At 46.2% G+C, this 140,922-nt stretch overlaps 6 protein-coding genes and 1 pseudogene across 7 annotated transcripts in view; 4 read left to right on the forward strand and 3 right to left on the reverse strand.

Annotated features, from left to right (window-relative positions):
- DUOX1 (dual oxidase 1) overlaps window positions 1-18,037 on the reverse strand; it is a 32,793-nt gene extending 14,756 nt beyond the window's left edge. The window contains exons 1-21 of the mRNA XM_042988971.1: window positions 17,994-18,037; window positions 17,620-17,728; window positions 15,663-15,746; window positions 15,323-15,487; window positions 13,848-14,035; window positions 13,466-13,667; window positions 13,169-13,335; window positions 12,716-12,776; window positions 12,500-12,596; window positions 11,550-11,640; window positions 10,483-10,585; window positions 10,057-10,229; window positions 6,937-7,112; window positions 6,628-6,746; window positions 5,880-6,017; window positions 5,122-5,235; window positions 4,193-4,392; window positions 3,379-3,564; window positions 1,069-1,294; window positions 714-807; window positions 269-444 (exon numbers count right to left, since the gene is read on the reverse strand). Of these exons, the coding sequence (XP_042844905.1) occupies window positions 269-444; window positions 714-807; window positions 1,069-1,294; window positions 3,379-3,564; window positions 4,193-4,392; window positions 5,122-5,235; window positions 5,880-6,017; window positions 6,628-6,746; window positions 6,937-7,112; window positions 10,057-10,229; window positions 10,483-10,585; window positions 11,550-11,640; window positions 12,500-12,596; window positions 12,716-12,776; window positions 13,169-13,335; window positions 13,466-13,667; window positions 13,848-14,035; window positions 15,323-15,487; window positions 15,663-15,746; window positions 17,620-17,677 (2,818 nt within the window). The 5' untranslated portion in view covers window positions 17,678-17,728; window positions 17,994-18,037. The remainder of the gene's footprint in view (window positions 1-268; window positions 445-713; window positions 808-1,068; window positions 1,295-3,378; window positions 3,565-4,192; window positions 4,393-5,121; window positions 5,236-5,879; window positions 6,018-6,627; window positions 6,747-6,936; window positions 7,113-10,056; window positions 10,230-10,482; window positions 10,586-11,549; window positions 11,641-12,499; window positions 12,597-12,715; window positions 12,777-13,168; window positions 13,336-13,465; window positions 13,668-13,847; window positions 14,036-15,322; window positions 15,488-15,662; window positions 15,747-17,619; window positions 17,729-17,993) is intronic.
- Window positions 18,038-20,579: 2,542 nt separating this feature from the next.
- Window positions 20,580-28,797, forward strand: DUOXA1 (dual oxidase maturation factor 1). Its single transcript, XM_015537408.2, has 7 exons — window positions 20,580-20,620; window positions 25,628-25,804; window positions 26,131-26,188; window positions 26,523-26,657; window positions 26,864-27,077; window positions 27,321-27,538; window positions 28,235-28,797. The coding sequence occupies exons 2-7, from the start codon at window positions 25,658-25,660 to the stop codon at window positions 28,489-28,491; spliced, it is 1,029 nt and encodes a 342-aa protein (XP_015392894.2). The 5' UTR covers window positions 20,580-20,620; window positions 25,628-25,657; the 3' UTR covers window positions 28,492-28,797.
- Window positions 28,798-29,643: 846 nt separating this feature from the next.
- Window positions 29,644-33,390, reverse strand: DUOXA2 (dual oxidase maturation factor 2). Its single transcript, XM_007081764.3, has 6 exons — window positions 32,883-33,390; window positions 31,690-31,747; window positions 31,275-31,409; window positions 30,808-31,021; window positions 30,288-30,502; window positions 29,644-29,929 (listed from the first exon to the last, which is right to left on the reverse strand). The coding sequence occupies exons 1-6, from the start codon at window positions 33,027-33,029 to the stop codon at window positions 29,736-29,738; spliced, it is 963 nt and encodes a 320-aa protein (XP_007081826.1). The 5' UTR covers window positions 33,030-33,390; the 3' UTR covers window positions 29,644-29,735.
- Window positions 33,391-34,201: 811 nt separating this feature from the next.
- On the forward strand, window positions 34,202-52,461 carry DUOX2 (dual oxidase 2). The gene is made up of 34 exons (XM_042989218.1): window positions 34,202-34,271; window positions 34,525-34,614; window positions 34,871-35,035; window positions 35,573-35,760; window positions 35,941-36,142; window positions 36,273-36,439; window positions 36,832-36,892; window positions 37,045-37,141; window positions 37,570-37,660; window positions 38,187-38,289; window positions 38,845-39,008; window positions 39,607-39,782; window positions 40,000-40,118; window positions 40,460-40,597; window positions 40,816-40,929; window positions 41,122-41,324; window positions 41,635-41,820; window positions 42,775-43,000; window positions 43,080-43,173; window positions 44,833-45,024; window positions 45,295-45,299; window positions 45,796-45,865; window positions 46,283-46,366; window positions 46,916-47,094; window positions 47,238-47,468; window positions 47,647-47,746; window positions 48,431-48,480; window positions 48,747-48,874; window positions 49,107-49,260; window positions 50,658-50,890; window positions 51,114-51,272; window positions 51,593-51,748; window positions 51,857-51,985; window positions 52,300-52,461. The coding sequence occupies exons 1-34, from the start codon at window positions 34,202-34,204 to the stop codon at window positions 52,420-52,422; spliced, it is 4,647 nt and encodes a 1,548-aa protein (XP_042845152.1). The 3' UTR covers window positions 52,423-52,461.
- A 13,642-nt stretch (window positions 52,462-66,103) lies between these two features.
- LOC107179589 (thioredoxin-like) lies at window positions 66,104-66,657 on the forward strand. Its single transcript, XM_042987706.1, has 3 exons — window positions 66,104-66,256; window positions 66,288-66,332; window positions 66,574-66,657. Exons 1-3 carry the CDS (start codon window positions 66,104-66,106, stop codon window positions 66,655-66,657), a joined length of 282 nt encoding a protein of 93 aa, XP_042843640.1.
- Window positions 66,658-74,602: 7,945 nt separating this feature from the next.
- On the reverse strand, window positions 74,603-109,970 carry SORD (sorbitol dehydrogenase). Of its 2 annotated transcripts, none has more exons than XM_007081762.3 (9): window positions 109,770-109,970; window positions 96,068-96,101; window positions 93,331-93,495; window positions 88,773-88,932; window positions 84,954-85,072; window positions 81,517-81,582; window positions 80,310-80,485; window positions 77,059-77,180; window positions 74,603-76,159 (listed from the first exon to the last, which is right to left on the reverse strand). In XM_007081762.3, the coding sequence occupies exons 1-9, from the start codon at window positions 109,830-109,832 to the stop codon at window positions 75,994-75,996; spliced, it is 1,071 nt and encodes a 356-aa protein (XP_007081824.1). In that variant the 5' UTR covers window positions 109,833-109,970; the 3' UTR covers window positions 74,603-75,993. The 2 variants fall into 2 exon arrangements, with proteins under 2 accessions (XP_007081824.1, XP_042844906.1); XM_042988972.1 differs by lacking the exon at window positions 109,770-109,970 and adding an exon at window positions 103,410-103,460 and having other exon boundaries at window positions 74,604-76,159.
- Window positions 109,971-111,275: 1,305 nt separating this feature from the next.
- On the forward strand, window positions 111,276-112,386 carry LOC102953586 (annotated as a pseudogene).
- Window positions 112,387-140,922: the final 28,536 nt, after the last annotated feature.

The following is a 140,922-nucleotide window of genomic DNA, read 5'->3' on the forward strand; positions in this document are numbered from 1 at the left end:
TGTATATATATATGTATATATGTGTGTATATATATGTATATACACATATACTTATAAAATATAAATATTTTTTACATTCATGTTGATACAAAGAAGAATATAATCCAGGCTGGATGTATTATCACATACTTATTATTATTATTATATTCATTCTTCTGATTTTAAAAGAAATTAAAACATTTCTGTGGGCTCCTAAAAGTATGTGGGCCCTGGGCACTGTGCCTGCTGTGTCTAATGGATAGGTCAGCCCTAAGGCAGGCCGCCCCACCTTTGACGCAGAGCTGCGTGAAACGGAGCTCGCTATCATGGTCCCTCAGCATGAAGTGGAAATCCTCCCACGTCAGCTCCTCCTTATCCTGGAAGCCCGACTCCCGGAACATGGACTCCACCACCTCAGTCAGCTGGGCCTTGGACAGGCAGTTGTTGGAGATCTCGATGAAGGACCTGGGGTTGGGGGAGGGAAGCCATCAGGGCCTGAAAAGAGGCCTAAGGCCTAGACATGAGGGCCCAATGGTCAACCCACCAGGCCTTCAGAGCCCACATGGAAGGGCCCCAACTGACCACATTCCAAGACCCTTCCTAGTTATAACAGTCTTTGGCTCTACGGAGGAGGAGGAAGAGGGGGAGGAGGCCCCTGTTCTTGACCCTTTGGCTCCCACCTTTATATCCCACTTTTTCCCCCAGCAGTCTTCTGGCTATCCCACATGACCAACCTCAGCATCCTGATGAACTCGTCCTTGGAAATGAGACCATTCCCATCAAAGTCATACATGCGGAACATAAGACGAGACTTCTCCTCAGGAGAGCCTGGGAGAAGGAGGACCCTGTGAGAGCCCCAACCTACCTGCCTAAGCCCCAGGCATCCCAGAAGGGGACTCACATGAGTGTGACCCACTGCTGGGCACAACAAGGTGTTATTCTGCTTCCTGACATCTACCCAGATGTCTGCCATGGCTGGAGACCTGGTCCCAGCACTTCCCCATCTCTAACAGGTAAGCTACCTTCCAGCCTCAGTTTCCAGCCCCTTCCATCTTCTCCTACCTGGACAATCACTCCCTTTTCCTTTACCTTTCATGAAGACCACCAGGATGTCCAGAAACTCCCGGAAGGACAGGTAGCCATTGCCATCTTTATCAGCAAGAGAGAACATGGACTCTACAAACATGTCCTGGGGCTTGAGGCCCAGGGACTCGGCAAATTCAGCTCTGCTCAGCTCACAAGTCAGGGCCTCCTGTACCTTCTGTGAGGAATCCAGGGGCAGGGTCCCTGCATCTGCCTGGTCGATGTCCAGCACCTGCACTCAGGCAGTAGCAGAGGGAGAGAGAAGGAGACAAGACTTCCTTGATTTGTAGTTGAGGCTTATAGGAGCCACCTTTTCCAGGCATCTGCCCAGCACCCTGTCCCCTCAGCACTACCCCATGCCTTGCAGGTGGTTCCTGGGGCCATTTGTCCTATGGAACCCTGACTCTCTATGTTAGCTGACTAGACCAGGGATGCAACTTGATCCAAGCAGACAATCTAGGATTGGGACTGAGATGTCTCAGGTCTGTCTTGACCTGAGCACAGGAAAACTTGGAAGTTGTAGACCACCCTGTTCTTCCAAGTGCTCAGAGACACAGACAGAGGGAAGTAAACACACAGAGAAAATGGAGCAGCCTAAGAGAGAGGAGTGACCTTGTTTGCTGGCAGCTTTCCCTTTCCTAGCCCCTTCCAGGCCAGGTCATAGTCCTCCCTTTAGAATTCCTGAGACATCATCATATCCTCAGAGTCAACTGACCCATTGTCAGTCCTAGCTTACACTGAGTTTTCACTGAGAAAAAGCCTCAGCTAAGTTGAGAAAAAGCTGGGCTTGGGAAAGGAGAATTCCCACCACGGGCTACCTGCAGCCCACCCAGGGGCTGCCCCAGCATCAGAAGAGACGGTGAGGGTAGTAAGCAGGCCACGGGCCACAGCACCTATTTTTCCTGACATCAACTGGGGTCCCCTGGCCCAAGCCTGGCTATGGTTTCATGAGGCAAACCTTGTTGCTTCAAACAACGAGCTTTAGTGAAAAGAGCCTGGGGCTGGTGACAAAAGACCTGGGTTCCTGTCCCAGCTCTACCACCCACTTACTGTGTGACCTCAGGCAAGTCTCTTCACTTGTCTGGCATTCATTTTCCTACTTATCTCACAGGGCTATTGTGAGAATCAACACCAGCCATTGTATGGAAAGTGTTTTGAAACCTGAGAACACTGTGCAGGTAGAAAGGGGTGGCAGCTGCCCCCAGGACACAGTAGCACTCTCTGTCACCCCCCACATAGGAGGTCCTGTGGCCCTGATGGGTCCTGACCTGAGTGGAGGTGCCCAGGTCCTGCCTGGGCCCTGGCAATGTATCACTCCACCTGGAGGTTCTTCCATTCTAGTGCATACTCAAGTTCAACTAGTTTGAGGGGTAAATGACAAACGTCATGTGCCTGGCACATAGTAAACGACCATTAAATGCTCATTTCCCTCATGAATCCTCTCCCCAGCCAGCCAACCCTGCTCCTTCTCCTCAAATATTAATTTTTTTGCCATTTTTCTGGGCACCTCTGCACAGTCCTTCTTGCTCCTTTCCTCTGAGCCCAAAATTTTCCGCCTCTTTTTAAGTCCTCACCAAATTTGAACTGAACCATGACCCTCCACTGGCCTGAAGACTTTATACCTTTTCTGACCTCCTAGACTGCTTATCTCCTGGATCAGTTTTGTATCCAGGATTCTTTACCACTTAACCTTCCTTTCTGGGCATGTCCCATCTTCCCAGAGGGATGACAAACTCCTTTAGTGGGAGGGGGATGGGCATGCTCTATAAGCTCTATTTATCTTATCTCTACCAAGCTTCTCTCTCCACCATTCTCCACCCAGGCTGCTTTATTTCTGTGCCCGATACGGATGCCAAGTCTTTGCATTTCTCTTCCTGACTTGTTTCCCCACAGCCTCTCAGTAGTTCTTGGAAATCTGCAAGGGAAGCACTCGCGCCCTATGGTGGCCTCTGGCAGCTGCACTCTTCCAAAGAGGGGGGACCAAGGGCTTTCAGTGTCCCCACACTGCCTGTCTAGCCCTAGATTTCTGCAGCCTTTTGGTCAGGATGAGTCAAGTAAGGGCAGAAAATTTGGATAGCCCTGAGGAGAGAGCTGAGTGACACATGCAGAAAAGCTCCTGACATGGCCTCCCTAGAATGGCACGGGTGGACACGGGAGCCTCTCCTTACAGAAAGGCTAGGTGATTGGGCCAAAAACGCAGTAGAACTGATTGTTAGTGTCAGGGCTCCTGACTTTCCCTGGAATCACCCCATGGCCTGGGCAGGTAAGGGAACTACAGGCAGACATGCAAGGCGAGATCTGACCCTATATACACACCTGGGAGAAAAGGTGCCTGAAAAAGGTCTCCAGGAGGTGGCTCCTTTGTTCTCGTGTCACAGCTGCCCTCATGAGCTCCTGCTCCCGCAGTTCCCACTCCTGGAACCTCAGCCCGCTCTCCTTCAGGGCCCCCCGAAGGTTTTCCACCAGCACCTGCCGCTCTTCCTCCACATTAAACAGCAGCACCTACGGAAGCAGCAACAGGCGGAGCAAGCATTTGTCAGGGCCTTTTGAGGCCAGGACCTGTACATAAGCTCTGTCAGGGGCCACTGGAAAGAGTGGCCTCAGAAAAGAGATATACTGTTATCTCCTAGACTCCATATGCTCCGTGGGCTCCATGGCTTGCTTATAGGCACAAAGCTAGCATTCAAAGATGCATGTCTGAAGCCACTCTTCCTTCTCTATTCAGCCCTGAAGAGAGGGGAAGGCAGGGGGACAGATGATGGAGGGGACAGAGGACAGACAGTCAGAGCTGAAAATCAGCCTGTGACTGAGTTCCCCTCCAAAATTTCTAACAAGTCACTAGATCCTAAAAACCAGGCAACAAGGAAGAGGGCCTGGATTCTTCTAAGGACTCCCAGCTAAGACCTATTGGGGTACCCTTAGAAAGGGAGGGGGAAGACTGTGCAAGAAGAAGGGACTGTGGAGATCATGTCATCCAGCAGGCCCAGAGCAGGATGAATGTGTTCAAGTTTATCTCTCTATCAGGTACTACAGCCAGGGACTAGAAACCCAGCCTGATTCTGTGCTCCTTCCCCTCCCCTGGCTGCCTCCCTGGATGTGGACAAGGAACCAGGGACCAGCTGGGCCATACCAGGTCATATTCCTTGGGGATCTTAAGCAGCAGGGTGCGGCGTCCTCGGTTGTTGGACACGATGAGGTTGACTTGCTGGGAAGGGCGCAGCTGGATGGTGCGGAGCACAGAGAGCCTGCCATCCACCACACAGATCTGCCCAGGCTGCAGGTGCACCAGCACAGGCCGGCAGGGCTCCTTGTGGCCCTGCCATTCCAAAGCTGGGGAGAGACAGGGCTGGGTCAGCTGGGGCCAGGAGGAAGGAGGCCAGCTTAGGGCTGGAGTTAGGTCCAGGCCTCCACAGCTCCTTGCTCCTTCTTAGGTACTGAGAGTCAGCCCCTCCCAACAACCCCTTGTACCTCTAGCATATGTAAAGAATAATAAGTACCATTTCCTATGTGTTTACTATGTGTGCAATGCTGTACCAAGTGCTTTGCGTGAACTAGTTAATTTAATCTTCATATATCTGTGAGGTAAGTGCTATTATTGGTTCTGTTTTACACATAACAAAAAATAAGTTTAGAGAGATTAAAAAATCTGCCTAAGACCCAAAAGCTCAAAGTTGTGGACCAAGATTCCAATCCTCAACGTGATTCTAGATCTTCATTAATTACTTCTCTATTGCCTGAAATTCCAGTGTAAGATGCCACAAAGCATCACTTCCCCAGGACTCTAGAGAATCATAGTATGCCTATGAAATGTATGAATGTGACTTCTTCCCATGAGTCTATTACATCTCCTTTATTTGGGACCATTAGGAGAATCTATGGAGGGTGGAGGACTCCAGGTCCAATGTCCACCTAATGCCTCCATGGCTCTTCCCACCTGGCCTGGCTTGCTTAGAGGCCTAGAAAAGGGAGGCCTTTTCCTTAGGCTGCTGAGGTGGGGGAGGGGACTGCAGCCCTGAATCATATCTTCTCCACCACCACCCTGGCCAGCTCCAGGCCTACCTTCCATGCCCCCCACGAGCTTCTCAGACATGACGCTCTGGCGGTCCTGGCCCTGGAGCCTCTTGAAATTTCTCCTCCGGAGCCGGGCAACAATCCAGGCACTGAGCAGGCTCACTGAGAGGGCAGAAGCAGTAGGATGCTCAAAGGAAGGTGGGGGTCTGGGAGAACAACTGCCCTTTCCTTGGCAAGACCCCCTGCTTTCCCCACCTCCTAGGTCAGCCCATTCAATTGTCTCAAATTGAATTGATGAGGGGTGGGTGGGGAGGGAGCTTTGGGTATCACTTAAGATGCCTGCACAGCTTCCCCTGCTTCCACTGCGCAGGTCCCTTCCCAGGCAGAGACTAGGTCCAGAGTCCTTGTGCCAAAACCTGGACCCACTCTGCCACTCTGCCAGTGGACCCACACACAGCCATGCCAAAGACTACCTGTCAAGCCTTTGCCCCAGCTAGTTCTCAACTGGTTCTCATGCAGGGGTTGCCTCTGACAATTTCCCAGGCCCAAGCTCCTAGAAATAACTGTAAATTGTGGCTCCTAACCAATCTGGGCCCTGAAGGGACCCCAGGAGAACAGGAAGGCAATTTTTCCTGGAGCTGACTTATCTGTGGGTCAGATACTTCTCATGTTCCTTCCTGTTGTGATGTTGTCCTCATGTGCCCAGAGGAATAGTACTCTGCATGATCTGTTGTAGATGAAACCACCCCACTCCCACCTCTCAACTTACAAATTTCCCCCAACCCCACCCTTCCCATCACTTTTACCCAGAGGGAAGCAGCAGAGAGCTCCAATGGTGACCCCAAAGCCAAATCCACTGCCTTCAAAATAGTCCCGCATGATGGAGGGAACACAGGCTGGCAGGCCCTCAGTGCTGAGCTGTCTTGGCTGTGGGCAGGGGTCTCCTGGGGAGACAGAGGAAGCTAGAGTATTGGGGGGGGGTTAGTGCTGGGCCAGAGGCTCTGGCACAGAATTACTGAGGAGTTAGGGTGACAGAAAGGGTAGGGTGGGGGAATTTTGAGTCTCAGAGGGCTGGGAGCTGCTTACCCCTGTCATTATACCAGGAATGTGGTGTTTGCCTACTTGGGTAACAAATGGGGTCAAAAATGCACCTCAGCCTCTGTCTCTCACACGTACACATATGTATACACACACATACACACACACACAGAGTTCACTTGTCACTGCTGTGGGATTAGGATATCCTCATGGCACTGGGCCCTTCTGATGTCACACCCACCCCAGGCTCAGCCCAGCCAGATGGAAGTCTCCTCTCTAGGTCTCTCTGAGTCTCAGTCTTGCACTCACTTGGGTACCTCCTGGGGTTGTGCAGAAGGGGACCTACACAGCCACATGTGGCCATGTTTTTGCCCAGAGCCAAAGTTCCCAAGGGCAGAAACATTGCTCACTGCCTCCTTGGGGTCTACTGCTCAGCCACATCTGAACCAGGCCCACAGCTGTGGAGAGATGAGGCACCAGACCCCAAATCCCTCCAATCACCTCCTGGTCTCTCACCTGCATGCCAGAAGAAGACATTGGGCTGCAGGGCACTGGGGCTCGTGTTGGTGACAGCCACTAGAACATCCCGCAGGGAAGTGTTTCTGATCTCCGCAATCTCTTCCTCAGAGAACAGCCTGGGGGTGGGAGAGGTGAGGAGCTACTGCCGTGGTAGAGGGAGAGGCCTGAGGAAAGAGGCCTAGAGGGGCTGAGGACTCAGTGGGGTCAGTTGAGAATCCAGGGCCCATGGGGTTGCTTACTTTACACACTGAGGGCCTGGGGCCCGGGCCAATGGGGGGTTGGAGGAAGGGTCCAGGAAGGCCTTACCCATTCCTAGTGTTCTCAAACCAGTAGCGGTCACCATCCCGCAACCGCACAAACTGGTTGAGGACGATGGCGCTGAAGAGAGGCCCAGGGTCCCCATGGCTCTCCAGAAGCCCCCCAGGGAGCAGCTCCAGTCGGGACAGGTCCTGGTTATACAGGGCAGCTGTGGCCTCCAGCACCTGAGGCCAAGAAAGGACAGGAGTGAGTGCAAAGACCTGGCACCCACCCTGGGGCAAAGAGGTAGTTCCCAGGTATCAGCCTCAAGGATGATAATAATAAATGACAGTGACATTCACTCACTTATTATGCCCCAGGCACTGCTCTGAGTGCTTTACATAAGTTAACTCATTTATGGGAACTCACAGATTCAGCTGCCTATTTTATAAAGTTGGAATAAAACAGGCAGCCAGTTCCCTATGTAGCTTGCTCTTAAAAAGGTATAAAAGTTGCAATCCCTATCAAAATAACACCAGCATTCTTCACAGAGCTATAACAAACAATCCTCAAATTTGTATGGAACCAGAAAAGACCCCAAATAGCCTAAGCAATCTTGAAAAAGAAAACCAAAGCTGGAGGCATCACAATTCCAGACTTCAAGATGTATTACAAAGCTGTAATCATCAAGACAGTATGGTACTGACACAAAAACAAACACTCAGATCAGTGGAATAGAATACAGAACCCAGGGGGCACCTGGGTGGTTCAGTTGGTTAGATGTCTGACCTCAGCTCAGGTCATGATGTCACAGTTTTCTCTCTGCCCCTCCTCCACTTGCACTCTGTCTCTATCTTAAAAAAATAAATAAAAACATTAAAAATTTTTAAAAAAGAATAGAGAACCCAGGGGGAGAAAAAAAGAATAGAGAACCCAGAAATGGACCCACAAACGTATGGCCAACTAATCTTTGACAAAGCAGGAAAGAATATCCCATGGAATAAAGACAGTCTCTTCAGCAGATGGTGTTGGGAAAACTGGACAGCGACATGCAGAAGACTGGACCTGGACCACTTTCTTACACCATACACAAAAATAAACTCAAAATGGATGAAAGACCTAAATGTAAGACAGGAAGTCATCAAAATCCTCAGGGAGAAAGTAGGCTAAACCCTCTTTGACCTTGGCCATGGCAATTTACTCAACACGTCTCCAGAAGGGAAACAAAAGCAAAAATGAACTATTTGGGCCTCATCAAAATAAAAGCTTTCTCCACAGTGAAGGAAACAATCAGCAAAATTAAAAGACAAATGATGGAATGGGAGAAGATATTTGCAAATGGCATATCAGGTAAAGGGTTAGTATCCAAAATCTATAAAGATCTTATCAAACTCAATACCCAAAAAAACAAATCATCCAGTGAAGAAATGGGCAGAAGACACGAATAGATACTTTTCCAAAGAAGACATCCAGATGGCCAACTGACACATGAAAAAATGCTCAACATCACTCATCATCAGAGAAATACAAATCAAAATCACAACAAAATACCACCTTACACCTGTCAGAATGGCTAACATTAACAACTCAGGCAACAACAGATGTTGGTAAGGATGCAGAGAAAGAGGATCTCTTTTGCACTGCTGATGGGAATGCAAGCTGGTACAGCCACCCTGGAAAACAGTATGGAGGTTCCTCAAAAAATTAAAAATAAACTACCCTACCACCCAGCAATTGCACTACTAGGTATCTATCCAAGGGATACAGGTGTGCTGTTTTGAAGGGGCACACTCACTCCGATGTTTATAGCAGCGCTATTGACAACAAAGTATGGACAGAGCCCAAATGTCCATCAATGGATGAATGGATAAAGAAAATGTGGTATATATATACAGTGGAGTATTATTCGGCAATCAAAAAGAATGAAATCTTGCCATTTGCAACTACTTGGATGAAACTATAGGATCTTATGCTAAGCAAAATTAGTCAGAGAAAGACAAATTATCCTATGACTTCACTCATATGAGGAATTTAGATACAAAACAGATGAACATAACGGAAGGGAAGCAAAAATAATACAAAAACAGGGAGGGGGACAAAACATAGGAGACTTTTAAATATGGAGAACAAACAGAAGATTACTGGAGGGGTTGTGGGAGGGGGTATGGGCTAAATGGGTAAGAGGCATTAAGGAATCTACTCCTGAAATCATTGTTGCACCATGTGCTAACTAACTTGGATATAAATTTAAAAAATAAATTATGTAAAAAAAAAAAAGGTATGAAAGTGGAGGGTCAAAATCAGTGCAAAAGTTGGAATGGTAGAATTGTGTTTGAAAAGGTTTCTGTTGTTTAGAGCTAAGAAAGTTTTTAAAAAGCAAATTCCTGCCTGTATGTTGCCTTTTGGAGACAGACTTCAACATTATATGAGCAGCATTTTCATTTTCCCTTTTTTTTTTCTTTTTTTGAGCATTTTCTACCTGACCTTTAATTCTTTTTGCCCCACATAAACACATGATCAGCTTAATTCTAATGAGGCCCCGTTAAAGTTTAAGGTTTGTTACTTTTGGTATGCCTGGTGATTCCTATCCTTACATTGATTTTATAAAGTTTACAAGCCCCATGTGCATATTGCTTCTTCATCAGCTTTTTAATTGTCCACTTTCCAATAATCTTGTAAAAAAGTAAGGACAAAAACAATAAAATAAGTATGAAATTATGGAAACATCACTGTGCCAAGATGGTAAGGGAACCCAAACTGGTCTGTTGGCTGGCAGGCAATGCCACTTGTCCAGGTGATAGCTGAGGGTGTGACAATTGACTCCCCGAGGCAGCTTGAGTATCAGTGCATATAAAAATACAGCTTGTTCCTGGATTGAGGACCTTCTACACCTGCTCAGATGGTTGTTGGGAAGAGTGAATGAGATAATGCCTATTAAGTGCCTGGCATGCAGTAGATACTCAACAATCATTTGCTAGATCTGAACACTCACAAAATCGCATGCCAAATCCTGCTGGTTTGGTAACCTCTATTCTGGTTATGAAACTGGGAAAAGCCACCTCAGTGAGTCCTGTCCCTCTCATCAGAGACTTGTCTCTAGTGTTGGTGTCTCATTGCCTGCTTTCTGTGTCTTGGGCCAATGTGCCCTGGCCCTCCCACCCTGTCCCCTGGGTCCCCACCCCTCCTTACAGCGTGGTTGGTCTGGGAGAGTGCAGGGTTGATGTCCTGCCATCTGGTAATGGGAGGCAGACCCAGTGCTGTCCTGGCCTTTGTATAAGAGGGCAGGCCCAGATCACGGCCCCTCTGCAGACAGCTGGCCAGGTAGTCTGTGCGGGAAAACTTCAGAGACCCGGGCCAGAAATCTGGGGATGAAATACCAGAGAGTCTGAGAGAGCTCAGGGCCACCACAGCTCCACTAGCCCAGGACTCAGGCTCCAACCAGCCCCAAGGGGACCAGAATCACACAGAGGGAACGATGGTCAACAGGTCTCTCAGCAGTGAAAGAGTGCAGGATCCCAGCCCCAGGCACTCCTCCCAGCCTGGCTCTGGAGCTCCAGCAGAATCCCCACCCAGGGGCCAGGGGTGTACCACCTTCAGGGACAGCCTCAGGCTCACCTAGCACATCCTCAACCACCACATGGTCCTCTTGCTCAGCGATCTGGGAGGCCATGCCCAGCAGCAGTGCATCCACATCTTCAGCTTTTTGTAGGTTTGGATGCTTTGGGAACGAGGAGAGAATATGGGGCTGAAGGTTGAGCACCAAGGCTCTCTCCACCCCATAGTCCAAGTCCTGGGCCCAGTGAGTGCTGACATTTGCTCTAAAACCAGCAGGCCATTCCCCCTCCATAGGTTGATTCCCCACTCAAGGTGAGTGACGTCCCCATCCAAAGCTCATGCTGCTGGAAGACAGGCCTCCACAAATGCAAAGGATCTAAAACTTTACTTCTATTTTAGGAGACTTGACAGTATGGTTGACAAAGGCACTAGAACATCTACGTCTTGGTCCTTGCTCTTGTTAGTGAGTAGCTGTGGGCAAGTCACAGGACCTCTCTGAACTCAGTGTCCTTCCCTTAATAAAAAGAGCATTAGGGATACAATACAATACAATAAAAGCAATTAGGAGGACACAGGTCTCTTTCAACTCAGCTCCATGATTCTGAATTCTGTGCTTTTCTCTTCTCTCTTTTCCTCTTACCTCTTTTCTCCTCTTATGAACACTCTACACAGAATATCAGATTTTGCTTTAAATTATTCATCAATGATCTTCACCCACTCAGGCCTGGTTTGGATGGACAGATTATCCCTGATATCTCTCAGAACCCTTCCTCCTCTTTGCTCTCCTCTCAACATGCCCTGGGTGTGTCTAATTGGGACATTTCCTTGGAGGGTGGGATGGCTGGGGTACTCCATGGCCTACAAGGGACCAGAGCTGTCAAGACAGAAGAAAAACCTATGGGGAAGCAATGAATGTAGAGCCACACCTGCACAGGCCTCACTGTCCCTCACACAGCCCTGAGGTGGGGGTGGAGGACTGACTTTTGACCATGTACAGCTGACTGCTGTGGCTCTACTGTCCACTTTCACCACATACCCTCAGACACAAATACACCCACACACCCACACACACACCCTATACACACTACACACATACACCCACCCACATATGTGCCCCCAGTCCTGACCTCTCGGCTCCAGTAGCTGTTGCAGACCCGAAGAGCTCTGGAGATGCTTGAGTTCCTATTGATGACCTCTTGGAAATGACAACTGGCATTTCTGAAATGCAAGGAGCAGGAGAGTGATGACTGAGGCTATGGGGTCCTAAAGTCAGGCATCAGCTCTGGTCTCCAAGGCTATATACAGCCAGGGGCCCAGGTCATTGTAAAACCCCAGAAATGTACCCAAAGCATGTGCATGCCTCCCCTTTCCCCCATCTCTTCCTTTCTCCATCCCTCTCTGTCTATATATATATTACTAAACAGCATGGGGCTCTATTTAGAGTACCTTTCTCTCCCAATTCCCAAAGAAAGAGTTTACATATTATCATGTAATATGTAAACATGGCTATTGTCACACATGTCCAAAAATTGTTCCAGAGTAGGAAAATGTAACCTATGAATTATTTAAATTATAATCAACTGTAAAAAATAAACTGCCATGCTTTGTTCCATATACATTAAATATATATATATATATATATTTAGTTTAAAGTTTCCTTTTTATTATTTTGGAATCAAAGTTTTTCTTCAGCTCTCACAAATTTTTTTATAATTCCCTCAAAAGGCTTGCACAACTCAGGTCCTGTGCTTATAGCTAAAAATGCCCCCAATGTGGTGTCAAGACCTAAGGTTTAGACCAGCAGGCTTTGTGACTCACCCTCTGAACCTCAATTAGCCCGTGTTTAATTGGGGAGGTTAATATACACACCAGCTGTAGGAAAACGGATAAAGTGCTTAAAAACCACAATGACGTGTTTTTAAACGATTGTTCATCTTCCCTCTCCAAATTCACTGTTCCCTTGGGGAAATGAGCACCCTTCAGACTGATAATCCTGTCCTGAGGGCTCCTGAGAGCAGATTTTTCTGAAATGACACCACCACCCCTTCCAACACAGACATTTATGCTGGGCCCTCACCTCATGTAGACGCCAGGAGGCACCATGGTGGAGAAGAACTGCTCAGAGGCCGCCAGGAACTCTGGGGAGATGTTGGGGTCCAGGAAAGGGCTGTATCCTGGGGAAAGAGGATACTAAAATTTAACCCTTAAACCACCCAGCCTCCCTCCCCATGGCTCCTGTCCCCCTCGAAAAAACTCCTGCCGGCTCTCCCATTCTTCCTCCCCATCCGTTCACCTGCATACTTCGGGGGTGTTGTCTGCAGGAAGCTGGGCAGCCACTCATACAGAGCGATGTTCTGAGGGACAAGAGAAGGCAAAAGGGAGGCAAGCGCTGGAGCAGCCGCCCTGGGAGGGATCCGAGCCCAAGGAAGGCTTCGGTGGGAGATGAGGGTCAGGCAGGGGCAGTCACGAGGGAGGCAACTCAAACAGGACAGGTGCGGAGGCCCGGCCCCCACAAGGAACCTGGGATGGCAGAGGAGGGCGGCTACATAAGAACGACAGCAAAGGCTCGAGGATCACAGCGCTTTGCCTCCTCATCGTCTCCACGTCCACTCCGAGACGAGACGCTAGCCCCAGTTCTGGGGAGCAGCGTCCTCCTGCAAAAGGGCGTTTCCGGGGGCTGCCCGTCGGAGGATGGAGGGCCCTGCGCAGCAGGCAGGGGCGGGGCGGGGAGGGGGTGCGGACTGACCTGGTAGGTGGCGATGACCCTCTTGCGCGCGTGCTGAAACAGCTCCTCGTCCCCCCACCGCGGGTGCTCGCGGGCCAGCCGCTGCGCCCACACGTTGTGGTAGCGGAACCACAGCAGGCCCAGCGCCTGCAGGAAGGGGTCGCGGTTCCCTCGCTCCGCCCCGAAGGCTGCACGCGACGCCGTGGGGCCGCAGGGGAAGAGACGCGCGGCGGTGTGACCACGGGGAGCGCAACCTCGGCGCCCCCCAGCCCGCCCCGCCGCGCGCCCCGGCCGCCGCAGCCCACCCCGCGGCCTCACCATACAGCCCCCGGGGCCCGCGCTGTCCGGTGGCGGGGTCGGGCGGCGTCCACATGAGCAGGGGGCTTTGCGCGTTGCGGGGGAAGGCGGGGTCGGGCCCCGACGCCAGCTGCCCCCCGGAGAAGCTCCGCAGCGCGTCGCTCCAGGAGTGCGAGGAGCCATAGATGGCGCTGCCGTCCAGCCAGCCCGTCACCTCGTTGGTCTGCGGGGGCACCGGGAGGGTGAGCCCAGGGTGAGCCGCGGGCGGAGTAGCTGAGACGGGTAAGGGGGCGCCAGGGCCAGCCCAGCGTCGGTGGGGTGGGGGGTGGGGTGGGGGGGCGGAGCCTCTCCCGGCCCGGCCCTGCCAGGCCCCGCCCCCGCGACCCCGCCTGCCTCGTCTCACCAGGTCCCGGGGGTTACTGGGGCTCTGTCCGGTCTCGGGGTCCCAGCGGCTCCTCTGGAAGGGTAGGACCACGTCCCCGCGCTGGTCGGGGTCGAACACCGGGTCCCCGGGCGGGATGTGGATGTTGAGGAACTCGGCTGGGCAGCCAGGTGTCTCCACGCTCACCAGGTCGGACAGCACGTGGTAGCCTGTCCACAATGGGGGCGTGCTAGGGCCAGCTGAGGGCCTGGCACTCTCGTTTCTGTATCAGGTATCCAGCCCTCCCCTACTCCCCTTGAAGCATCAAAAGACTCCTCAAATTTTGGGGGCAAGTCCAAGTCTTGACCTCCTCCACCCTTCCCAATCCTTTGTTACACCTTGGTCCAGACTGTTTTCATTGCCAGTTTGGTCTTCTCCTTGGTAACTGGGAGGTGCCCGGTGAGTGTGCCTAGGCAATTGGGCTGGGAACACCTGCTGCAACATGCAGCTGGGAGCAGCCTGCCCAGAGGGCCTGCCAGTCTCACTGTGAGGCTAGATACGGGGAATCAAATGCAGTCCCCCCCTTCCCACCCCCTGGAGGGCTAGCAGGAGCCAGGCATTCCTGCTGGGTACCAACAACCCACAGACACGGGTCAGGCCACCCATCCTAGCGCCCCATTTTGACATCCACCCCCCCCCCCAGACCTTTGGCCAAAGGCAAAAGACTGAGACTGCCCTGACACTGTCCTAGGAGCCACAGGGGCAAAGAGTGAGAATAGGGTCCCACCACGAGTCCCTACCAGATTATTTTCGTGCTCCTGCCTCCATCTGTACTCCCAACAACAGCTCAACGTGGGGCAAATTTATACCTCCACCAACCAGACTTTCTCCCTATAGTTTTTCTTCCCCAGAAAAAGAAATACAAGACATAGCTTTCTCCACTTAAGAAAAATCATTTTAGGCCCTAGACATCTTGTGATTTACAACTACTTGCCCAAAGCATATTCTTGACTTATCTTTGCAGGATTTAAACCCCTTGGAGCACTCAGATACCAGAACAATTAAAGGCAGAGAACTGATGTCAACCTTTGCGGCCCTTTTGTTTTTCATCAATTAAGACCTGAACTCTGTCTCCCTGAGATGACTTTTGCCTAAATTCTAGGCTGAATTCCCCACTGTACAAGTGCCTTTGTGAATCTGTATGTACCTTTAGCTTAAAACTTCCCAGTTTTGTTGTTTGGGAAGACATTGCTTTGGGAAATAACCCCTATGTTCTCCTTTACTTTTTCCAAGTAAAACTCTTCCCTTTCCTATTCTTGGCTTGGTTGTGTCTTTTGACTCAAAACCCACCAAAGGCCAAATTCAGTTTCACATAACGTCACCTCCCCCCTCCATCTCTCACCCCCATCTCTGAGACCCTCCATCACTTCTCTCTCTCACTCCCTGACTCCCCGCTCAGACATAGACGTGTCCAGCTGACCCTACTGGCCTCCCTCCCCAGAAGTTGAGGCCCTCACCAAAGAAGACTCCCAGCACTGTTCGGTTTCGCAGGGAGGCCTGTCCTGCAGGGCCCCTCATGGCAGTGTTGCTAAGGTCTCTGGGGTTGGGCAGGTGGGGTTCTCTCAAGGGCTGGTACACACCATCTGCATAGCTGGCTGGGACTAGGCGCTGCAGCCGAGAGCCTGCAGTAGGAGAGGTAGAGACAAGGATAAATCCTCACTGGGGCTTGCTTACCTCCTCTCTCCCAGGATTCCCTCCATACCACAGGGAACCCATGAGCCTTTGCTGGTACCTGCCATCCCTTGCCCCTTAGTACCACCCTGACCCTAGGGCTGTCTCCACTTGGCCCTCACCTACCTTTGCTGCCCCATCTGTGCTCCATGAGGTTGTTGTACCACCCATCAAATCGCTGCACCTCCCAGGAAATGGGGTTCTGGGCTCCTGTGTGAGAACAGAGGGAAGGGGCAGCTGGGTAAGTCTGTGCATGGGAGGACAGGCAGACATGCAGGACATGGGTCTTGGGAGGCTGGCAAGGGGAGCAGCAGAAGTTGGACCCCCAGCACAGTGTAGAAGGTAGGGTGCAGAGGAAAGAACCCAGGACAGAGTGCTATCCAAACTCAAGTTCAGTCTTTAAGCTGCCCCGTGGGGGAAACATGGCAGGGATCACCTAAGGCAGTATAGTGGGGGGCAGTGTGTGCTGACAACCTCAGAGAGCAAGATGAAGCTGGAGAACAGTGGCAATGTGGAAGGGGATGCAGGAGCTTTCTACTGCTCTCACACCTCAGCTCCCAGAGGGACACTGCAGGACAGAAACCATTCCCAGCCCTAAGATATCATATGGAGCAAGAGCCAGTCACACCCTAAAAGCCAACCACTCTTCCATCCAGGGAAGGAGAAGTCATTCTATGACCAAGCCCTGGGTAGGGGCAATGTGGAGAGGGGCTTGGCCCTCTCCTGCTGAGCAGAGCCCAGGGCAAGGGTGCGGGCCCTGCCTGGGGCTGTGGCTCTGGGACCTGTTGCTACTCTGGTCTCTTTCCCAGTTTCTGGGTGGGATCAGGAACTGCCTGGTCATGGGATAACCTTGCCTCTTCTGAGGCAACATGTTCCTCATATAATTCCTCTTATTGACCCTATTGTACTTTCCAAAAACTAGGATCTGGGACAGGGCACTCAGTTCTTGAGGGAAGAGTTCAAACAGTGGGGACAGAGGGAAGGATCTAGAATTAGAGGTGGACCTAGAGGTCCTTCTGGTCAGTGGATCAGATAACCAGATTCCTTTCCCCAAACTAGGAGGCTACAGGGCTAAGTTTCCCTCTCTGCTCACTTCAGAGAACAGAACAGAGAAAGAGAACAAAGAGAAAGAGAAACAGAAGAAAAGGACCCTCATCAGCCATCAAGGGACCCATTCCTCTGACTGTCCTTCCACTCACACCAAGGATAAGATCTCAGAGCTGTGCCTCACACTCCTGTGTGCATGTGCATGCCCACGCATGCACACTCAGTCACCAGGAGGTCAGAGAGGCAAAATGACTCAGACCCTGATGTTTGAGCAAAGAATCCAAGTAAGAATCCAGGACTTGGGGCAGGAACTAGGGGAGCCACATACACATGATCTCTAAAATAAGATGAACTGGTAGCAGAACAAGAAGAGGGTCTTTGGGGGAAGGGTGTAAAGGAGAATGCCTCCTGGGAATAAGTGGCAATAGCTGGGTAGAAAAGGAAAATCCAAGGTCAAGGCAAAGAGAGGCCAGGAAGGAATGGGAATGTGAGCAGCTCCTTCATGGGAGAAGCTGCAGGGGTCTACCACCTCCAGTCAGAGTAGATCATTCCACAGATTTTCTGTGCTTCCTTTTCTTGTCCCTTTTCTTATCCTGCCACACCTGATAGGGCTGATAAGGGGCTTGCTCTTTTTAACTTAACTGGTAGCACCTTCAGCCCGCTTCCCTTCTCAGAGACCCAGACTTCACAAAATGGCCTCAGAGTCTAGCAAGAGACTGTCCAAAACTGATGGTAACAAGATGAAATCTAATGGACCACACAGAGGCAATAGTTGTTTGTTGTTGTTTTCATATTGTTTTAAAACACTGGTGACTTTCCTTCAGCTTTGGGTCCAATCTGACCACAAAATCCTTTATTGTCTTATGTGCCTAATCAGTCTTTTCCCATTTGGGATCAGGGGTCCTTACTTTATGAAGAAAGAGAGAAGAGAGAGGAGAGAGAAAGGGCCTCCAGACTGTAAGGAATGAAATAGGAAATGCTGACACAGCAGGGTTCCTCTGTTCCTAGCTACACTTCTCCTCCAATCTATACTCACCCACGGATGTCCATGACCCAATCAGGAGTGTCCATGCCAGAGCCAGGCAGAGGCCCATGACGAAAGTGATAATAGCGCTTAGGTGTTAGGACACCCTAAAATGGAGACCCTAGGAAAAGAGAACAGGGAGAATGGGTCCCAGAAATTCAGGAGAGTCAGGCCAGGGCCCCTGCAGGCCTCTGTGAATCTAAGTGTGAGCTGGGCCAACACCACAGTGGGGAACAAAGAGCAAGAGACTCACTCGCCCCCAAGAGTCTTTCATTCATTCAACAAACACTTGACACGCATCCACTATTTTTTAGGCATTTAGATCTAGGAACTGGAAATTAAGTGATGAACAAAGCAGACAGAAATCTCTGCCTCTTTGGACTTACCTTCTAAGATTAACTGAAAACCTTGTTTTGGCCCAGCTTCCCAGTGTGTGTGTTCCTTGGACAGAGCCTTGCTTGAGGGCCAGGACACTGAGCTGCTGCTACAGTGTGGTTTTACGCAGGTCACTTCTCTGGTCTGGACCTTGGTTTCCTCTTCCAGCTATGGGAATAAACATGCCTGAACTGTCTACCTCCTAGCATGGTTGCCAGAATCAGACATGAGATTGAGGTTGAATTCAAAGCAAGAAAAGCGACAGGTGTTATGTAAATGTGATATAGAGAGAGGGTGGGCTGGAGCTTGGCTCTTCTAGGCAGACTCAAAGAATGCAGCACCAGGTGCTCCTGTGTTTGGTGCCAGCTGTCCTCTCTCTCTCCCTCTCTCCAGGCTAACAACTCAATCACCCAGGGACAATAGGGAAATGGAGGCAGCAGGAGATTCAGACTGGGACTCCTGAGTGGCACAGGGAGTGCCTAAGGTGAGTGCAGACCTTCTAAGGCAGCATATAGACACTGGGGGTGGGTTGGGGCTGGGGAACTATCTAATGGAAGAAAGTGAGAGTTCAGAGAAAGCCTTATCTCAGACTAAACTCTCAGGACTCCTGAACATGTTGTCTAGTCAAATAGGAGGAGCCCTGGAGGGTGATCTCATCCCAACTTGCCAACACCCATGAAACAAATGAAAAACCCTAGGCCCTGTCATAACTCAAAAGCTCAGCATTCCACCCACTCCATCTGAGACTTCCCAGATGGTGGTCTTTGAGAGTTTGTGAAGAGCAGGGCCCTGAATGGTTGAAGCCGTAAGGATGTTGGAGTGGCCACAGTGGTCCTTCCCTGATCTAGGATGCCCTGCCCCTTCACCCCTACCACTTTGTCTTGTCTTTAGGATCCGGGGCCCCAGACACCAATGTACCACTCAACCCATAAAAGCATGCAGTGAGCTTTCAGGCCAGGCTGTGGGGATAACCTGAAGAGGAATGTGGGCATGCTTAACAATCACTCCTTGTGGGTGGGTAGCCCGTGATTTATATAGCAATATTGGTTCAGTAACTTCCTAACAACCTTGAGTGGAAGGCATAACCTTATGACAGAGCAGTGAAGCCCCAGGCAGTGGCAGAACCAGGGAGAAAACACAGGCCTACCTTGTTCTTAACCCACATGGCTACTTTTCCAGTCTGAAATCCTAGAATGGGGACCCTGGGGTGGGGGAAATAGGAGCCAAGGCCATAGGGATTCCAATCTGGTCCCAAGGGAGGGCTGAAGGGGAAGCCTGGACTCTAAAAGCCCAAAGCTCCCTCCCTGGCGTAATGTGCTGGTGCCGGGGAGAGTTCCAGAGAGATCCCCTAGGCCCAAGCAAATTAGGCCACCCAACATTCAAGGTTCTCTGAGAATCAAAAACTTGGGGTGGGGTGTGTGAGGATAGGCCCGAACGGGTTCCCTTTCAGCCTCAGGCTAATAACGCAGGCGCAGGGGGGCCAGGGCTAGAATTCCCCTTCCCTCCAAAAGCGTAGCGGAGCTGGGGCACACTCCGCTGCAGCCACGCCGGTGGCTCTCCCTCCCTCCCGAGCGTATGGGCCCGCGGGCCTGAGAAACCCTCCTCGGTCTGACCTGTGGCCGCGGCGTCCCTCGACCCCAGAGTGAGGACTGGCTCGCTCCTGGCTCGCCGCGAGGTCCGCGACGCCCGCTCCCGGCCGGCTCCCTCCGCAGCTCTGCGCGGGGAGGGCGGGCGGGGCCGGGGGTGATGAGGGGCAGGCGCGGCCCAGTTCTAAGGCGGGGCGGGGCGAAGTGGGGCGGGAGGCCAGCCAGCGCGCCCGCGACCCGCAGAAGTGCTCCGAGAGGCCCGAAGCGCGCCAGGTGAGACGGCGCGGGCTCGCGGGGCTCAGGTGGGGGAGCTGTCTCGTCCGTGGCGAGAGCTCGGCTAGTGCGGCTACGGGGACAGAGAAAGGGGCAAGTCTGCTGGGGCTGGGGGGTGGGGAGAAGACCTTGGGGGGGGGGGGAGGCAGTGGAGGCGCTCCCCGAAACTCTCCATATCGTCGGATCTGGGCTCCAAGACCAAGAGGATCGGCGAACGCCCGCAGAGCAGGCCAGGCGTCCGAGCAAGACATTCGTCCTAAGACCCTGAGAGTGTCTGTGGCAACCATCCCCTGGGGTTCCTCGTGAGCTCTCGGGGTCTCAGGCCCTCCAGCCTCGCCCGCGCCCCACCGGTCTCCAGACTGCATCTCTAGGTTTGTGCCGGAGCTGCCCGGGAGTTCTGGGCAGGGGGCAGGAGGAGGAAGGGCCGGAGGGGTGGCTGCGCAGGGGACGGCTCTTGTCCACGGTCCCTCCTCTGTCCCAGACCGAGGGCGGGGGGCAGCGCCTCTGATCCTCGGGTGCGGTCTGAGAAGGTTGAGAGCGACTTGGAGTGGCGGGCGGGGAAGCACCCCAAACCCGGTTTGTCCAGTCATAGCCTGGTCCTTAAGTGAATTAGGAGAAGAGGAAGGTTGGAAGCGAGCCCCGCCAAGAGAAAGGGAGCGCATTCGGTGATAGAACGTCTGGACCTCGTTCCCGCCCCCAGGAGCGCTGCTTGTGAGGTTCCACAGGGAGGAAGCGAGCGGCGCGGGCTGCCACGCACGCACTGTGTGGAAGGGGCGAAGGTAGGAAGACAGTGGTCCGGGTGTGAATGGCGGGGTTGATGAAGCTGCTGGGGTCGGTGTGGTCGGGATGGGTTTTGAAGGGGGCCTTGGAGTGCTGCCCCCATCCAGGCCCCTAGGGGCGCACTTCCAGTGCCCCCCTCCCCCCGCAAGTTCAGATCAAGTGGGAGTTACTCAAAGAGAAAGCTTGGTAAGAAGTTAAGAGGAGAAAAGAAAAACCTCGGAAGACCATATATGCCACAAGGTTTACAGACATGGAATCCTTATCTCGGCCTGCCTGGAGCCTAGATAGTGTATTTGCATGATTCAGCGTCCCTGGGCTCCCTACTTACTTCAGCCCTCAACCCACTTCTCAGTTCTTCTGTTTCTCCACTTAATTCTTTCCTTAGTGCAACAACATACACATGCCCACACACCTTCCTGAAGAAAAGAGGCTGGGATAGGAGTTTCTGACAGTTCTCACCAGCCAGAGCTGTTAACTTTAATGGGATCAACCCCCACCAAAGAAACAAAATAATCACATTCTAATAGCTGTGTATCACCAGTCAGCGCTCTTGGCAACTCCAGCCATGTCACCCATTCCTTCCTGGAGAATTATAGTATTTCTGAGTTCCAGAAGATGTGGGATGTGGGGAGAGGGAGACTCTAAGAGAGGCCACAGAGCACTAAGAAAGTACGTAAGAACTTTGAATGCTGAAGACCAGCTGTATCAGGCTGGATTTTCTTAAAGATTTGTAACTTTATTTCTTATCCACCCCTTTTAACACACACAGGAACCCCACTTCAACCTGGGATTGGTAAAGATTGGGTAACGTCTGAAATACAACTGAGCATTAGAAATGCTTCAGTAATTTAAGGGAGTTCAGAAAGGGGGAAAAAGTGTCCCTCACTTCTCTAGGCTGGGTGAGAAAGGAGGACCCCAGAATGTGGGGATTGGCCCACCCCATTGAGAAAGCACCTGTTTTGTCACAGGGGCCTCTGACTGAGGGTTTATGTACCTAGTTCTCTATGTTACTAAGCAGTACTTTCTTCTTGTGTCTATATTTCTGTTTACATGAAATTGTAGGTGTATGTCTGACTGTATCTTGCACTTATTTGTATTAAGGTACATTGTGTATATATACGAGTCATGGTAGTGAGCTAGGGGAAAGGGAGTGAAGACTGAAAAGAGATTTTTCTCAGATTGGAAGAAATTCTACTGTCAGACCCTTCTTGGCTTGCCAAGGAGGAAGATGTTCCAGAGGCAAATTATAAGCTTTGTAGGAAAAGCAGGATTGCTGGGTATAGGGACATTTCATTTAGTCCCACCACTTCATGCAGGAGGCTTGTTAGCTTAATTATTAAAACCAATTTTGGATCAGGGTCATCCAAAATTAGCTTTAGATTAGGCAATGGAGATTAAGGAAAACCTAATTCCTTAAATTAAACAAAAAGAATTTTATTCACTGTCTTTTTGCTTTAGTCATCTTTGATAAATATTTTGGTGAATTGGAAATAAGTTAACATTGTCCTTCTGTACTTAAGATACAGAGAGACTTTTGTTAGTGTTTCTTTGAAGCATCACGTTAATGGAGGTGAGCCATTCTTGTAAAGTATTTTATAAACTCCTACTAAAATATATGCAGGAATAATGCTGATATGTAACGCTAAACAAAGTACATTACACTATTATTATTTGCTTATATTGCAGCTCTTTGTTTTTGAAATTTCAGCATATAACATGTATTCATAGTATTAGCAAACTTGCTTTATCTTCCCACCTTACTAACCAAGATATTCTACATTTTACAGCCTTTTTAAAAACATAAAGCCTTCCATCACAATTGTAATGGCTTTAGTCTAGGTGTCATAAAGAATAAATTCTTAGACCAATAAGTAAAATAAATATCACTATCATATATTCACAATTCGTAGTTACTTAGCTTTAGCTAGAGTTGAAACATATGTTTCAGATTCAGTTAAATGTGAACATTCATGCTTTGGACTCCAACTACTAGAAGAGGCTTTCTGAAAATTTTGTGAAAGCACTACAGATTGACAGGGTTGGTCAAATCCCTTCCTGCCCAATCCTTAGGCCTATATTGGTGACACTCAATTAACATTGAATGAGAATAGAATACTCTATAGGGCACAGAGGGATCATAGCTCCCTCTTGTGTGTGAAATAGAGGATGCCACCTACAGAGAGGAAGTCACTCATTCACATATATTCATTCATTCAACCCACAAGCTGATTAGTATATGCTACATGCAGGGGATGCAAAGATGGAGATTAGAAGCTAATAGGGAGACTGATGTTCAAACAATTACAATCCAATGTGATTATTGTGATCGTGGAGGTATATTCAAAATGCAGTCAGAACATCAGAGGTAGGAACATCTACACTGGCCCAATGGTGTCAAAAAAAACTTCGCAGAGGAGGTAACACGAGCTGAGACTTGAAGGGTGAAAAGGAGTTTGCTAAGGGGTAAGAGCATTCCAGGCAGAGGAAATAGCATATACAAAGGCATGAAGAGTTAAAAGAGTATGTCAGATTCAGGGAGAGGCCAATAGTTCAGTATGGCTAGAGGTTAGGCTGGGCCAAAGATGGAGGTGCAATGGTAGATGAGATCCGATCATAAAGGACTTTGTATGTGATTGTGAGATTAGGTTTTACCTAGAGCAAAGAAATAAAATGATTATATTTCCTTGTTAGAAAACAATGTTCTGGCACCAGGCAAGATAGAATGAGACTGAACCAGGGCAGTAGGGAAGGAAATTCATGGATGGTTTCAAGAAATGTTTAGGAGATAAGATGGTCCATCTTTCCAGCTTATTTTATTGATACACTGGTGATGTCACCAAAGAGACAAAGAAAACAGAATAAAAAGCAGAGCAGAGACAGTGAATTCAGTTTGGGACCTGTTAAATCTGAGGCATCCATGGGGAAGCCAAGTGAAAATGTCAATGGGACAATTGGCCCAGATAAGAGGTCTGTCTAGAGACATAGATTTGAGAAGCATCAGCCATGGGAATAGATGAGTTTGCCTACGGAATCATGAAGAGTACTAGAAGAAAAGAGCCAAGGCAGAATCCTGGGAAGCAGAAACATTTCAGAGAGAGGAAGTACTAGCAAAGGAGCCACAAAAGTCACGGCCAAAGGCAGGAGACCCAGGAGAACATGCCGTCATGGAGATTCAAGGAGGACACGTTTGAAGAAAGGGGAAACAGTCCACAATGCCAAATACCACAGAGAGGTTAAGAAGGATGAGACGTGAAAACTTCCCTTTGGATTTAGCATGTGATAACCTAATGGAGAAGATGGGAATGGAGAGAAGCCAGATTGCAATGGGTTGAGGAAATAAAGCAGTGGAGACACCAGCATAGACTATTCTTCCCAAAAGCCTGGCTATGAAAGGGGGAGAGTGAGATAAGACAGTAGCTGGAGGGGACTGAGAAGTTCAAGGGAGAGGGTCCTTTCTCTTTGTGTTCTTAAGATGGGAGAAATTTAAGCATATCTTTGAGAGAAGGAGCCAGCAGAGAAAGAGAAGCTGACAAGTTGTGTAGAAAATGGGGGATGACTAGGGAAAGGTGGTTGTGAAGGCAGGCAAGGATTGGAGTGAGAGCCCAGGAGAAAAGGAGATACCCATTCCCCTGCAATGGAAGAATTGAAGAGTTAAGAAAAAAGCAAAACTTCATGGGAAAACCGAGGCTCAGAGCTTACGTGACTTGTCCAAAAGACAGGATTAAAACTGTCTCTCTGTCTTTTTGCCTGACACTATGCTACCCCCCCCCCCCCGCCCCAGAGATAGCATAGGAGGTGGCCAGCCTAGAAAGAGAGTGAAAGGTTGGGAGCCACAGGGTATTATAGAAGAATCACAGAATTTAGAACTAGAGGGGACATGAAGATCATCATATCCAATTGCAGATGAGGAAACCAAGGACCAACGAGGTTGTCATTTGCCTGCCTAATGTTTTAAAATAAGTGAAGAACTGGTTCCAGCCCAGGGTTCTCTCCAACAAGGATTGGATAAGGAGATAAATGGAGTAGTCAGATGTCCTCTCTTGCCCAATCTTGTAGCTTCTATCTATTCATGTCACTCTGTTTCAGGTATTATTCTTAGCACTTTACACACGCAATCTTGTCTCACACTCACAATGACCCTGTGAAGTAAACACTGTCATCCTTACTTTTAATAAAACCAAGTATCTGTAGGGGTCAAGTAACTTGCAAGAGGCAGATACAGAATTCAAACACAGAGCTGCTTAACTTCAAACTTATTCTTTCACTATATCACTTAATAAGACACTACCTAGCCAGACTATAAACAATGGAGCCTCCTGGGCAAACCAAGGCCCCAGTACAGATCACACACAGGGAAATGAGCAGAGGTGGGATCATTGATTGTAAAATAAGGTGAGCTAAGTTGATTTCAATTATTTTAGAGTTTCCAGAGGAGGAGTCAGGGTGCTTGAGAAAGCTAGACAGACCAGTGTGGGCAGTGCCAGGACCAGGAATCAGCCCTCTGATGATATCGTTGGATTATATATTTAGCAAAGCTGTCTGGCCTTTGTTCCTTTGGATACTGAGAAGGAAAGCCAATCTTTTTGTAATCTGTACCAACTTTCACCCTTATGCCTTCGCTTGATAGCTATATAGTAAATATAGTTCTTTTTATGTCCTGTGATCTGTCTGATTAGGCTGGAGGCCTGAGAGAGATAAAAGAGAATTATATTTCTTAAGACAGTCCCAGCGGAAGCAGAGAAGCCTCGAGGGTGGTTGTGGCACTGATTTAGGGGACCTAAGGGTTAGGAAAGGAGCATGGGGCAACAGAGATGGATTGCCAAGACCCTCATTCCCTCCCAGCCAAAACACAGGGAGATGGATGGCAGAGGAGCAATGGAAAGACAGTAGCAGTAGAATCTGGTGAGCTCCAGAGATGAGGGAACTGGTCTGGTTTATTCTTAGCTGTATCTTCAGCACCAAGAATAGTACCTAGCTCATAGACATAAACATCTATTGTCCTACAGCATACGCCTCCCTGTCACAGCCCCATCAAAATGGCTGCTTTTGGACACACATTCCCCTTCTATACTGGCCTCAAGCCAATCTTCCCAATGGACACCACCTTGGCCGTCATCATTGCCATCTTTCTGACTGCACTGGTCACCTTCATCATCATCCTACCTGGCATTCGGGGCAAGATGGTGAGAAACAAACCCAGCCCTGGAGACCCAGCCCCAGAGAGACCTTGGCCTCAAGGTGAGGGGGCCAGACTCTCTGACTACAACCAGACTCAGGAAAGAGACTCCAGTCCTGAAAAAGTGTCACCCATCCCCCAGGAGGGAGCTCCCTACTCATTGATTCAACACATAATTTATTGAGAACCTATTATGTGGCAGACACTCTGATCTCAATTGACCAAATGACCTCAGTTTTAGAACCCCTGCCCCACACACCCAAGAATGGAAAGAGGAAGGGTGGATTTGGAAGGAGGGTGTTCCTTCCTAAACCCACCCACCCTGTGACTCAGAGGGTGTTCTGGCTGCTGCGGGTGGTGACCAGCTTATTCATCGGGGCCGTGATCCTAGGTGAGTATAATTCTGGGCAACTGCCTCTGTGCCATCTAGTTTGCCCCACAGCCAACCTCCCCTCTCCTTGTTGCCTTACAGCAACTTCTGATTCCGGGGGGGTGGGAGGGGCATAAGCAGAGTGTGATCAAGGAAGTCTTGGATTCTGACCCCTTTATTCATCTTGGGCAAACATATTATTGTCAAGCTAACCATGAGCTAGACCCTGAGCTAGTTAATAGATAAACAATTATGCGCAAAAGAGACCTAGACCCCTTGGAGCTCTCCTTCTGACTCTAACCCAGTAATGCCCAGATTTTCCTGAGTTCCTGTATGTCCAACTCCCCAACTCCAGCTGTGAATTTCAGTTCTGAGTGGTTCGTGGGCCAGGTGAGCACCAACACATCATACAAGGCCTTCAGTTCCAAATGGATCAGTGCTGACGTTGGGCTGCAGGTTGGGCTGGGAGGAGTCAACATTACACTTACAGGTAAGTGATGGTTCTTACCTGTGAGGGAGAAGATTCTGCTGTGTTTTTGGAATCTAATTTGGTGTGGTCTAAAGTTCTACGGGATGGAGGGATGGTAGGAAGGGAAATTTCCAGAGATTAATAGCAGCTTCTGCACACCTGCCTAATGTGATGAGCCCCTACCCAGGCTTGAGTTCCTCCTAAGCACACCTGCCCCACTCCCCCAGGGATCCCAGTGCAGCAGTTGAATGAGACCATCAATTACAATGAGGAGTTCACATGGCGCCTGGGTGAAAACTATGCTGAGGAATATGCAAAGGCACTGGAGAAGGGGCTGCCGGACCCTGTGCTCTACCTGGCTGAGAAGTTCACCCCGAACAGCCCATGTGGACTGCATGGCCAGTACCGCCTGGCAGGACACTACACCTCAGCCACGCTCTGGTGAGTGTGGGATAGAGGCCAGCCTAGACCCAGGGATGGTGTTTCTATCCATCTTTCCTCCACTTATGTGGAAATCCCTAGTGGGACAGGCTGGCACCAACCCCACAGTGCTTGGTTGGGAAACCTATAGGCAGAAAACTGTGTCTCACATCTCTGGGGTATTCTTGGCTGCCTGAGCCTCCATGTGGGCCCTTCCAAATAGAAGTGTTTAGGCCAACCTTCACTAGGTCCTTGGCTCTCCAGGGTGGCATTCCTCTGCTGGCTGCTGGCCAATGTGATGCTGTCCATGCCCGTGCTGGTCTACGGTGGCCACATGCTGCTAGCCACAGGCATCTTCCAGCTGTTGGGACTGCTCTTCTTCTCCACGGCCACATCACTCACACCACCCTGTCCCCTGCGCCTGGGCACTGCTACGCTGCACACTCACCACGGGCCTGCCTTCTGGATCACATTGACCACAGGTGAAGTCCAGCCCTGAAGACAGACACAGGGCTTAGGGCCAGGGAGGGAGGGCCAGGGACCACAATATTGGTGGGGGTTGAGGGTCTGCCTCTGGGGGCCAAGATGCCTTTCCTCCCTTTAAAGCCCCATCCCTCTTACATCACTCATCAGGGCTTTTTCTCCCCAGTTCCACTACCCACCCCCATAGATGCCTACTCCCTGTGTCTTCTGTCTCTGTCATGTTCCTCATCTCCTAACTCTCCCTTCACCCAACTCTTTCCCAAATCTTCCAATCTTCTGTCCATGCCCGCTTCCCCCAAACACTCTTCTCTATGTCCCCCATTCCTAGAACCCTTCTCTTTCCTGCTTCACATGGCTTTAAATTGTCTTACAGGTCTTTCTCCTCTCCTGTTCTCTCATGCCCCTTCTCATGCCTTCTCCTCTGTGCCCTGCCCTTCCCCCAGGGTTCTCTATTTTCAGAGTTCTCTCTCTCTTTCTTCTGACATGTAATTCAAAGAGCACTGGACTTAGAGTCAAAGCTCAGAAAAATAGAGCCACACCAGCCGTATGACCCTAAGCTAGTCACTTCTCTGAATCCCAGTTGCTCTGAAACAGGGATGCCAGCATTCTCTGAGAGTTGTTCTGATGCTCTTGCAAGAGTTCCTTGGGAGGGTATTACTATCACCAAGGCAGGACACCTATTGTCTCATCCCCAGGACTGCTTTGTGTGCTGCTGGGCCTGGCCATGGCAGTGGCCCACAGGATGCATCCCCAAAGGCTGAAGGCTTTCTTCACCCAGAGTTCAGGAGAGGATCCTGCGCTGGAATGGAATCCTGAAGAAGGGGGACTCCTGAGCCCTCGCTACCGGTCCACAGCCGAGAGTCCCGAGCCCCAGGACATTCCCCTGTCAGAGGCTTCCTCTGAGGCATGCTGTAAGAAAGAGCATCCCAGAGAGCCTGACTGTACCCTATAAGGCTCTTCTCCCTGGTGGCCACCCGGACTTCCAGTCTGGTTCCAGATCTCATTGGAGCCTCATAAACCACCAGAAATGACTGCAGGTTGGGTTGTTTCAGCCCCCCAGCCCCAATCTATAGGTGGAGAAGGAAAAAGAGGCTTTTCCTTTTAAAAAACAAAACAAAAAGCCCTAATATGCTAAACAGAAATTGGAGCCACCCATAAACCCTGTCTCTATGGTAAGACCAAGCAAGTGCTGCCTGTCTGTGCACAGCAACCCTGCCTTCCCTTGATAACTTGCCCCTTTGAGGTGCCATTTATTGAAACTCAGCTTCATTTACATAGTGTGTGTGTGTGTGTGTGTGTGTGTGTGTGTGTGTGTGTGTGTGTGTTGGGGAGGTTATAGTGTGATACCTGTATGGTCCCTCTTATCCCTCTTGTTTCCCTTTTTCTGGGTCCCTTTTGTTCTTCTTTTACTTCCCCAACTTGTGTGATCTCTTGGTACAATGAAAGTCCTGGGCCAGAGAAGAAACCAAACTTCTTGTCCCAGGATATCAACCACATGTGCTACATTATCTTTAAGCTTCACTTCTCAAATCTGCCAAATAAGATTGTAGGTCTTGCCAAGGACCTGAAAAATAATCCCAGGATTTATTTTTATGCCTTGCCGACATCTACTTTAGTTAGCCCTCAGATACCACCTCTTAGTGAATAAACTGGAGTTAGTAAATTACCTCAAAAATGCCATTCCCTCCAGGTCCACTCACCTGGGCCAGTGAAGGGGAAACCCACTGGGCCAATGGGATAGTGACCTGCCTGGTCACTCCTACCGACCATCCACCTGGGGCAGTTCAGGAAGATACTGGTTCTGGTGAGTTCCCCTTTGGGCTCACTAGAGGGCGCCTCTCTCCCAGAGCCTCGTGGCAAGGCAGAGAGAATGGACTTGGCTGCTTCCAGCCCAAGAAGTCCGCTGAGGACTCATATTCCCTAAGTCTGGGAAAGCCATGAAATGTAATGGAAACAATTAAAAAAAAAAAAAAAAAAAGGAAAAATATTTATTTACAGGTCACTCTGGGAGACTTTTCCCTGGGTGCAGGAGTTGCAGCCCGTCTGAGGCCACCTGCTTTTCCCCAGTGGCTCCCCCACCCCCACCCCTTCCCGAGCAGTGACTTTCTTTGGGCTATCCCGGCCCAGCCCCAGCCGGCATTGCTACCTGGCTTGCTGGGGACCGAGGTGGGGTAACAGTCTGAGGATGAGTCCCCCTCAGAGGTTAGTATTGGTCGTTAAGTCCAGGGCTCCAAACTGCTTATGCAGTGGGTTGTTCAGGATGAGAGGCGAGCTCCCTTTCGCCTGGCTACCATAGTCCTTGCCGCTTCGGTCCAGGAAGGTGCGAAGCGCGCTGGGCCAAGAGTAGTGGAGACTCACCACCGCCACTCCCAGCAGGAGGCACAGGATGCCTGCGGCAGCGCAGAAGGAAGGAAACAGGGTAGTCAGGGCTCCAGGCCAGAGTCTGGCCTGCCCCCTCCATCTCCTGGGGGCTACCTCTTGCATTTCCTCCCCCAACACACAGGGCAGGAACACCTCTGATATGGATTACACGATACACAGTTTCATGTGCTAACTGGAGCAAGATACTGAACCCCTCAGAACCCTCTCCCCTCATGTGCAAAACGGGCATAACCACACCTGCCTCTAGGAACTCTTAAGAGGAGATTAGATAATATGTGTGAACTCGTTTTGTCCATTGTAAAGCACACAGCAGTATAAATCCAGTCCCCACCCCAGCCTCCCGGAATCCGCCTCCTCAGTCCTCACCGGTGGCCAGGGTGACCCAAAAGGCGGCGCCATAGTGAGTGGTGAGAGTGGCGGAGCCGAGACGGAGCGGGCAGAGCTGCACGCTGGAGATGGAGGCGAAGGCGAAGATAGAGAAGAGCGTGAAGGCACCGGTGGTCAGGAGCGCCAGGCCCCCGTAGAGCGGAACCGGCATGGAGAGCAGCCCGTTGGAGAGGAGCCAGAAGCAGAAAGCCACCCTGCGGAGGGGACCCACTGCGCTGTGAGCGGGGTTACCCCAGCCTCGCTCCCCCTCCGTCCCCACCCCAGAAGGAAAGCCGGGACTGTGATGGCGTAGGCACAGGGGAGCCTTACAGGGGAGGGGCCGGCTCGCAGCCTCTGCCTGGTCTCTCTGGGTTCCCAGGTCTGTGCGGAGGACCCCGTGACTTTCTTTCTGACCCGAGAGGTGGAAACTCGCACCTCCAGCAGCTATGTGGGGCTGGCTCACACGCCCCCACCGCGACAGTCCCTCCCTCAGTCACGCGTGCTTCCCTCCAGCGCTCACCACAGCGTGGCCGAAGCATAGTGCCCCGCCAGGCGGTACTGGCGGTAGAGCCCGCAGGGGCTGCTCGGGGTGAACTTCTCAGCCAAGTAGAGAACTGGATCTGGCAGCCCCTTCTCAAGCGCCTCCGAGTACTCCTCAGCATAGTTCTCGCCCAGACGCCAGTTGAAGCGCTCGTTGTAGTCTATAGTTTCGTTCAGCTGCTGCACTGGGGTCCCTGCAGAGGGCGGGCGGGCGGTGGAGTCACGGAGCCGCACGCTGCAGGGGACCCCGCAACTAAGCAAACACGGAGAGGAAAGTGGAGGTGTGAGAAAAAGCGGTTTGGCAGCGGTTGGGGAAAGCACGGCTCCAAAAGGAATAAACACTATTTGAGCCTGTGGGGTCCGAGATTTCCTCCAGCTGTCCCTGCCACACTCCCCCAACCATGGAGTCCGACAACCCAGGAATTCACTTTGCCCCAGCCCCCTCACCTGTGAGTGTAATATTAATTCCCTCCAGGCCGACGTGCAGACCAACATGGGCTCTGACTCGTGCTGCGCTGAAGGCCTTGTAGGATGTGTTGGTGTTCACCCCACCCACTGACCACTGTGCGCTGAAGTGCACGGCTGTGGGGAGAGGCACAGTGTGTGGGGAGGGGTACAGAGAGAATTGGGGAGATGGCTTGGGGAGGGTGATGATGGCAGGTAGGGTGCAGGGCAGAGAGATGGGGGGGTCTAGGGGTCCAATGTGGTATACATGGTAAAGGTGTAAGAGTGGGCACTAGAAAGCTGAAGAATGGGAAGAGGGAGCAGGACACGACCCCAAATCTCGATTTTCCCAGGTGCCCTCTGCCCACCTCCATCCTCACCCCAGGTCCTCTTCCCACCTGCTGCACCACACACTCACCCACAATTTCTGTGCCTATGAAGAGACTGAGAAGAACTCTCACCAGCCAAAACCAGCGCTGCAGGAATAGGTACCTGGGTCAGGCTTGGTAACTGCCCGGCTAGAGTCCCCAAGACCTCCCTTGACCCCATGCCACCTAGATCTTTAGTGCCTCTGAAACTGTCCCCTCTTGCACCACACCCTTTTCCCAGTTCCATTCCTGATGCTTTGAAGCTGAAGTCAGTCTTGGTTTTTTGTACAGTTTCCTCTGAGCCATTGCCATTTCTGAAGTTTTCTAGCAATGCACTTCTGCTGCCCCAGTCCCATTTCCCAGTGCACCCTGCAACATGGCTTTCTGTCTGGTGCAGGCCCACCACCTTCACCCACCAGCTATCTGGCTTCTGGCTACTTGAATCACTACTATGGTGAGGCTCAGTGAGTCCAGAAGTGGTAGGCAGGCAGGGGTCATCTACTCTAGGAGAGGGTGGCCCCAGGGTCCTGTCACCAAGTAGACGAGGTGGGAATGCAGCCTCTCAGATATTCCTAGGTGCACCAGTTTCCCAAGGAAACCAACACAGATCAAGACTCAGGGAAGCTAGGAACCCATAGACTTGAAAAACAACTTAGGTTCTAGGAGAAGTGAGGGGGGAGGAGTCCAAGGAAAAGAACCCAGTCTGTTATAACTTCGAATCCTGGGTGGGAGTGTCTGAGCCCTTAGGATGGGAGCACTCATATGTATGCAACTCTATGCAGCAGAAACACAGCAGTCTCAGCTGCTGAGACTTTCACACCAGTGAAACACAGCAGTCTCAGCTGCTAGTTTCTGTCCTCTTGGTCTGCCAGTCATTAAGTCATCATCTTAAGGCTGAGACTGGAGTGCAGCCACAGTCTGAGGGAAGGAGACTCCAGCAGCATGTGAAGACTAGAATCAGCCCCAGGATTACTGGACTGGGCACTCACTCTCTGCATCAGCTTCCTGAATGATCTAAGTGGGGTCGGTTTCCAGGTTGTTTTGTACAGGGCCTCAACCTCCCCCGGTTCTTGGAAAGGCGTGCCTGCTGCCCCAGACTTCTGTCTGCTCCACCTATGCTCCTCTGGTTCAGTGTTTCAGTCTGACTATCCATGGAGGCACTTGGAACCACATTACCTGTCCTAGGTCTTCCAGAGACCAGCTGCCCAAGGCCCCCAGGCCGTAGCATCTAGCACCCCCTTACCGAGTGGCCACGAATCCCAGGCAAGATGAGCAGGAAGCTGGCAGCCAAGGCCAGGAACACCAGAATGACGATGAGCAGTGGGACGCTGATGCCAGGGGCATGCCGGGGCTGGGGGTAGAAAGGCAGCTCACCATTCCACAGAGTCATGCTGCAACCCGGCCAAGCTGGGTCTGCTGGAGTGGGAATAGCAGGTACCTGGCAGCCGAGCCTGGGTCCCACTTATCTTTATCCGGTCCCCTGCGTTCTTGGACAGGACTCAATGGGATGGTCAAGCCTGAGCTCCTGACTTTCCCTAAGGAAGTGCAGTGGCCGCCGGTTGCCTTCAAGTGCTCTGGATTGGCTGGGGCAGGGTTGGGTAGGTGGGAGAGAGGAATTATTCCTCACTGGTTGTAACCAGTTACGTTCAAGGCTCTGCGGGTTTGCTCTGTGTTTGGAAGTGGTGTGGAATCTGGACCCCTTTTATAGCAGCCTGAGCAGCTTGCTGGGCGGATGTCAGGGCTTGGCAGCTTGGTGCGATTGGGAAGAGAACTTGCAAATAAGGGGCGGAGGTTGCTATGCAAATGAGAAGAGCCCTGACTCCACAGCAAGAAGGCCAGCCTCCCGCCCAGATGCACACTCTTGGCTCTAGTCTGACCTGAGTGGACACCAGGGCAGCTGGCCTTCGAGGATCTAGAGAAGAGGGTGAGAGTGCCATCCAGAGAAGAGGGTGAGAGTGCCATCGGGGAGGCTGGGATCTTCAGAACTGGGAGGGGAGGGGTGCTGTGTTGGGAAGGTGGAGACAGGGAGGAGAGCAAAGAAGCAAAGATTCCAAGGGAAAAGACTTCTGCCCCAAATGGGGGCCCTAAACCAGAAGTTGGACTGGGGTTTAGGGCATGATCTTCCTATCCCTCCTGTCCTTGCACAGGCACTCACTGCAGAGTATCAATGGCTGCAGGTCAGGGATTCCCAGCAGTTACTGAGCGGTTGGGGATGAGGATTTGAAGCTGGGCGCTGGGCTGGGGGGTAGGGGGGGAGCCCTGGAAGGCTGGAGGTGAAGTTCTGCCTGGGACTGACAAACCCCAGAGGACTAGTGCCCTGTGTGTTCCTTTGGTTGGGGTTAGTTCTTCCACCAGGTGGAAAGTGGCGACTGGCATCAGTGCCTACTAGATGTCCTGAAAAGAGAGAGGTGGGATGTGGGTCCTTGGTGATGCTCCTTAAAGCTTTGCTCCAGAAGTGAAAACAGCTGGCACCTCCTCACCCTGTGTGGGCTGTAGACATGAGGGACACTAACTCCTTGTCCCTCACATATCACCTCCCACTTCCCAGGCGGCAGGGTCAGCATGCTCTGGGCAAAGCCAAAGGCGGTGGTGCTCCTGGGAGCTCTACTGACTGCATCCCTGGATCCAGCGGGTAAGTATCCGGTGCCCCTAGCTTAGCGAAGTCGCCCAGTACCTCTTGCGGGTGGAGTACCTCTGCAAGATCGGTCAAATCGCAGCGCAGGTCAGCAGGATGGGAAACTTCCTGGCGCACCTTCAACGCCGTGCAGTGTCGCCTCTTGGGTAGGATTGGGGGCACTCAGGGAGCGGGAGAAGCAGGGACAGAGGCCCTGGGTCCTCGAGTGGTCGCAGGAAGGCTAGCGCTGAGGAACCACTCTGCCTCACAGGCGGCCAGGACTCACCTGCACTGTCCTGGGAAGTGCAGCGCTATGACGGCTGGTTCAACAACCTGAGGCATCACGAGCTCGGCGCAGCTGGTACGTCCTGTGGTCCGGGTAGGGATGAGGGGGAGGATGGCTAGTGGAGGGCCGGCCCCGGGAGATGAGACCCGGACAAGAGGAGAGAGCGCGCCGCCAGCCACCCGGCTGTCTGCCCAGAGAACTCCTATGCACTCCTGGGCCCAGGAAACCCTGGCGGAAAGGGGTCTAGTCAGTGAGGTAGGCGTAGGGAGAGGTTTATGTCCTTGTTGGGGACGGAGTGCCCTGACAAAGCCCCGCTCCCTGCTTCCCACAGGCTTCAGACTGCAGCGTCTGGTACCAGCCAATTACGCGGATGGTGTTTATCAGGCTCTGGGGGAGCCGCTGCTGCCCAACCCGCGCCGACTCAGCGACGCCGCCATGCGGGGCACAGCCGGGCAGGCCTCCCGCCGCAACCGCACGGTGCTGGGGGTCTTCTTTGGTGAGAGCAAAGTGGGCGAACACCGGGGTTGACCAGTCACTTGGAGGCTGACCCAACTCCCAGCCATCTCCTCCTCCTCACTAAGCAACAGTTCCAGGCGTTCTTTATCTTGGGGGCTTTGGGAGTGTCGATTTAGGGATATCTGCTTCCCTTATCATTCTCTTACCCGTTACTCCAAATCCAGGAGGATCACTGGACCTCCATTAAAGCCCTTAGGAGCTAGTCCCCTGCCACCGCTCTCCTACTCATATGATTGTATCCTCTTTCCTCCGAAAGAGAAAGGGGAAAGCAGGATCTGGTGGGAGATGGGAGTTGGTTTGGGGGAGCCCTTATCTTAATTATTATTTGGATTCTCACGCCAATGTTATGAGGTGCGTGGAGAGTGTATTATGTCCCCGCTTGAAAATTAGAAGAAAGACCCGGAGCTGGTGGCAGAGCTTAAACTACAACATGTCTTTTGACTCTTGAGAAACCAAGAGAAACTCCCTGCCCATGGGGAGTGGCGATTCTCAACAGTTTGGCCCCCATTGCGGACAGGCTACCACGTGCTGTCCGACCTGGTGAGCGTGGAGACACCTGGCTGCCCAGCCGAGTTCCTCAACATCCACATCCCGCCCGGGGACCCGGTGTTCGACCCCGACCAGCGCGGGGACGTGGTCCTACCCTTCCAGAGGAGCCGCTGGGACCCCGAGACCGGACAGAGCCCCAGTAACCCCCGGGACCTGGTGAGACGAGGCAGGCGGGGTCGCGGGGGCGGGGCCTGGCAGGGCCGGGCCGGGAGAGGCTCCGCCCCCCCACCCCACCCCCCACCCCACCGACGCTGGGCTGGCCCTGGCGCCCCCTTACCCGTCTCAGCTACTCCGCCCGCGGCTCACCCTGGGCTCACCCTCCCGGTGCCCCCGCAGACCAACGAGGTGACGGGCTGGCTGGACGGCAGCGCCATCTATGGCTCCTCGCACTCCTGGAGCGACGCGCTGCGGAGCTTCTCCGGGGGGCAGCTGGCGTCGGGGCCCGACCCCGCCTTCCCCCGCAACGCGCAAAGCCCCCTGCTCATGTGGACGCCGCCCGACCCCGCCACCGGACAGCGCGGGCCCCGGGGGCTGTATGGTGAGGCCGCGGGGTGGGCTGCGGCGGCCGGGGCGCGCGGCGGGGCGGGCTGGGGGGCGCCGAGGTTGCGCTCCCCGTGGTCACACCGCCGCGCGTCTCTTCCCCTGCGGCCCCACGGCGTCGCGTGCAGCCTTCGGGGCGGAGCGAGGGAACCGCGACCCCTTCCTGCAGGCGCTGGGCCTGCTGTGGTTCCGCTACCACAACGTGTGGGCGCAGCGGCTGGCCCGCGAGCACCCGCGGTGGGGGGACGAGGAGCTGTTTCAGCACGCGCGCAAGAGGGTCATCGCCACCTACCAGGTCAGTCCGCACCCCCTCCCCGCCCCGCCCCTGCCTGCTGCGCAGGGCCCTCCATCCTCCGACGGGCAGCCCCCGGAAACGCCCTTTTGCAGGAGGACGCTGCTCCCCAGAACTGGGGCTAGCGTCTCGTCTCGGAGTGGACGTGGAGACGATGAGGAGGCAAAGCGCTGTGATCCTCGAGCCTTTGCTGTCGTTCTTATGTAGCCGCCCTCCTCTGCCATCCCAGGTTCCTTGTGGGGGCCGGGCCTCCGCACCTGTCCTGTTTGAGTTGCCTCCCTCGTGACTGCCCCTGCCTGACCCTCATCTCCCACCGAAGCCTTCCTTGGGCTCGGATCCCTCCCAGGGCGGCTGCTCCAGCGCTTGCCTCCCTTTTGCCTTCTCTTGTCTCTCAGAACATCGCTCTGTATGAGTGGCTGCCCAGCTTCCTGCAGACAACACCCCCAGAATATACAGGTACAGGAGTTGGGGGGGGGGGGACACTTGGACTGCGGGGGTGGGGGTGGAGAAGGGAGGGTCAGGATCCGTGGGAGAAAGAAGACAGGTAGGGGCATGTGATGGAAGGATGTGATAAGGAGCCTGTTTCTCTTATTACCCCTGTTGGGCAGGGTACCGTTCTTTCTTGGACCCCAGCATCTCCCCAGAGTTCCTGGCAGCCTCTGAGCAGTTCTTCTCCACCATGGTGCCTCCTGGCGTCTACATGAGGTGAGGGAGGGGCTGGCAGTGGAGGAGGCATAGCACACTGGTAGAGATGAAGAATCAACAGCCTTGGGGGCCTGGGGCCTTTTATACAACTCCACAGTAATGGGGGAAGAGAAGCAGAGTTTGGAACCCTGAAATAGGACCCTGGGATAGGAGTTTCAAACTTAACAACTCCTCCTAATGGCTGAACTTTAGCTGCTGAGAGCAGGACTTGTCCAGCAGTCGGGTTATTCTCTTCACTCCTTCCCTTACCACTCTATGTGGACAAAGAGCAACTGATACCTTCAATCCACACACATTGCCAAATCTCTGCTGTGTTCAAAGAAGTTCAGCCCTCCGTCCTGGCCAGACCCCTCTGAGTCCCTCAGCCCACTCAACCCCATGTCAGCTTTTCCCTGAGCTCTCATCCCATCCTTGATGCCCCATTTCAGAAATGCCAGCTGTCATTTCCAGATGGTCCTGAACCAGGGTCTTGGCAGCTCCCCAGCTCTCAGAGTCTGCAACAGCTACTGGATTCGGGAGGTCAGCCTGGGGTCTGGGTCAGGGGAAGGTGGGTCAGCGTCAGTCGTGACACACAGGCTGGGAAAAGCAACCGTTCCAGTTGCTTTTTTAGGTGTTGCCTCTACAGGTAGTAGGAGATGAAGGGGAGAATGATCAGAAAATTATCTGGTGGGGCGCCTGGGGGGCTCAGTTGATTAAGTGTCCTACTGTTGATTTCAGCTCAGTTCATGATCTCAGGATTCGTGAGTTGAGGCCATTAGGCTTTGTGCTGACAGTGTGGAGCCTGCTTGGGATTCTCTTTCTCCTCCATCCCTCCTTCTCTCTCTGCCCTTCTCTCTCTCTCTCTCTAAGTAAATAACTTTGAAAAAAATACTTATAGCTTTGAAAAAAAACACTTAAGAAAATTATCTGGAGACAATAGCTCAGGAGTCTAGGACTGGCCAAGGGCCCTTAGTCCTGAGGTGCTGCAGTGGTTCAGGGTGACAGGGACCAGGCTTTGGGGAGAGGCCCAAGAGCCTACTTTAAATGTGTTGTTGTCTATTTCCAGAACACCAATCTGAACAGTGCCCAGGCGGTGAATCACCTGCTGCTGGGAATGGCCTCCCAGATTTCAGAGATGGAAGACAGGATAGTGGTTGAAGATCTGAGGGGTAAGCTTGGGAGCTAGATGGGATAAGGGTCCAGAAGCCTGAGAGCCTGGGGACCCCTCTGGGTTAATCAACAGTTAGACCTTAGGGTACCTACAATGCAGGAACACAGATACACATGCTGTAAATAGCCACTAGAAGAAAAAAGCTTTTAACTTTTTTTTTTTTTTTTTGCTTCATTTAGGTTTAATGTTGCATTTACTCTAAATTACCTATGTCTGAGTATGTAGGGGGAGAGGTGACACCACAATCTCTTGGTATTTAGGTTTCCAAAAGTTTTCTCCAGTCCTGTCTTGAGGCCAAGGAGGTAAAGGACAGGGACTTTACTATTTGGTGACTAGAACAGTCTTGAGTCTCAGGGGAAGATTCTTGCCAGAAAAATTTCCCCTGATCGTACATGGTCACATTGACCCTACGTGGAAGCAAGGTTGATATGGACACATGGTCGCAATGTTGGGAGTTCTGGGGGTGAGTAGTGCCAACAACCTAATTCAAGACTGCTGAGCAAAGAAGCGTCAGGAGGATTCAGCCTATAGCCTGGTTCTCTCTCCTTCTCAGATTATTGGCCTGGCCCTGGCAAGTTCTCCCGCACAGACTACGTGGCCAGCAGCATCCAACGTGGCCGAGATATGGGGTTGCCCAGCTATACCCAAGCCCTGAAGGCTTTGGGGTTGGAAACCCCAAAGAACTGGAGTGACATCAATCCCAATGTGGACCCCCAGGTGAGAAACAGTAATGATGGCAATAGCAGCTAAAACTTTCGTGTTTTAAGATCTGTGCACATGTAACTCATTTAATCTACATCAAGAATGTTATAGGGTAGATACTATCATAGTCCTTATTTTACCAATGACATGGTTGGTAAGTCAGTCATAGAGATGGGATTTAAACTCAGTCATCTGATTCCAGAGTATGTTTCTCACCACTACATTGTACCATTCCTACAGGGTGGCCTCAGGGTGATCTCTGTATTGGGTGCCATTGTCCTATTCCTGCAGGATCCTTCCTTATGAAATGGGTGACCTTGAAACTGCTAATTATTAGGGCCAGATAGCCTGGGTGGTGGTGGTCACAGGATATGGCCCACAGGCACCTAGCAGTGGTTTCACCATCGGCAGGGACACGTGGGTCCTCCCACCTGTCTTGCCACCACCTGAGGGGGATGGCCTAGGAAAAGTAGGCTCCTTCAGGCCTGAGCAGCAAGCCAGGCAGCTGATGGAGTCCTGTGTTTAAGAATGGAGCCACAGTGGCTGCCCTCCCCAACACACATGTGCACACACACATGCACACACATATTCCTCACCTCCTGTGGTGCCCCAGGTGCTGGAGGCCACAGCTGCCCTGTACAACCAGGACCTTTCCCTGCTGGAGCTGCTCCCTGGGGGGTTCTTGGAGAGCCACGGGGACCCAGGGACCCTCTTCAATGCCATCGTCCTCGACCAGTTTGTGCGGCTGCGGGATGGTGACCGCTACTGGTTTGAGAACACCAGGAATGGGTAAGGCCTGCATGAACTTCCGCCTCAGATGCCACTTTGGCTTGGAGCCCCAGGGCCTCTGCCTGTAAGCAGCCCCACGGGCCCTGGATTCCCAGCTGGCCTCACCTCCTCTTTAACCCTTCTGTGTCTCTTTCCTCATCTGACTTCCTGGGCCCAATATTGCTGGAGGCTGGCAGCCCTTTCTCATCCCAACCATTCGTGGCTTTCTCCAACTTAGGCTGTTCTCCAGAGAGGAAATTGCAGAAATCAGAAACACCACTCTTTGGGACGTCCTAGTGGCTGTTACCAATGTGAACGCCAGTGCCCTGCAGCCCAATGTCTTTATCTGGCATGACGGTGAGTGGCAATCAGAGAAAGGACCAAGGATGGGGCGAGTCCCTTGGTGCTATCCAGGGAACCAGGTGCCAGGCAGCATTTTCTGTGTGCTGCTGGGAAGCCTGCTTTAGGCTGCCTCCCCCAGTAGGTACTGGACTGGTTTGCAGGCTGCACTCTGTGATCAAACTGGGGTAGGTACTGAGAACAGGATATGGAAAGGGACTTTTTGAGGGGAACCAACTCCAGAGAGGTAGGCCTAGTAAGGAGAAGGGTACCTTGTCCTTTACAGGAGAGAGGGGAAGGGTGCCTGGCCAACTAGTGAGATCCTCAGACTTTAAGGTCTTTTGTGTCCTCTCCCTCAGGTGCACCCTGCCCTCAGCCTCGGCAGCTCACAACTGAAGGCTTGCCCCGCTGTGTGCCCCTGACGGTGATTGACTACTTCGAGGGCAGTGGTCCTGGTTTTGGCATCACCATTGTGGCTCTCTGCTGTCTTCCGTTAGGTGAACTCTTCACACCCTCACCCACTGCTTTCCTCCTGGCTGCCCCCCTGCCCACAGACTGTCCTTGCCCCTCATGACCTGCTGGTCTGTGGGACTAGCTCTTTGCTACAGTCAAAGCCAGGCTCAGGGGACCTTGTGAAGGGAGGAACAACAGGACCCTCAGTGAAGCTGCAGGCAAGAGGCTCCCCTCCCCACTGGCTCTTTCTGATCCTTTTCAGTGAGTCTGCTTATCTCTGGGGTCGTGGCCCATTTCCGGGGCCGAGAGCGCAAGAGACTACAGAAGAAAGGCAAAGAGAGTGTGAAGAGAGAAGCAGCCAAAGATGGGGTGTCAGGTGAGATGGGGCTGAAGGGAGAGAGGGAAATGGGGCCCAGATAGGGGTCCCTGGGAGAAAAAGCAGGTTGCAGATGTGGGGAGAAAGCCGGGCTTTGGGTGTGTCTGCTCAGACTGGTAGAGTGGAATTGGTTTGAGGTCAGGGGCCTGGGTACCTGTGCTGAACGTCTCTGCCCAATTGTCCCTTCCCCAGCAATGGAGTGGCCAGGCCCCAGGGAGAAGAGCTATCCCATCACCATCCAGCTGCTCCCAGACCGACGTCTACAGGTCCTAGACAGGCGGCTGTCTGTGCTCCGCACTGTCCAGCTGCAGCCCACACAGAAGGTCAACCTCATCCTGTCCAGCAACCGCGGGCGCCACACCCTTCTGCTCAAGATCCCCAAGGAGTATGACCTGGTATGGCCAGCCTGCCTCCCCTACCTGGAATGCTCCTATATCTCCCTTCTCAGAGCGAGGCCTGTTAGTTCACACTCTCCTCAGCTACAGAGCTCCCCTGTGAAGATGATGCTGGGGAGAGGCTCTCCTTTCAGCTCTTCTCCACACTCCATGTGACCCTCCCTTTGACCTGCTCGAGCCATTCACTTGGTTCCAGCCTGGATGCATTGGGAGGCAGCTTTTCTCATCTTCCCTCAACTCAAGGTCCTCTGAGTGGGGGCTGAACCAGACCTGGAGCTCCAAGCACTGACATGGGCTTCCTCCCACCCAGGTGCTGCTGTTTAACTCTGAGGAGGACCGGGGCACCTTTGTTCAGCATCTGCAGGGCTTCTGTGTGCAGTGGACTCTGGGCCTTGACGTGACTGAGTTAGAAGAGAATGAGCTGTTCAGGAGGGCTGTGACCAAGCAGCAGCGGGCCCGTATCCTGGAGATCTTCTTCAGGAACCTCTTTGCCCAGGTGCCATGAGTGTGTCTTTTGGAGACAGGACCTGGCCCAGGGTTGGAGGGAAGCTGGGCTGGACAGGATCCTGCATGGGGTAAACTAAGTTTCTGGTCTGTATGCTGGAGAGAGACAGCGTTGATTGAATCCTAGCATTGCCACTCACTAGCTGTGTGACTTTAGGCCAGTCACATCATCTCTGCTCTGTATCTCCACTTCCTCATCTATAAAACAGTGATTAAAATAGGATCCACTGGTATTCCCAGGTATCCCCCATATGGAATATAGAATAAAATAAAATAAAATAAAATAAAATAAAATAAAATAAAATAAAATAAAATAAAATAAAATAAAAGTAATAGGATCCATCACCTTGGGTTGTTGTGAGGCTTCAGTGAGATAGTCTACATCAGTGGTTCTCAAAGTGTGGCCTCTGGACCAGCAGCCGCCACCTAACCTGGGAATTTGTTAAAAATATAAATCCCCAGCAGTCTCCACCAAATCCAGCTAATCATAAGATTGTTTATCTGGCCAGGCCCCTGCCTCCAGGAGACCAAATCAGGCACATGGTAGCCCTGTCTAAATTGACAAGAGAATAAATATATCCCTAGCCTTTTCCTGCCTGTCCACCACTGTCTACTTCATTTCTGTCCCCAGTATAGGGCCTCTCATTTCGCATTTTGAATCCCAAACTTTGTTCCCTCCCATTTCCACCCCCCACCTATAGACCTAGCACTATTCCTAACATATAAAGCTCCTGGATCTTGAGTCCAGGGAAAAAATGGGCTGGCTGCTAGAGATCTGAGTCACTGCCTCAGAGGCCCAGGTCAGAAGTATATCTAAGGATCAAGAGAGCTACAAGGGCTCACTATTTCTGAATTGGACTTTTGGGAGATGTGAAGGGTCACTGAACTGCATTCAGCCCAGGCCTCACCTTTTTCTCTCCTTCCCTCTGCTACTGCCCGAGTGCAGGTGCTGGACATCGACAAGGCAGATGCAGGCACCCTGCCCCTGGACTCATCACAGAAGGTGCGGGAGGCCCTGACTTGTGAGCTGAGCAGAGCTGAGTTTGCCGAGTCCCTGGGCCTCAAGCCCCAGGACATGTTTGTAGAGTACATGTTCTCTCTTGCTGACAAAGATGGCAATGGCTACCTGTCCTTCCGGGAGTTTCTGGACATCCTGGTGGTCTTCATGAAAGGTAGGGGCAGAGTGGACCACTTCAGGAACCAGCAGTCTTTCAGCACAGAGGTGACCTGAATCCCTCTTTTTCTTCTCAGGCTCCCCAGAGGACAAGTCCCACCTGATGTTCACCATGTATGACCTTGATGCAAATGGCTTCCTCTCCAAGGATGAATTCTTCACCATGATGCGGTATGGAGTGGGCCCTTCCAGTTCTGAGACTCCCTGATGTTTGAAACAAAGTCAAATCAGAGGAGGGTAGGTGAGGAGGTTATGTGGCCATCTATCTTGAAAGCCTGGATACTGCATTCTAGATTCTCAGAGCATCCAGCTTCATAAGTTTATCTAGCTAGGCCCCTGCCTCCAGGAGGGTCTATTATCTGCACTGTCTACACGAGCTAGAAAATTCTCCCTCTCTAGTTAAAAACAAACAAACAAACAAACAAACAAACAAACAAACAAACAACAACCACCAAGCCAGTATGACCAATAGCAAAAGTCTAGTATCCCTTTTGGATGCCTTTGGATCTTTGTAAACTCTTCTACACCATACCTAACACTGGTGCTTTGCGCCGTGCATTAATGGATGGAAGATTAATGACCTTGGTCACCTTTCCTGTATTAATCACTAGGAAATGCAGGAGAAGAAACATGGAAAGTTCCTCTGTATTCCAACCCTTCTTTCTTCTTGCTTCTCAAGTTATTTTTGGTTGTGGTGTGCTGACAAAGACCAGCTTTGAGTGCATAGACTTCTTATTCCTAAAGACACTGTTCTGGTAACAGTGAAAGTCCCCTTCAGCTCCATAAGGACAGGGTTCTTACTTCTCTTTTGTTTCTCACTGAATCCACCTCTTCTGCACTGTGATTGGCACATAGCAGGTATTCAATACATACTTAACTGAATCAGATGGAATAAATGAGCAAATGAATAAACCAAATGCATAAAAGAGTGCAGAGTCTTTTACCTTTTCTACCTTAAGCCTTTCCATTTCTTTCTGCATTCCCTCTAACTTCCACATCCCTCTTCCATCCCAGACACCACAACTGGACATGGGCTTCTAAAAGGCTGTGGTGAAGCTGATTGCAGTCCATCCCTCACTGGGTGTGCTATTGCAGGCCCAGATCTGGGTGAGGCTCTAGGGATCTCGGAGAGGGTCCCTGTCCACCAGGGCCAAGTATCCACTTTCTCTTCCTATGTTCAGTTGTAGATCTTGCCCAGTCTCACTTGGATGATGTGTTTTTTAATGGGCTTGCTGTGCCAGGCACACACAGGTCTTTTTTTCTGTTGGATTCACACAAACATGCATGGTTGGCTTGTTTTTGTCCCAAAGGACAACCTAAGAAGAGTATGGCCACTCTGGGTGCTATGAGATCGGGTGTGGAGACAATCCTGCCTGTGCCCTGGGGTGTTGGCACAAGGAAGCAGCAGCCATTGTAGCTACATCTCCTCCCCCGGCATCCAGGCTTCTGTGCCCCCACTGGACTGTGAAAGGGGGAGGCCAGTGGCAGCGTGGGATGCATTAACACAAGAGAGTGAGCAGAGACCCTGCCACACAAGAAGCCCATGGTCATCTGGACATGTCCCTACACTAAATGGACATTGATCCCACCTTTCAATTCCCCCTTGTTTGAGGGCTGCTTTCTCTAATTGGTCAAGGTCACTTTCAATTTCAAACCTGTGGCCACCCCACCCAGCTTAATGTCAACTACAGGCTGGATGAACACCTTCTCAATGCCATTTCCCGGGTCACTGGTAACCACATTAGATAATCTGGGGCCCGCCCCACTGTGCACCTGCCTGAACCTGACCTTGCCAGATGACAGACTGGTGTATCTCTCCTTCTCCCCCAGGTCCTTCATCGAGATCTCCAACAACTGCCTGTCCAAGGCCCAGCTGACTGAGGTGGTGGAGTCCATGTACCGGGAGTCGGGCTTCCAGGATAAGGAGGAGCTGACGTGGGAGGATTTCCACTTCATGCTGCGGGACCATGACAGCGAGCTCCAACGCACTCAGCTCTGTGTCAGAGGTGGAGGTGAAAGTACGTGAGTATGTAAGAAATGGTAGGGGGCACCTGGGTGGCTCAGTCAGTTGACTTTCACTCAGGTTATGATCTCACAGTTCATGAGTTCAAGCCCCACGTCTGGCTTTGTGCTGACAGCTCAGAGCCTGGAGCCTGCTTTGGATTCTGTGTCTCCCTCTCTCTCTACTCCTCCCCATTCATTCTCTCTCTCTCTCTCTCTCTCTCTCTCTCTCTCTCTCTCTCTCTTTCTCTCTCTAATAAATAAACATTAAAAAATTAAAAAAAAAAAAAGAAATGGTAGGAGTCAGGGAGGGACGTGTCTTCAAAATGAGAGCTACTGGTGGGTAGGAGTCAGGTTTTATTTCTCTTCAAGTCTTTTGTGCCTAGTATAGAGCCAGGCACGTGTAGTCAAGGGTGTCACATACATGTGCACTGCACAAACGTGCCTACTGAGAGGTCAAGGGTGGTCTGAAATCCAGCCTACATGCCACTTACTAAGCTCATGCACATTGGTCTGGGGTGTAGCTAGTCAGAGGAAGAGGCGTTATTTTCTTTATACAAAGGATGCAGGATTGCATCTGCCTGCAGTTTTCTAATTATACCAAGTTACCCCCTTGTTTGCAATGGGTGCCCATTGTGGGCAGTGAGGGGAACAAGGCTGGAACAAGAGATGAGAACATGGCAAAGTCACTGGCAAGTGCTGTGGCAGCCTTCCTGGAGAAGAGAGGGGGGCAGTCTACCATTCTTCTACCCTTGTGGGGAAGCCTGTCCAGACTCTTGTTCTTCTCTCCAGGTGTTGGAGACATCTTTAAACCAAACATCAGCTGTCGAGTCTCATTCATCACTCGGACTCCTGGGGAACGGTGAGCAGGAATGGGGGCATTGGCAGGTCCCCTTGTCCAGGTCCCCTGAAGAGAAATGAAGGAAGTAGGGCTGGCTGAATCAGTTCCTGGGACCAGATATTTTTCCTCTGAAAGTAGCTCTTAGTGCATAATTGATCCTGGCCCAAATTCCAGCTGCTTCCCTCATGACATGTGGCTCAGGATCCTAGCTCTCTCCCTGACACTTCAAGACAGAATCCTTCTGTAAGACAGATGACCACATCATATTCATTCTGCCTTGCCTCTCCTACCTGGCTTCTCTCTGACCAGTTTTATGGGCAGGTTCTGTGGGCAGGGGTGGGTTCCAGGATTCATCCCCATCCTCTGAAGTTCTGACCTGGTGATTCTTCTCCTGGCTGCAAAGACAAGGGGAGAATGAGCCCATTTTTCCTTTCTCAGATCCTGCTCTCAGGAACTAGGGCTCCCTGCCTCAGAAGCCCCAGAGCTGGGAGGTCCGGTGCTGAAGAAGAGGTTTGGCAAAAAGTAAGTACTTTCTAGACCCCCGGGCCCAAGGAAACATGGGGAGAAGTCTTGGAGTCTCTGGGCCCTGCCCACCCTTCCTGGACACATAAGGGACCATCCTGTGTCTCGTTCTATGTGTCTCTAACCTGATTGGTGGGCCATAAGGTCAAATAATTCTTCAACATCTTCCAACCTCTGCACCCTAACCTTCAGGCAAGGGGCCTAGCACTCAGATGCAATACCAAGATGGCAGTAAGGGCTCTCCTGGCTCCTGCCTGCTTTGGGCACATCAGTGAGGCCCGTTCAGGGAGCACCAAGAGGGAAGGACAGAACACACAGGAGGAAGATGAGGTGGAGTAGGGGGAAGACAGAAGAGCGGGTGGATGGAGCAAATAAAGATGAGTGCTGAAAGTTGGGGGCGGGTAGTAGTCTACTCCCCAAATGCTGTTTCCTTCATCTGTTCTGGCCCATCCTGACCCCTGCCAGGTTATCAGGTCTCCTTCATGGGGTGGCATTTAGGGGAGGTCAGGGTGCCCTGGTCTCACGGCCAGCTGCCTCCCGTTGCTGCAGGACAGTGGTGCCCCCTCCCCGGCTGTACACGGAGGCACTGAAGGAGAAGATGCAGCGGGGCCCCCTGGCCCAGAAGCTGCGACAGTACAAGCGCTTTGTGGAGAACTACCTGCGGCACATCATGTGCGTGGCGGTCTTCTCTGCCATCTGTGCTGGCCTGTTTGCAGAGCGTGCCTACTGTAAGAGTTCCAGCTTGTGGGCGGTGGGAAGGGGCATGTAGAGAGCCTTCTGGCTGCTCTTCCCACTGGAGCCCAGGCGTTCTGACCCAGGCCAGGGACCCCAGCCTCTGTGCCATGCTGATCCACCCACACCCCCTCTCCAGATTATGCCTTTGCCTCACCACCCTCGGGCATCGCACAGACCACCTTTGTGGGCATCATCCTGTCCCGGGGCACGGCCGCCAGCATCTCCTTCATGTTCTCCTACATCCTGCTCACCATGTGCCGCAACCTCATCACCTTCCTGCGCGAGACCTTCCTCAACCGCTACATACCCTTTGACGCCGCCGTGGACTTCCATCGCTGGATCGCCATGGCTGCCGTTGTCCTAGCCAGTCAGTGCCTCCTGGGCATCCTCCCCATTGTTGCATTCCCCTGGCTCTAGCTGTGGGGGGAAGAGTGAGGAGATTGGAGCTACGTAGACTCCCGTCTCTCCTCCCTGTGCCTCCTCTGTTCCTCAGGGTGGGAGGTAGAGTCGGCCCTGGGTGGCATCTCTAACAGAGTCTCTTTCAGTTTTGCACAGTGCTGGCCATGCAGTCAATGTCTTCATCTTCTCAGTCAGCCCCCTCAGCCTGCTGGCCTGTGTCTTTCCCAACGTCTTTGTGAATGATGGGTCAGTTCTGGGGAGGGTTCCCCCATGGGACATTTGGAGCAGGCCAAAGGGTATAATGGAAAAGACATAGATGGCCCTCAATACTCCACTCTCACTGAATGAGAGTGAAGAGAGGTGGCTGAGAGGTGACTTCCTTGCCCTGGAAGGAAGTGGCCATGATTAGCCAGGCAAGATGTTTGGGAGATGAATTAGAGACTGTTTCCCACATGTACCTAACACAGAACTTGGAATCTTAGCCTACCATTCATTCACTGAGCAAACATTCATGGAGTACATCATACATGACCATCCAGGTGCCAGAGAATAGGCATACTAGATTCATGCAGTCATTCAGCAAATACTTGTTGAGTATTTACTACAAGCCTAGCATTGTTTGAGCATAGGGATTAGAGCAATGAGCAGAACCACACCCTTGCCCACATGGAGCTTACAGAATGTGAACCGAGCACCCAAGGAAGCAAATAGCAGTAAGAGAGTTCAAGATAATGCAGAAGGAAGAATTGCCAAGAAAGCAGAGGGTGGAACTGTGGGTGGCTGGGTGCCATGTTCCTTGGATGATCCCTGGCCATCTGAGTGGAGGCCCAGTAACCTCAGCAGTCAGGGCCAGCAGAAGCAGAATCACATTGTGACAGTGGGGAAGCCAATCCTGCCCCAGCTAGAAGCTCATATACCTTTGCCCTACAGGTCCCAGCTTCCCCAAAAGTTCTACTGGTGGTTCTTCGAGACAGTCCCAGGTAGGGAGTAGGGGTGTATGTGGGGCCTGGGGGTTCTATCTGAGGACCTCTGTTTGTCTTCATCCTCCCATGAATACATACTTGTCTAGTGGTCGTGGTTCCCTTTCTAGTCTCCAGGACAAGCCTCAGCTGCAGCCCCGGCAGACAAGCTGTTCTGGGGGCCAGGGAGATCAGAGAAGGAGGGTAGACTGGGGGATCACTGTCATATTCTCAGCCCATGCTGAGGTCCCAAAAGTATTCTCTGACCCTGTCCCCGCTGCCCCCAGGCATGACAGGGGTGCTCCTGCTCGTGGTCCTGGCCATCATGTATGTGTTCGCCTCCCACCACTTCCGGCGCCGTAGCTTCCGGGGCTTCTGGCTGACCCACCACCTCTACATCCTGCTCTATGTGTTGGTGAGGGATTCTCTGGGCAGGGCCAGTCCACGGGGGCAGGGATGAGCACTCATAATGGGGGTAGGGAGCAGGCTTAATTGGACCTGAGAGCAGAGACCCCAGCCTCTGAAGTCTATGGTGGCTTTATCTACCCAGCCCAGGCCCAGGGTCCGGGCAAGAAGTGTCTGGGCAAGGGAGGGTGCAGGGAGGGGCCCGGCTGGGCCTGAGCTGTACTAACTGGCCACATCTCCAGCTCATCATCCACGGCAGCTTCGGCCTGATCCAGCTGCCCCGTTTCCACATCTACTTCCTGGTCCCAGCACTAATCTATGGGGGGGACAAGCTGGTGAGCCTGAGCCGGAAGAAGGTGGAGATCAGCGTGGTGAAGGCGGAGCTGCTGCCTTCAGGTACCAGGCCCAATATGACCCCAGGTGGGGGGCATTGGAAGTCGACTCATGGGACATGTGGAGATAGCTCCACAGGCCTCCAGACCCCCATCAGGCCTTTTAATAATCTGTCAGGGACCCCTGCAGCTTTCCTGATACAAATGGAGCCCCAGAAAGGGCTGTGTTGCCCCCAGGAGGACTTGCAAACAATGAGAAGTGACCATGAGAAGAGGCAGCTGAAAGGCATTTAAGGACAACACAGACCCCCTTGTGTGTGGTCTGGGTGCTCCCCAGGGAACCATCTATACCCCTCCCACCCCCTCCTCCTAGAATAACCCCCCTTCAGAAATGGGCAATTGGCCCAGATTTCAAGAGTCTATTATTTTTTAGTTGTTTTTTGTTTTTTGTGGTTTTTTTAGAGTTTATTTATTTAGAGAGAGAGAAAGCATGAGCAGGGGAGGGGCAGAGAGAAAGGGAGAGAGAGAGAATCCCAAGCAGGCTCCTCACTGACGGTGCAGGGCTTGAACCCACGAACCACGAGATCATGACATAAACTGAAACCAAGAGTCAGACACCTAACCAACTGAGCTATCCAGTTGCCCCTGAGAGTCAATTTTTGAGAGTTTATGTTGGCTAAAGTGAGGATTCACACCACTGTAGAGGCTGGCAGAAGATGGTTTTAGGTGTTGTGGGACCATCTAATCTTCAGGATTAACATAGTAAGAAAATTAATCTCATTTCAACTTTATGTCCATTGAGATTACTTAAGGACAAAAACCTCAGCATGTTATTAGTATGCTTTTTGCACTTTCCAGTACTTGCAAATCAACTTTTTTTTTTTTTTTTAACGAAGAAAGAACAGGCCTGAGGCTCAGCTGTGGTCTGGCACACCACACAGTATCCAGCTAAAATTTGATAAAATACGGTGCCTTCTATTTACAATACATGACACTGGTTTTCCACCTGTCTGAGTGATCTGAAGTTCGTCAAGGTAAATCATATTGAAAAATTAAGTCAATATGAAGAAAAACATTAGATAAACAGTAGTGCAGAGATGCGCAGAAATGGCCTATCCAAAGGTAATTCTCAAATGGTGGAGGTTTGGTAAACTGTGAGATGGTCCCTGGGGAAATAGGTCCTCTGACCTGTAGGCTGATATTCAGGATAGTAGCATAGGGGCCTGGATGTTTCACGGGAATAAGGAGTGGAGAGGAGAGTAGCTGGAACAAGGAGCAGAGAAATCTAATTCTTGGGTTACCCAGGAAAGAGAGAAGGGGACCCTCTGACTCCTACTTCCAGGAGCTCCACTTGTTCAGACCATATGTGTGGAGTAGACAAGGTATCTGGGGTATCTGCCAGTCCTCGGGTACTGGAAGCAAGCCTTCTGATCCCTGCCCTTGCCTGCCCATGACTCCCAGGAGTGACTCACCTGCAATTCCAACGGCCCCAAGGCTTTGAGTACAAGTCAGGACAGTGGGTGCGGATTGCCTGTCTGACTCTGGGGACCAACGAGTACCACCCATTTACACTGACTTCTGCGCCCCATGAGGACACGCTCAGCCTTCACATCCGGGCAGCAGGGCCCTGGACCACTCGCCTCAGGGAGATCTACTCACCTCCAATGGGCGACGGCTGTTCCAGATACCCAAAGGTGCCTGCCACCAGGAACCACTTTTTGGTCTCCAGCATTGGCAAAGGGTCCCCACTCTCCCCTACCCTGAGACTAGAAGCTCCAGCCAGCACAAGGCCAGGCTGGGGTGCCTGAGAAGAGGCTCTGTTGTTCCTGTGGCCCTCTTCTCCCTGTCCTATACCCATTTCTAACCTCAGATCTGGGGCCAGACCAAGCTCATCTCTTCTCCCTCTTTGGTTGGCAGCTGTACCTCGATGGGCCATTTGGAGAGGGCCACCAGGAGTGGCATAAATTTGAGGTGTCCGTGCTGGTGGGAGGGGGCATTGGGGTCACCCCCTTTGCCTCAATCCTCAAAGATCTGGTCTTCAAGTCATCGTTGGGCAGCCAAATGCTCTGTAAAAAGGTGAGTGGACTGCCTGATTGTGTCCCCACATCACAGCAGAGCAATATGAGTAAAAGCCCCTGGCCCCTAGGCACTGAGTCTGCAGGGGCTATTCATACACAGCTGTCCACATGCCCAACATTTGAGGGAGGGTAGGACGTATAGACAGAAGGACCTCTGCTGGGGTCTGCTGGTTAAAAGACTTAGATCAGGCTTGTGGGGCTGCCAGAGATTCGGAGTCTGTGGGTGGTCTGAGGCTTTCCAGCCTCTCAGGTGAAGGCATCTGGGGTGGATGAAACTTGAGCTGAGCTGAGTCTTGAGCTCCAGCAATGTGTCCCCAGATCTACTTCATCTGGGTGACACGGACCCAGCGGCAGTTTGAGTGGCTGGCTGACATCATCCGGGAGGTGGAGGAGAATGACTGCCAGGACCTGGTGTCCGTGCACATCTACATCACCCAGCTGGCTGAGAAGTTTGACCTCAGGACCACCATGCTGGTATGTCAGGGCCGGTCAGGCAGGGTAGGTATCTGGGCCACCATCTAGACTAAGAGCTGACCCTGGCTCTGTCTGACTGTGACATTCCTCCTCTACTCCCTCTCCCAGTACATCTGTGAGCGACACTTCCAGAAGGTGCTGAACCGGAGTCTGTTCACGGGCCTGCGTTCCATCACACACTTTGGCCGCCCCCCCTTCGAGCTCTTCTTCAAATCCCTGCAGGAGGTCCACCCACAGGTCAGCCCCACCCCCACCTGTCCTGAAACCCTGGCCTTCCCCTGCCAGGATATCCTGGACTTTAAGCACCCTACAGCTATAATCTGAGTGGAGAACCATCCCATGCTAGCTCCAGGATGGGGTCAGGTGTTGGAGGAAGGCCTCAAACCCTCCCTACCCCCAACTGCCCCTAGCTCAAGCCTCCTCCTCAGAGCCAGAGGTCAATGCTTTAGTCATTCCAGCAGGCTTGAGAAGCAGCTTCCTCCCAAGGGGTGATAATCTTAAGCCTGCAGGCCTCTCCTCTATGCAATCACTCCCTGCAACACACTTGACAGGTACGGAAGATTGGAGTGTTCAGCTGTGGCCCTCCAGGAATGACCAAGAATGTAGAGAAGGCCTGTCAGCTCATCAACAGGCAGGACCAGGCCCACTTCATGCATCACTATGAGAACTTCTGAGAACCTCTTAGAACTTCCTGGTTCCTGTTTCCCCCTCTGTGGACCAGCCCTGCCAGCAGTTTCTCTGTTAGAATCCACTTCGGGCCTCAGCTAGAAAGCTGGAAGAGTTCCTCCTCCATGTCCCCATCTGTCCTATTCTCTGACAAGGTAGAGAAAACCCCTCCAGCTCAAGCAACAGCAGGTTATGGCAAACAAAGGAGAGTGGGGACAGCCTCTGCCCTGTGACATCTGTAGAGGTGAAGAGATACAATAGCATTTGCCTCTGATAGGTCCCATGTCCCTATTTTCCTTGCACAAAATCAATGTACTGCTTTGGTATTTTCTTGGCTTAGGCATTTGAGGGATGATGGAGTGGGGATAACTAAGGTGAAGAGAGGGCTAAGTGAAAATCTCCTCAGAGCCCAGTTCATAGAAGCCACGATGCTTAGAATCTGGATAATCAAACTGTCTCTATTCAGTCTCTGGGGTCCTGCTCCTCCAGTTCCACCCCCGACCCCTTCTTGCTCCTAAAGGGTCAGGAACACTGAATAATAACCAGGGAACAAAGATGCCTCCCTAGTCCTGATGTTCCTGCTGTCAACCAGCAATGCCTGCTGCTATGACTTTTCCATGGCCCTTCTCTGAGCCTGTGGAGCAGCACCTGGGCTCTGAGACCAAGGGAATCCAACCTGTCTGCCAGACATCCAGAGCTCCCACCCAGTTCCCCACTTCCACAAGAGTGGGGTGACCAGCTGTCATGGTTTGCCCAGGACTCTCCCAGTTTTACCAGTGATAGCCTCTTGTCACAGGAAAGCCCTCAATCCCAGGTAAATCAGACAAAGCTGGTCACCTTACATAGGAGGCAACCTGGGATGTCACCTCCATACTAGGCTCTATAAGACACTTCCTTTTCCTCCTGCAACTGACTGTTTCCTAAAAAGCTGAGCTTAAATTATTTTTAAAAATTTAAGTATAATTTTCAGGGGTGCCTGGGTGGCTCAGTCGGTTAAGCGTCTGACTTCAGCTCAGGTTATGATCTCACAGTCCGTGAGTTCGAGCCCTGCATGGGGCTCTGTGCTGACAGCTCAGAGCCTGGAGCCTGTTTTGGATTCTGTATCTCCCTCTCTCCCTGCCCCTCCCCTGCTCATGCTCTGTCTCTCTCTGTCTCAAAAATAAATAAAAACATTTTAAAAATTAAAATAAAATAAAATAAAATAAAATTTAAGTATAATTTTCATATGGCAAGGTGTATAAATCTTCAAGTTATACATACATGTGTTAACACTAACCAAGTCAAGATAGAGAACATTTCAACCACCTCAGAAACTTCCTTTGTACCCCTTCCAGTCAGTCTCCCCCAACCAGTAGAAGCAATCACTGGTGTGATTTCTGTTACTCCAGATTAGTTTTGGTCATACTGAAGGTACCCTTTGGAAACGCTTCTTTCAGCACAATGTCATTGTGATTCGTCCATGTTGTTGTATGTATCAGTAGTTTATTCATTTTTATTGCTGAGTTGTATTTCACTGTAGAGATGTCCCAAATGTTTATCCAATCTCCTATTGATGCACATTGGGTTGTTTCTAGTTTTTGATAATTCTGAATAAATCTTCAATGAACATTCTTGCACTTGTCTTTGTTCATGCACTTTGTAATGCCCTCATTCCTTTTGGGTATATATCTGGACATAATGTACTCATTCCTCTTGGGTATATATTTAGGGTGGAATTGCTGAATCACAGAGTTCTCTAGCCAATAAGACCTGTGGCAGGGAGAGTTTCTGCCCATCTCCACATCCCTGCCCCAGGCTCATCTTCTCATTGGTCCTACCCAACCTCTTCTGACAAGCCAAATGCCTTTGGCTCCCAACCCTCTATACTGAAGGAATCTCTGACAGAACTGGAAGAATGCTGGATCAGAGACCCAGATTCTGGTGCCAACTTTACTCCTAAGTAGTTACAGAGGAAAATCCCTTAACTTCTCTGAGCCTACTTCCTCATGTATACCACCCTCTATATGGGTATTAGGAAGTCAGATAGCAATAATAGCCCAGAAAGTGATACAGATGAGAAAATGTATGTGTTGTGTGCCAGTCTCAGCCTACTGATAATCAGTGCTGTAGCTGGACCAGCCCTTGTGGGTTTTTCTTATGATTGTAAGACACCCTCAGCAATCCATCAGGAGACTTTGAAAGATATGAGGTTTATTACTTATAAGTAGTGGAAATTATATGGTGTACCTGGGGCCACACAATGAGGTCATGGCTCAGGCTTAGGCTTCTGCTTCTATTGAGGTAGAGGATGGGTGCTTAGGGTTTTGCAGGCTCACTCTTTATTGGTGAGTTTAAAATATAAGAGTGGAGAGGGTGCCTGCCTGGGTGGGTTGGTGGGTGGAGTATGTGACCCTTGATCTCAGGGTTGTGAGTTTGAGACCCATGTTAGGTATAGAGATTACTTACAAATAAAATATTTTAAAAAAACCATAAGAGTGGGAATTGAGAATACAGGAAGACAGGAAACAAGCAGCTCAAATGGTTAGTTACCAAACAAAATCAACCAAGATTTCTAAAACCATGGAGCCTAGAGTGGTGAGGGGATGGGGTGCAGTGCAGCCTGACTCTTTTATCTAGTCATGTGTCTGGCAATGTGTTTATTCCAGATAGCCATTTTTAAGTAAGTGCCTCTTTTTTCCCCCTTATTTATTGAGAAATAATTAGCACATATTACTGTATAAGTTTAAGGAGTATAGCATAATGGTTTGATTTACATATATTGTGAAGCAATTACCACAATAGCTTCAGCCTAACATTCAGCACCTCGTATGACTATGATAAAAAGAAAAGAAGAAAAGAAAAAATAATTTTTTTTCTTCTGGTGATGCAAACTCTTAGGATTTACTCTCTTCACATCTTTCCTATAGATCATTCATCAGTGTTAGCTACAGTCATGTTGTACCTTATATCCCTAGTACTGACTCATCTTATAACTGGAAGTTTGTACCTTTTGACCACCTTCCTCCAATTCTCCCTCCCCACCCCCACCTCTTTTAATCACATGTCTGATCTCTTTTTCTATGAGTTTGCTTTTTTTGGTATTCCATATGTAGGTGAAATCATACAGTACTTTTCTTTCTCTGTGCGACTTACTTCACTTGGCATAATGCCTTCAAGATCCATTCATGTTATTATCACAAATGGTAGGATTTCCTCATTTTTTATGACTGCATAATATTATATATATATATATACATACATATATATATATATATATATATACACACACACACACGTAGCACAACTTCTTTATCCACTTATCCATTGATAGACACTTGTGTTGTTTTTATGTCTTGGCTAATGTAAATAATGCTTCTATGAACATGAAAGTGCAGATGCTATATATATATATATATTTAATTTTTTTTAACATTTTTTTTTTTTTTTAGATAGAGCACAAGCCAGGGAGGGGCAGAGAGAGACACAGAATCCCAAGCAGGCTCCAGGCTTGGAGCTGCCAGTACAGAGTCTAACATGGGGCTCGAACCCACAAACTATGAGATCATGACCTGAGCCGAAGTCGGATGCTTAACCCACTGAGCCACCCAGGCACCCAACAGATATGTTTTCATGTTAGTGTTTTTGTTTCCTTTAGATATATTCCCAGAAGTGGAATAGCTGGATCATATGGTAGTTCTGTGTTTAATTTTTTGAGGATCTTCCATACTGTTTTCCACAGTGGCCGCACCAAATTACAATCTCACCAATGGTGCACAAGGTCTCCCTTTCTCCACAGTCATGCCAGCATTTACTATCTCTTATCTTTTTGATGATGGTCATTCTAACAGACGTGAGGTTTTAGTTTGCTTTTCCTTAATGACTAGTGATATTGAGCAGCTTTTCATGTACCTATTGATCTTCTATAGGTCTTCTTTGGTCCTTTGACCATTTTTTAATGCCTGAGCAATCAAAAGTTAAGTCAGGAACTTGCATTAAAAAGAAAAAAAAGAAAAGGAAGAAAGGAGGAAGGAAGGAAGGAAGGTGGGAGGGAAGGAAGGAAAGTAGATCAGGGATTGCACTATAATATGAGAAAATATATTTGCAATAGGTGGTGATTATTAATCTACCTATTTATTTATTATTTATTTTTTTAATGTTTATTTATTTTTGAGACAGAGAGAGACAGAGCATGAGCAGGGAAGGGGCAGAGAGAGAGGAAGACACAGAATGTGAAGCAGGCTCCAGGCTCCGAGCTGTCAGCACAGAGCCCGCCGCAGGGCTCGAACTCATGAACTGTGAGATCATGACCTGAGCTGAAGTCAGACGCTTAACCGACTGAGCCACCCAGGTGCCCCTAATCTACCTATTTATTAACAGCATCATGCTAATTGGGCCTCCAGCCCTCCTGCTCCTCACCAGGTGCACAACCAGTTATTAATCCTAAACTCTAGTCCCTTACGTCTCGACCTTAGCTTATTCCCAAATCTGGCCCATCAGTGCCTGACTTATTCCTTTTTAAAGACTGCTCAAAGTATTTATCTGCCTCATCTTAACTCACCTCTCCTTTCCAAACTAGAGAATGTTGTTGATATGGCTGTCATGATTATCCATAACACTCTCTATTCAGTCCTACCCTACCTGCCATGCTAGGGTCTGAGGATCTCCTGAAGACTCCATGATCACTCTTGCCCAGACACCAGACCATGCCAAATACATGTCCAGCTGGACAGAGGGATGTGCCTTCATGATCTTGAATAGCCTCAGGTGACACAGCCTGACTCCGGGCTCCAGCCAGGTTCTAGATATTAACCCTATGCATAGATTCATGTGATTTGGCTACTCACCTTGCCCAGATTCCCAGAAAGCCATTTGTTGCTGGGATAAGCGTAGGGGCTCCTGGGATAGATAAGCCAGGAACAGGCAGCCACCAGGCAATGTGCCTTTGGGTTGAGAAAAATGAGGTCACTGACTACATAAGTGGGTGTAGGGGAGAGGATAGACTCTGGAAAGTTGTGTAAATGAGAGAGGCCACAAAAATGTCTCAGAAAAAGAGGACTGGGGAAAGGTTACTTAGAGGAAATTTGTGGAAACATTAGCACTAACAGTGTGAAAGAGAACAAACCTTCTCTATGTCAGGTCACAGATGATGATCTCAGGCTGTGGGACAAAGCCCAACCCAGATTCTGCCTTGAAGGGAGAGAGGTGAGGATGAAAATGGAACAGGGATAGAGAAGGAATCAGGTAGGTTGGATGGCAATGGGATTGGGGATGGAGAAGATGAGGGTGAGGATGAGATTGGATGGAAGAGATTTGGGGTCAGGTAGGAAGGGAGTGGACAAGATGAGGAGGCGCTGAGGCTGAGCTCTGTAGGAAAGGAATGAAGGCTAGCTCTTTGCCTCTTTTGCCAACTTTCCAGACTGAGCTTCTGCTCCAATTGAGAGAGGAGAAAGTTGACAAGATGTGGAAAACTTCCTACTCATTTGCTAAGGATTTTCAAGTAAGTGGAGCCAACCTAGCAAAGTAGTTAAAAGTAAGGGCTCTTGAGTCAAATTGGGTTTAAGACCCAGCTGGGTGACCTTGAGGGGTGCCTGAATGGCTCGGTCATTTAAATGTCTGATTTTTGGTTTCAGCTCAGGTCATGATCTCATGGTTTGTGGGTTTGAGCCCTGCATTGGGTTCTGCACTGACAGCATGGAGCTGCTTGGGATTCTCTCTCTCCTATTCTCTTTGCTCGTCCCCTGCTAGTGCACACGCATGCATTCATTCTCTCTCTCTCTGTCTCTCTGTCTCTCTGTCTCTCTCTCTCTCTCAAAATAAAAACTTAAAAAAAAAAAAGACCCAGCTGGGTGACCTTAAACAAACAAAGGAAACTTTCAGTGCCTCATTTTGTAGGTTACACGTGTTCAGGCAAAAATAATGTGTGGAAAGCCCTTAACTGTGCCTGACACCTAGTAATATTGCTCCAATTATTACTTTAATTAAGAGAAGTTGAGGATCCAGAAGGCAGAGCTCCATATTTGAGGAGTTTGAGTGTTTAGGTCTTGAGTGATGTCAAGTGCCTTGTTTGTAGTCCAAGCCTTTCCTGTGTGACTGCTCCCCCAACTTTGCATCTCCCCAAGAACAAAGAGGAGGAGGCTTGCCCTACCCTCTAGGGATACCAAGCCCCCAGATCGTCTGGAAGTCACCCCATCCTGGCCTTGTCTGAAATGGAACGTGACAAAGTGAGCTGACTACTTCCTTGCTGCCCAGTCTTCAGAATTCTATAAAGGGTGTGAGAATCTGCAACAAGTTTCACGGGAATTCTCCGCCCTGGAAAATGACCTCAGATAAACTGTAACATGAAGGCACTCCCTTTTCTGAGAGTGAGAGATTGGCAGTGAGAGTCTAGGAGAGACTTCCCAAAACATTAGATGCTGGAATCAGACCTGGGTTCTATTTCCAGCTGTCCTACTAAAACCACTGTGTGTCCTTAGGGAAGTTACTGAGTTCTCTGGGCCTCAGTTTCTTCACCAAGTAAATAAAGGGGTTAGGCTAAGACCCCTTCCAGACCTAAAATTTCACTATTCCCTTCTACACTCCTCATCCCAAGTGAATGGAAGCCCCTTATTAGGAAAAAGACTTCCTTGGCTTGTCATCCAAAGTTCAATTGGCTAGGGAAAGGGAACTGACTTTTAAGGGTTTATATGTGTTAGATCCTATGTCACATTTACATAAATTTCTTCATTTAATCCTTATAATAGCTTTTTGGATGAGATATTATTGCCCCCATTGTACAGAGGAGGTATCTGAGGCCAGAGAACAAAATTGTCCACAGGTATCCAGTAACAGGCAATAACAGGATTTGAACCCAGGTCCCACGAAATCTTGGAATCTTTGCTCTGGCCACCCTGGTGCCTCTAAATGTCTAAAACCAGAAGGCAATCAAGAAGCGATCAAACTATAGCATGGTGCTGTCTATAGTTAATGATACCATATTACATATTTGAAACTTGCTGAGAGTGGATCTTAAAAGTAGCCATCACAAGAAAAAAAATTGTATGAACTATGTATGGTGATGGATGTTAACTACACTAGCTGTGGTGATCATTTCAGAATATACACCATATCAAATCATTAGATTGCACACCTGAATCTAACATACTACTATATGTTATATGTCAATTGTAACTCAATAAAAAAGGGGCAATCAACATTTTTATAATTTGTGTCTCATCATTAATTGTTCAAAAGGTATTCATTGAGCAACTGCTGTGAGCACAGAGCATATTAGATCACACAGGGACTAAAAGGAATTCAAGACACACTCCTAGCCCCCCAGGAGTGGAAAATCAGCCCAGCTCTTGGGAGGAAAAGCAATACCTCTTGCAAGCACAGTACTTGTGCAATGTCCCTCTTTTCTGTTATGCCGTAAGCAACCAGAGGGTAAGACCTGTGCCTTTGCTGTTCACTGTCATTTCCTCACTGCCTAGCACAGTGCTGGGCACAGAGCAGATTCTCAGAGGGTATTTATTTGGTGAATAAATAACATTGCACAATAAGTGACTGATTAAATGCCCAGATGAGTGGGAGAGCTGTGAGGGCTGGGGGAGTTCAGAAAAGGTCTCTGGAGGAGGCAGACTGTGAGCTGAACTTTGAAGGATAGAAAAGGTCAATTGTACAAACTCATCTCTGGGCCGGAGTCCACTTCTACTGGTCCAGTCTTGAGCTGTTTCCCCTCCACAGCCAGACCTTCCTCAGAAGAAGAGAACATCTCTGAATTTCTATTCCCTTTGGATCTGCTGACACCAGTGTGGTATGGCCACTTTGTCAGTGTCAGTGACTTCTGAAAAAGGGTTGTCATCTTATGGGAAACAAGAGTCTCACCTGGTCTGGGTTCAGGAGAGGCTGACATCTTTGGAAGGCACAGACTTTGGGGGATAAGCTGGAGAGGCCCCCAGATGGGACGGAAGGCAGTTAGGGCTGAGTTTTCTGGGAGACAGGAATGCCAATACCTGGAGTGGTGGAAGTAACAGATAGGCAAAGTAAAGGAGTTGCCCTCCAAGTCAGGCCCAGGGCTGGGTTCCCTATGCTCTCTTCATTTAATTTTCTCTGCCACCCTGTGAGGCAGCCATAGCACCCAACTACAAGAGAATAGTTAATTAAGTAAGCTACAGAACCAAACAGAATATTACGTAACCATTTACAATGAAATTTTTTAGATGAATAATCTCATACTCAGGATATTTGGAAAATTATCTCCAGAGTCCTTAGTCTTTTGTCTAATTGTTCAAAAATACAAAATATTTCTAATAAGATGAAAAGAGAAACATTAAAAATGGATTCCAGGGGCGCCTGGGTGGCTTAGTCGGTCAAGCGTCCGACTTCAGCTCAGGTCACGATCTCACAGTCCATGAGTTCGAGCCCCGCGTCAGGCTCTGGGCTGATGGCTCAGAGCCTGGAGCCTGCTTCCGATTTTGTGTCTCCCTCTCTCTCTGCCCCTCCCCAGTTCATGCTCTGTCTCTCTCTGTCCCAAAAATAAATAAACGTTAAAAAAAAAATTTAAAAAAAAATGGATTCCAGTACAAACAAAAGTATTTTTGGAAAACTGTAATTACAAAGATTTTGTAAGCATATAAAAATGGTTAAGGTTTATTACTATGTGAAAATAAATCATATCTGTGTTTTGATGGTGACTATGAAAATATTTATTTATAAATCGTTATCAGTGCTGTTCTCTGGGGGTGGAGTACAACTGAGAATGACTTTCATTTTCTATTTACATATTTCTGTGTTTTTTAAAATACAAAATATGTATTATTTTCATAATCACAAAAATAGAGGTATTTTCAAATTTTAACTACATATAAGCAAGAACTGGCAGCACAGAAAAATTCAAAGCTGATGTGTTACAGTGACGACTGTTGTCAAGTCAAAATTTGTATTAGAGCTGATTGTGCCAAAAGAAAAATTTTTTCAAAATCAGGGTTTCTGTTTTAACCCATTAAGTGTGTGTTAGTCTTTTTGTGCCGCAATAGAAAACTATAACATCCTCTAACACATCATCCTGTTTATTTCACTTTCTATAACGTCTCAATCTGCAAGGGTCATACTTATCATCTCTTTCCTTCCAGTCACCACCTTCAATTAAACGTCAACTCCATATCTGTCTTAGCCACTTCTATGAAAGGACTGACATAGACTAAATGCTTGGGAAATTGAAGAAAAAAAAAATCAGTGTTTCACCACCAAAAAAGAAAAGGTGGTTAAAAGGAAACTAAGAAGGAAAAAACAGTGGGATAAACGCTGAAGAATTACAAATATCCAATTGATTAGCATTTATTCTGAAAGAAAGAAAAGAGGAAAATATTTTTGCCTCCCAAAGGGAGCATATGGGTGATCCTTGAAAATTGCTTTAATATCCTTCAGCATAGAAATCCTACTTCTAAAAATCCTACAGAAATATTTTATGTATTTATACAGAAGGATATATGTACCATAAAATTCACTGTATTTATAAGGGCAACATATTGTAGAAACTTACACACCCACCTACAGGATAATGATAAAAGATACATGATGATATATGGTACATCCATACAATGGAATAATATTAGCATTAAAAAGAATGAATATGGTCTACACGTACTGTCATAGAAATACATGTAACCAGGATATGATCCCATTTTTGTACAATTACATCTATGTAGATATAAATACTTAGATAGAATGTATGTCCAGTGTTTGGGGTATATCTGTGAGGACACACACCAAATTATTAACAATATAGGGTTCTATGAAAATGGGGATTGAGGTAAGGTAGGGACATTTTGTTTTTCAGCTGAGTTAAATCTCCATTATAGAGGAGAGCAAATAATCAGCAATGCCAAGAATACTACCATAGAAAGCCTAAATAGAGCCAAATTAAACAATGAGTTGATCATAATGCAAACAACCCCTGCCCCCCCCCCCCACTACTAGCTAAACAGAGACAATAACAAGGTACAAGGGCAACTCTGTGATCAAAAATATCACAAAGAAAATGCAGCATCACTGTGGTTGAGGGAATGGTCACTGGAGCTCAAAGCCCCATGTGCCAATTATCTCCATTCATGTTCCATCACTACACTGAGCCTCAATTTCCTGCTGAATGAGGAAGATGAGCAAGACGAGATAATGTTTGTAAAGCTCAGAGAGCCACTCAATCCTCCATAACATTTCCCTGCATGACTACTTGCCAACTCTGTAAATTCTACGATGAGATCAGGTAGAATCTCTGTACTTGGTGCAGTACTTGGTGAATGGTTAGGGGGGTTCTGGGAAGAGGTGTTTTAAGATGCTGGAGTAAGATTTTTTTGAGCCTTACTTTTCAAGCCTGGGAAGAAAAGCCTGGAAGGCTGAAAGAAAAGCCCCACAACATGAAGGAAAAGGAACTAGCAACGTAAGATAAAGATCCCAGGAGATTTTGTCACTTGAGGAGCATATTTCAAGGAATGGAAACCCTGAAAGAATTCACCAACACAGGCCACGGGCTATAGAAGTAATTGATAATGACTGTGGGGACATGAACACAGAAGTGATTTAAAACACCAAGGTCTAATTAAATGGTGCATCAGCTTTGATATCCTGAGAACGAGTAGGCAAGGGAATAGTGAGGTTCACAGGGTTTTCTAGACAACCATATGATATCAAAGGGTTAGTAAAGCTGGGGAGGAAACTTAAACTCACATTTCTCTAAAGCAAGATTAAAATATGAAATTGGTAGTAGAAAGGATAAAAATATTCCACTAAAGCTTCTTATGCTAAAAACCAGTTTAAAAAAACTAGAAAGATGAGATGATGTTCTCCTCTGACCTAATTTTCAAGGACCTAGAAAACACAAAGTCCTCCACAGAAATAGCATACAGGGAAAAGGAAGCAAATGAAGAAAGCAACCAAAGCGGGCTGAAACACACCATAATCACAGCCATAATGAGTACCCGCTGAGTTCCTTTGATAGAGGAAGGGAAGGGTTATTGATGATTCAAAAACAAAACTCACAGGGAGCCTGGGTGGCTCAGTTGGTTAAGCGTCGGCCTTTGGCTCAGGGCATGATCTCACGGTTCTGGGGGTTCGAGCCCCATCGAGCTCTGTGCTGACAGCTCAGAACCTGGAGCCTGCTTCATTCTGAGCCTGCTTCAGATGCTATGTCGCCCTCTCTCTCTGCCCCTCCCCCAGTCCCTCCTCCATTTGCGCGCACGCGCGCTCTCTCGAAACGCATTAAAAAAATGTATAAAATAAAAAAACATAAAATTCAGTGCAGTCAAGTCCCAAAACACGTGGCTAAGACCAAAAGTTGCGAGATGCAGATAGGCACCAAGGACTGGCCCGCTGTTGATAGGCACTCAGCTGGTCATCAGACAAAGAAAACGACTGATTAAAAAGACCAAAAAGTAGCACAAGGGTGCAGCCTCATGGCTGAAACACGCAAACAGCTGACTGCTCAGACCTAGTGGATCCACCCTACAGTCCTTGAGGCCCCTTGAATGACCCTGGGGTGTATGATGTAACAGACCACCTTGCCTAGGCCAGCCCAGGGGTCTTCTGGGGGTCAGGGGTCTTCTGGGGGTCAGGGGTGGGGTTGTAACTGTTTGAGATGGGTGGCCCCCTCCTTCTCCCTGCTTCTGGCAACTGGCATAATCAAAGGCCTTCTGGGAGCAGAGTGTCTCCTGACTCAGGAGCACATGCCACACTGCTTATGCTCTTCTGCAGTTAAACCTGAAAGCCAGTGAGTAGTGATTCCCTTATTCATTTTCTTAAATCCCAAAAGTGGTACATGATCCTACTTAAAAAAAAAAAAAAATCAATCAATAAAGAAATGTATATGGTTTTATTTATTTATTTATTTTTGAAATGTATATGGTTTTAAAAAAGAAATTCCTCATGTTATCTTCCCTTCAAATAATACAAAAAAACCTCAAGAGTTAGGTGCCATTAACAGTTTGGTATCCATCTTTATAGATATTTTTCCCACACATATTCAAACATACGTATGCATGTGGTGGGGGTGAATGGTGCAAATTATTTAACTTCTGTACCTCAGTTTTCTCAGCTTTAAAATGGGTAGAATTGTGCCTGTGTGGCTCAGTCCTTTGGGTGTCAGTGCAGGTCATGATCTCAGTTTGAGGGTTTGAGCCCCACATCAGACTCTGTGCTGACAGCTCGGAGCCTGGAGCCTGCTTCGGATTCTGTGTCTCCCTCTGTCTCTGTCCCTTCCCCGTTCGCACTGTCTCTCTCTCTCAAAAATAAATAAACATTAAAAAAATATTTTAATGGGGGGAATGATACTAATCCATAGGATTATTTGAGGGTGATATGAGTTAAGACATCTGGCATTCTCAGAAGTGTCTGACCCATAGTAAACCCTTGGGCATTAGCTGTTAGAATGTTCCCTCATTCTTTTTCACAGCAGCTTAGTGTTCTACTGTACAATGATAATGCTCCTGAGAGGGGTTTTACTGACCCTGCTACAGATGCCCAAGAACACATGCAAATTAAATAGCTCTCCTAAAATTAGTTGGGGTGGAGGGGATGTGCTGGTCCCAGAACCGAGGACTCTGCCTTGGATTCAGTGTTGTTCTTTTTTTTTTTTTTTTTTTAATGTTTATCTCTTTATTTTTGAGAGAGAGACAGAGCACAAACAGGGGAGGGGCAGAGAGAGCAGGAAACCCAGAATCCGAAGCAGGCTCCAGGTTCTGAACTGTTAGCACAGAGCCAACCCAGGGCTTAAACCCATAAACAGTGAGATCATGGCCTGAGCCACATTAGACGCTTAACTGACTGAGCTACCTGAGCCCCCCGGATTCAGTGTTGTTCTTACCACACCACAGGGATGCCCACAATCCCTCTTAAAGTCAAAAAGTCTGGCCTGAGCAGCTGGTCCCCATCTTAATTTGGACTCCAGTCTATCTCATGGGTCTTCAGGGCTGGGAGCTCAAGGCTCGGGTGAGCCTTCCTCTTGCTGCAGTCTCCAGACATGCCCCTCCTGGGTCCTTGGGGCTTGATTTCCCCTTCTATGCAGTGAGCCATGCTGAGGACTCCTGGCCACTCTGGTGTCAGCTCAGGCTGATGGGCACGATGTCAGTGGCTGGGACCAGAGAGTGAGAGGTCTAGCTGCTTATCAGGCTACGGACATTTCCAGAGCTCCTTCTGAGTGTGCCAGATGCTAGCCAGTGAGGGATACCTCCATGCCTCCTGGAGTCCCTGTCCCACTGGATGGATTGCTCAGGGCTTCTGGGCTCAGGGCCCCCTCTGGGTGGTCTCAGGAGCAGAGCAGGGCAGGCAGGTAAGAGGCAGCTCCTGAGTGTAGTTACCTGGTTCCTGATCCTGCACTCTGTTGAGCCTCCAGGTCTACTTCTAGTGCCCTTGCCCTGGCAGGTTTATGGAAGAGCTGAGGGTGCTGGGTCACGCCAGGCTGAGGCCTTTTCTGCCACCCTGGGAACTTCTCACAATACTTCCAAGCACCTTTGCAGACTCTAGGCTCAGACCTGGAAAAGTCTTGGGGTCAGCCACCCTGCTCATTTACCACATGAAGAGATAAGGTTTGGTGAGGGAGGAGCAGGGGCACAAGCACTTATTAAGCACAATCATGGTGTCATTCACCAAGTTAAAGATTTCAAAATCGAAGCTCTGTCCGGCGGTTTAGATCCACTTTCATCAGTCCTTACGGTTGCTTATCAGACCCCAGCCACCAAAATGGTGAAGCAGATTGAGAGGAGGTATGCTTTTCAGGAAGCCTCGAACAGTGCAGGAGATAAACTTGTAGTAATTGACTTCTCAGCCACATGGTGTGGACCTTGCAAAATGATCAAGCGTTTCTTTCATTACCGTTATGAGAAATATTCCAACGTGGTTTCCTTAATGTTAACATGTATGACAGAATGTTGCTTCAGAGCATGAAGCCAAATGTATGACAGCCTTCCAGTTTATTTTTAATGCTTATTTATTTTGAGAGAGAGAGAGCTCAAGCGCGAGTAGGGGAGGGTCAGAGAGATGGAGAGAGAGAGAGAGAGAGAGAGAGAGAGGGAGAGAATCACAAGCAGGCTCCACACTGCCAGTGCAGAGCCCAACTAGGGGCTTGAACTCAAACCGTGAGATAATGACCTGAGCTGAAATCAAAAGTTGGTCCCTTAACCCACTGAGCCATCCAGGCACCCCTTCTAGTTTTTTTTAAGAAGGGACAAAAGGTGAGTAAATCATCTGGAGCTGATAAAGAAAAACTTGAAGGCACCATTAGTGAATTAATCTAATTATGTTTTCTGAAAACATAACCAGTCATTGGCTGTTTAAAACTTGTAATTTTTTTATGTACAAAAAGACTATATATCCCAACTATCATCTGATTATAAGTGACAATAAAATATTAATTCTACCCTTAAAAAAAGACTTAGAAATCACTTCATTCTGTTTCTATGACAACCTTGAGTTAGGTATTATTTTTCTTGCTTAAAGGATGAAGAACCCGAGGCTTGAAGAATTTTAAGTGAGTTGCTCAAGGTCATAAGGAAATGGAGTAGCCTAACATGTACCTACCTACATCTGTCTTACTGTAGGGAGGTCACGACATCTAAACACCCCACTACCTTTACCACACTTCCTTTAACACCTCTTCCAAATGCTTGAGAGATTTTCTCTAGGCAGGCCCATAACCAGACATATACTGGATGACAGAAACACCTCCCCAGCCAACCACCCCAACAATGTCTATCTTTCCCTTGGAAACATCATTCCCTTTGGAACCCTATTCTGAGAGAAGGCAGCATGGCTTCAGGGAACCAATGAACAGGGCAACAGTGTTCCTTGGGTTCTAGTTCTGCTGGGTGTGTAGTGAGATGTGGGAATTTCATACGTGGCACCAGGAGAAGCCAAGTCGGTTTGACTCCGGGAAGCTCTGGTTGGAGCCTGTCTGTTTCCGTGCTGTGCCAAAACCCCAGCTGTTCCTCAGAATCAGCAGCCCCGACCTCCAAAAGCCATAGCTGAGTCACTGTCTTCACCCTGCCCTGGATTACTAAATCCTTTGCCTCTTAGCTTTTTCCTCATCCACTCTTTCATAGGTCATGTGTTGTCCTCTTTCTGTTTATTGCTAGCAATTTTTTCAGAAATTCCTTAGAATCTTAATCCTTGATAATATCAATGATGTCAGTCCCTTATCATCCCACCCCACAAAGTGGGTGACTCATTTCAGTGTTCTTGAAAGCACACAGCACAAATATATAAGCACCCTTGAAAATCTGTATTGTTAAGGTGTATAAGCACAACATTATATACATATTTGATAAGAGATTAAAATAGTAATATGATGATTTTTAAATCCCTCACTCAGCAGACAAGAGTCCTTAAGAGTCCTACAAATTGTCAATTTCTTGGGGGGGTCTGAGAATCCAAAATTTGCATGTTAATAACTATTCCAGTTTATTCTACACCATGTGGACTTGCATCGACTTAAGAGAGGCCAGAGCCAAAAAGGAACATTCTACACATACCACATATCACTTTCTCTTGGTGACTTAGTAAAGTTTGGTGACTAATACCCAGAGTCCTCTGGCATTGAGGTTTGGCATGGTGGGAACAGAGTCTTCCACTGTTCCATAGTGACCCAGCCACAGTTCCCTATGAATTCCATGCCAGCCCTTTACAAGAGCTGTTTGTTGTCATCCTTGCAGTAGTCCCAGAGCTAGAAGGGACCACTGACTATTCTTAAAAAAGAAAGTGAGCCATTTGCAACTACGTGGATGGAACTAGAGGGTGTTACACTAAGCAAAATTAGACAATCAGAGAAGACAAATATCGTATGACTTCACTCATATGAGGACTTTAAGACACAGAACAGATGAACATAAGGGACAGGAAGCAAAAATAATATAAAAACAGGGAAGGGGACAAAACATAAGAGACTCTTAAATATGGAGAACAAGCAGAGGGTTACTGAAGGGGGTGTAGGAGGGGGGATGAGCTAAATGGGTAAGGGGAACTAAGGAATCTATTCCTGAAATCATTGTTGCACTATATGCTAACTAATTTGGATGTAAGTTAAAAATATTTAAAAATTTAAAAAAAAAAAAGGAAACTGAGGCACAAAGAGGTGGAGACTCATCCAAATTTACAGATGGTGAGGTCCAAGCCTCCTCCCAAGACTGGCCTAAAGCCAGAGAGCCAGTGGCTTCATGGCCCCATCCTCAACAGTTCCTGAAAGCTTCCCTAGACTCCAGAGTTCTCCCACATTGTACATGGCCTGGGGCACCCCAATCTCAGATTCTGTTAGGTAGTTTCAACAGTATTTTGTTTTCCAGTCTAACCATGTCATCTTTAAAATGTGTATGCCCTTGGGGCGCCTGGGTGGCTCAGTTGGTTAAGCGTCCAACTTCAGCTCAGGTCATGATCTCATGGTTCGTGAGTCTGAGCCCCACATCAGGCTCTATGTGGACAGCTCAGAGCCTGGAGCCTGCTTCGGATTCTGTGTCTCCTTCTCTCTCTGCCCCTCCCCTGCTCATGCTCTCTCTGTCTGTCTCTCTCTTAAAAATAAACACTAGGGGCGCCTGGGTGGCTCAGTCAGTTGAGCGTCCGACTTCAGCTCAGGTCATGATCTAACGGCTCGGGAGTTTGAGCCCCGCCTCGGGCTCTGTGCTGACAGCCTGGAGCCTGCTTCTGCTTCTGTGTCTCCCTCTCTGCCCCTAACCCACTCACATTCTGTCTCTGTCTCTCTCAAAAATAAATAAACATTTAAAATAAATAAATAAACAAACAAACAAACACTAAAAAAAAAAAAGTGTAGACCCTTTAACCCAGCTATTTTCATTTAAAAAAAATTTTTTTTCAACGTTTTTTATTTATTTTTGGGACAGAGAGAGACAGAGCATGAACGGGGGAGGGGCAGAGAGAGAGGGAGACACAGAATCGGAAACAGGCTCCAGGCTCCGAGCCATCAGCCCAGAGCCTGACGCGGGGCTCGAACTCACAGACCGCGAGATCGTGACCTGGCTGAAGTCGGACGCTTAACCGACTGCGCCACCCAGGCGCCCCCCAGCTATTTTCATTTTAAAACATAACTCTAGAAAGCAACGTATGCACAACATAATCATTGCAACTTTATTGTAAGCTCCAAGCCCTGTAGACTATACAAGTACCCAAAATACTGTGATTTGCTTTGAGTTACAGTACATCCATGCAATGGAATATGGTGATTAAAAATAATGATGTGTTTAATTATTGACATAAAAAGGAATTTAACAATCTGTCAAATGAACATACTTTATTAAATGAAAACAAATGTTAAAACAGTATGTAGAGGACAAATGACCCAGTTTCTTGAACATAATAGTGACATTTAGGGGCACCTGGGTGGCTCAGTTGGTTAAGTGTCTGACTCTTGATTTTTGTTCAGGTAATGATCTCATGAACCATGAGATGGAGCCCTGCATGGGGCTCTGCGCTGACAGTATGGAGCCTCCTTGGGATTCTCTCTCCCTCTTTCTCTACCCCTCCTCTGCTTGTGTGCACATGCATACACACACATACACACACACTCTCTCTGTCTCTCTCTCAAAATAAATAAATAAACATTTAAAAAGTGACATTTAAACAAAATGGAGGGGACCTATAATAGATTAAAAGAAACTTAAGGGGGCACTTGGGTGGCTCAGTCAGTTGGGTAACCAACTTTGGCTCAGGTCATGATCTTACAGTGGGTTTGTGAGTTCAAGCGCCACTTTGGGCTCACTGCTGTCAGCCTGATCCACTTCGGATCCTCTGTCCCTCCCTCTCTACCCCTCCCCCACTTGCACGCTCCGAAAAATACATAAATACTTAAAAAAAATTAAGAGACATTAGCCACATGTGTTTGGATCCTAGTTCAAGAAAATGACGTGAAAAAAGTCATTTTTCTTTTAGATAATTAGGGAAAGTTGCTCTTGGATTGATGGAGTGTTGGATGGTATAAAGCAATTACTGTTAATTCATGAATTACTGTTACTCATCAATGAGAATTGTGGTTGTTTTTGTTTTGTTGTTTTTCCATTTCATTAGATTTATTTGTTCATTTTGTATTTATTTTTTTCAAATTTTTTTAATATTCTAGTTAGCATACAGTGCAATATTGGTTTCAGGAGTAAAATTCAGTGATTCATCACTTACATGTAACACCCAGTGCTCATCCTAAGTGCCCTCCTTAGTACCTATCACCCATATAGTCCATGCCCTGCCCACCTCCCTCCATTAACCCTGTTTTTTTGTTGTTGTTAAGAGGGAGTTATGGGCGTGCCTGGGTGGCTCAGTCGGTTAAGCGCCCGACTTCGGCTCAGGGCATGATGTTGTGGTTCGTGGGTTTGAGCCCCACGTCGGGTTCTGTGTTGACAGCTCAGAGCCTGGAGCCTGCTTAGGATTCTGTGTCTCCCTCTCTCTCTGTCCTTACCCTGCTTACACTCTCTCTGTCTCTCAAAAATGAATAAATGTTAAAAAAAAAAAAAAAGAGGGAATTGTGATTGTTAAATAAAGTGCTAATCTGTTATGGGGGAAAATGGGGGAGGAAAGTAGGTAAAGTACATTCCCATTTCTGATTATAAATGCATGTGCATGCTTTATATGTATAGAGCCACACAGAGGAAAGCTGGAAGGAAGTTCTCCAACTTATTAGTATCCTTGGAGAACAGATTATGCTGATTTTCTCTTCTTTTTACTTATTTGCTTTTACTTTCTTAACAATGCAAACCTGTGTGATAAGGAAAAGTACAGATACCATTATCTCCTGGTGACAAGGGCCATGCCAAGCAACTGAACAGTTGAGCCACTTGGGATGCCTGCAGGGAGGAGGTGCTGAGGCAGGTCTGTGGGAGAGGCCTCCAGGACCAGGGAGCTGGTGGCCGGTACATAGAGAGCCTGTGAGGTCTGGGCAGGGCACATGCGGCTTTAGCACCACCCTCCTGAAGGCTGGAGCTGGTCCCAAGGGAGCTGCATCCTGACTGTGCCTCCGTGGTGCTGTGCCCAGAATAGGCCCACTTTTGGCCCAGGCCCACCTTCTTCCCACAGCTCCCTCCTTACTCTGGATGGATTCCTGGGGTCCCCCATCCACCTATCCCCCACTGCTAGGCTGTGTTTCTGCCTCCAGTCCTATGCAGATCACAGAAAGGCCAATCATTGACCACCAGCAGGGAAGTCGGTGATGGAGCCAGACCTCCCAGGGCCCAACTCTGCTACACAGTCCCCTTCAGGACTATACATGGGAGCCTGAGGCCAAGCAACAGAACAAAGTGATGGCCAGGATGTAGGTGTTTCCACAGGCAGCTTCCTCACCCCCAGCTTCCTCTCACCTCCCTCCCTCAGGTGACTTCTTCACACGCACAGATGCATACACAGGACTGGCACTGAAACCCAAGAAGGCCCCTCACACCTCCACCTCAAGGACCAACCCCCTAGGGGTCCTCTTTCCTCAGGGCCTTGGGATGATGGGAACCCTGTATAATATCATAACTAAACTGATAGGAGTTCACTCCTTGATAAGTCGTAGATAGAAATGCCAGGTGAATTGTTGCACAATGTAATATTTATTTGCAGCAAATAAGGAACTTAAGGGGAATAACTTCCAAAGCCGTAACTCCCCAAGCAAGGGTGGATGAATTCCTTTTATTTATGGTTAGGATGAATATTTAAAAAGGGGTCTTTGTCCATCATACGTAGAGACAGGCATAAGGTTGTACATGTGCCTTAAGAAACATGCCTATACACATATTGTATGTTATGTAAAGGAGAAGTGAGGTAAAGGTGATTGCTAGTCATTCCAGAGGTCACTTCATGGTTCATTTGTGCAGGCTCGAGTGGGAGCTTTAGCTGAAACTGGTCTATGTGGTCTGGGCTGGCTGGGTCTTATCAGGGCAGTCTTTATTGCTTGAGTAGTTTTGGCTTCCGTTATAGGATGCTACGGTCTTTTGGCTAAGTTGAGAGATAAACTGGAAAGAAGAGCTTAAGGGAAAATGTAGGACAAAGGTCAGTGAGTACAAGCAGATGGGCCGTAAAGATTAGGTCTATGGTGACAATATCAGTGATGATAGAGGCCTTGAGGTCGTCTGGCCACTCCTCTATTAAAAAGGGAGGAAACCAAGACTTGGATTAGGGAACTGACTGGGAAAATCGCAGTGAGTTTGTGATGGGCTCAGGATTAGAAAGTGTTGTAGTGTTCCCACACCTAGTGTTGCATGGGAAGTGTTGAATCATGATATTGTACACCTGAAGTTACTATTACACTGTATGCTAAGTAACTGTAATTTAAATAAAAACTAAAAATTAAAAAAAAAAAAGAAAAGAGAAAGAACCCAGGAATCCTGGCATCAAACCCTTTACGAAGTGCTGTCTCTTGTAGGCTTGATGGGTCCAAGACCCTGAAGACAGAGGCTACTCCCCAATCCCACCACCCCCACCGACGATTAAGATCCACCAAGCAATCTCTTGGCAGGAACACCATCAGGCACCTGGAGAAGGAGCTCAGTGCCTGACTCCACCAGGGTTTTACAAGAGGGGTGCTGAGAGTGGGGGTCAGAGACAGTTGGAGCACAGCTTGCAGCTGTGACAAGGCAGCCACTGCACTAGAGAACACATGCTGCTGTCTTGAAGGTACTTCCTGCAGATGAGCTCCAAGCCAAGCCACTTCCCTGCCACCCTTTCCTCATGCTGCTCCTCTCTGAACTCTCTGGGATTTGGCTATGTGAGTTGGGGTAGGGGCGGTAGAGATTTGCCTGCTACCCGGGGATGTGGGTCCCTTAGTGGGCCTTCTGTATTCCAAGCCTAGGCTGAGGTCATGGACAGAGGACAGTTCTGGGAAAACAAATACCCAATAAATCCTATTTGCCTCCAACACTTTGAATTTCTGGTCCAAGCAATTTCCCCACATGCCCCCACTGCTCTCCTAAAGGGAGAAAAATAGGAGCCAAGAAGGAAGAGGCAGGACTGTGTACAGAGAAGTGAGCCTGGGGTGGCTTGAGAACCAGGGATTGGCGGTCCAGAAGTGACTCCACATCAACATACAGTGACTTCACTGTAGCCAAAGGTGGATGTCAAGAGAAGTTGCTGGAGCCGTGTCCACTTTTCTCCTTTAGGGCCCATGGGCTAGCCTCCCCCTTCCACCCTCCAGCCTGCCTTCAGGGTCCTTCTTCACAGCTCTCCACCCACACACCCCACCCTAGTGTTGGGAGTGCCAGCTGGGTGGGGTCCTCTGTTGATTGAAAGCCAACAAGGTGCCAGGCACTAGTGAGCACAGAGGCCGACAGGGCCATATTCCTGGTTCCGGGACTGATTCACTGAGTTAATCAATATTTATTGAGCACTAAGTGGAGACGGCTGAAGAATCAATGCCTGGGCTTCCTGCAATTCCTTCCAAATGGCAGTGGGGAACATTTCAACAAGGCCGCAGAGGTGAGGGAGCCAGGCACAGCTCAGTAATACCAGCTTGGGCCCTCTCACCACCCAGAGGACTCACTGAGTGGGCAGCCCACCCACAGCCCCTCCTCTCCTATCACCCTCGCTGCCCCTGCTTGGGAGCTGTGAAACTGTCTAGTGGCTTAAGAGCAGTGAGGGGATTTGGCAATGGGAAGTATTGTCTGAACGGCCACTTTCCATCAGGTCATTCACTTCATCACTGCCCTGGTGGCAGCAGCACGAAGTCCAGGCAACACACCAAGCAACGTTGGACTTAGAAGATCCAGCCCAATCACAATTGTGAGATAGGTCACCCATGCCTTTGTCCTTGGTAGCCCTACCTTCCCAGGGTCCCCTCTGTAGCTCCTAAGTCCTTCTCAGGTTCAGGGGTCTTTTCCCTCCAATAAACCACAATCAAAGGAAAAGTGGCTACTTGTGAATTTAGCAGTGAATCCACCTCCCTCAGGAGCATTTCTGTTGGAAGCCTTCCATCTAGAAGGGGAAGGCCTTCTCATTCCTCATTCAAGGAACTCTGGGCACCAGAGCTAGAAGGAGTTAAGAGGAGGCAGCTGGCAAGTCTGCCCCTGGAGCTAAGCGGAACACCGAGAAGAAAGTACAAGTGGGCTCTGTGGCTGCTGAGTGTGCACAGAAGTCTCAAGACTCGCCCCCTTCCTCCAGAGAGAACATGAGAGAGGAAAAGCAGTGGGTGACCTTGAGCAAATTCCTTGATGTCTCTATTTCCTTAGCTGTAAAATAATCTCACGTATCTGGCTTGCTGTGAGGATTAGAGATCATGAACATAAATTTCTAAGTTAATGAAATTATATTTGATGCAGAAAATGTGTCGCTTTCAAAAATCCTGGGTCCTTCCCTTTGTTAAATGGGTAGCCAGAGTCCATTCCTCCCTACAAAGGGGCACAAACGGGTGGCAGCAGTCAGGTACCACAAGCACAATTTATTACCCAAAGCAGTTTGAGGAATTCCAAGCAGCGATCATGGCCTGCCCCAGTCACAAGAAAGCCAGCACCTCTTCAAACTCACCCTCCACTCCCAGCTGAAGTGAAGGATTAAAAGGCTGCAACCCAAGTTAGGTCACAGCTACAATATCCTCATTCCTGACCAATAATCTCAAAGTCACAAATGGGCAAAAAGTGATTTGGACCCAAATCTTACCCAAGAAAACCCCATGATCAAAACAAGATCGGAGAGATCATTCAAACAGAAAGATACCAAGAGCTTTATTTAACAGGCTGTGAGGAGGAAGTCTTTCTGTTTATAACTACCAGAATTAAATGGAATTGTCCATCATCAGTGAATGTGAAAGGAATGCTAACCCTGTGGGGTGGGAAGACGGGTGCACTGGCCAGACACTTCGGGGGCAAATCCTGTGAGGACGCCTCCCCCGTTGTCTAGTGACAAAGGAGCCCTCAGGGACTGCCCCTGAAAGTAGACAGGTGGGGGTGGGGAGCGCTGGGAAGGTAGTTTAAGTCACAGAGAACTCTTAGGAATTCAAGAAAAGGTGATCTTTAAGCAATATTGAGAACTTGCCTGACTCTTTTTACATTTGGAGAATGCAAGCTGGTTGGACCTTATGAGGGATTTCAGCATTGTTTTGTTTTCTTGATAGATTTAAAAATTATCCTAGATGCAGGAAGGTCAGTCCCTTTAAAGTCTTTTATCATCAAACCAAATAGCACTTATGTCTAGAAACACTGTGCTCTAAATTATAAAACTGCTGAGAACGCTTCATCCCAGACCCTGAGCTGAGATTTTCATGAAAATCAATTTCTGGGCCAGTTAAGTCTTGATAAAGTTATCTCTTCATAACTCAGCTCCCATCCCCACCTGGCCAGTCGTAGTGGAACCAGGAACCCAATGGGCAGATTTCTTTCCTTACTCAACTCAGGCGCTCCAGGAAGAAGGGGAGTTCCCAGTACCTACACCAAACTCTGCTCTACTTGCTGAACTTTGCTCTGCATGAACAGGTCATTCCGGCTGCAAATTCCCCCAAACTGCCCCTACTTGTGTTTTTAAGGCACACCAATTCCTCCATGTAAGGCTTTCTGCTTATAATGAATTGTTTTCATTACTCAAAAGAAACTTCTGTATTCAAAGCCCATCCCTGCCTGGAGATACTGGGGGGTGGGGGGTGGGGCGGAAATGGTGAGGGCAGAGCCCAATTAATATTAGGGATTCTGGTCATTGGGGTCACACTTAAGCATGACTTTCAACCCCAATCCCTTTCTGGATGTTTCAAAGGCTTCCAGAGCTTTCTCCAGAGGAAACCTATGGGTGACTAAGGGCTTTACATTCACAGACTTGGATGCAAGCATTGAAATTGCCATCGGCCACCTGTAAAAAGATCACAAGTGTTACATTCAACCTGCAGGAGGAAAGAACTACGTCCCCAAACTACCAAGCACAAGATCAGCTTGGCCATTTTTATTTATAGCACTGTGGTCCTGGCGAGTCTATTCTACAGCCCAACGATGGTGGAAATGATCTTATGACTTGCAACTTGGGAATCCAGAGTCTGTTCCCAAATGCTTCCACCCCTCTGCAATGTCTGTCACAAAGCTTAGAATTCCTTTGGCATGAAGGCATAAGGCATATGGAGGCCACTGTGAAAAGGCAGATTAGCCTCAGAGAAGGAGCTCATGATAACCCAGCCACACACCTTTGCAGCTTGGCTTGGCAGAGTTCATCAGAAAAGAGCACTCTGCTGAAGGAATGGTCATAGACGGTCATAGATGGACGCTGGTAGGGAAGGTGGTCCTGGGAAAGTTCCCCAGATGGGGAGAGGGCAGAACCACAGAACATGAGGTGGGGTGAACTAAGACCCTCTCACTTCCCAGGGTGGGGCCCTGGGGCTCTGGGGTGGAAACCAAGGGGCTTGAGTTCTTGCTGTTCTGTTGTCCCCTTTCTCTCCTTCTTCCCTTTAAAAGAGGACAATGAAGACGTGGCCACTTGAGGAAATGGAAAAGAGAGGGCCTGGGTGATAAGGGGCAGACATCCAAGAAGAGCATGCTTCAAGATCCATCCCCCTCCTTGCCTCCTGCTGTCCATCCTTCCCTCCGCCATCTCTGCCCTCTTGTTTGATGCTCTGTCTTTGGATCCCTACCATGTTGCATGGCTGTCAGTGTGGTAAGGAAAAGCCCCTCATGACTAAACAAGAGAGGATCCTGTTTCCAGAGGCCACGCTCGGGTCTTGCTGGCCCTTCACTACCCTGGCTCACCCACAACATACTCACGTGTTGCAATATCGAAACACGCCCTTGATATCCACCTCCCGGGTGGCTGCGTGCACGAGGGGCACAGTGGTCATCTCAGAGCCCAGTCCTACGAGCACCAGGGTCCCACCAGAACGAGTGGCCTGAAGAGGAGATAAGACCAAGAAAACTCAGAAGATCAGAAAATGCAGACTTCTCGCACAAATAAATATCTGTTTGCATCAGGTGAGTACCCAGATGTTCCAGAGAATATGATGCTTTCTATACTGGTGAACTCTTCCATATGTTGACCATACTTAACAGAGCAGCAGAGTTATCTTCTGTGAAGATCCAGAGGAGGACCAGGTACACTGGGAGCACCCTCGGCTGTTTACAGCCTCCTAGGAAATAGCCAAGTTCTCCAGACCCCAGTGAGAAATCTCCCCTACCAACAGTTAACCTTCAGGCCCTGAGCATCTTTCAAAGCTTTACTAATTCAGTACCAGATGTTGGTTCAGATACATCCTCATCTCAGCACCTGCCCCTCCTCCAGAATGTCAACCCCATAAAAGACAGCACTTTGCTCAAACCTCTAAGGAAGCACCCTCTTGGTGATAAAACTACCCACCACATACAAACGGGGAGGGCCATTAGAATTCTCTGGCTTAAAGACTGCCTTACACACACAGGTTGGCTGGCATTTAGAAATATTTTTGTTCCAGAGACATTCATCCCAACAGTATCAGCCACAATAGGTTTTGTCTTCCTTAAACACCTATCTGCCTTATCAGTTTCCCTCCTTAGAATGGGCCAGAGAATGAAATTTCTCCTGACAATCTCCACTCATTCCACTGATTCCACATGAGTGTTGTGCCTCCACCAGAGATTTCTGGGGATCACTGTGGTCAGTATTGTGAGAGATGGAAAAATAGTTCATTTTCATTATAGTTGGGAGCAGCTAGCACTTACTGGGACCAGTCTAACCAGTGGAGCTGCAAAAAGCCACACATCACAGCCTATGGGGGGAAGGAAATGCCATGAAGAGAAGCCTGCAGAATGGAGGTGACTTTGGACTTTGCACTTTTGAGCTATGGGACCCTCTCAAGCAGCTTCCTCGTGTATATGATCAGGATGATGCCTCCCCAGTGGGGCTGTTAGGATAAAAATCACAGTTCTCGGCACTAGGATGGGCTCATCGTTCAGCATGTTTTCTGTTTTTATTGAAGCACAGGGTCACTTACAAACCACTGTGACTTATGAACACTGTCAGGAAAGGCGCTCTCACCACTGGAAAATGTTGCTGTTCCCACTGGAAAAGGTGGGGTGGGGTGGGAGGTGAGGTCAAAGTTGTGAGTGAGCCACAGAAAACTTTTTTGAGTGATAAATTGTTTAGAAAAACTGCTTCCCCATCAGTATTTCCTCTCTACCTAGTGAGAGGGAGGAATACTATCAAGCTGGCCATCCCAAGCTGCCAGGAGGCCAGCTATTTGCAGACCACAGGCAAAGGAATGCTTGGACTACCTGACTATTGTTTTGTGGGTGGGACCTCTGCACCAAGATGACATGAACTCTACCCTAAGCATTTGCCATGTTTCTTCCCAGACATTTTCTAGTCACAAACCTGCCAGGAAAGTGACTCTCAGGTGTGTCCATATAAGATGCCTCCACCTAACCTGCCTGTTGGTGGGGTGGCCTGCAGCACCCTATAGCATCTGTCATGCATAATGGCTCTATTCCCCACTCAGGAGAGGTACTGGCTTCAGGCCCAGCTGCCTCAGGTAGCCTAGCAACCGGGCCCCCACCGTCAACAGCTGGAGATAGATGCCAGCTGTTCCCAATGTTCTCCAGGCAGGGGAGAAAAAGAGAGTCTTGCATTATGAAGCCATGGCTTTTACTGCCTTCCTCTGGAGTGAGGGTCACTGACTGCCAACAACTTGAAGAGGGACACACCTTATTCATCAGAGCCCTCAAAGTGCCCAGCACAAAGCCGGAACGCAGCAGGAGCCCAAGACAAGTCACTGGTTGACTAATCACACACAGACCGAAAGGTTTCTCTTTGCCCCTTCCCACATGGCAACTGTCATCTCTGACAGTGGAGCAGAGGGTGGGCCGGCTCCAGCTGGAACTTAGGACAAAGAAAAAGTGGCACCTGTTCCTCCCCGCCCTCCCAACACTTCCTCAGCCCCTGATGCCATGGGTATTCAGGTAGGAAAATAGGTAGGCAGCTCTGCCATCCCCAGAATGTCTTGCAGGTGCAAAGTGCCCTTACGCATGACCCAGCTGTGACTCAGAAGGAAGGAGGAAGCTTGTACTGCCGCGAGGAAGCAATGTGGGACTCAGGGGTTTGTGTGCTCAGTGCTGGAGGCTGCTGCCACCACCCTCCTCAGCCCAGTCCCTCCCATGCCAGCATGGTTACCCACTGTCTCCTGGTCCCCTTCTTCCCTTTTCTCCTAAGCAGTGGACAGAGTAAGAAAAACTCAGGCACTGGGGCAGTGTGTTCAAGGCAAGTCACCAGGCCTCTTGTGGTAAAATGCAGGAAGTGGTAACTAATCTTCACGGCTACTGGGCAGATCTGGCATCACATTTATAAAGTACCCAGCAGAAGACGCAGCACATGGTGAGGCTGAAGCCTAGAAGGTATTCTTTCTCCCCTCTTTTCCTCATACTTGGTATCAATGCCATTCCCCATCCCCATTCCGCCAACTTCCCATAAACTACTGGGGGGTTGCCGAGGTGCAAATCAGGTGTTGGCAGCTACCTGTTGCCAGGTCTGGGACAGAAGAGTAGTGGCCAACTGTGACCCTAAAAATCACCACACCTTTGTGACTAACTAAATGAATGCCTCTCACTTTGTATCAATGACTCAAAGACTGCAGTTTTCCTCAATTAAAGAAGATAGGGATTTCCCACACACAACTAAGGCATGGTTCCCTCTTCCTTCTGTTATCTTTTTACCAATAGCACTGCTTTTATGACCATAGATATGATCATGATAGCAACCCCATTTTAAAGGGGTGTGTCTCTTAACATTTTTCAAGGCCCATATATGCCTGTTACCTTGTTTAGACTTTACACCTACCTAATAAGGGTACTAGACAAGTGAGATTAAAAAAAAGAAATAAGAAAAACCACCAGGGATACCTAGATTACCTAATTTTGCTTGTGTGTGTGTGTGGGGGGGGGGTCACATAACAAGGGTGGAGACACCTGTTCCTAGCACTCCTTACTGCTACCTACCCTGCACTGATTTCCCAGAGCTGCCCACCAGCTTCAGCGACCCACATCCTACTCACATAGATGCCCGCCTGGATGGACAGCTCCACCCCCGAGCACTCGATGGTAACTTCTGGCTTGCACCCCAGCAGATCTTCCACTTTACTGGCAATTTCTTTAGGGCTCTCCTTGGATATCTGGAGGACGAAATCAGCCCCAACTTCCTTGGCTTTAGACAACCGAGTGGCAGACAGATCTAAAGTTGAACAAAAGTTTCTTTCAAACTGAGAACTGGATGGCAGATTGGAGAGAAAATGAAGATGGAGGTGTAGGTTTTAGTGGTAATAAAACTCTGGTGTAGTGGGTGGTGTCACTGAGCCCAAACACTTACTCTCTACACCTTCACACTCTTCCATACACACCACACAGCTGCACACACACACACACACACACACACACACACACACACTCCCTTTCCCTTCCCCCATCCCTCTCACTCAGATCTCTTCTCAAATATCCACTGTTTTACATCCCCACACACCCCTATACACACCACACAGCTCTACATAGCTTCCCTCTCTCTCTCTCTGAAGGGTACCCGGTCCTCACATATACATTCAGATACCTTCTATACACTGATACCTTCTCCACACACAAAGCACTCACTCTCCTACATCCCTACTCCCCTTATATCCACATACTCCACACAATTCTATACACTCACCCACACCCACACTCTCATATACCTTACACACACACACACACACACACACACACACACATTCTCTCACTGATGCCTTCTCCACACACACACACACACACACACACACACACACGCCCTTCTATACCCTACATGCTTCCACACATACTGTCACAGATAAGCTCTCCTCACACATAAACACATCTCTCACCCATACCACACACTGCACACACAAACACCCTCCTATAAACATATCATAGATCCCACTAACTCCACCTCACACACACACAAGCACACCTTCTTTACCTCCTGGGTTTGGTCAAATGGACCAGGGGCTAAGCCTCTTCTTAGAACTGAGTGAGCAGTAGGGGCATCTGGGGTCCACACATAAAGAACCAGACCTTCTCCACAGCAGCCACCCTCTGCCCCTGGGTGGGCTTTTCAACAATTGAACCCGGGGGGAGAAAAGAGGAAGAGCCCCTTTAGAAACCCAGCACTCCAGGAAAGGAATAGTTCTCAAGCCCCTGGCCTAAACGGTAGGCCAGCTGTTTCCTCTTCAAGGAGATTGAAAAAGAAAACCTTCTTACCAGTCACCACCACTTGGGCTGCACCCATTGCCTTGGCCACGATCAAAGTGACCAGTCCAATTGGCCCTAAATAAAGCAGGAAATGAGAGATGTTTGTGAAATATTAAACATCAGCTCTCCCCCTTGTCCAGGCCATGGACAGGAACCATAGCTTGTGTGCACCTCTAACATCTACCCTGGTGCCTACCACATAGTGAGGCCTTAACAACTATCTGTTGAATGCATAAGTACATGAATATATGAAGAACTGTTCTGGACATGAAATTTGCTCCTACTGCTGAGTTCCATTTAATTCTCTCAATCTCAAAGCTAGAACTTTTCCGTTTACTCTGCTTGGGGAAAATGGCAAATTAGAAGAGGGCTCGAGAAAATATATTTGTTAAGAGAATAAAATGTCTCAGAAGGCCTGGATACACTGTCCTGTTCTCTCTCTGGCTCCTACCCTCTTAGAACCCATCACATCCCCCCAAGGAGAGACACATCCTTTACAGGTGTCCTCGGAGGACCACCTTGGCTTAAGTGACCTGGCTCCATGGGCTGACCCAGCTGCTCAGGCAGCTCTAGGATCAGGGACTTAAAAATCAGTCCAGAGACCACTTGCTTCCCACAGCATCTGCATGCTGGATGACACGGTTTTAGTACAAACCAGACCCACAAAATGAGACTGCAGATTCTTTGAGGATTTGCTGTTTGACACTGCCTTTGAAAATAATTTTGTGAGTTTCCTCCCAAAGTCAAAACACTGGAAGATACTTGAAATTACCAACAAAGAGGTGATTAGCTAAACAAACTACAATGGGGTATTACACAACTATTAAAAATTATGTCATAACTCGTTCATCCAGTGTGATGGAAAGATGTTCATAATATATCAATTTTTTTTTTAAAAGAGTGGGTAAAATAAGGCATGTTTACCATGATCTCATTTTTAAAAACTGAAAGATTCAGGGCACCTGGGTGGCTCAGTCAGTTAGACATCCAACTTCGGCTTAGGTTTGTGAGTTTGAGCCCCACATCGGGCTCTGTGCTGACAGCTCAAAGCCTGGAGCCCGCTTCAGATTCTATGTCTCCCTTTCTCTCTGCCCCTCTCCCACTCACACTGTCTCTCTCTCAAAAATAAATAAACATTAAAAAAAAATTAAAAACCTGAAAAATCCTACATCAAAATATTCACAGTGGTTCTCTTTCAGGATGATAGGTGATGGGGCTATGGGTGAATTTCTGCGTGTATACACATGTGGTATGCATGACTTCTTTTTCTATGTCAAAAAGGAATTACTTATGCAAATTAAATATATATATATAAACACACACACACACACACACATACACACACACACACACACACACACACACATGTATGTCACTTGTGGGGCTCCTGGGTGGCTTAGTCAGTTAAGCATTCAACTCTTGATTTCAGCTCAGGTCGTGACCTCACAGTTGTGAGACTGAGCCCCTGCATTGAGCTCTGTACTGACAGCATGGAGCCTACTTGGGATTCTCTTCCTCCCCCCTCTCTCTTTCTCGCTCATAAAAATAAATTTAAAAAAAATAAAAAGCTTCTGCACAGCAAAGAAAACCATCAACAAAATGAAAAAGGCAACCTATCAAGTAAGGGAAAACATTTGCAAATCATATATCTGATAAGGGGTTAATATCCAAAATATATAAAGAACTCATACAATCAATAGTAAAAAGCCAAGCGATCTGATTTTAAAATGGGCAGAGGATCTAAAGACATTTTCTTCATATATATATATATATATATATATATATATATATATATATATATCCAAAGTGGGCCTTGAACTTAGAACCCTGAGATCAAGAGTTGCATGTTCTACTGAGTGAGCCAGCCAGGCACCCCTAAACAGACATTTTCCCAAAGAAGACATACAGGTGGCCAACAGGTACATGGAAAGGTGCATAGCATCACTCATCATTAGGGAAATGCAAATCAAGACCACAATGAGATATCACCTCACACCTGTCAGAATGGCTACTATTAAAAAGACATGAAAAAAAAATAAAAATAAAAAGACATGAAATAACAAGTGTTGGCAAGGATATGGAGAAAAGGGAACTCTCGTGCACTGTTAGTGGGAATGTAAATTGATATGGGCACTGTGGAAAACAGTATGGAGTTTCCTCACAAAATTAAAAATAGAACTACCAGATGATCCAGTAAGTCCACTTCTCGGTATTTAATGAAAAACACTAACTCAAAAAGATATCTGTACCCCATGTTCATTGCACCATTATTTACAACAGCCAAGATATGGAAACAACCTAAGTGTCCATCAACAGATGCATATACAAAGAAAATGTGGTTTATATGTACACAGTGGAATATTATTCAGCTGTAAAAAAGAAATCTTGCCATTTGTGACAACATGGATGGACTTTGAGGGCATTATGCTGAGTGAAATAAATCAGACAAAGACAAATACTGTATGATCTCACTTATATGTGGAATCCAAACAAAAACAAAATGAAACAACAAAACTCACAAGTAACAGTACAAAATGGTTTCCAGAGGGGGCGTGGTGAGAGGTGAGTGAAATGAGTGAAGAGGGTCAAAAGGTACAAACCTCCAGTTGTAAAGTAAATAAGTCATGGGGATATAACATACAGCATGATGATTATAGTCAATAATACTATATTGCATATTTGACAGTTGCTAAAAGAGTAGATCTTAAAAGTTCTCATCACAAAAAAATTTTGTAACTATGTATAGTGACAGGTGTTAACTGGACTTATGGTGCTGATCATTTGGTAATACGTGCAAATATCAAATCATCACGTTGTGTACCTGAAACTAAGGTAATGTTATATGTCAATTATACCTAAAAGGGTGTGTGAGGAACACCAAATCACACCCACAAGGAGTATGAGCATGTTGTCTGTGTCACTAGCATTAGACACCTAGAATGGTTCAGTCTGAGGCTGCTAGGGTTTTGTTTGGGTGGCTGGAAGCAGGGGAGGAGAGAACGCAGCCAGCTGCAACCCCAATGCAAGCCGAGTGCTGGCTCATGGTGGACTGGACTCCATTCCTTCCACTGGCCATGAGCAGGACCCACCTCATTCCTGGATGGACCAGGAGACCACTTCTCTGGCATGACTTAAGTTCAGAAAGTCACCTTTCCCTTAACTACCAAAAATATTCCCTGTCAAGTTAAAAAAATCATCCCAAATTACATTCTTTAAATGAACAAAAACAGATATATTGCCTAGGAAATAACACGAAAGACTATTATGTCTGCAGATAGTTTATTTAGCAAAGTGCTGGTCACTGAGGGAATGGGACACCGTAATCCTCTTCCACCCAGAAAGATTCTAGGACCAATTCCAGCCATTGGTGGGGGAATGAGACGGGCAGAGGGATCTCCACATTACCCTTTAAGGAACTCATAATCACGGTATCATCTGTTTCTTACCAGCTCCACACACAAAGACCTTGTTCCCCAGGGTGATTCCAGCTCGCCGGCAGGCATGGATCCCCACAGACAGTGGCTCAATCAGGGCCCCTTCCTCGAAGGTGACATTGTCAGGAAGCCTAGGGTGTCATTCAACACACTCAGTTAATCCCTCTCTGGGTAACAACAATAGCTAATATTTATTGAGCATTTGCTTATGTGCCTAGCAACATGCTAAGCAATTTACATATATTCATTCACACAAACTTTGGAAGAGTTCTAGTGTAGGCACTAATATTCTCATTTTACAGACAAAGAAACAGAGCCTTGGAGAATTAAATGACTTGTGCCAAAGGTTCAAAACTAGTGAGAGGCTCAAAGGGTTTGAAATGGAAACCAGATAGGTCTGATTCCAGAATCCATGCCATGCTGCCCTGCTCTGAAAATGGTTTTTTTTTGGACAAATCACTTCAGTGAATGTGCACACATTATGTTTTCTTCAACATGTTACCCAAGACGAGATATGTTGTGATTACCATTAATAAATGAGAAGTTCATTTAATAAGAGGTTAATATGACCACACTCCAGCATCTCATCTGCTTCTCAAACCTATGTATATAGCCTTTCTGGTTTCACTTCAGCAAACAATCCCAACTATCAGCAGCTTTGCCAAACAGTGATTTAGAAGCTGATGTCACTCTTGTTTGCTGCCCTCCCCCCGAATTGTATGTTCCAGAAGAACCACATCTGATGGCAGCAGCTGCCTGGCTGCCCCTGGACTGGTTGTAAAGGGAAAAGGGCCTCTCTTCCAGGCAGTTGATTAAATGCTGTGTCACCTTCACCACGGGGTTCTTGGTTTTCACTTCCCAGTCCACTGGCATCCTGACCCTATTAACAACCCCGATGATGATGACAGCAAACATTTGCATAAGGCTTTACAGATTAGAGGGCTTTTTCATCCATTATCTCATTTGATCCTCACCATGACCTTGTCAGGCAGGAAGGACAGGCTTTATTTTTACCTTCATTCTACAGAAGAGGAAACTGAAGCTCAATGACACTCAGAGACTTGCCCAAGGTTACAAGGCTAATGAGTGGAAAAGCAAGACCTGAACTCAGGTCTCTGGTTCCACATCCTGCCTGCCCCATATCAGCCGCCTGCTAGTACCAGCAGCAATGTGGTTCACATCTCATTTCTGCTAATTCCTCACTGTCCAGTATTTTTATTCAGGGCCCCCAAACCTCCACATGCTAGAACATGAAAATCCTCAAGTTCCAAAAAGGAAGGTGTCAGCCAAACCATGTGCTTGTTCCCATGACCTGTCACACTATTCCACAGAATAAGTAATGAGGCTTACAGTCGGCCTCTGCCTGCTGCCCCCCACCATTTCCTCCTCCCTCCCCTCTGCGTCTCTCACATTGTCAACCCTACTTCAATCTTCTCTCCTGCTCGGATTGCCACCATCACCCCTTCCCACCCAATGTGACCCATCAATTCTATAAAAGAGATAAAGGTTTGAAGTGAAATAATGAAGACTCCCAAACTCTCCCAAGGAATCACCAACCATACTGCCTCAGACATGCCTGCCCCTTGACATCTGGGACTTCCCCCAAAGCTTGTGTGGGCTCTGAGCTGAGGGTGGTCTTTGGTCAGGAATGGTGTGCCGCTCTTAACCTTCACTCTGATTTCCCCTTAGCAGAACACCCAGGAAAATGGGATTGAGGATGGTGATGATAGAGGATTATTATGGTGAGACTGTTCTACTCATTAGGCAGGTGCTGCCTTAATCACCTAGACAGCCACACTAGCCACACGGGGAGGGCAGCCTGGCATGTAGGCAGAAGCACCAGGAAGAGTCCTGGGCCCAGCGCCTTTGCCACTGACCTTTGGAGAGTCTCTGGGTCCTCCTCTATGCTCCCACTAACCTGACCTTGTTCAGTGGGAGGGAAGGGGGATGGGAACACTCTAAGTTTCTTCCCAGCTCTGATCTTTCCTGACTTTATAAACATCAGAGAATAATGCAACTTGGTGGTTTTCACAATAGGGTTGAGGGAACAGCAAAAGGATAATCAAGAAGTCAAGGGGGAAGCAGGAAGATAAAAAGAAAATAAGGTGGGTAGGAAAATAAAGAGGCCGTGGTAGTATAGGAATCCTCACAAACAGAAACCAGAGAAGAGGGTGTGGGTCCAGGGCTGGTGTGGGGACGTGAGCAGAAAGCACCCTGGGAGAAAAGGAGAGGTGGGGGGTTGCACGTCCCCTAGGGGCCCTCCTCAGCCCTCCCATTAACACTGCCAAAAGAATACAACCTCCCCCACCATTGTCTACAAAGGCCCACCCACCCCCATCCCCAGTGCAAGACTTCCTTTCATACCTAACCTGTACTATCCCCCAGACACAAGGCCATATCTATGACATATCATGGCACCATTCATTGAGCACCTACTATGTGCCAGGCCTCATGCTGAGTACTTGATAAACTTTTCTCATTGAATTCTGTCAATAAGCTATGCATTTCACCATATTGGTGCTATTATCATTTCCATTTTACGAGCAAAGATATTGAGGTTACAAAGTTTAAGTAACTCGCTGAACGTCACACAGTTGGTCGATGGCAGAGACCAGTGGTTAGTCTTGAAATTTATCATTTTGCTTTTCTGCCTTTCATGAAAACCTCGTTTGGTGCCTTGACTTGGAAAGGGCCCAGAAAAGGGAGGATGGTCGGAAACCACTTGATGAAAGGTAGACTCTACACACATAACTTGCTTTCTTCTAGAGCAGTTAGATGTTGACTTAAACGCATCACGAGGTCTGGCCTCTGACTCCTCTCAAGGCTTCCAGTAGGCACTAGAAAACTCAGATCTATCAGACTGCCCCTGTAATGGGCACCTGGCCCCTTTCAGACAAGCCCCATCCTGACCAACAGAGCCATAGCTGGGGCCAGGTCGGAATGGGAGGAAAACACACCTGTCAGACAGTCAGAAGGAAAGAGGCACATCAGCACCCCAGAGCTCCATGGGTGCAACACTGTGCTTCTGCAGATACCAATTCTCACCCCAAAACCATTTTGAGAGTTGGGGTAGGGCAGTGAGCACAGGACAGGAATTTAAGACTCTCAGCTGCCCCAGCTTGAGTCCTTGCTCTGCTCTGCAATCTCTTCCTGGGTCTGCACCCTTGCACAAAACTGCAGTCCTGGTGCCCACCTCACCATTATTCTTATGCAGGTTCAATAAGATGAGGTATGCAAAGCACTTATTAGTAAAAGGCCAGGCATGTGGGAATAATAATTGTGATTTCACATGCATTGCCTCATTTAAACTTTGGGTGATTAAATGAGACTGAAGCAGAGGAAGGTTAAGTCATTTCCTCAAAGTCACTCACTAGGAGAGAGTGGATCCAGGGTCCCAAAGCTCATGCCCTGGCTCCATGCCATGCCTCGTCTGTAAGCCCCAATTGTTGCTGTTACTGGGGGTCACTGCTGTAATAAGTTCTCTTTCCTGGGAGCTGCCTTGGAAACCAGTAATGGAGGACGAACCTCAGCAAGTTATCTGCAGGATGGCTGGAGAGGAGTGAGTGATTTTGGCAACAATTTTCTATTGTTGCTCTAGGAAAGGGGAACTTCAGCCCAAAGACTAAAACCAAGTACTGTGAGTCAGTCTTAGCCCTAGTCAAGCTGCCTTCCCTCAATGCCCCCAGAAGGGCCTGTGGAGGGGATGCTTCGTGTCTGAAATTATAAGCTGAAAAGAACAAAGAAATCACCGCAGGAAACTAGGAGAAAGAACCCCAACCAAAAAGGAGCGGGGGAGGTCCCAGGTGGCCAGGCCAGGCCTTGGGCACTAACTTGTAGCAGAAGTCAGCGTTGTGCTTATAGAACCGGCAGAGGTTCCCGTCATCAGGGGGCGTGGCACAGAAGAAGATGGATGGCGACAGATTGTATCGGCCAATCTTGCAGAATTCATCCATTTCTCGCAGAGCACCTGGCTCGATGGCAACACGATCCCCTGGAGAGGAAAACGTGAGCAGGGGCAGAGCTGCTGTGAAGGGGCACATGCTCCTGGGGAGATGCCAGCAGGGGGAGACACCCACCTCCCCGGGATCCAGGGCCCCCTAGACAAGCTCAACCCATTAGTGCTTCCACAGAAAACTCAAGATGCTACACAGAACATGACCAGCACACTTCTCCAGACTGGTTTGGCCTGCCCTTTTACCAACCATGGAACAAGCCAATCCACCCCTCAGCTCCACAACCACTTCTCAGCTTGGAAAACACAGAACCAGTCCCATCTCTAAGGCAAGCCAGGTCCAGGATTCATCTCAAACCGCTGCATGGAGTTTGCAGACATTTTTTTTTCTTCACCTGCTTTGAAAATATGGGCCAAGGCCTTGACAAACACAGGAGCCACAATTATGGCATGCCTTATGTTCAGTCTGGTTGCATTTTGACAATAACTAGGAGTTAGGTGATCCCCAGTTTGCAGACCTGCTCAGGCAAATGACCCACAGAGGTCTCGGGCTCTGGCAGAGCAGAGAGTAACTTCCAGGTTTGTGAACTAGTGTACGTCTCCTCTGTCTCACTATGCTTGCTTGGAAACCCAGCCCTAGAATTGGTCTTCTATCTTTTCATTAGGAAAATTGTCAAACTGGGGTGCCTGGGTGGCTTGGTCAGTTAAGCATCCGACTTGGGCTCAGGTCATGACCTCACGGTCCGTGAGTTCGAGCCCCGCTTTGGGCTCTGTGCTGACAGCTCAGAGCCTGGAGCCTGTTTCAGATTTTGTGTCTCCCTTGCTCTCTGCCCTTCCCCTCCTCATGCTCTGTCTCTGTCTCTGTCTCTCTCAAAAATAAATAAACATTAAAAAAAATTAAAAGGGGTGCCTGGGTGCCTTAGTCAGTTAAACTTCTGACTTAGGCTCAGGTCATAATTTCATGGTTCGTGAGTTCAAGCCCCACATCGGGCTCTGTGCTGACAGCTCAGAGCCTGGAGCCTGCTTTGGATTCTGTGTCTCCCTCTCTCTCTGCCCCTCCCCTGTTCATGTCTGTCTCTCTCTGTCTCAAAAATAAATAAACGTTAAAAAAAATTTTTTTTCAAACATACACTGAAGTTGGAAGAACTGTACAGTGAACACCTAGATGTCCTGCACCTCGATTCTTCAATTAACATGTAGCTAATTCTCTTTATCACATAGCTGCCCATCCATCCCATCTATCTCTCCTCTATCCATTGAGCCATCTTCTTTCCTGATGCATTTCAACGTAGCTTGTAGCCATTAGTACACTCCATGCTTAAATACTTCAGCCTGCCTATCGTTAACTAGAGTTCAAAACTTGTTTAAGGTTCTTTTTTAAGGTAAAATTTAAATATAGATAAAATGCACAATCTTACATGGATCACTAGATGAATTTTGAAAAAAATGCATTCACCTGTGTCATATAAGCCCCTATCAAGATACAGAACGTTACCACTACCTTGGAAACTTCCTTCCTTTGTGTCCCTTCCCAGTCAGTCCCCAGCCCCACCCGCACAGGGGTGGAACAGTGGAACTAGGGCCCTCCTTAGCCTGAGGAGTGTCACCCGTGGGAGCTTTTCCCTTTACTAAAGAGACACACCTTAAGTTATTTTTATGCCTTTGCATTAAAACTACCTACAGATGGGGTGCCTGGGTGGCTCAGTCGGTTGAGCGTCCGACTTCAGCTCAGGTCACGATCTCGCGGTTTGTGAGTTCGAGCCCCGCGTCAGGCTCTGGGCTGATGGCTCAGAGCGTGGAGCCTGCTTCCGATTCTGTGTCTCCCTCTCTCTCTGCCCTCCCCCATTCATGCTCTGTCTCTCTCTGTCTCAAAAATAAATACACATTAAAAAAAAAATTTTAAAACTACCTACAGAATAACACAGGGTCCTGGGATGTAGTTAGCGCTCATTAAAAGTAGTGGCGGTTGGGGCGCCTGGGTGGCGCAGTCGGTTAAGCGTCCGACTTCAGCCAGGTCACGATCTCACGGTCCGTGAGTTCGAGCCCCGCGTCAGGCTCTGGGCTGATGGCTCGGAGCCTGGAGCCTGTTTCTGATTCTGTGTCTCCCTTTCTCTCTGCCCCTCCCCCGTTCATGCTCTGTCTCTCTCTGTCCCAAAAATAAATAAAAAACATTGAAAAAAAGAAAAATTAAAAAAAAAAAAGTAGTGGCGGCAATGATAATAGTAATATAAGTAGTATTAACTATTTGCATTGTATTTATCATTATTATAATTATCTGAGCTGGTGTTATTGTACAGGAAATTCAAACTATAAGATAGACAGCCAGATTGTATTTAAATTAAGAATTTTTCCATGCCTTAGATTTATTGACTCTAAGATTTGTGTGAAAACTTTATCAACAAATGTTAAGAACTACTCTATGAGTGTGTTCCTTCTTTCTAGACTAGTTGATTAGAATTTTCAGTCCAAATTAGCATATGAAACACTTAAATAAAAATTTTGTCTTCTAAAAGAAAAAAAAAAAAGGATCCACAGAAATTCAACCATATTTATGCAACCATAAAATATATTCCCCTAACCTGTGTGTGTCTCTTCCTTCTATCCCTCTCTACTTTCCCCTTGGCCCACTGAACTTTCTCCAAATTATGGTCTACCATTGACGATAACTTCTGCAATCTAGCATTCAAGAGTCTCCATAATCAGGTGGAGTTCTATATTACTCAGTTTTGTCTTCCAGTTATTACATTGTAATAATATAATAATAACAACTCACAGCTGTACAGTTTTTTAAAGAGGGACTTGTATATAGATTATGCATTTTTATCGTCTCCACTAACTCCCCAACACAGAACCTCTACTCTGAGCACCATAGAATTATTAGCGACCCAGATATATTATGCTCATCTCTGTGATTTTATTACTCTGTTCCTTTAACTAGAATATTAGCTTCGGACCCCTTCACTAACTCAAATACAAAACCGTTTTCAAGTCTCCAGATGCTGGGCAGGCCAATGGTTCTGAGCACTTGCTTTAGAGTCAGAAAGACCAAGACAGGCGTCCCAGCTTGAGACTCACTAGTGTATGACTCTGCCTAATCACCGTGCTTTACTTTCTTCATCTGTTAAGGAAGAAAATAATGCCTACCTTATACAGTTGTTTCAGTAATGACATACATAATTATACATGTAAATATTTAACATGGAGGCTAACAGTAAAGCAATGAATAGTAGCTACCTTCTTCCTACAATTATTATTGTTAAATATCTAGCCCCAACACGTATCTCCTCCATGAACCTTCATTTAAGACCTCTGCCCACCACAAATGCCCTTTCTTTGAACTGCACGAGCCAATTCTTTTTCATACCTTATAGTACCCAATAGTCTTATTCTCTAATTATTGGTATTTATGTCCTGATGTCTGGTCTTCCCAACTAGATGAAAGTATCCAGGTATCATATCTTCTCAATTCTCTGTATCCCTCAAAGCACAAGGTTGGACTCATTGTGGATTGCACTCAGCACTCATTATAACTGAAATTTAAAGAACCCCCACACTCTTTATTATGACTAGTATTTAGAGATCTGGTCCCACAGGTAAGAACCACTCAGGGGCTGTTGGAAACTATGAATCTTCCCCTTTGGGATAGCCCCACAAAATTCTCAGGGGCTTTCTCAACTTCCACTCATGATGAATGGAGAGCCTGACAACATTCCTAAGTGAGACACAAGTCTAGCTTCTTCAGGGCCAGGAAGTTCCTCTTCATGTAGCTGTGCTCAGAGAGCCTTCTAACTAACAGAGAAATGGTACCTCCTGCCAACCTTCTCCTTCCCTCAAATAATCTGATGTCATTTCCAGGCTGTACAGTGGCCTCATCAGCAAAGGAAGAATAAAGCCAACAGTTGGCTGTGTCACACAGCTCGAATTTAATTCACTTACATCACAGGCTGCCAATAGCTGAGAATTCCTCCCTTCAAGAGAATGAATTAAGCAAATCTAGAAAAATATTGACAGTTTTCCAGTCGTCCAATAAGATCAGCGACTGTACCAAAGGCCCTGGTTCTCAGCATGTGGAGACAGTTTGTGGTTCCTATGCCTGGAATGTTTCCCCCACCCCTTTAACTGGTTTATTCCTTGGTTGCCTTCAGGTGTTGGATTAACTGTTCCTCCCTTCAAGGAGCCAGGGATCTGGTTAGAACACCCTGGTCACCTTTTCTTCTCTGTTGGCCTCAACACAACTGTATTTAAGGAACTGTATGTGTGTTCCAGGCCCGTCTTCCTCTGTGGAAGGTAAGATCCATGTGTGTAGAAATTGAAGACTGTCTTATTCACTGCTGTAACCCCAGGGTTTAACAGAGGGCCTGGCCCCAAGAAAGTGCACACAAATATTTATTTATGTTGAGGGATAAATAAAACAGTGAGTTGAAGGGTTTTGCTGACCTGGCTTTAGGTGCTTTACCAATGATCCCACTTTTACAACTGTTCCTGAAGCTTCATGCCCCAGCACCATTGGCTTCTTCACAATAAAATCCCCAATTCGACCATGCTGCCAGTAGTGGACATCTGAGCCGCAGATTCCAACTGAATGCATCCTCAGCAGCACTTCTGATAAAAGGAAGGAGAAAACAAGTGAGGGAATGAACCATCCTCCCTGCAGCCTGAGGCACCACCATACTTCCCCTCTGGACAGGAAGAGGGTTTGGTTTCAAAGGCCAGATACAACCACAGAGGGAAACAAGCTAAACAGCAACACTAATGAAGGCTTACAAGCCAGGAAAAGCTTCCACAGAGCAAAATAACTGCTTTTGAGGGTTAATGCTATGTGTCAGCTCAGCTAGGCTGTGGTGCCCAGCTGTTTGGTCAAACAGAAGATGTTGCCGTGAGGCTATTTTTTAGATGTAATTAACATTGGAGTCTACTGACTCAATAAGTAAATTATAAAAAGTAAAGCAGATTACTCCACCTAATGTGGGTGGTCCTCATCCAATCAGTTGAGGGCCCTAGGAGAAGATTGAGATTTCCTGAAGAAGGAATTCCCCAAGACTGAAACATCAACTTTGACCTGAATTTCCAGCATGCTGGTCAGCCCTACAAATTTCAGATTTGCCAGTCCTCACAATCACATGAGCCAATGAAGATAAATCTCTTCCAGCCCTCTCTCCACATACATATATAATAAACCTATATATAAACAAATCTATATGCTCAATCTCTCTTTCTCCTCTCTCTTTCTTGGTTCTGCTTCTCTGGAGAACTCTAATCCACTGCACAAATAAGATATTATTAATGGGAAGAAATGTATCAACCATGTAAGGGAAAAAACTGTTTTCGAGGAGAAAACTGTTTCTAGACAATATGCTACGCCTGAATCTTAACAATTCCTGAGAGGAAGGCTGGCAAAATCTAGGCTTGGCAACACTTTGTGAGCTATCTGGCTGCGTTCTGCATGCCTGTTGTTCTGTTTAAAAGTGCAGATTTAATTTAAACCACCCAGAGATTTCAACTGGTATTTCCCCTTCGCAGGTTTGAATAAAGTGAGATGTGTTGGTATTGTTGTTGTCAGTTTTCCAAATTGGAAATAATGATGCTACTGAGCCCCTCTGCAAAACAAACACGAAAGGATTACTGGCCCAGTCTGACTAAGGTGAGCACGTTGCAAGTATCTCCCTCAGAAAAAGCTCTGCCTTAGAAAGACAAAGAGACCTAAAGCTCTGCTATGCATGCAGGTATTGCACACCCTGCCCTTGCCACACATCACGGGTGATCCACAGGTGTGATTCTGTAGAATCTTCTCTGTCCTTGGCCTTGGTGACAGAGTAAGAAATGGCAGGGTGAATACTGAGATCAAAGGTAGAGAAAATGATCTCAGAGTTTCCTCTCTACCAATTTATAATAAGAGATTAAATTTCACTTGCTAGAAATGCTAGCTGAAATTTGCTATTATTTCCCCATCCAATCAAGGGCAGCAAGAGATGAGAAAGAAAAAGCAGAATGTTGTATCAGAGAAACAGTACCAGGGTCCTTTGGGTCCAAGACAGCCCTTGTTTGGGTGCTTCTAGAATCCATACTAACTTTTCAGGACACAGTGAGGTGCTCTTTCATGTCTCTGAAACACCGTATCTTGGTGAAAACACTTAAGCCCTAAATATACATTACCTGTTAAACACTGATAGAAACAGCTATTATCTGTATTCTTATCACTATAAATCAACAATGCAGCTGACCTTTGAGTAGCAAAGCTCTTGAGATTCCAGGAAAGTTGCCTTCAATCTGATGTTCACACGGAAGCTACAGCTCTGGGGAAAGGTGGGAAAGCACATCCCCAACTCAAGGACAGAAAGGACACCTGAGTGGCTGGGTGCTGGGATGAGCTATCTATAGACACTCTCCCCCTTGCTCTCAGCCTCACCACAGAGTCCTGCACATTATGAAGTGGGACTCAGGGGACGAGAGGGATTGAAAAACTGTCAGCAGGTATCTTGCCCAAGCCAACAGGGCGGCATGACTTCCCCAGGTACAGACACCACTCAAGGAAATGTGCATATCAGCTGGGCCTCACAGGCTCACCTGGTGAGAGGCCGGAAGACTGGAACAAAGGTGGCAGGAACCCTGCCCCAGAGTACTCACCCGGTGTCTGTGCTTAGTTGATTATGACCGTGGGGTGTTGCTCCATACACCCCCTCCCACCCCCACTGGACAGAAAGTCCTAGTCTTCTTCCAATGACGCTCTCTTTTCTAACTAAGAGATTAAGTTCTGTGGACTTCCTCATTTTCCAAACTTGGGTAAGGGTTAGGGTTAGGACAGGATTTGGCCACCCAAATGGCAGCTTATATAGAGAGAGTAACTAACCTACCTCTGTTGTTAGGTCAAACAAGGAACAACTCTGCCTTTTTGTCCAGAAATTGAAGACATTTAATGTCAAAAACTCTGGGACAAGTCAGCAGTCTGATGTGGTAACTCTTCTGGTTCTATCACTGTTTTTATTTCATGTAGGAGTCAAGTTGAACCTATCCAGTCATGCTGTGAATAACAGACTGGGTTTACAGCCTAACAAAAACACAGTTTTCAATTGGAGGTAAAGTAATAAACAGAAGGAAAAGGGGGGGGTAAGGGAACAATGCACAGGTGTCTCCAGTGTAAATAATAAGAAGTAAGTCAAGTGTCCCAAGGACCTACCATTTGGTCCTGGTTCAGGGATCGGATAGTTCTCCTAAAGGAAATAAAATAGAAAAACCATTTAGTATGCACAATAACTTTCCCTTATGAACATTTTCAACTTTTTTTTAAAGTAGGCTTCACACTCACTGTAGAGCCCAACATGAGGCTTGAACTCATGACCCTGAGATCAAGACCTGAACCGAAATCAAGAGTTGGACACTTAACTGGCTGAGCCACCCAGGTGCCCCTCAACTATTTAATTAATGTGGAGTTTCATTCAAATGCTTCTTCTTAGAATTAACACAGGTTCAGACCACACTGCTACCGGGTGAATGCCTGAGGGGACACACTAGATAGTGCTGACTCTAACTGCTGACCTCACCCCACCCACGGATGCAATTTACCCTGGACTAATAAAAAGTATATATGCTCCCCTAGGCAGAAAGGATGTTTGGGCTGTCTTCCTATCAGATCCTGCCCTCCTCAAAAACCACATTCTTAAGATACAGATTTGTTTGGTCTGGGAAACTCATAGGGAAAGGATAGGGTATGTGGTAATTCTATGTGAGGGTTTTGATCTCTACTCGTACCTTTACATCAGCACACGGACCACTGCTTGGTCCTCTCTTCTGAAACCTCCCATGTGGACTTTCAGATGCCCTTTGGGAACACACAGGACCTGCATTTTGACTACTCTCCAGGTTCAACAAGCAATCTAGGGCATCTGGGTGGCTCAGTTGCTTGAGCATTTGATTTCGGCTCAGGTCACGGTCTCATGGTTTGTGAGTTGGAGCCCTGAATTAGGTGAGCTTGTGCCCTGCCTCTGGTGAGCCTAGCTTCTCTCTCCGTCTCCCTCTCTGCGCCTTACTCATCTGCACTCTCTCTCTCAAAAACAAAAACAAACAAACAAAAAAACCCCAATCTGAGCTATTCTGGCATTCACAGCTATTATTAGTTATTATTATTATTATTAACATTAACATTAACCAACATTTCTTCCCATTGCTAACTAGCTAGGAAATTCCTGGTGACAAGAAGGAAGGACAGTGAGTGGCTAAATCCAAGTGTTCATTTTATGAATTCTTTGAAGGCAGCCAAGAAGAGGAAGGAATGTAAAATGTTCACTGTACCAACTATGTGCCAGACAACATTCTGGCTTCACACACATCATGGCACATGGCCCACAGTTTGTAGATGAGAAACCTGAGGCTGGGAAGTTAAATAACTTGGCCAAAGCCATACCACCACAGAGTGGATAAACCAGGACTAAACCTGATTCCCCAACTGCCTCACTGCATCCCACACTGCACTCCAGGGGTAGAAGATGCCTTTTCTCCTTCCAGGGTGATGCAAGAAGCAGCCAGACAGGTGATGACAATGTTGGGGCTGGGCCCCATGCACAGTGCTCTGTCTGGGAGGGGCACTGCTCAAAGCTTGCCCCCTTCAGAAAGCCTCCCCCAGATGCTTTAATAGGGTAGCAATAAATGACACCCAAGCTATTTTGCTAACAAAATAACCTCGATGCCAAAGACCATGCCTTCAATCTCTTCAGTCACCAGGTACAGTGTACTGCCTCAAACATGGAGGGGAGGGAGAGAGGTTTGTTCTTGTTATGTAACCACTGTCCATGACGGACACCAAGGAAGTTCTGTGGTTCTCACTCAACTCAGATTACCAACCTTTCTGTTGAAATAGCTTGATGCTAATTTGAATTCCTTGCCCCCAGTGGAACCAAGTCCAAAGAGACAATTGCTAATGCTGATTAGCTAACATTGACCAACTTTTTTCTACCAGGTCCTGTGCTAAGTGCTGCACATGCATCACCTCGGTTCATCCTCACAGTGATGTGCCCATGGCAGCACTATGATAAAATTGGTGGAACTATATCCAAAGCAGCTTGATGTGGGGAAAACACTTCTCAAGGCAGTTTTTCATCTCTTGATAACTTAAACTGGCTACCTGTGAAAGGAAGGAAGGAAGGAGGGTGGGGAGAGGGAGTCCATCTAAAAATGGGCAACTCAGGATAGCTGGCTGTCACCAAAACCGCTCAGAGCTGCAAGTCCCATCTCTGACATTATACATCAGGGATTGCCACATAAAGTTCTGTTTCTCTCATACTGGGTGAGATTTTAAACTGCAGGTTAATTGAAACTAAAGAGTAAGGCCTTTATTTCAAACATGGAACAGCACCCCATCCTTCCCGGTAAAGGCACTGTTAGGCAACTTCTCAAGAAACAAGAGATAAATCCACAGCATATTCTTCATATCCTTACCTCCAACCAGGCCAGCCCTGAATACCCATTTAGGGGTGGAGAGGGGTAAGAATCAAGCTCAAAGCCAACAGTTGGCCCTGAGTCACTAGAGATTACCACTGTAAACATATGCTGGAGGTTAACAGAGCTGACCAACTTTGGCCATCCCACCCCCGCAGAGCTGCAGTGACTTTCAGAGACACTAGAGGGCGCTGTGCTGACAGCACGGTTTTTCCTTGGTAGCAGATCACACATGGTGGAGAACTTAAATACCTCTCCTTGCAAACCAACTTTTTTTTTCCATTCTCATTCTTGCTGACTCTAACCACTCTTACAATTCAGCTTGACTCCTGACTCCCCTCTCTGCAGGAGACATGCCACAGAAGCACAAGACCATGTTAAGATCAGTCCCTAAGTCTGTAAATGTTATCCTAAGCATGGCTGCAGAGCTCGTGTTGTAGAAAGTTATCACAACGGGGTCACTGAAAAAACTTTGCTTCTCGTTTGTGGTTCCTTGGTATGACGCTGGCCACAGTCCTCTGTTTACTTAATCTCCTTTTTCTGTCTCAGATTTCGGTGAGGATATTCTTTTGTTCACCCATTTCTTAGCCCGTCTGAGATCCCTCAACTTCCCCTTTTATCCTCATTGCCCTTCCATCCTCCCAAAGTTTTGTTATCATGCATATTCAAGCTTTCCTAAACAGTATTTCTTACCTTTCTGGGAGTAACAGTAAACAAAGGGATAAGGAGGAGTTAACTGTTTTTTCCAGCATTTTTCACAAGTCAGAAATGCATCACAGACATCCTTCCATCCCCTCCAGGTCTCCTCCCACCTCCTGGAATAAGTCATGGAAGTACTTCATGAAGAACTCTGTGGGGGAGCGCCGGGGTGGCTCAGTTGCTTCAGCCTCCTTTGGCTCAGGTCATGATCTCACCGTTCATGAGTTCAAGCCCCATGTGGGGCTCTGTGCTGACAGCTCAGACCCTGAAGCCTGCCTCTCTCTCTCTCTCTCTCTCTCTCTCTCTCTCTCTCTCTCTCTGTCCCTCCCCCCCCCCCCACCACTCACACTCTGTGTCTCTCTCTCTCTCTCAAAAATAAATATTTAAAAATAGAAAAAAAAAAAAAAAGAACTCTGTGGGAACATGGAATCCTCCCAGGTGTTTCTTGTATCCTAAATGGTATCTTGTATTTCCTAAATATACTTTCTCAAGTTAGCCTAAATATTTCTCTCCCAAATATATCCTCATAGCCCCTTATCTTCTACTTCCACCTGCACATCTGAGTTCATATACCCTCAGTACATCTTGCTTGGGTTCCAGAAACAGCCTCAACATGAGGAGAAATCAAGGGAAGTTGCCTTCTCCCTCCGGCAGCTGACCTGTGTGGAGCAGGGGTGAAGCACTCAGACTCTGGAACAACATGTCTGTGTGCAAACTGAGGCTCCCCTCCACCAGCTGCATGACCTCGGGGCAGTTACATAACCTCTTTGTGCCTTCAATTTCCTCCTCTGTATAATGAGGATATTCAGAAAATAGAGTGCCCGGCTCATAGTAAATAAGTTAGGTCTTATTACAAAAGAAATAGAATCAAAGTTATTTTTTCTATAATTAATTCACAGTATGGTTGAACCAGCTCTGGACAGCCTTGTCCTTTTCCTTCTGAAAAGGGTTACTTCTTAAATTTGTTTTGGGGAGAGGTTATTTCCCTTGTTTGTCACATCAGTATTAAGAGACTTGAACTGCTTTTCTTAAAAGGCTGGAATTTGGGAGAAAGTGATATAGGATTCCAGCCTAGTGTTTTAAGCCTGATTCTACCAGTTGTGGGAAGGTGTTAGGCCAACCTCCCTGCCTTAGACTGAGGGCTTAGAGGCTGGCCTCACCCCAGGTCCTCAAAGCCCACGTTCGCCTCCCACCCCCATCTGTACCCAGACAACCTGTTGTCTGGCTGCCCTGCACAGACAGAGCAGGAGAGAGCAGAAGACCTTATTTTGGCTTCCCTCCCTCCTCAATTTTCCTCTTCCCTTGAGCATGTTTTGAGCGTGGGAGGAAAATCCAAAGATTTCCTAATTAGCCATTTTGTCATAAACGGCTTTGTTCTAGGGGCGCCTGGGTGGCTCAGTCAGTTAAGCAGCCAACTTCAGATCAGGTCATGAATTCACGGTTCATGAGTTCGAGCCCTGTGCTCGGCTCTGTGCTGCCAGCTCAGGGCCTGGAGTCTGCTTCAAATTCTGTTATCTCCCTCTTTCTCTGCCCCTCCCCTGTTTGCGCTCTGCCTCTCAAAAATAAATAAACGTTAAAAAAAAAAAAAAAAAAAGACTTTGTTCTAGCTGCATTAGGCCTGGCAAACTTGGGGTCAAAGTAGAAGGGTTGAACACTCTCCCAAAGTCCACTGAGCCACTCTCCGGCCCAAGCCCTCAGGGCTCCAACCAGCCTTCTTCTGCTAACAATCTTTATAAAATGCAAATCAATTTAAAGTGCCCAGTGGCCCTGTAAAATCCTAAACTCTCTATGTTCTGGCCACCGTGTTCTCAGCAAGCCTCTGCAATTAGCAGCACACCCTTGCAGCAGAGCCTGCTTTGGATCCTGTCTCCCTCTCTCTCTGCCCCTCCCCAACTCTTGTACACATGGTCTCTCCAAAAATAAGCATTGCAAAAATAATAAAAAAAACACTGAAAAAAATAACATTAAGCTGAATATCACTTCACAAAATCTGAACATTTTTCCTCCAGTAATTAGTGTTCTTAATGTCAATCTGATTGAGAAAATTGCCAGCTTTAACAGCCACACTAAAAGATCAAGTGGATGCCAATACTGTGAGTACATATTTCTCCTCCTTCTTAATTTTTGTCATGCAATTTTGAAAGATAAATTTCCCCCCATACCCATAATTCTAACTTTTCCCTTCAGAATAGGGCTTTTACTACCTCTCTTAGTAGTACTAGGAATTATTACATAAAATGTTCTGATCCTATTTGTGGTATTGTTGACTGCCCCTGCTGCTTTTAGGGGAATGTGTTAGCTTTGTGCCTCTGGACCTCCTGCAGACAAAGGCACTGTCCTTCCCTATCGGTTGGCAGAGATGGCCAGATTTGCTGGATTTAATTTCCTGTTGTTTATTGGTTTGGGTCTTGTTTTATTGTTAAAATAAATATTAAAATATTAATAATATTTAATAGTAAATTATGATATCATTTAATTTAAATAATATTGTTTAATAATAATATTAAAATATTAATTAAAATATTAAAATAAGGGAAGGGGTATTTCTTTGGGCTATTTGCTACTACCTGATTTTCCCTTTTTCAGAAGGAGTTTTAGACTATTTTCAGTGCCTCTGACTAATAAATCTAGCTCAGGTGTTAAAGGGTTAAGTAGCCAGCATTTCCCCACTCAGAGTAAACTCCCAGTGTAATCCAGCTGATACTTGAAGCCTATCAGGCCCTTTAAAGTGATCTTATAGATACTAGCTCTGTCAGCTGATGGCAAAAATAACCAGGGAAAAAGACATTGTGCTCAGGACCACTGGAGGTGCCAGTGTTGATGCCCCCGCATTAAATAATCCCCTTGTCCTTACCCACAAATCTTAACAGTAAAGTACATATGCAAGGATGGGATATTTTCAATGTGTTATATTACAGACATAGAATTATTTTACTTTAAAAATAATTATTACAGGGGTGCCGGGGTCAGTTAAGCAGTAGACTCTCAATTTTGGCTCATAATTTCACAGTGTGAGATTGAGCCCCCTATTGGGATCCCCACTGGGCATGCAGTCAGTTTAAGAGTCTCTCTCAAAAAAAAAAAAAAAGTCTCTCTCTCCCTCTCCTCCTGTCCCACCTCATAAATAAATAAATAAATAAATAAATAAATAAATAAATAAATAAATAAATAAAATTTGTACAGATTCAAATCAAATCTTTTGATCTAGGGTATAACACATTTCCTCAAAGTGCAAAAACTCATCTTCATGGGGCCTGATTAATGTTTAATTAAGCTCCATACTGGTACATTTCCTCTGCCCTTTATAATTAAACATCAACCCATCATTCTAAAATGACTATTTTCCCTTTAACTTGTTCTTTCCTCCAGAGGAAAATTTATCATCCCAAAATTTATCTCTTTGGCATAAGAATTATTTTAGGCTGATTATTTTTAACAAACAGCTGAATAGGAAAATATCTGAAAACTATGTAAATTTTGTAAGAGATTTATGCTGACAAGGAAAATCTCCATTTGTAAGGGTGTCTCCCTCTCTGTTCCAGGAAAAGGATAACTATCTCTCTAGATAGTTTTCTAGGAAGAAGGCACAGATTTAAATTTGCATAACAACCTTACCCTTGTTTACTGTGCTTTTTCCTGAAACCTGCCATAACTGGTTTCCCTCACTCTAGGACCTTTTGTCTTTAGCTGGAAATGGTATTTAAGATGGTGGCTTAGGCCATTTCTGGAAATTATTCAGTTTTCCTGATATCTCCCATGCATATAGGAAGTACAGTTATAAAATTTGTTTACTGGGGCTCAGTCGGTTGAGCGTCTGACTTTGGCTCAGGTCATGATCTCACAGCTCACAGGTTCGAGCCCCTGGTCGGGCTCTGTGCTGACAGCCTGGAGCCTGCTTCGGATTGTGTTTGTCTCTCTCTCTCTCTCTGCCTCTCTCAAAAATAAATAAACATTAAAAAAATTTTTTTAAAAACAACTTGTTTAGTTTTCTCTTGTTAGTCTGTCTTTTAGGGGCGCCTGGGTGACTTAGTTGGTTAGCATCTTGGCTTACGGACTTTGGCTCTGGTCATGATCCGTGAGCTCGAGTCCTGCATCAGATGCTCTGTAGTCAGCCCAGAGCCTGCTTTGGATCCGGCCTAACCTCTCTGCCCCTCCGCCACTCTCGTGTGCGTGTGTGTGTGTGTGTGTGTGTGTGTGTGTGTGTGTGTGCGCGCGCACGCGTGCGCGCCCGCCCTAAAAATGAATAAACTTAAAAATAATACATTTTTAAAAATCTGTCTTTTATTACAAGGGGTCTCAGCCAATAACCTAGAAGCACAGGAAGAAAATTATTTTTCCTCCCCTACATGGTAAAACAAAAATCTGACTATCCCCTATCCCAAACTCACTGTTCAGCTTCCTGGATGTGGGGGCTGGGTTGTTCCATTCTCCCTGGCCAGATGCTGGTGCCTGAAATCTGGCAGAGCTGTCAGGGGTAAGGCAGATAAAGTGGACGCGCAGTGGACTACTCCTGATGCAATACGGACCTAGTACTACGTCTACTATTGATGCAACACCTACAGAAACTGATGGGAGAATTTACAAATATTTACAACGTTTGACATTGCCGTAACATCAAAATGTAGCAATACAAGCATATCAGTTCATGGCTAAAAATATAAAATTGGTGCTTCATTCGGGATAGTTTGTGAAGCAATGCATGAAAGCACCCAGCGTATGCCTGGGATATAGTAGGCACTCAACATGCTCTCTCTTTGTTTCCCTTACCTTTCAAGTGAAACCTAGAGCATGAAAAAAAAAAAAAAAAAAAAAAAAGCCTCCCTCCTCCCCCCACCAAAAACAGCTTCTGTGGAAAAAACTAATCTGTTTTATATCTCAACTTCATGAACTAGTAACTCAAAGAGAATTCATTTCCCAATCACAAGCAACTTCTGGATTTCTCAAGACTGACCAGAGAGACACAAAGTAATTTGACTGGTAAATACAGATGGATATAAGATTATCTCCTGGGCCCACATGTATTATAATTTGGCTAAAAATTGTCCACATAGCACAAAAAGAAAAAAAGATTGTCCGTGCATTTGTAGGTCTTGGTCTCATCTCTTTTTATGCTGAGATGTGTAGGGCATCTGATGCAGGACTCGAGCTCCATAAGGCTGGGTCTTTTACAGCACCATCCCACTGTAATGGTCCTGCCCCAAGGTGGGCCATTTTGGCATATGTGGGATTATTTTGAGCTGAAGGGAATCGAGATCCTGTGGGCTCAGGAGAAACGTTTGCCCCTCTCTTAAATACAAAGAACAATCTAAATTGGAGACTCTTGGGTGCCTGGGTGCCTCAGTTGGTTGAGCATCGGACTTTGGCTCAGATCATGATCTCAGGGTTCGTGGATTTGATCCCCACACCGGGCTCTCTGCTGTCAGTGAGAAGCCAGGTTCAGATCCTCTGTCCCCCTCTCTCTGTCCCTCCCCAGCTCGAGCTCTCTCAAAAATAAACATTAAAATAAATAAATTAATTAATAAATTAGAGGGTCTTTACAGAGTAAGGGCTATCTATTACCAGAGATAAACTTTATCTGAGCCATCTATCTATAGGGCAGGGCAAACATTTATTTACCAAACATTTACTTTTTCATTTTTCTGTGAATTACATTCATTCCCTTTGAAGTCCCAAGCCCCTATCCCCTTTCTCCTTGGTTCAGAATGACACATATACCTCATTTTGCCTGACTGTCTTTGGAATTTCCATTGTCTGTATGGATTCTCTGGACACATGCTATTAAATTTTATTTTCTCCTGTTAATCTGTCTTGTGTCAATTTGATTCTTAGTCCAGCTAGGACCTTTGAGGAGACAAGAAGTCTTGCTCCCTGACATCATCTAGTCCCCACACACCCCAGAGATGAGAACTACTGTCATCCCCATTATACAGATGGGAAACTGAAGCAGAAAGTAATTTGGTGAATCACACAACTATAAACAGCAGAGCTGGCACTAAATCCCACTCGGGGCCTCAACCTGGCTCGTGACCTTATTACTGTTTCCTTTTTAAGAGGACCTCAGTGAGCTGACACTTTTTGCTGACAGGCTGTTTGCCTCTTTATGCATCAGCTTGGCTGCCTCTCCCTTGCTCCCTTCTCTATTTAAAATAGGGAGGGAAAAGTCAGTCTTTTTTTGTTACCTCACATTTTTGTTTTTCTCATTATAAATGAAAACCACCAGTCAGTGTATATGTGTGTGTGCTTGTGTCTATGTGTATGTATGTATGTGTGTGTGTGTGTGTGTGTGTGTGTGTGTGTGTTTAGGTGAACATACTCTCTCTCTCTCTCTCTCTGATTTACCATGCAACTTACAAAATGCCTGGAGCCCAGGCACCATGGAGGCCTGAATCCCCAGGTCAGGGAGCACTGAAGCTGCCTTGGCCTTTCCCTTGCTGTGGTTGAGGTCATCACTAGCTACATAACAGGCAAGGAATTTAATTTTTCCTTCCCTGCGGCCACAGCATCAAGAAAGAAAAGGGAATCCAGCCTTCTCCATAAGCAGGAAAATGGCTAATTGTTCTGTTTCCTTCCCAGCAGGTGGAAGATGGCAGGAGTTTCAAGTGGCCCAGGTTAAATTTCCCCCACAGAAGCCCAGCCATGGCTGCTGGCTGGTCTCTGGGCTGTCCTGAAGTGGGATGGCAGCACTGGGAAGGGTCGAGCCCTTGCTTCCTGCTTCAGAACCCTTCCAAATCCTGCTACAGATTTTAGAAATTGGCCTCCCCCCAGACAGCTCCCTTCACATGAGTTCCTGAGGCACAGCCCTTTCTTTCTATCAGTGGACCCTGAGCCTGGTCGGACAAAATGGCCACAGCCTGCTCTGCCCAGGAACTCTTGGATTTCATTTTGGTTCTCCCACAGAAAGAAAAACTGGTGTTCCCTCCCAAGGTGCCCCAGGACTGGTCCTCCTTGTTGCTTTCTGGTTTACTAACAGTACCAATCCCCAGTCCCAATCTAATTACCTATTCACCTTACAGAAGGGGGTGGAAGAGTAAAGATAGTCTATGGAAGTAGGGGAAGGGGGTCCTTCTCTGGAGGGAGTGGTGAGGGGCCAGGAAGGTCTGTGTTGCATTGCAGGTATCTGAGGCAGCATAGGCATCCCTGGTCACTCTTCTCAGCGGACAGCTTTCTGCCTTTTCCCATGAGTGTGAGGCTCTCTCCAGGGTAGTGTCCTCCATTTGCTTTCTCACTCTACATGTCCTACTCAGCCTAGGCAAGTTCATCCAGCTACAATTTCCCACTAGGGTGCTACTTTGGGCAAGGCAATAATATTTTGTTGAGCAGGACAGTGCTATATTTGAGAATGAGGGAACTTCGGGTCCCCCTACTTCTCCACCATGTTGACTCCTCCAACAGGGCAGTGCTGTTAACTCTATGAAGTCTGTCCCTCAGTTACTGTGACAAACCCTCTCCCCATTCCCAAATGCCTTGTGGGGAGGAGGTGAAGTACTGCCCAGTAGAGAAGCAAATGACTCCTGAACTTACATTTCCAGCTCCAAAAAATCAACCCTGCACCCCCGATCCCTAAAACCAAGGTAATTTCTCAAAGACACCTTGATGTTGTGTCCTAGAGACATCTTACACTCAAACCTGACCTCAATATTTTACTCTACTCTTTTGTCTAGTAAATGATCCCACCACATCCTACTCTCAAACAAACCTGAGGCTCTCATGAATCCACCCTGAACCATTTTAGTGTAACCACAGGCTACATTCTTTAGCCCATCATGCATTTTCTAGAGCCTTTAGGATATACCCACCCCAACTCATCCCTAATCAAGAGCAGATTCTAAGGCAAAGTTGATTAAAAAAATTTTTAATTAAAAATGATTTTTTAAAAAAAATTTTACAGAGAAAGAGTGCACGTGAACAGGGGAGAGGGGTAGAGGGAGAGAAAGAATCTCAAGCAGGCTCCACACTCAGCACATAGTCAGACATGGGGCTCCATCCCAGGACCCTGGGATCCTGACCTGAGCTGAAATCAAAAGTCAGATGCTGGGGCACCTGAATGGCTCAGTCGGTTAAGTGTCCTTGGTTAAGTGTCCGACTTCAGCTCAGGTCACGTGAGTTTGAACCCCATATTAAACTCTGTGCTGACAGCTCAGAGCCTGGAGCCTGCTTCAGATTTTGTGTCTCCCTTTCTCTGTGTCCCTCCCCCACCCATGCCATCTCTTTCTCAAAAATAAATAAACATTAAAAAAAATTAAAGAGGGGCGCCTGGGTGGCTCAGGTCATGATCTCGTGGTTCGTATGTTCAAGCCCCACATTGGGCTCTCTGCTGTACATGTAGAGCCTGCTTGGGATCCTGTCCCCCTTTCTCTCTGCCCCTCCCCCGCTTGGTCTCTGTCTCTCTCTCTCAAAAATAAATAAAATTTTTTTTTAAATTTTAAAGAAAAAAGTAGGATGCTCAACCGACTGAGCCATCAGTCACCCCTAAGTTTTTAAAAAAATTATTTTTTTTTTAATTTTTTTTTTTTAACGTTTATTTATTTTTGAGACAGAGAGAGACAAAGCATGAACGGGGGAGGGGCAGAGAGAGAGGGAGACACAGAAACGGAAACAGGCTCCAGGCTCTGAGCCATCAGCCCAGAGCCTGACGCGGGGCTCGAACTCAAGGACTGCGAGATCGTGACCTCAGCCGAAGTCGGACGCTTAACCGACTGAGCCACCCAGGCGCCCCAAAATTTATTATTATTTTTTTTTTATAAAATCAATTTTAAGGTTAGCTTCCCGCTCCCTCCAATCTTCAAGGCTTTGTTCTAGACAGCCATGACAGAAAGAGGTCATCTGGCTGAGCAGTGGGACAGGCTGAGTTTGAGAGTTAAGGCGAAGCAGATCCTGGGGTTGCAATTCTAGTTCTGCTACTTATTAGGTCCAGGACTTAAAGCAGGCCCTGAGCAGATGGAGAATCAGGTCCTGTCCACCTCTCCAGCTTTACCACCCTCCAGTCATACATCACACTATTTGCAGGGCCAGTAAACAGAACCTGTAATCTTGTACTCCACATATCTTGGCACTTGCTCTTGCATTTATTTGCCTAAATGACTCCTACTCATCCTTCAAGAACCAGGTCAAGTAGCATCCATCTCCTCTGGGACCTCTCCCCTAGGTCCTAGGTTAAGGACCCCTCCCTGTGAGGTCTTTACTCCGTGCAGCCTCCAGCAAAGCCCTCACGTTGTCTTACTATTAATTTCATCTTGTGTTATAGCAATAAACACTAATAGTGTCACTTTAATTCAAGACCTTGTGTGAGACTCCACAGTGAGTGCAGAGAGCACTGGGAGTCAACCTCTGAGCTCTCATCTGGGCAAGTCTGTCATCCTAGGGGCAGTCTTTTTTTTTTTTTTAATGTTTATTTGTTTTTCAGAGAGCACAAGTGGGAAGGGGCAGAGAGAGGGGGAGACACAGAATCCAAAGCAGCTCCCGGCTCTGAGCTGTCAGCAGAGCCCGACAAAGGGCTCTTACTCATGGACAAGAGATCATGACCTGAGCCGAAGTTGGACGCTTAACCAACTGAGCCACCCAGGCACCACAGGAATCGCACTTTTCTTCAACTGAGAAAATAGGAGAATTGGCTCAGGGCAGGAGTCCTTGGTCTGGGGTCCACAAACCTCTAAAGGTAGATGGAGGGACTTAAAGGAAGTCCATAAAATCTCTGAACTTGCTGCTAAACTCAATCTATTTGCATTCTGTGAGGAGACCACAAATTCATAAGTAGTCAAGAACTGTTAATCTGGATAATCTCCTGAGTCTCTCCCATCTAGATTGGGTGCATAGTCTCTTGAGGAAGGAGGTGCCAGGGAGCAGTAGAGATGGCTGGCATCTGTCCCACACACCCACTGCCATCCCAGGCCCATCTGAGATGGACTTTGTCAAGGGACCCCTGGCATGACCACAGGGCTGATCCTGCAGCTCCCTTAACTTTGGCCCCATGAGCCAGGGAGCAGAGGTAGAAGTATGGTGGACATACACTTAACGCTCTTAAAGAAACATGGGAGCCGGATCAAAGAGGAAAATGGCTGGAAAGTGAACCAAACGGGGACTAAGGGAGGCAAGGAGGAAAGAACCTTTAGAGACATGGACACTATTCAGATACAGAAGTCTAGCACAGGCACAGGCAACACCATGAGTCCTGGTGACGGAGACCTGTGCTGGAAGGAAAAGGGACAGAAACTGGCACTTTCTGAGTCCCTAGTTAGTGCTGGGTACTCTTGTGATCATAATAATCCTGCAAAGGATGTGTAATCAGCCCCAGGCAAGAGAGATTAAATATGAGTTCCACATCTTTTAAATGTGGCCTCCTTTCTGCCCTGCACTGTCTGCTCAGAGAAATTCAGAGCATATCCTACATCAGGCAGCCTCCTGGTACCTCCTTTTAAAAGTGCAATGATTAGAGACTAGACTGCGAATCTGCAGCTGGCAAAGGAGGGAGAAGGCTTCAATCAGTTTGCAACTTTTCTAGGCTCTGGCCACGTGCCGGCCACGGGGCTGGGTTCCGGGAGGCACTGGACAAGAACCTTCCTCTTAGCACTTTACAAACCAGCCATCCCCTCCCCCCAACATGGTAACCAGCTCTGATCTGGGCGGCCAGGGCACAGAGGTGCAGGCCCAGCGCAGCGCTGGAACTGGCGAGCTGGGACGGCGGCTTGGCCGAGTTCGGAGGCCAGCAGGGCAGGGTCCGGCTAGGCTTCCCACTCCCCTTCCCGTTTTACCAGGCGCAGGTCTCCGGGTCCGTGCACCACCAGAGAGAGGTTCTCGGGCTTGGCCGCCGCCATGTCGCTGTCTCCCTCCCGGGTCGAGGCTGCAGTCTGCAGGACGCGTGGTGATTCTGGTGACAGCCCCGCGAGGGTTGGGGGTAAGGGTTGGGAGGCCCTGGTTGTCAGAAAAGGCGCACGCCCGGCCGGGGCGTGGCTTCCTCGCCTCTGACAACCTGGGCGGGGCTAGCGTGGGGGGCGGGGCCTTCCTGCTTCCCTCAGGCGCTACCTGGGGGCGCTGGGGGAGGGGGGCCTAAGGAGGGGCCAGAGGAGGGGGTAGGGGAGAGGCGAAGCCGGTCCTCCACAGTCGTCTGCAGGCGCTGCTGTTTAAGTCGGCGTCATATCCAAGGGAACATTGCTGTCCTGAAAGTAACCTGCAGAGGCGTCAGCCACCAGACTAATGTCCTCAGACTTGAGCTGCAGAAGAAGGGGGTTCTGCAATGTGGAGCAGATTCTGAAGGCTAGCACTGAGATTCTGATAAGGTGTGTCTCCGTCTTACCTAGAGGTGAGGCCTGGGGGTCTGTATTTGTATTAGCATTGGAAATCTTGAGGCTGCAGATAGGGCACGGTCTACACTTTGAGAAACAGGAACTACACTGATGCAACCTTCATGTGGGCCCTGTATCCCCAGCACCCGGCAAAGTGCCCAGTACAAATAAGAATGAACGAATGCGTCAGTCGGTACAAGTAAGAATGAACGAATGGCTCAGTCGGTTAAGCGTCCCACTTCGGCTCAGGTCATGATCTTACGGTTCATGAGTTTGAGCCCTGCCTCGGGCTCTGGGCTGACAGCTCAGAGCCTGGAGGCCGCTTCAGATTCTATGTCTTCCTCTGTCTGCCCCTCCGCTGCTTGCACTCTGTCTCTCGCATTGTCTCAAAAATAAATAAACATTAAAAAAAAAAAAAAAAAAAGAATGAATGAATGAATGAATTGACATACCATCTCATGGGCTCCATGCATCAGAGTGAAGAAGCTATGAAATGGAATCTGCAAGCCCTTTTTCTCTTAACTGTCTCTGCTTCTTGTAATAGAAGCCGGACTTCCGCGTGCATTCTTCCTTCAGGCTTCTTTTTCCTCAGAAACAATGAAAGTTTACTCCAAGGGGAGAGCTGCCCTCAGGCCTGGCTTCAGTCCGTCAAGGTCCTTCCCTCCTTTGAGAGTAGTGTTCAGGATTTCATTCCCTACAGCCTCTCCCCACACCCAGACATTCTGCTGGATCATTTTATCCCTCCTGGGAGACTTTCCCCAGCACCCAGCCCTTGGAGATAACCCTGTGGCACTCACTGCACACTCCACAGATGGGTCACAACCTGTACTTTCCTTCCCCAACCTGTAATCATCCCTTCCCCAAATGCTCTGGAAGGTCACTGAGGGCAAGGCTTCATTTCTTAAAAAAAAAAAAAAAAAAAAAAAGTCTAGCCCATATTGAGCTCCAGTTGGAAGAGGCGAGTCCGGTCTCAAAATGGAGGTAAAACCACTGCCTGGTTGCCCCCAGCCGGACTCTGTCTCCGCCGCACGGGGCGGGGGGCATGATCCAAAGGAACCAGAGCAGTTGAGAAAACTGTTTATTGGTGGTTTGAGCTTTGAAACTACAAATGATAGTTTATAAGAACGTTTTGAAAAATGGGACACACTTACAGATTGTGTGGTGATGAGAGACCCCCCAAACAAACCATTCCAGGGGTTTTGGTTTTGTGACTTACTCTTGAGTGGAAGAGGTGGATGCAGCCATGTGTGCTTGACCACACAAGGGTGATGGACGTGTAGTGGAACCAAAGCGAGCTGTTTCTGGAGAGGATTCTGCAAAGCCTGGTGCCCATCTAACTATGAAGAAAAATTTCGTTGGTGGTATTAAAGAAGATACAGAAGAATACAATTGGAGAGACTGCTTTGAAAAGTATGGCAAGATGGAAACCATAGAAGTTATGGAGGACAGGCAGAGTGGAAAAAAGAGAGGATTTGCTTTTGTACCTTTTGATGATCATGATACAGTTGATAAAATTGTTCAGAAATACCATCACTATTAATGGGCGTAATTGTGAAGTGGAAAAGGCCCTTTCCAAACAAGAAATGCAGTCTGCTGGATCACAAAGAGGTCGTGGAGGTGGATCTGGCAACTTTATGGGTCGTGGAGGAAACTTTGGTGGAAGAGGAGGCTACGGTGGAGGTGGTGGCAGCAGAGGTAGATATGGAGGAGGTGATGGTGGATATAATGGATTTGGAGGTGATGGTGGCAACTGTGGTGGTGGTCCTGGTTAAAGTAGCAGAGGAGGCTATGGTGGTGGTGGGCCAAGATATGGAAACCAAGGCGGTGGGTATGGCGGTGATGGTGGAGGATATGATGGTTACGATGAAGGAGGAAATTTTGGAGGTGGTAACTATGGTGGTCGTGGGAACTATAATGATTTTGGAAATTATAGTGGACAACAGCAACCAAGCTGAGCACCCATGAAAGGGGGCAGTTTTGATGGAAGAAGCTCGGGCATTCCCTATGGTGGTTATGGATCTGGTGGTGGAAGTGGTGGATATGGTAGCAGGAGGTTCTAAAAATTTTCGGAAGAAAAGGGCAACAGTTCTTAGCAGGAGAGCGAGCGAGTTGTTGTCAGGAAAGCTGACAGGTTACTTTGAGACAGTCGTCCCCAGTGCATTAGAGGAACTGCAAAAATCTGCCACAGAAGGAATGATGCTCCATAATCAGAAAAGTTCCTGCAGCTTAAACAGGAACCCCTTCTTGTTCAGGACTGTCATAGCCATAGTTGGCGAAAAGTGCAGCTATTGATGAATGCAATGTAGTGTTAATTAGATGTGCATTCCTGAGGTCTTTTATCTGTTGTAGCTTTTTCTTTTTCTTTTCATTACATCAGGTATATTGTCCTGTAAATTGTGGTAGTGGTACCAGGAATAAAAAATGAAGGATTCTTTAACTTTTCAAAAACAAAAATCTATTAAGTGTCTTACTTTTTTTTTTAATTTTTAAATAGCTTTATTGAAGTATAATTGACATACTGTAAATAGCCAATATTTAAAGTACATACTACAGGGGCGCCTGGGTGTCTCAGTCGGTTAGGCGGCTGACTTCGGCTCAGGTCATGATCTCGCGGTCCGTGGGTTCGAGCCCTGCGTCGGGCTCTGTGCTGACAGCTCAGGGCCCGGAGCCTGTTTCAGATTCTGTGTCTCCCTCTCTCTCTCTGACCCTCCCCCATTCATGCTCTGTCTCTCTCTGTCTCAAAAATAAATAAACGTTAAAAAAAAAAATAAAGTACATACTACAGTAAGTTTTGATATATGTATACGTCATGAAGCCATCACCATATTCAAGATAATGAGCATAATGTATCCCCCTCAAAAGTCCTCTCCCCATCCTAAGCAACCATTGCTCTTCTTTCTTCACTACAGATTAGTTTGCATTTTCTAGAATTTTATATAAATAGTATAAAAAGTGGGTATTTTTTAGCCTTTTTTTTAATGTTTCTTTATTTTTGAGAGGTGGGGGAGGGGCAGAGACAGCAGGGCCACAGAGGATCCCAAGCGAGCTCTGTGCTGACAGCAGCAAGCCCAACACAGGACTCCATCTCACAAACCATGAGATCATGACCCGAGTTGAAGTCACTCAACTGACTGAGCTACCCAGGCACCCCAAGCTTTTTAGACTTATCACAATTGTTTTGAGATTCATCCAAGTTGTTGGATATATCCAAATTGCATATATCAATAGTTCATTCCTTTTTATTGGTGATGTGCCACAATGTGTTTATCCATTTACATACTGATGGACATTTGGCTTGTTTCTAGTTTTTTATGATTACAAATATGGTTCCTATGAACATTCATGTACAAGTTTTGATACGGACATATGCTTTCATTTCTTCTAAGTTATCAGGTCATTGTTACTCTATGATTAGCCATTTGAGGAACGTCTAAACTGTTTTCCAAAGTGATTGAACCACTTTAATTCCCAGCAGCTGTGCAACTGGAGCTGGGAGTCCCAGTTTTTCCAAATCCTCACCAACAGTTGGTGTAGTCAGTTTCTAAAAAATTTTAGATGTTCTAATAGGTGTGTAGTGCATCTCATTGTTTTTTTTTTTTTATTGAAGTATAGTTAGCATAATTAACATACAGTGTTATATTAGTTTCAAGTGTACAGGATAATAATTCAACGATTCTATACATTTCTCAGTGCTCATCACAATAAATGTACTCTTAATCCCCTTCACCTATTTCACCCATCCCCTCCCCCACCTCCCCTCTGGCAACCACTGGTTTGTTCTCTATATTTAAGAGTGGTTTTTTTTTTTAATCTTTTTTCTTAAAGTTCACCATAAGAGTGAAATCATATGGTACTTGTCTTTCTTTGACTGACTTCTTTCACTTAGCATTATACCCTCTAGGCCCATCCATGTTGTTCCAAATGGCAAGATCTCTTTCTTTTTTATGACCGAGTAATATCCATTGTGTGTATATATTTCATATATATATATATATATATACCACTTCTTTTTTTTTTTAATTTTTTTTTCAACATTTTTTATTTATTTTTGGGACAGAGAGAGACAGAGCATGAACGGGGGAGGGGCAGAGAGAGAGGGAGACACAGAATCGGAAACAGGCTCCAGGCTCCGAGCCATCAGCCCAGAGCCTGACGCGGGGCTCGAACTCACAGACCGCGAGATCGTGACCTGGCTGAAGTCGGACGCTTAACCGACTGCACCACCCAGGCGCCCCCTATATACCACTTCTTTATCCATTCATCTGTTGATGGACATTTGGGTTGCTTCCATAATTTAATTTAGCTTTTGTAAATAATGCTGCAATAAACATAGGGGTGCCTATATCTTCTCAAATTAATGTTTTTGTTTTCTTTGGATAAGTACCCAGTAGTGGGATTATTGGATCATATGATAATTCTATTTTTAAAATTTTTGAGGAACTTCCATACTGTTTACCACAGTGGCTACACTAACTTGTATTCCCACCAACTGTGCCTGAGGGTTCTTTTTCTGTACATCCTCAGCAATTGTTTTTTCCTCCAGAATACTTGCCAAGGCCTCATTTTAAAAAACAGAATCTGGTAAAATGTTTTGGACAGTGTAGGAGCTCAAAAAAAAAAAAAGATTTGATGATAAATGTAGACCAATCTCTGGAAACCCAATAACGATAAAAATGGAAGTATGTGTCAGGGTTGGGGGGGGGAGGGATGGGTAAGGTGTGACAAAACAATGGGATGGATTTTTGCAAGGGATTGGTAGAGTCACGTTCATTGCTTTGAGACCTATCCCATAAGGCTAGGCTATACTTGACCGGTCCCTCCAGCACTTCCTGCACGCAGCTTCTAAGCAGGCTTTGCTTGGAGAGACAGACTAACTCGGGGTTACCTGACTTCACTTGTGAAGCTGAACTTTAAACTAAGCTTTCTCTTCTTGGCTTGTGGAGTTCCTTCAGTCTCCCAAACATGGCTCTCCAGTGGGTGAAGCTGACAATGGAGAAAGCCCTAATGGTTTAATAGCTGAGAGCCACTTGAAGTAGACTCTTACTGACTTTTAAATTAAGTAAACAGAATACCAGAACCAAGGCAGAGGTCTGACAGTAAAATATGACACAATGACCACACTTTGGAGAGGTATTTGTTTTCTTATGAGCAATAACACTTTGCAACTGTCTTGAAGGTTATTGCCTGGAGGTAAAGAGATTTGGAAAGGCAGGAGACAAATTTAGAAATATATTCTAAGACTAAGCCTCTCTATAGAAAACATAAAACAGTGAGTTGATAAAGATTCTTAAGAAACTGGCATTTTTAAAGTAAAAAAGCAAGTTGTTATTATGGCATTTAAACAATTTGGTGTGACATTTCTACATAATTTCCTAACAGAGACTAGCATTCATGATGGTAAGCAATAGACTTTTCTAGGCATTTTAGTGAATAGGGATAAAGTGCTGGCTTTGCCTTTGCTGGTGGCCTGCTTGGCACAGCTTCTCTGGGTCTCTGCCTAACTTTCCCAAACACTTTGAGGGACTCTCTCCCCTGAATACTACTACAAGTTGTTGATAAATTTCTGCCATGAAAACCTATTTAGAATTCTAAAATGAAATCATAGGTTGCATATCCTCCAGGATTGCATATTTAGAAAAAGGGAGACTTTAGTCCAGGCAGCATCTACTCTATCACAAATACTGGGTTACTTCAGGTGTAGATAATGCAATATACTAACAAGAAAAATCTGTGTGCCATTGGACTTTAGTTTTCGGAAGGTCAGAACAGTTGTAAAATTCTGATTTCCCGATTTCTCCATTTGGTCAACTATTCAGTTACTCAAACCTGGTTATTTACAACAAAAGAAAGAATAACAAAAACAAAACAAAACAAAAGAAAGAGACAAGAAGGAAGGAAGGAAGGAAGGAAGGAAGGAAGGAAGGAAGGAAGGAAGGGAGAAAAACATGAAATTTCTTACAGACCTTGGAAATAAGGTTACTAATGAGAGTTAAACTAGTAAAATCCATATGCAATGAATAAGATTAATGAGCTTCCCTGAGGAACTAGTAACATACCTGCCATTAACAAATTTCAGGGAAGATTAGGAAAAGAAGGAGAGCAGGAATTTTAGTCTAGAACTATCCAGGGGAGAGAGGTGCTTGGTGATAGTGGTGGCAATGTTGCTGGCACAGAAGAGTGGAAGCAAGGGGACTGCTAAAGGTTACTGCTACATGCCAGCTGAGGATGGTGACTGAGATAAATCTTGGAAGTGGAGATGGAGTGAAGCAGGTAGGTCCAAGATTTATTTTGGAGCTAGGCAAGGGACTTGGTAAGGATTGGTTTATAGGAGTTGAGGAGAAGGTAGCTGGAAGATTTACTCTCAGATTTCTGACATGATTACTGGATGGATGAAGGCTATTATCTGATATGGGCAGTACTGAGGGAGGAGGAACAGATTTGGGGGAAAGATCAGGCAGGTAATTTTGGGTAGGCTAAGTTTGAGATATCTGTGAGACATCTAGGAGAAATAAACCAGGTCTGGGAAAGTCTCGGTTTGAAAAGTCTATACTAAATTTGGAAATCATTGGTAATAGACTGTATTTAAAGGAATAAAAGATAAGGAGGTAATGTAGGGAGAGTATAGAATGAAAAAAGACACACTTCAGGTCCAAACATTCAGCATCCAACAATGAGGGAGCAGGAAAAGGAAAAAGGAACCAGCAAAGAATCCTGAGAATAAGGAGAATCATATTAGGGAAAGGCAGTGTTTTAAGAAGGAAGCAGACAGCTGTTAAATACCAATGAGAGGTCAAGATGGAAATCAAAAAGTATGGAGTTAGTGGAGTTAGCCATAAGGAAATCATGGGTGTTCATGGCAAAGTGTTTTGGTATGAAGATAGGAGCAGGAGCCACACTGGTTTGGGATCATTCATATATTCATTTAGTAAACACATAGTAAGTAATCTGTGACATGTCAGGTATAAAATATTGGGGATACAATAAACAAGACAGAAACAATCCCCATTCAGGGAGAGGAATCCATTAAATAAATGACAACAGAAGTATTGATTCTATCATACTTAAGGTAAGGGCTATGAAGAAAAAGGAAAGGATACCATGAAAATGTATAACAGAAAAACCCAGTCCAGCTTGAAAGCAAGGGAAGATTGCCCCCAAGGAAGTGATGTATTAGCTGTAATTGAAAGACTTAGGTAGTCACAGGAGTGAGGCAAAGGAGAGAGAGGGTGTGTTCCAGGCAACACACACATAGAGTCCTAGAGGGGGAAGAGGTCATTGTTGAAAGTCAGCAGTGTGGCAGGGCCATGGTGAGCAAGGGGACCCAACCCAGGGGTGTACATAGGTCTTCCAGTATTTCATGTTGCTGAAATGCAGGAGTACAAGAAGAAATGTGGCAAGAATAAAGATCTTAGGGGGAAAGCTGGAAAATCACACTGCTTGAAGGTGAGGAGTTCCTTCTGAGGTACAAAGTCCATTTTTGTAACAAGGACAGGGAGTGTAGCTGGGAGCATAGAACCTCCCAGAATTAGTTTGATTCTGAGAATCAGAGATGATAGAGTTGAATAGGGAATCCTATTGACAAGTCTTACTTGCAGGAGACAATGGGGAGGAGCTGGCAGACACTGTTATAAACAACCTGAAAGCTGTCTGTCTGCGGCTGGGAGAAGTAGGAGCTAAAAAGAGTTCTTATAGGGGTACCTGGGTGGTTCAGTCCATTGAGTATCCAACTCTTGATTTCGGCTCAGGTCATGATCCCAGGGTCGTGGGATCAAGCCCTGTGTAGGGATTTTCTTGGGATTCTCTCTCTCAACCTCTGCCCCTCTCTCCCACTCACACACTCTCTCTCTCTCAAAAAAAAAAAAAAAAAAAGGAAAAGAAAAAGAAAAAGCTCCTACAGACAATCTGGGTTATAGAGGAATTTCCCATTAGCCTTGTCCTCTTCTCTTCATGTCATGTCTATAAATAGCTGGTCCAAAGTGATTCACTTCATTCATTAGTTTTCAATAAAGTTCCACAATAGGAACTGTATAAACATGATAAAGGAATAAAGGGAAATGAAAAGAAATAAAGAATATTCACCAGAAAAAAAATATTGCTGAGGAACAAATGAAAGTTTTGATAGAACAGTTTGCCATAAAACTGAAGAGGGCATCCAATGTGGAGACACTCCACATTGGAGGTAAGGTGGGGGAAGGGGGCAAAGTAGGGGTGGGGGAAGGGCAACACAGGTACAGAACCTGAGTGGGATGAGAAGGGCATCTTCACAGGGAAGTGGTATTAACATGGGGTGTCAAAGCCCTAAAAGGGTGAGGAAGAGAACACATGTGTTTAGCACAGCTCAGTGTGAGGTGAGGGAGACTGGGGATGATGAAGAGGATGACTATAGCTAAAGGCTAGTGTTGGGTATAGGAGCCTGAATATGTTGGGGATAGCATTTGCTCAGGTGAGGAGGGAGCCACAGAGATAAGAGATTGGTACACACTGAGGGATTGAAAAAATAAGTACTACATTAAGGATGATGGGAGCAAGGTTTCTCACTATTGGAAAAGAGAGGTATACATATGGAAGGAAAAAAACAGAATGAACCCTGTGTGATGTTAGATAAAATTGGAGGGATCAGTGTGAGCTCATGATTTGCAATAGACAGAAATAAATAGAAGTATAAATATATGTGTGTACACACACACACATAATTCTCCATAGTTCTGTCTACAGAAAGAGCTTGGGTTGGGAACAGTGACACCTGATAGCAAAGAGTATATCTAGCACCCAAATCTTGGTTACCATACTCCACTATAGGAACCAGGGCTTCTTGAAGAAATGACTTAATCTAGGGCTGGAACAAGAAAAGTACAAGATGAACCTGGAACATCTTGTTGTGCCAGAAAGTAAGGAAATATTCCATGAATTATGGGACATATCAAAGGACACAGAAGCCAGCTTGAATTAACTACTACTGAACAAATCACAGGAAATTTGAGCATAAAAATAAATTATAATAATAACATATCATAATCCATTGAGTAAAATAAGAACAGTGAGTCCATACTGACAAAAATCAATTAATAAATTGAAAGTTTGACAAAATATGTGTAGTTACATAACCCAAAGTACCTCCCTACAAAATATCTATTACATAGGGGAAAAGAGTAACTTTACATTGGAGAAGCATGGTTATACCACCTTAATCAAGTGATCGGAATTACTATCGTTATCAATGAGACATACTGAAATCATGTACCACTTGAAAGGATGTGATGAGAAGAAAACAGTTGAGATATTAATGCAAAAAAAATGCAGAAGCTGAATCTAATCATGAGAAAATATTAGACAAGCTCAATTTGAGGAATATCCTGCAATAATTTGTCTGTAATCTTTAAATGAGTCATTGTCATGGGAGTCAAAGAAAGCCTGAAGAAATGTTTCAGATTGAAGGAAACTAAAAAGACAAGACAACTAAATCCAACACATGATTCTGAATTGTATCCATTTGCATAAAGGACATTATTAGGTCAATTGGTAAAAATTTACCAGGGTCTGAAGATTATCTGATAGTAATACCATGTATCACTGAGTTTGTTAATTTCATGAGTTTGATGGGGCAGATGTTAACAATTGGGTTAGGAAATAAAGTTCTTTGTATTGGATGGGAATGCAAGCTGGTGCAGCCACTCTGGAAAACAGTATGGAGGTTCCTCAAAAAACTAAAAATAGAACTACCCTATGACCCAGCAGTTGCACTACTAGGCATTTATCCAAGGGATACAGGTATGCTGTTTCAAAGGGACACATACACCCCCATGTTTATAGCAGCATTATCAACAATAGCCAAAGTATGGAAAGAGCCCAAATGTCCATCGATGGATGAATGGATAAAGAAGATGTGGTATATGTACGATGGAGTGTTACTCAGCGATCAAAAAGAATGAAATCTTGCCAGTTGCAACTACGTGGATGGAACTGGAGGGTATTATGCTAAGTGAAATCAGTCAGAGAAAGACAAAAATCGTATGACTTCACTCATATGAGGACTCTAAGAGACAAAACAGATGAACATAAGAGAAAGGAAGCAAAAATAATATAAAAACAGGGAGGGGGACAAAACATAAGGAACTCATAAATATGGAGAAAAAAATGAGGGTTACTGAAAGGGGGGTGGGAGGGGGGATGGGCTAAACGGGTATGGGTCACTAAGGAATCTACTCCTGAAATCATTGTTGCACTATATGCTAATTAATTTGGATATAAATTTAAAAAAATAAAAATAAAACAAGTTAAAAAAAAAAAAAACCAATGAAATAACATAGGATGCTAAATAGCCACATGCTCAGGATTCGAAATAGAGTGTAATACATGGGATGTTCATAAAATTTTAGGGATGAATGAAAATTTAAACATTTTGAGCATGAAGAAATGGCCCAGTATTATTTGCCTAATGTTTATATAGTATGTAAACATACTGGAAGAAACTTACAAAACTAAATGGTGTATATTCGAAACATTATTTTGTGTAATAAAAATTTTCAAAGAAAAAAAGTTCTTTGTAGTGGACTTGCAACTCTTCTATAAATAAAATTTACAAAATTAATATGTATGAAAGAAAATTCAATAATTTTGAATTTGTATTTGTGTTGTATTTGCCTTTGTAAGACAATAGCATAAAGCAGAGATGAAAAGGAGAAGCAATAGTGAAATATTAGAAAGAAATGAGGGGCGCCTGGGTGGCTCAGTCAGTTAAGTGTCCGACTTTGGCTCAGGTCATGATCTCACAGTTCATGGGTTCGAGTCCCATGTCGGGCTCTGTGCTGACACCTCAGAGCCTGGAGCCTGCTTCAGATTCTGTGTCTCTTTCTCTCTCTGTCTCTGTCTCTCAAAAAAATGAATAAACGATAAAAATATTAAAAAAGAAAGAAAGAAATGAAATGTGAGCTGGAAGACCTCAGGAAGGAAAGTGGAATAAAACAAAATCATCCAAAAAAAAAAAAAAATGAAAGCAAAACTGGAAGTATCTCAAAGGAGTAGGCACTGCTAAAACCAGTTAAGAGAAATAGAGGACAAGATTGAGGAAAGTGAGCAAAATGAAATGGAAACAAACAAATTTAAAAGGATTAGAGAAAAAATGATAGAAGTTTCCAAAAATTAAAGAATAATTGAATCTCCCAACTGAAAGTTCATACCATGTGCAAGGAAATATTAATGTGGAATCTGAGAAAAGGTTACTTGATTACCAAGATAAATAAAGAATCCTTTGGGGAGCTAGGCAAATAATCAAGTCACTTAGAAGGGTGGAAAAAACTCAGGCTTAGCTTAGACTTCTCCATAGCAACATTCACTGCTAGAAACAATACCTAAGAAGTCCTCAAGGAAAATGTCACCCATATATTTTATACACAGTCAAACTGTGGTTTATATAAGAAGGCACAGTGAGACATATTTGAATATGCAAGCACTCAAATATTGTTTCCATGAGCGTTCCTTGAAGTAACTACTAGAAAATGAACTCAAGCCAACCATGTGATGAATGAGAAACCTATGCCAAAAAAGAGAAGAGCTATTGACGGCAGGAGAAGGAGAAGAAAAATATACTAATTTCAATATTTGTTCATATTAGGGGATTGATAAGTAATGCCTAAGTAGTGAGAGTTAGGTGTATGAGTTACACACTGAAACAAAAATATAAGCCTTCTAATTTCTCAGAAAAAAATAAAAACAAATGCATGTCACATTTCGAGAGTTTTCAAAGAATCTGTAAAGAAATAGAAGACATCACATAAAATAATGTGAGAACTAAGATCAAATATACATCAGTTTGATAAGTATAAGTAGGCCAAACTAATTTATTAACATAAAAGAAATTCAGATTGAATCATAAAGCAAAATCCAACTCTGTGCAGTATACAAGAGACCCAAAACAATAATTCAGAAATCTTTACAATTACAAACAAGAAGAGAACAGGGGTTGTAATTGAAATCAGGCAGAATTAATACCAGGACAAACAAGTGTTAAAGGTGACAAAGAGTAGTCATTTATAATGATAAAGAATGCAATTTACAATGAATTTACAAACTTATGAATATGTACCAAACAACATAGCATCAATATTAATATTAATAAATAAAACCACAGGACATGCAAGGAAAAATAGAAATACAGTAGTAGGAGCCTTATAGGTCTAAATTGCATAATTGATAACGTAGATAAAAGTTGGCATTCTGAAAAGAGAATAATTTTTTTTTAAATAGCCATGAGTAATTCACAAAAACTGACCATATACTAGGCTAAAAGGAAAATCTCAGTAAAGTGCAAATGGTATAAATAAACAGGTAACATTTTCTAAACATAAGACAATCAAAAGATAGATAAGACTGGAGTGCCTGGGTGGCTCAGTCGGTTAAGTGTCCGACTTCTGCTCAGGTCATGATATCGTGGTTTGAGTTCAGGCCCACCGCGGGCTGTGTGCTGACAGCTCAGAGCCTGGAGCCTGCTTCAGATTCGGTGTCACCCTCTCTCTCTGTCCCTCCCCTGCTTGCACCCTGTCTCGCTCTCTCTCAAATATAAATAAATATTAAAAAAAAAAATAGACAAGACTTCTAACTGGTTTTATGATGCAAGCATAACCTAATACCCAAATCAGACAAGGACATTACAAGAAAGGAATGTTGCAAAAGAAAAAAAAAAAGGAATATTGCCAGTAATCTGTCTCATCAATGTAGATGCAAAAATCCTAAACAAGACATTATCATGTCTAATTGCAGTAATACATTAAAAGCATGTATGGTTTTTAAAAGCTCAATAACATGATTAGATATGTAGTCAGGTTCAAACCACTGTTGTGCATAGTATAAGATGTCATCATCCATCACCAGGGAACATAATAGTAGATTCCCAATTGAGATGTCAGTTTGGAAGTGTGATTTTTCATAGTAATTTCAGTATTACATAAGATGAGGCTGAACTTTGAAATCAGACTGATCTTGGGGCGCCTGGGTGGCTCAGTTGGTTAAGCGGCCGACTTCGACTCAGGTCATGATCTCGCCGTCCATGAGTTCGAGCCCCGCATCGGGCTCTGTGCTGACAGCTCAGAGCCTGGAGCCTATTTCAGATTCTGTGTCTCCCTCTCTCTGACCCTCCCCTGTTCATGCTTTGTCTCTCTCTGTCTCAAAAATAAACGTTAAAAAAAAAATGTGAAATCAGACTGATCTTAGATGAAGTCATAATTCTATAATTTATCAACCTATGTGATTTGGACAAGTTTGGGCAAGTCTTAGTGTCAGTTTTTTCAGCTTTAAAATGAAAATGGCACCAGTTACTCCATAATATTAATTTATAGAATTAATGAGACAGTATTTATATGGGCGATGTGTTGGACTGACACCCCAAAGTATCCTCAAACTTAGAATAAAATCAGTGAGACTCAAATGAAAGGAAGGAGATCAGACACCAGCAGAAATGATATAGCCAAAGGAATTATTTGTAAACGTGAAATAGATGAATCTCAGGGACATCCAGATCAAATTAAAGTGTCTCGGGAAAATGTAGACTGGATGGGACTAGATTAGGTTAGGCTTAAACCTAATCAATTACATAATAATGTGGGAAGAAAAAAATTCCTAGCAGAAGGGGTTTTTGGTCTCCCAAACCGTCCCGGAGAGACAGTTCTTTGACATGAGGATGTGAGGAGCCAGTCCTCACAACAGCGACTTCCTGATAACATCTGTGGAAGCATGAGGCCACCCAAGCAGGGTGGCATCAGTCACTGCAAACATCTAGCCTTTCTAGTGACATTTTGACTTCCACACAGATTTGTTCACAGGAAAGGAAGATGAACCAATAGCATATCCATTCAATCCTCTTAGAGCTGTATGTGTGGAAATCTAAAAGCCCTAAGACCAGGACGTTGGCCACCTTACTTCTCCTAGTGCCTGGCAGATGCAAGTAAGGATACTCCATTACTTACTGTAGTTTCCATCTTTTTCTCCCATCCCAGCCTAGTCTGGTCACGTGTCCATAAGGAGGGAAAAAGGAGGCTTTGGTGATTCAGGTTTCTAAGGTGGCTGCTACATGATTCACCAAAGACAATGTGGTGATGATAATTTGTCAGATGTCCCAAATATCAGCTAGAACTTACCCCCTCTGAAGAAAAACAGGTCTGTTATGGGATGGCTCAATTTTTATATGGCCGCTGCTGGTTCTTTATCTCATGTTTTAGAGACAATCTTAATCAAATTCCCTCCCCTTCTCCTTGCCTAATTCTAAGCCTTTCTTTTCTTGTTCTCTTTCATCGTGTTTCATTATCTCTCAGAAATGCAGTACTCCTATCACATACTTCTATCGCTTTTCCTTTATACTGTGCTTTTCTCCACTATCAGCCTGCCCGAATGCTTATCATTTTGACCTCATAAATTACTCTTTCTTCATAGTTTGTTTGCTGATTTGATCTTCTGTTGAATGATGCCCATATTCTACCCTTCCCGTAATAAGCTGAGTTTAACCACAGTCCCATTATGCCAGGATGGGACTAGAACACACTGCTTTAACAAAACACCATTTATTCTTTGTGGAACAAAATGAGATGTTTTCCTGAAGAGAGGTTATCATCTCTGCATGTCCCAGACGAATAGACTGACTGACCTTTAGAAGCTAAAACTAAACTCTGTTTCAAGTCACCCTTCTCACTATGTCAGCCTCTAAGGGTTGGCAAAATAAGGATGTGGATTTTGTTCTGTCCACAAGGCAAAATTGATCAATTTGTCCACATTGATCAATTTGATCTGTATTGTTTGCACTTAATTCTTAATGGTCTCCAGCTGTGACAGTTAAATCAACAACATTAATTTCATTTTCAGTCTGTACAGAACGCCAAGCCACAAGGGAAAGTTCATGACAGACTCCCAGTCTGTGGGGAAGGACCTCTCCTCCCCAAGAAAACATGCATCCACTCAAATGACTGAAATAGAAAAGTAGGATGGAGCTTCACAATTACTGTAAGGAGAGAGTAATAGGGGTGCTCCCCAAAGCCAGGCTGTGATAGTGGCTAAGAACATGGGCTCTGGGTTTAGTGTCTTGACTTGGAATTCCACTTGCCATCTGATTTTAGGCAACTGCTAAAGCTTTCAAGCCTCTTTTCTGTAAGATAGGGATATAGTCTCTACCTCATAGGGTTGTAGTGAGGATCAAATGAGATAATACACATGAAGTACTTAGCACAGGAATAATAATAGCTAATGTTTCTTAAGCATTTTCCTTACACCAATGTGGTAAGCTAAATAATGGCCCCAAAGACATCAGGTGCTAATCCCTGGAACCTACAAATGTTACCTTATGTAGCAAAAGGGACTTTGCAGATGTAATTAAGGATCTTGAAATGAGGAAATTATACTGGTTGAACATGTTGTCCTTATAAGAGGGAGTCAAAGGAATATTTTACTACAGAAGAAGGCCATATGATGCCTGAAAGCAAGACTCTACATGGCTGGCTTTCCAGATGGAGGAAAGTGCCACCAAAGAATGTGGCTCTAGATGCTGGAAAAGACAAGGAAACAGGTTTTTCACTATGCCTTGGGAGGGTGTGTGGCCTTGCAGATATCTTGATTTCAGCCCACTGAAACAAATTTCAGACTTTTGACCTCCAGAACTGTAAATGTATGGTGGTGGGGTGCCTGGGTCGCTCAGTCTGCTGAGAGTCTGATTCTTGATTTCAGCCCAGGTCATGACCCCAAGGTCATGGGATTGAGCCCCGTGTCGGGCTCTCGCTGAGTGTGGACGCTGCTTAAGATTTTCTCTCTCCCTCTGCCCCTGTCTGCCACTCACTCTCTCTCTCTTTTTTTCTCTCTCTCTCTGTCTATCTCTCTCAAAAAAAATGTGGTGGTGGTGTTTTTCAAGCTTTATGGAGATATCATTGACATAACATTGTATAAGTTTAAGGTGTACAATGTGATGATTTGATATACATATATACTGGGAGATGTTTACTCCAATTGGGTTGGTTACATCCTTCAGCTCACATAATTACTATTTTGTTGCTGTTATGGGGAGAACATTAAAGCTGTGTTTTCATAGAAACTTTCAAATACACAATACAGTATTGTTAACTATAATCACCATGCTGTACACTAGATCCCTAGAACATATTCATTTCATAACTGAAAGTTGTACCCTCGGACTATCCTCCCATTACTCCCAACCCTCAGCCTCTGGCAACCACCATTCTACTCTGTTTCTGTGAGTTCAATGTTTTTAGACTCCACATATAAGCAACGTCATATGGTATTTGTCTTTCTCTGTCTGACTTATTTCACTCAGCAAAATGTCCTTAAGGTCCATGGAACTTGTTCTCGCAAATGGAAGAATTTTCTTCTTTCTCATGGCTGAATGACATATGTTCCTTCTATATCCAATTTGTTGAGTGTTTTTATCATGAAAGGATGTTGAATTCTGTCAAAATCTTTTTCTGCAACTATTGAGACAATCATGATTATCGTCTTTCGTTCTATTGATGTGGTATGTCATATTTGTTGATTTGCATGTGTTGAACCATCTTTGAATTCAGGGATAAATCCCGCTTGATCATGGTGTATGATCCTTTTAGTGCTGTTGAATTTGCTTTGCTAGTATTTTGATGAGAAATTTTATGTCTGTACTTATCAGGAATATTGGCCTGTAGTTTTCATTTCATGTCATGTTATTTTTTAGGAGTTTTTAAAACCTTATTTTTAAATATTTAAAAATTTTAATTCCAGTGTAGTTAACACACAGCGTTATGTTAGTTTCAGGTGTGCAATATAATGACTTAACAATTCCATATGTTACTCAGTGCTCATAAAGATATGTGTACTCTGGGGGCGCCTGGGTGGTGCAGTCGGTTGAGCGTCCGACTTCAGCCAGGTCACGATCTCGCGGTCCGTGAGTTCGAGCCCCGCGTCAGGCTGTGGGCTGATGGCTCGGAGCCTGGAGCCTGTTTCCGATTCTGTGTCTCCCTCTCTCTCTGCCCCTCCCCCGTTCATGCTCTGTCTCTCTCTGTACCAAAAAAAAAAAAAAAAAAAAAAAAAAAAAAGATATGTGTACTCTGATGTCGTGTGGTGTTCTCACCTAGCGTTAGAATCAGGGTAATGCAGGCCTCATAAAATGGGTTTGAGAGCGTTTCCTCTTCAAAGTTTGGAAGCATTTGAGACAAATTGGTATCAATTCTTTAAATGTTGGGTAGAATTCACTAGTGAAACCATCCAGTCCTGAACCTTTCTTTGTTGGGAGGTTTTCATTACTGATTCAGTCTTCTCACTTGTTATTGGTCGATTCAGATTTTCTTTTTTTTTTTTAATTTTTTAAATGTTTATTTATTTTTGAGAGAGAGAGAGCAGGGGAGGGGCAGAGATAGAGAGGGAGACACAGAATCCCAATCAGGCTCCAGGCTCCCAGCTGTCGGCACAGAGCCCAATGTGGGGCTCGAACATGCAAACTGTCAGATCATGATCTGAGCTGAAGTCAGACACTTAGCCGACTGAGCCACCCAGGTGCCCCAGGGCTATTCAGATTTTCTATTTCTTCATGATTCAGACTTGGTAGGTTGTATGTTTCTAAAAATTTATCCATTTCTTCTAGGTTGTCCAATTTGTTGGTATACAGTTGCTCATAGGAATCTCTTATCATCCTTTGTATTTCTGTGGTATCAGCTGTAATATCTCCTTTTTAATTTATAATTTTATTTATTTGAGTCTACCCTCCTTTTCTTGGTAAATGTAGCTAAAAGTTTGTCAATTTTGCTTATCTTTTCAAAAAACTCGCTCTTATTTTTGGTGATCTTTTCTACTATCTTTCCGTTCTCTATTTCATTCATTTCTGCTCTGATATTTATTATCTCTTTCCTTCTGATAAATTTGGGCTTAGTTTGTTCTTCTGTTTCTAGTTCCTTAATGTGTGAAGTTAGCCTTTTTCTTCCTTTCTTTCTTTCTTTCTTTCTTTCTTTCTTTCTTTCTTTCTTTCTTTCTGTTGGCATATAGTGCAACAATGATTTCAGGAGTAGATTCCTTAATGCCCTTATCCATTTAGCCCATCCCCCCTTCCACAATCCCTCCAGCAACCCTCTGTTTGTTTGTATATTTAAGAGTCCCATATGTTTTCTCCCCCTCCCTCTTTTTATATTATTGTTGCTTCCCTTCCCTTATGTTCATCTGTTTTGTATCCTAAAGTCCTCATATGAGTGAAATCATATGATATTTGTTTTTCTCTGACTGACTAATTTTGCTTAGCCTAATACCCTCTAGTTCCATCCACATAGTTGCAAATGGCAACATTTCATTCTTTTTGATTGCCGAGTAATACTCCATTGTATACATATATACCACATCTTCTTTATCCATTCATCCATCGATGGACATTTGGGCTCTTCCCATACTTTGGCTATTGTTGGTAGTGCTACTATAAACACTGGGGTGTATGAGCCCCTTTCGAAACAGCACACCTGTATCCCTTGGATAAATACGTAGTAGTGCAATTGCTGGGTCACAGGGTACTTCTATTTCTAATTTTTTGAGGAACCTCCATACTGTTTTCCAGAGTGGCTGCACCAGTTTGCATTCCCACCAGCAGTGCAAAAGAAATCCTCTTTCTCTGCATCCTTGCCAAAATCTGTTGTTGCCTGACTTGTTAGCCATTCTGACGAGTGTGAGGTGGTATCTCATTGTGGTTTTGAGTTGTATGTCCCTGATGATGAGTGATGTTGAGCATTTTTTCCTGTGTCGGTTGGCCATCTGGATGTCTTCTTTGGTGAAGTGTCTACTCATGTCTTTTGCCCATTTCTTCACTGGATTATTTGTTTTCTGGGTGTTGAGTTTGATAAGTTCTTTATAGATTTTGGATACTAACCCTTTATCTGATATGTCATTTGCAAATATCTTCTCCCATTCCACAGGTTGCCTTTTAGTTTTGCTGATTGTTTCCTTTGCTGTATAGAAGCTTTTTATTTTCATGAGGTCCCAATAGTTTATTTTGCTTTTGTGTCCCTTGCCTCCAGAGACGTGTTGAGTAAGAAGTTGCTGTGGCCAAGGTCAAAGAGGATTTTGTCTGCTTTCTCCTTGAGGATTTTGATGGCTTCCTGTCTTACATTGAGGTCTTTCATCCATTTTGAGTTTATTTTTGTGTATGGCGTAAGAAAGTGCTCCAGGTTCATTCTTCCGCATGTCGCCGTCCGGTTTTCCCAGCACCACTTGCTGAAGAGACTGTCTTTATTCCATTGGATATTCTTTCCTACTTTGTCAAAGATTAGTTGGCTATACATTTGTGGGTCCATTTCTGGGTTCTCTATTCTGTTCCATTGATCTGAGTATCTGTTCTTGTGCCAGTACCATACTGTCTTGATGATTACAGCTTTGTGATACAGCTTGAAGTCCGGGATTGTGATGCCTCCAGCTTTGGTTTTCTTTTTCAAGATTGCTTTGGCAATTCTGGGTCTTTTCTGATTCCATACAAATTTTAGAATTGTTTGTTCTAGCTCTGTGAAGAATGCTGGTGTTATTTTGAATAAGAATGCTGGTATTATTTCTGGCTGTAAACGTCTATCTTAGCATTGCATTTGCTGCTTCCTGTAAGTTTTGGTATGTTGTGTTCCCATTGTAATTGCTTTCAGTATACTTTTTTAATTTCCCTTTTGATTTCATCTTTGTTTGTTCAGGAGTGTGCCACTTCATTTCCACATTATTTGTGAATTTTCCAGTTTTCCTACTGTTATTAATTTTTAATTTCATACTATTGTGATTGGAAAAGATACTTGATTGAGCTTTGGCTCAGGTCATGATATCATAGTTCCTGAGATCAAGCCCTGCAATGGGCTCTCTACTATCAGTACAGATCCAGCTTTGGATCTTCTTTCTCCCATTCTTTCTGCCCCGCCCCCACTCTCTCTCCCTCTCCTAAAAATAAACATTAAAAAAATTATTAAGGGTGCCTGGGTGGCTCAGTCGGTTAAGCATCTGACTTGGGCTCAGGTTATGATCTCATGGTTTGTGGTTTTGAGCCCTTGTGGGGCTCTGTGCTGACAGCTCAGAGCCTGGAGCTTGCTTCAGATTCTGTGTCTCCCTCTCTCTCTCTGCCCCTCCCTTGCTCACGCTGTCTGTCTGTCTCAAAAATAAACATTAAAAAAAAAAATTAAAGGGGATCTGGGTAGCTGAGTTTTAAGCACCTGACTTCAATTCAGGTCATGATCTCACAGTTTGTGAGTTTAAGCCCTGCTTCAGGTGAGCATGAGCCCCACTTTGGGCAAAACACGAGCCCCAGGTGAGCCCTGCTTTTTCTCTCTCTTTCTTTGCCTCTTGTGGGATTCCTTCTCTCTCTTTGTCTTTCTACCCCTCACTCACTTGTGCCCTCTCTTTCTCTAAATAAATAAATAAATAAATAAATAAATAAATAAATAAATATTTTAAAAAAGGAAAAGATACTTGCTACAGTTTCAATATTTTTTTAATTTGCTGAGACTTGTTTTGTGACTTATGATCTATCTTGGAGAATGTTCTAGGTGTGTTTGAGATGAATCTGTATTCTGCTGCTATTGCTTGAATTGTTCTCTGTATGTTTGTTAGGTCCACTTGGCCTAAAGAATAGCCAAATCCAATGTTTCCTTATTGATTTTCTGTCTGGATGATCTATCCATTATTGAAAATGGGGAATTGAAGTCCCCTATTATTGTTGTATTATCTATTACTCCTTTCAGATTTGATATTTGTTTAATATATTTAGGTAGTCCACTGTTGGGTACATATATATTTACAATTGTTATATCCTCTTGATGAAATGACCCATTCAGCATTATATAATGACATCCTTTGTCTCTTGTTAGTTTTTGACTTAAAATCTATTTTGTCTGATGTAAGTAGAGCTACCTCTGCTGTCTTTTCTTTTCTACTTGCGTGAAATATATATCCTCTTCTACCCTTCACTTTGAGTCTATGCGTGTCCTTGAAGCTGAAGTGAATTTTTTATTGGCAGCATATAGTTGAGTCTTGTTTCTTCATCTATTCAGCCACTCTATGCCTTTTGATTGGAACGTTTAATCCACTTACATTTAAAGTAATTATTGATAGATAAGGGCTTACTGTTGCCATCTTGTCCACTGGTTTCTGGTTGTTTTGTAATACCTTTCTTCCTTCTGTTCTCTTTTGCTTTCTTCTTTTGTGAACTGATGATTTTCCATAGTGGTATACTTCTTTCCCCTTCTTTTTATCTTGTATGTATCTACTATAGGTTTTTGTTTTGTGGTTACCCCAAGGTTCACTTGAAACATCTTATAGATATTATAATCTATTTCAAAGTGATAACAACTTCAACTATATATAAAACTCTCCCCTTTTAGTCCACCCCTGCCACATTTTGTTTCATGCTTTACATCTTTTTATATTGTGTTCATATTGTGTATAATTAAAAATAAATTATTGTAGTTATAGCAGTTTCTAATACTTTTGTTCCTCAAGCTTTATATTAGAGGTAAGTGGTAAACACACCACTATATTACATTAGTAGAGTCTTCTCAGTCTGACTGTATACTTGCCTTACCAGTATGTTGTTTTCACATGTTTTTACATTACTAAGTAGCATCCTCTTGTTTCAGCTTGAAGAACTCTTTTCAGCATTTTTTGTAAAGTAAGTCTAGTGAGGATGAAAAGCCTTTGGTGGCACCAGGTCTGGGGGTCATAGTAACTTGTCAGCTCAGGCTGTTGGGGTCTACTACATCGACAACTACGTGGTCCTCATCAGGTGCTGGTTGCTCACCCGCTCTTCCTTTCCTGGTGAGGGGAGCTCTTTCTAACTTGGGAGTTCCCTCTTGTGCTGAGCAATGCTAGCTGTGGGGAATGGGTTGATGCAGCAGAACAAAGCTATTCTTCCTTCCCTTTTTGTGCGGTTATTCTTAAGGTTTTTAACTGCATTGCTGACATTTATTAAGTGGATTACAGAGCTGTTTTTATTTGTGTATAACTGTCAAATTGTTGATCTTCATGAGGAGACGGAGGGGTGTCCTACTCTGCCATCTTGGTAATGTCACTCCCAAATGTGTATTGTTTTAAGCTACTGAGTTTGTGGTAATTTATTATAGCAACCTTGGTAAATGAGCTAGACATTATTCTAAAGACGTCCCTTATATTACTTCATTCAACTCTCACCTTTTCCCATCTCCTCATTAATCATGGAGAAGTGTGTTAGTAAGCAGATACTTACTAATCTACCATCCTCAGTTGGTGCCACCACACCCACCCTGTGCCCACATGTAAGAATCTTCCTCACCTACTTTATTTTTGAACAGGGAAGATTCTGAAGATCCTAGTGATTTCCCTCAAACCACTCCCACACAAATCCCATAACTCAGGGTCCAGAGTAAGATGGAAAGAAATTGCAACAGGGAAAAAAATAATTACATTTTCATTGGCTTGTTTTGTAAATCTGGCTTTTTGTATTAGGTTAGGATGATGCATCTGTATTTACCTTAAGGTGAATTACAGTACAAGATGCATCTGTCTTTGGCTTCATCTATCAGGCTCTATTCTAAGTATTGTCCTTGGTTTGATTCCACAGGACAGTCACACACACACACACACACACACACACACACACACACACACATTCACACTCATAAACCATAGGTGAGTTCTCCTAGGAGAACCTGTCCTTTCTGCAGTTGTAGGAGGAATGGAGAGCAGCAGCAGTGTTGTCCTACTTCTGACACCTCTCTGCCTGGTAGTTTTATTTCAAGAGAATTCACTTAACATGCTCCATTGGGGCGACTGCGTGGTGATTTCTGATGGTAGATTTAGGGCTGTATGCTGGCTTTGCATGGCTTTGCCTTGAGTAACCTCCCCGTTCCCCAGTTTCTTCACCTATAGAAAATAGGATGATATCTATTTGTAGGGTTGTTATAAGGACTAAAATGATACAAGTGAAAGTGTCCTGGACATGGCAGTCATGGTGACTGGCATGCTCACAGCCCTTGCTGAAAGGGAACTTGGGCAGCCACCTTGGTCCACAGTTGATTGCACCGTGTGTGGGTATCTGATACCCCCAAGTCAGGCAGATCCACAGGCTGACCAGATACTAACGATGCAGTTTAATGGAGAAAGTTCTGTCTAAAAAGTAGGATAACAGCAGGTGGCTCTCTAAAACCTGAAATAGAAAATAATAGGGAATCGGGCAATTAGGGACAAGAACTGAAGCTCAAAAAGAAGGAAGAGGTAGGGCCAGAAGCAAGTTGTAATTGTGACAATTAATAAAAGGAACCCTCATGTAGAAGGGATTCGAGAGGCCAGCAGAAGGGGCTCTCACACCCTACTACTTGTGAATTGCAGACCCTACTGGAAGAGAAAGACGTTGCAGACCAGTATTTCTTTACTAACCCAGCAGGAGGGAGAAAGTTTTTCCTCCTCCCCTGGCAACATCCTAGCCAGTGAGACTGTCACAACTTCAACCAAGAAGAAGCTACTTCGAACTTCCAATTTACTGCAATGGACTTTTTGTTTATAACAGCCCTTCCAACTTCCCCCTTTCCTCTATACAAGAGGCTTCTTCCTCTTTGTCTGGTCTTGCCTATGGTTTTGCTGTAGCTTGCTTGTCCCGGATTGCAATTCTCTACTATTCCCAAATAAACCCATTTTTACTGGTAAAATAACTGGAGTTTTATTTTTAAGGTTAATATAGTTTTTGAGGAGGGCTGAGTTACTGAGGAAACAGAAACTAGGAGTATGCAAAAGTAGTGAGGTGAGAAAAGACATAGAATGGATGCTAAGGAAGCCAAAAGTGGAGAACTCTCCCAATAAGCAAAGTCTCAGTAGCTGAGTCGCATAAATGGCAGAACAGTAGAGTGAAGATTCATTAACTTCTGCCACTGAGATTCCTAGTGCCATCTTGGATTCAGAAGAGTTCCTGATGTTGGATTTCCATCATTTGCCTATCTTCCTTATTGCCACATACCATCTTAAAATGAATTCCTATTACTTGAGTTTGTCTATTGATCCTTATTTCTTGCAAAAGAGGTTAATTAAAACAAAAAGAATCCAAGTGGTAGTTCTGTGTCATTTTTTAAAATGGATCTTGAAACAGTGGGGCATGAGGGAAGCAGAACATTCCCGGCAAAGGAAATATTCAGGAGTCAGGTTTGGAGGTGAGAGAATATTAAAGATGTTGGTGGGTAGGCAGAATCTCAGAAAAATAGTCAGGGGATTGTGATCTCTCACAAAGGTAAGGGTAGTAGTGTCGAGTAGGGTAGTTGGGAACCTAGATGCCCAAAATGGACAACTTTACTATGTTGTCAGAAGCTGGAGCTCCTCTGCCAAAGGCTCTATGATTCTCACACCCTCAGGGTTTTATTTTATTAATACGTATCATTTTTAACATCTTAAAGATCAGTCAACAATTTGTTATAAATTCTCTCAGGCAAGAAGTGTGGGAACTTGATTAATGACCAAAAACCTAGTTGTTATTATGGAAGATTCAGCCAGACCTGTCCCTTATCTTTGCTATTCAAAAGCTGTTTGTGTCTTCAAGGAAGCTGCTTGAAAGAAACACAGAAGACAAACCAACTCCCTGTCACATTTATCCCTGTGGGCTGAGTCACAGGGAAATGCAGACAGGATAGAAACAAGTTTCCTATCTATGGACTGACTCTGCCCCAGCCCAGACTTTAGTGATGACTGAAGTCCCTGGGAGTTTAGATACAGGTCAGGACTGGTAAATATCATTGGTCCTGGGTCCTGATACAGTATCAAAATCTGTTTCCCTCAAGTGTTTTCCAAATTTTTTAGGCTCTCTGAAGCTGAGAAACAGACTTTAGAACAGTGTTGCTCAATAGTAGTATAATACAGGCTTATATCTAATTTTATTATTTTTAAAAATTTAATGTTTATCTTATTTTAGAGAGAGAGAGAGAGAGAGAGAGAGAGAGAGAGCGTGGAGGAGGGGCACAGAGAAAGGGAGACACAGAATCCGAAGCAGGCTCCAGGCTCTGAGCCCAATGCAGGGCTCAAACCCATGAACCACGAGATCATGACCTGAGCCAAAGTTGGATGCTTAACCTACTGAGCCACCCAGGTGCTCCTGGTATGGTCTATTTTAATGAATATTCCATGTGCACTTGAAAAGAACTTGTATTCTACAGTTGTTGGCTATAGTGTTCTATAAATGTCAACTGAGTTTTTAATCATGTTACACAAACCATCTCTATATATATATCCTTACTAATTTTAATCTGCATGCTCAATTTGATATGAGAATGGTTATGGAGACGTTAACATGATATGATCATGTACTTGTCTATTTTTTCTTTTGGTTCTAGAAAATTTTGCCTTATATATTTTGGGGCTATATAATTACATGAGTATAATTTTTATTTTCCTGCTGAACCTGAATCCTTTTATCATTATGAAGTGTTACTCTTTTTATCTAATAACACTTCTTGTGTTAAATTCTACTTTATCTGGTATTAGGTAAAGCTACACCAACTTTGATTAGTGTTTTGATGGTGTATTTTTTCCATACCTTTATTTTCAACCTTTCTGTGTCCTTATCTTATAATTGAAGTATTTAATCCATTTACATTTAATGTTATTACTGAGTTATTTGAATTTGAATTTAAATCTGCTATTTTAATATTTGTTTCCTGGGGCACCTGGGTGGCTCAGTGAGTTGAGCGTCTGACTTTTTTTTTTTTAATTTACATCCAAGTTAGTTAACATATAGTGTAATAATGATTTCAAGAATAGAATTTAGTGATTCATCACTTATATATAACACCCAGTGCTCGTCCCAAGTGTCCTCCTTAATGCCCCTCACTTGTTTAGCCCATCCCCCACCCAAAATCCTTCCAGCAACCCTTGGTCGTTCTCTGTGTTTAAGAGTCTGTTATAGTTTTTATATTATTTTTTTATATTTTATATTTCTCTGATTTTATATTATTATTGCTTCCCTTCCTTTATGTTCATCTGTTTTGTATCTTAAATTTAACATATGAGTGAAGTCATATGATATTTGTCTTTCTCTGACTTATTTTGCTTAGCATAATATACTCTAGTTCCATCCACATTGTTGCAAATTACAAGATTTCATTCTTTTTCATCATCAAGTAATATTCCAGTGTGTGTGTGTGTGTGTGTGTGTGTGTGTATTATAAATACACACACACATATTCCATTGTGTATATTTTTATATACATATATATACATACCACATCTTCTTTATCCATTCATCAGTCAGTGGACATTTGGGTTCCTTTTGGCTATTGTTGCTAGCACTATTATAAACATGGGGGTGCATGTGCCCCTTTGAAGCAACACTCCTGTATCCTTTGCATAAATACCTAGTAGTGAAATTCTATTTTTAATTTTTTAGTTCTATTTTTAATTTTTTGAGGAACCTCCATACTGTTTTCTAGAGTGGCTGCACTAGTTTGCATTCCCACCAGCAGTGCAAAAGGGTTCCCCTTTCTCCGCATCTTTTCCAACATCTATTGTTGCCTGAGTTGTTAATTTTAGCCATTTTGACAGGTGTGAGGTGGTATCTCATTGTGGTTTTGAGTTGTATTTCCCTGATGATGAGTGATGTTGAGCATTTCTGTTAGCCATTTAGATGTCTTCTTTGGAAAAGTGTCTATTCCTGTCCTTTGCCCATTTCTTCACTAAATTATTTGTTTTTTAGGTGTTGAGTTTGATAAGTTCTTTATAGATTTTGGACACTAACCCTTTATCTGTCATTTGCAAATATCTTCTCCCATTCTGTTGGTTGACCTTTAGTTTTGCTGATTGTTTCCTTCACTGTGCAGACATTTTTTTATCTTGATGAGGTCCCAATCATTTATTTTTGCTTTTGTTTCCCTTGTCTCTGGAGACATGTCAAGTAAGAAGTTGCTGTGGCCGAGGTCAAAGAGGTTTTTGCCTGCTTTCTCCTTGAGGATTTTGATGGCTTCCTGTCTTACATTGAGGTCTTTCATCCATTTTGAGTTTTTGTGTATGGTGTAATAAAGTGGTCCAGGTTCATTCTTCTGCATGTTGTTGTCCAGTTTTCCCAGCACCACTTGCTGAAGAGACTGTCTTTTTTTCCATTAGATATTCTTTCCTGCTTTGTCAAAGACTAGTTGGCTGTATGTTTCTGGGTTCTCTATTCTGTTCTATTGATCTATGCGTCTGTTTTTGTGCCAGTGCCATACTGTATTGATGATTACAGCTTTGTAATACATCTTGTAGTCTGGGATTGTGAGGCTTCTAGCTTTGGTTTTCTTTTTCAGGATTGCTTTGGCTACTCAGGGTCGTTTCTAGTTCCACACAAATTTTAGGCTTGTTTGTTCTAGCTCTGTGAAGAATGCTGGTGTTATTTTCATAGGGAGCCCTATATCTAATTTTAACTTGTCAAAGAGTCATGTGACAAAAGTAAAAGGACATGGGTGAAACTTGTTTTTATAATGTGTTTTATTTAACCCATTATATCCCTAATTATTTGGTTTGCTTTCTATGAATTTCTGAGAGAGATATATTAACAATCTCTCGGGGCACCTGGGTGGCTCAGTCAGTTAAGCGTCTGACTCTTGATTTCAGCTCAGGTCATGATCCCAGAGCCATGGGATCAAGCCCCATGGTGGGCTCTGCACTGAGCATGGAGCCTGCTTGGGATTCTCTCTCTCTCTTTCCCACTTTGTCCCTCCCTCCCCCCCCCACCCCCCGCTCACTCTCTCTCTCTCTAAAAAAAATTAAAAATTAAAAAAATAATCTCTTGCTATAATTTCTGTATTTGCCTATTTCTCCTCTTATTTGAGGCTAAGTTACTGGGTCGTTGTGTCTTACAGAGCTCCCTAAGTCTACTTAATTCCTCCATATCCACTAAGTTGAGTTTAGAAAGTACTAATTTAGTGGGGTGCCTGGGTGGCTCAGTTGGTTGAGCATCCAACTTCAGCTCAGGTCATGATCTCACAGCTCATGAGTTTGAGCCCAGTGTCAGACTCTGTGCTGATAGCTTGGAGCCTGGAGCCTGCTTCATATTCTGTGTGTCTCTCTCTCTCAAAAATAAATAAAGACTTTTTTATAAAGTACTAATTTAGTGATCTTTCCTCATCTGTTTTATTACAGGAACTAGAATATGCTAGTAATAATAGTAATGCAATTATATAATTTTTTCACTGAGCACCTACTAAGTACCTGGTGTTGTACTAGGTACTTTACATGTATTACTTCCTTGATCCTCACAATTTCCCTATAATTTTGGCATTATGATCCCCATTTACCACAGACAGATTAAATAACTGGTCTAAGATCACTCAACTAGATATGCACTATATTGGAATTTAAACCAAGACGGTTTCACTCTGTGCTCTTAGCTACTCCTTTCTACTGCTACTGAGATGTGCCGCCCTTTCTAAGGCAGAAGATGTGAGTCCAGGTGTCATTTATGAGCATGTTTGCTTTGACATACTGCAGAATGCAAAGTGAATAGAAAAACACCAGATAAGGTACTCCAGGAAAGGTCTGTATATATTAATAAATTATTAATAGCTTCAAGTGGGTTCTTCTGGTATATAGTAGTAACAGGATGATAGATATGTCACTGGGTCACTAGGCCTTTCATTTGAGTATTTCAGGGAATCATTCATACTAAATAGGAATTTGTGCTAAATAGTATTTCTGGGAATAATTTGTACCTGGTAAAATATTATAGACTCATAGGTCTGGAAGGTCCCTCAGGGATCAATTATTCCAGAACACTTATTTACAGTACTAACAGCCATTATCTCTGAAGGTGGCATTTTAAGGGACTTTTACCTTTTATATTATTTATTTCTATGCTGTTTAGTTTTTATAAGAACACACGACACATAGTCAGAAAAATAAAATGGTTATTCCTGCTAAGACAATTTAATAGGGAAAAGAATAGTCTTTTCAACAAAAGGTGTTGGATCAACTGGATATCCACATGAAAAAGAATGAAATTGTACCCTTACCTCATACCATACACAAAAATTAACTCAAAATGAATCACAGAACTAAATGTAGGAATTAAAACTATAAAAGTCTTAGAAGAAAACATAGCTTAAATGTTCATGATCTTGGGTTAGGCAAAGATTTCTTAGATACAAAACCAAAAGAAAAATATAAATATTGGACTTCATCAAAATTAAAAACTTTTGTGCTGCAAACAATGCCATCAAGACAGTGAGAGACAACCCATAGAATGGGAGAAAATACTTATAAATCATATATATGATAAGGAACTTATATCCAAAATATATTTTAAAAACTATTATAGCTCAATAATAAAAAGACAACCCAAATTAAAAACGGGCAAAGAACTTGAATAGATGTTGATTTGCGAACTCAGGAGCTTTGCAAGTGAAATCTTTAAATGGCCTCAATTACAGAGGGCAAGGAAAAGAGTAAGGAAAAGGCAAAGAAAGAGTAAGACCACTCCAGATTGGTAGGGGGCAGATTTAATAAGCAAGGGAACTTACATACAAGGCTTGTCTTAGGCAGCTGAAAGATGAGTAGATCCCTGCACCTGCCTGCCAGAATCTTAAACATTTATATAGAGGCTTTAACTGATTTCAGTATATATATTGACCAGGTGATCTTAACACCACATTACTCTCTCAAGTCTGCATCCTTGAAAATGGCTCTCACTGTGGGAACAGTGGGCAGAAAACACATTTCAGGGATGTGGGAAACGATGAGGAGGCTCCAATTGCCCGGGTGAGGTTGTGGGTCAATCAGTGGTCACATCCTTTCCATAACTTCCTCTGACAATTAGACATTCCTCCAAAGAAGATATAAAAATAGCCAATAAGTGTGTGAAAAAAATGTTCGTCATTAGCCACAGGGAAATGCAAATCAAAATCACAAGATACAATTTCACACCAAGATGGCCATATTAAAAAAAAAACAACAGATAATAACAAGTGTTGGTGAGGATGTGGAGAAATTGGAACCCACATACATTGCTGGTGAATATGTAAATGATGCAGTCACTTTGGAAAGCAGTTTGGCAGTCCTCAAAATGTTAAACATAGCTACCATGCGATCCAGCAATTCCACTCTTCTATACGAAAGAGAAACAGAAGCGTACATTCACAGAAAAACTTGTACCTGAAATGTTCATAGCAGCATTATTCATAATAGCCAAAAAGTAGAAACAACCCAAGTGTCTATCAATTGATGAATAAAGTGCAGTATTTTCCATACAATGGAATACTACTTGGCAATAAGAAGGAATGATATAACATGGATGAACTCGGAATACATTATGCTAAGTGAAAGAAGCTTGTCACAAAAGGGCATTTTATATGATTCCATAGATACATTCATTCCATCCATACATTCCAGAATGGGCAAATCTATGGAGACAGAAAGATTAATGGCTGCCTAAGGCTGGAAGTGGGGATGGGGAGGTGGGACATGGGCAATGACTACAATGGGTAAAGGATTTCTTTTTGGGGTGGTGACCATGTTCTAAATCAGATTGTGGTGGTAGTTGCCCATCTCTGTCATGATACTGAAAGCCATTGACTTGTACCCATTAAATGTGTGAACTGTACAGCATGTGATTATATCTTAATAAAGCTGTTAGGAATGAAAAATGGCTATTCCATTAAATTGATGCAATATGATTTAAGGGGAC

This window comes from Panthera tigris, chromosome B3, assembly GCF_018350195.1.
Source record: "Panthera tigris isolate Pti1 chromosome B3, P.tigris_Pti1_mat1.1, whole genome shotgun sequence".
In the NCBI taxonomy this organism is placed as follows: Eukaryota; Metazoa; Chordata; class Mammalia; order Carnivora; family Felidae; genus Panthera; species Panthera tigris.

Excerpts from the sequence above, each read along its gene's own strand:
- DUOXA1 (XM_015537408.2), top strand. The coding sequence starts at position 25,658 with ATGGCTGCTTTTGGACACACATTCCCCTTCTATACTGGCCTCAAGCCA. Across the intron at positions 26,189-26,522 it reads CATCGGGGCCGTGATCCTAG|CTGTGAATTTCAGTTCTGAG; the intron begins GTGAGTATAATT and ends CCCCAACTCCAG. Across the intron at positions 27,539-28,234 it reads CTGGATCACATTGACCACAG|GACTGCTTTGTGTGCTGCTG; the intron begins GTGAAGTCCAGC and ends TCTCATCCCCAG.
- DUOXA2 (XM_007081764.3), bottom strand. The coding sequence starts at position 33,029 with ATGACTCTGTGGAATGGTGAGCTGCCTTTCTACCCCCAGCCCCGGCAT. Across the intron at positions 31,022-31,274 it reads AATTAATATTACACTCACAG|GGACCCCAGTGCAGCAGCTG; the intron begins GTGAGGGGGCTG and ends CGCCCTCTGCAG. Across the intron at positions 29,930-30,287 it reads TTGGGTCACCCTGGCCACCG|GCATCCTGTGCCTCCTGCTG; the intron begins GTGAGGACTGAG and ends GCGCTGCCGCAG.
- DUOX2 (XM_042989218.1), top strand. The coding sequence starts at position 34,202 with ATGCTCTGGGCAAAGCCAAAGGCGGTGGTGCTCCTGGGAGCTCTACTG. Across the intron at positions 34,615-34,870 it reads TCACGAGCTCGGCGCAGCTG|GCTTCAGACTGCAGCGTCTG; the intron begins GTACGTCCTGTG and ends TGCTTCCCACAG. Across the intron at positions 47,469-47,646 it reads GGCTGCCGTTGTCCTAGCCA|TTTTGCACAGTGCTGGCCAT; the intron begins GTCAGTGCCTCC and ends AGTCTCTTTCAG.
- LOC107179589 (XM_042987706.1), top strand. The coding sequence starts at position 66,104 with ATGGTGAAGCAGATTGAGAGGAGGTATGCTTTTCAGGAAGCCTCGAAC. Across the intron at positions 66,257-66,287 it reads GTTATGAGAAATATTCCAAC|AATGTTGCTTCAGAGCATGA; the intron begins GTGGTTTCCTTA and ends CATGTATGACAG. Across the intron at positions 66,333-66,573 it reads AATGTATGACAGCCTTCCAG|TTTTTTAAGAAGGGACAAAA; the intron begins TTTATTTTTAAT and ends CCCCTTCTAGTT.
- SORD (XM_007081762.3), bottom strand. The coding sequence starts at position 109,832 with ATGGCGGCGGCCAAGCCCGAGAACCTCTCTCTGGTGGTGCACGGACCC. Across the intron at positions 96,102-109,769 it reads GACCCGGAGACCTGCGCCTG|GAGAACTATCCGATCCCTGA; the intron begins GTAAAACGGGAA and ends TATTTCCTTTAG. Across the intron at positions 80,486-81,516 it reads AGCCCAAGTGGTGGTGACTG|ATCTGTCTGCCACTCGGTTG; the intron begins GTAAGAAGGTTT and ends GTTCAACTTTAG.